Source organism: Chrysemys picta, chromosome 8 (genome assembly GCF_011386835.1).
Source record: "Chrysemys picta bellii isolate R12L10 chromosome 8, ASM1138683v2, whole genome shotgun sequence".
Taxonomy (NCBI): Eukaryota; Metazoa; Chordata; order Testudines; family Emydidae; genus Chrysemys; species Chrysemys picta.
Genome location: NC_088798.1, coordinates 103,919,204 through 104,050,324, shown reverse-complemented (window position 1 = coordinate 104,050,324; position 131,121 = coordinate 103,919,204). Strand labels below are relative to the sequence as shown.

The window sequence follows — 131,121 nt, the reverse complement described above, 5'->3', positions numbered from 1 at the left end:
AGGCCCGGAGGTGTAGGGGCTCTGAACTGCCAGGCCCGGAGGTGCCGGGGCTCTGAACTGCCAGGCCCGGAGGTGCCGGGGCTCTGAACTGCCAAGCCCAGAGGTGCCAGGGCTCTGCTCTGGCAAGCCCTGGCACAAATGAAGCCCTGGATCTAGCACTTTCTCTACACCAGCCTGGTTAAAGCCGTACAGCTAATGCGTGCGCGTAGGCAATCACTAGAGAAATGACTCCGGGACAGCAGCTGAGTCCGGGCCATCACGACAGTGGTTCTGTCAGGGCTGGGGACGCTGTGGCAGTCCTTGGAGGGCACATGCAGTCCCTTTAATACAGGCCTTCTTTAATACAACCATGAGTCAGCGGCTGGCGTGGGCAGTGGATTTTCTAAACATCCCCTCATATCCTGAGAAAGGGGGGGAAATGGAAAGGGGGGGGGAGAGGTTTGAAAAAACGACCGGGAGAAAGGCCAGAATTGAAAGCAGACAGAGAGAGAGAGAGAGCTGAGTCCATTCTTGTTTCCTCAAGTCCAAGGAGGAAAGGCAGGGCAGGGTGCTTGTCTCTGCTTTTGTTTTGCTTTGCGCTGGGAGCTGTGCAGAGCTCAGGTCCAAGCCCTCCCCCCCCCAGCTCTGAGTGAAACTCCCCCTTGGAGCTCGGTTCCTTTTTGTTTGTTTTGAATCGAAAGTTTTGGAAAAGGCTCCAGCTGGCAGGGGGCGGGGGAAGGACGGGAAGAAGTTTTCAAGACGGCTCCAGCCTTTTGCCTATTGGACCAAAGCCTCTCCCCGCAAGTTCTGTGCTTTTTCCAGTTGTATTTTTCCCCCACCGGCTGCCGGGTTGTTTCTCCGCAGCGCGGCACGGAAGGGCCCCCAGGCGCACGGCCCGCGGCGATGCTCTAGGGTCCGCTGAGATGCGCTAGAGGCAGGGCCAGGGCCCGTCCAGGGGAGCGGCCGGGAGCTGGGAGGAACGGAGCCGCTGGGGCAGGCGGCGGGCAGGGCAGGGCGATCGGGAGAAGAGGAGGAGGGAGAGGAATCGCTCGCGGCTGGAGGCTGGGGAGCGAGCCCCGCGCACGGTAAGCTGCGCGCCCGGGAGAGCTGCGCTGCGCTGCGCTCTGGTGGCTGGAAATCCCGTCGGGCGAGCCCCGCTGGGGAGGGGCGGGCAGGGGGGCAGGGGTCACGCTCAGCCCCGCGGCCAGGAGCCGCTTTCGGCTGGCGGGGAAAGGGGAAGAAGGGACCCCGCTGCCCAGCCTGGAAGCCGCCAGTCCAGGCAGCTGGATTCGCACCTGGCCCTCGCCCCGGGTCCTAGGATGTGCTGCCAAGCGCCCAGCTGCCGGGGAAGGGCCGGCAGGCGAGAGGGCTGCAGGGCGGCGCGGCATCCCGCCCGGACGGCCGGGGAAGTGAGCTGGGGCCCCGGCAGAGCCCGCTGGTGGTGCCCCGGGCGGGAGCAGCAATCAGGGCTGCGGGGATGCGCAGTTAGACCCGAGACAGCTGGGGAAGCCAGGGGGCTCCTGCCTTGCTGCTCGGTCCTTGCAACCCCCCGTCAGCCCTGTACAGTCTTGTGTGCTTCGCATCTGGCTCCTGCCCTGTAAGAGCCCTTTGCTATTGTAGGGCAGGGCTGGGACTGGGCCCTGGGAGACCAGGGCTCTGGCTGCTGGAGAAATGTCTAGGTAGATTGGATTAGCGGGACAGACCGATTCAGATCCTGGGGGCCTTGGGTCATGCTGGGCACCGCTGGTGACATAGCAAGGTCAGCCTTCCCCAGGGCGCATCCATCTACTGGCACGGCTACGAATCTGGCTGGCTTGTCCCAAGGGCAGCGCGCCCCTCTGGGGCTCATGGCTTGGTCCCTTGTGTGCAGCCCACACTGATCCAGGATGGCAGCAATTGCAAAGGTTAGCAGCATCTCTCCAGGACTTGGTCCTCGAAAGGGAAACACAAGGCTGATTAATGCCTCTGCAGCAGGACAGGAGGGCTCAGGAGATGGGCAGTGACTTTTCACCTCCTGGGCATTTGTTTCAGTGGTTTGAACATTGGCCTGCTAAACGCAGGGTTGTGAGTTCAATCCTTGAGGGGGCCACTTAGGGATCTGGGGCAAAATCAGTACTTGGTCCTGCTAGTGAAGGCAGGGGGCTGGACTTGATGACCTTTTGGGGTCCCTTCCAGTTCTAGGAGATAGGGTATCTCCATATATTATTATTTATTATTATTATTAGCAGGCTGGCTGTTTAGTGCTCTCTGGGGCGTGAGTTGGGGTCTTTCTCCAGTTCTTACTGGAGATATGCGCTCAGGTCACAAAAAGCACCACCCCAGCGACCTGGTAGTCTGAGCTGAGAGGCCGGAGTCTGAATGGGCCCCAGAGATTGAATTACCATCAAAGAAAGTCACATTGGTGGGGCACTGTGGGAGGAAGCAGGTACCCACATGGCCGGTACTCTGGTGCTCGAAAGCAGGGGTGTCACTCTGGTTCTACAGAGACGGCTGAGTTATGCTTTTAAGGGTGGTCTTTGGTCAACGGCCACAACATTCAGTCTAGTCTAGCCTGGCTCTGCAGCGGAGTGCCGCTCGTCTGAGTGGGAGCTTTGCAAAAGATCAAGGATTGAAGGGGGGTAATGGCAAATGTTAGGCCCTGCTTCAGGAAAGCTGTGAAACACCAGCTCCATTCCCCCCCCTCCCCTCCTCCCATTTCAATGGGAGTCAGGCGAGAGAGGGCCAGGGCCAGGGCCAGGAAAGGCGGCTATGATGTTCTGACAGTGAGACTGTGAAGGAGGCAGGGCTTCCCGAATGAATAACAAGCCCTTGGGTGGGGCTGATGGGAAGGTGGCCACATTTACTCTCTAGCCTCACATCAGAGGGTTATTAATGCAGGCTGGGACTTTCCAAGGGCTACGGGGGCCCGGGATGCAGTGTCAGTCTCAACCTGCAATTAGCCAAGGGAATTAGTGCTGGGCAGGACAGCCATGCCTATGACCGCGCTGAGATGAGGACCTGCTGGTTATCAGCCCAGCAGCAGGAATGGGGAGCATTTTCTTTGAGCCCAATCCTACAGCCCTTATTCAGGTGTGTGGGCCTCACTCACACAAGTAAGTCTGTGGGGGGGGCTTGTGAGGTGGTGACTGTCTCAGGCCCATGAAGCAGGGTGAAGTTTGGCTCTTACCTACTGTACCTGAGCATTGCAGGCTCCACTCTGCCCTGAGCTAACCCTCCACGGGGGTGGGTGGGAGTCTGCTGTTGTGAGCTGGGGACTGGACCAAATCCTGGCCCCATTTGTTGACTTCGATGGAGCCCAGCTCTGGCCCCGAGGCCGCCTGAAGGCTGGGATTGTTCTGGCTTTGTCAACGTCCTGTCAATGAAGGCCTCTGGGAGTTTGTTTGTTTTGTTTAAACAAAGGGGCTGAAATCCCAAAGAGGATCTTTGAGGGGATTGTATAAACCGGGTATTGTTTCCCCAAGCGCTGGAACCACTCCAGAAAGCTCCTTCTGCTCTGCTGGGCAAACAGGACATAATGAGGCTGGTTTGGGTTGTTATTCCCCCACCCCCTAAATGCCTAATTAGGCTCCCTGAACCAAACACCCCTCTGGCCCCCTCAGCTTCCAACCCTCCCCAGCGGGGCCTGCCTGGGTCTGGAGCTGCAGTGTCTTTCTGGACCCGAGCAATATATTGAAACTGAGCATTATTATGTTCATTGCGGTAGCACTTTGAGGCCCCCAGTGAGATCCAGGCCCCATTGTACTAATGGGGCACATACACCCAGCAAGAGACAGGAGAGCTCCCTGCCTAAGCAGACCAAGAAGGTTTTAGTATCCCCATTTTACAGATGGGGAACTGAGGCCCAGAGAGTCAGTGAGCTGCCTAAGGCCGCAGAGGAAGCCTGTGGCAGAGGTGGACATTGACCCCAGATCTCTCCTGGGCCTCGATCCAATGCTTCAGCCACAGGAGCAAATTGCACCTTGCAGTGCTGTGCTGCATGGCGTGTGTTGAGAGCCCGCACTGCCCTGTGAAGGGGGCAGGAACTGGAAGAGGAAGGGGCAGAAGGGACAGCGTGGAGGGAGAGGAAGTGCTAAGGTCAGGAGTGGAGCTTGCCCTGTGAAAGATGCACAGATGCTACCAGTCCATTGCCTCTCCCTGCAGCACAGGCATGTCCCACTCACAGGGTGCTGGAGACACCACTGCTGCTCCTCCCCCACCGTGCAGCGTGCTCCCTGCTGGCTGGGCGCTGCCCTCTTTCCCAGAGGGCTAGATCCATGTCCGAGATCAGTAAGAATGAGGATGGTTACATAAGGAGTCAGCAGATTGTCACTGAAAGGGCCGGTGCAGAAAACAAACCCAGGCAAGTCCCCATAAGAAATGATGCCCCCAGGCAACTAAAATTCAGTGAGAGGCGATGTAAATGACGTATATCCCTCTGTGGCGTTTGCTCTCCTATGCCTGCAGTGTACCCAATTGCCATGGCATACGCCCGCCTCCGAGCATCACACCTGCCTACACCCCTCACGCCAGCTCTCCTACATCCCTGGCTGCGCCCACCTCTCCCCAGCACTAGAGTACCCAATAGTGTGCCCCGGGAGAAAATCTGAAATTGGGGGTGGGGGTGGGAACAGGAACGAAGCCCTGTTCGGAGGGTGTGCAGATGAGTAAGTGCACTGGCCCATTGGACCTGTATATTGGGAGCAGAGACAGGCCTGGATCAAAAACCCAGTTCCCAAGGCACCTTGTGCCCACATCTGAAGAGGAGAATCCTTAGTTCCTGTCCCTCTTACCGAAGAACTCCGGGCAAGATGCGAGCAAGCTGGAACGTTTTGTCTCTGGTGGGCACTGGGCAGGAAGGGAATAAGCTCCCCATGGTTCCAACACCTCATGGAGCAGATGGACTTTTTGCCCTGCCCAGAAGGGGGTTTATCCCTTACTAGTGGCACTCCGTAGCCAGAGACCTGGCAGGCGACCTAAGCCAGCTGATGGATTCTGCAGGCCTGTCTCCTGCAGCCCTGCCCTGCGCGCTGGGTTCTCTGCCTTCATATTCTTGGCCTGCCCAGCACTGTAAGGGGCTGTGACTGAAATCTTAATGTTACCGAGACACAGTAATTGGCACCAATTAAATTGCTACATTCATGTTTGAATTGCTTTAACTGGCGAGACACACTGTCTTATTTATACAAAAAATATGTTTGCTTGTGGGTTTCTCTGAACTGGGGCCAGGAGAAAATCCACCATCGCAAGCCGCTTTTTCTGAAGGCGCATTCTCCCCTTGCGAATTGGAAGTCACTTCAGTTTCAATTTATTTGCCTGGAAACTGGTTGCAGAATAGAAGCCCCCCTTGTTTAAGGGATTGGGAGCTTCGACCACCTTTCAGAGCTCCCCCACCCCCCTTTGCACACAGCTGCCAAGCTTTTCTCCTCCAGCCTGGGAGCTTTTCAAGAGAACATGGATGTGGCTTTATTTAGGAAGGAGAATTCCTCCAGGACTAGGAACGCATATTGATCGTTCTCAAAGCTGTGTCTGGAGGGCCAAGAAGGGAAGGTAGCTTTGGGGGGCTGGCTGCAGCCAGAGACTGTCCTAGGAAAGCATGGAAATCCAGCTCAGATTAGTGTCCTCCCAAAGCGATTACCCGCTGTTCAGGGCAGGGCCAGCCCTTGAGTGAGGCCCCAGGGCATTAGAGTGATGGGATGAGAAGAATGGAATGCCAGGGTCCCAGCTCCCTTGCCCCTGTATGGAGGCACCAAAAGAAGAGGAAACCTTTCCAGGTTATAAAGGACAGGCTCCCCAGTCTCCGGCATCCACGGAGAGTGGCAGCGCCAGTGATGAGGTCTCCATCGCCTCTGCTGGAGCCATGACACTACATTTCTAGAGGATGGAAGCTCTAGTGGTTGGGCTCCCCGCCCCGCTCTACCCTGCTGCTGGAGAGAAGGTCAAGAGCTTGGCTTTGAGCACTCCCTCCTCCTACAGCCTAGAGCGGAGATCAGTGTGTGTTGGGACATCACCAGCTGCCTCTAGTGCCCCCAGCGCACTGGGATCCTAGTGGAAGTCCCTATCACTTCTCACGGGTGGACATCCCTTGCTCTCTGCCACGCCAGCTGCCCTTCAGGCTGGGCTTGGTGTTGGCAGGACTGGGGACACATTGCTGAGAGAATCTCTTCGACTCCTTCGAGGCCTTTCTGAGGGTGTCCCCAGCAAGCGGGGTGGACCGTGTCCGTCAGGTGGACCTGTGAGAGCAGCGGGTCTCCATCCCTGCCTGTGCTGCATAACCCTCCTGGCAAATGCACCCGGGCTCGTTCTCTGCCGCTCTTTGTCCGTCCCCACTCGCTCTCCTGTTTGCCCGTGAGAAGCCCCTTCAAAATGTTGTGATTGTAAGGGGGGGGGGGGCCTCCGCAGCTGTATCGCAGGGGTCTGACCTCAGCTTCCTGCTGAGCCGGCAGGAGGTTTGCTGCTTGGCATTTTGCAAGAGCGCAGGAATCTTTGCATGCGGCTGTGGCTGTCAGACCGCCAGGCCTGGAATGAGGAGGCCTTGGCTCTCCTTCCCCTTTTCCTATCTGTGGCTTTCCGGTCCCAGAAAGACAGCAAGGCTTATGGAGCACGCAGCTCCCCAGGAGCGGTGCTGGTGTCAGGGATTGATGGGGATGGAGCTGCTGACAAGCTAATTGGTTCAGGGGCTTGGGGAGCTCTGGCTCCGAGCCGGGTGGTCAGCGGAGTTACGCAGGGGATGAAACTGCCCCCCGTCTCTCTCGTGTGAAGCTGTGGGAAGTTTTTGACCCACCAGCTACTCAGTGAGCAAAACCCTCCTCTTCCATTGTGTGACTGCAATGCTCCAGTCTGACCCATGGGCGTCCCAGAAGGTCGAGTCAGCAGTTCCTCATGGGATCCTCCTCTCCCCTCCAGCTGCCCCCCCAAACATCCACCTTCCTCTTAGGGGCTGCTCGTCCCCTGCCACCCTTACATCCATTTTGCTTTTCCATCTTCTCCAAGGCAGTGACTAGAGCTGAACGGAACAATTCCCCCCACCAGTCCAATCGGCAGGAAATCTCAGCCCCACTGGTTTTGGAGCAGATGGTCCAAGGCACAGATGCCTCCGACGGTATCACTTAGCGTGTCTGTGGCACTTCCCATTACGGGATCTCAGAGTGCTCCAAATACTAATGGATGAGGCCTCACAGCATCCCCACCTATTTTTCCACATAGTGGCACCAGAGCACAGAGAGATCGAGGGGCCACATTCTCACACTTGTGCACGGGCCTGACTTGTGTGTGCACCCCTCTCCCCCCAGTATAGCTGCACCAGTGAGGGGTGTTTGCACCCGCTCTCCCGTCACACCTGTGCATGCGCATGAATCAGACTTCTGCATGCACGTTGATGTTGCATTATGCTTTTGAGAGGGTGGGCAGAAGCCACTTGCTCGTGGTCGCACAGGGGGTAAGTGGCAGAGCAAGGCCAGTGCCCAGATCTCCTGAGTCCTGCTCTGAATGCTTTAACCACAGACCATCTGCTCCCACCCCTTGCCTGTAGCATTTAGCCTGGCGCTTCCTACCCTGTGTTATTCTTTCCTCTGGGCACCACCAATCAGTGTGTCAGCTACACTGCTTAGCTCAGCCAGGGCCCCCTCAGGACCATACCTGGTATTTGTCTTCTGCTCCGTTCCGCTTCCTCCTTTCTTGTCTCTCTCTAATCTGCTGCTCACCGCTGTGCCTCTGAGCATAGGGTCTACATTGCACCCCAGTGATGTCCCATGAATATTTCCACCTGCCTCTTTGCACTGAGACATATTATTATCATTAATTATTTGTATTACAATAGCACCTACCAGCCCCAGTATGTCAAGCGCTGCATGTACACAGAGTGAGGGACAGTCCTGGTCCCCAGAGAGCTTACAAAAGAGGCAGAACACTTCGGGTCAGCAGCTGTCCTAATGGTCTGTGTTTGTACAGCGCCTAGCACCGTGGGCTCCCGGCCTGTTACTGAGGCTTCTAGGTTCCAGTGCGATGCAAATTCTAAAGAGTGGGAGGGAAAATAGAGGCACAGAGAGTGGAAGTGACCCTGCCCTAGATCACTGGCAGAGCCAGGAACAGCAGCCTAGTCTCCTGGTTCTGGTGCCCTATCCACTTAGCCATGCTACAGGAGAAGGAGAGCGGGAAGGGGTCACGTTCCACTGATTGCACCTCCTCCTAGGTCCCCTTCCTGGCTGCACCCTCTGCAATCACAAGAAGCTGCCCTGAACACACTTCCACAAACAGGCAAAGTGCCCCCGAAGCCCTTTCCAAGCGATTCCTCCCTGACCTCAAATCTGGAGAGCAGCTTAATCCTGGGCACAAGGACAAGAAGCTCCATAACTAAGCGATTAAGCCCGGGTCCTTCGCAGATGGTGGAGAATAGAAGATCAAATGCCTTCATCGGAGCGGTTTCATCTCCGTGCCTGGCAGTGACTGGCTAGTACTGCGTTTTCAAATTAGAGGCAGATTTATCTTCCTTGGTTCCCTCTGCTGTGCTGGGAAAATGCCCTGGTAGCTGCTCACTGCATTATGTGGGTTTCACTTTTTGGACTGAGAGATGTCTGTGTCCTTGGGCTTTGAGGAGCTCCCTGGTTCCATTCAACACCCTCTCTCTCTCTCTCTCTCTCACCCACACACCCACACACACACACACACAGCAGGCATGCCAACACAGCTTGCACACTCATGCAAGGACAGATGGGGCAGTCACACACGTACACAATACCTCCGAGCTAGCCCCGTTTTTTGTTACTCTAAATAGCTTACAACAGAAATGCTGAGTCACACAACCAGGGTTACACATGGTCCAGAGAGGAACCCCGCGTCATTGCAAGCCTCCTCCCCCTCTATTTTTGTGTTGTGTCCCTCCTCTTGGGCCTTTGTCAGAGGCTGTCAGGCCGATGAGCCGGCTGTGGGCACTGGGCGCGGGAGAGCTGTGTTTTGGCAGGAGGAGTGGGGGGCCAGGCCTGAGTTACTGTGAGATATGCACTGACACCTTGAGCGAGAGCACGGGAGGCAGCTGGTTCCTGAAGGAAAGGACCATCTGGGTTGATCTGGTGTATTCTGGTGCTCATGAAAGTGAGGCCCTGATAGTAACAAGGCTAGAGCCACGCTGAATATGGGCCTGATCCAAAGGTGATGGAAGTCAATGGGAGGCTCTCCACAGACTGCGATGGGCCTGGAATCGGGCCCTCTATGGGCTGGCTTCCCATCACGTTGCCAATGTTAAATCCTTCCAGTCTCACGCTGCTCGTTACCAGTAATGTCTCTTCTGGACTTTCTTCTTTTTCCTTTGTATAGAGAAAGGGCTGAGATTTTAAGCACCAGATAGTTTTATTCCTGGGCTAATTGCCAGGGTTTTTCCTTTGCATTTGCATTGATTGTCTGTAGGATTCACCGGCCTGTTTAGACGGGAAATCTCTGTACAATAAACCAGTAAAAACCAATCAAATCAATTATTAAAAAGAAATGAATTGGGCATTCAGGAAACTAAAGGACTGATGTCACTGACATGTGGAGCTGGAAATGACCATGCCAGCGCCCATCCCACTGCTCTACCTCCCTCCTGATTACCCACCCTCATGCTGCTCCAATGCTGGCCCTCTTCTAGATGTCCAAGGCCACTGAAGTCATTTCCCAGGGGGACTCAAGCCATGACTAAGATGAGGCCTCCAGCTGTGAAAGGCTTGTTTATGCATCCAATGTGCCACTTAACTCCTCCGCCCTCCTAGTCTTTATAATGCCTGTGACATTCTGGGGCTAGATCTTCAGCTGGTGTCAATTGGCCTAACTCCGTGGTAAATCAATACAGAGCCATTATCTCCAATGGAGCTACATAAGTTTACATTGACTGAGGATCCGCCGCTGGGTGTTTAACTCAAGGGTAAAATTTACTAGGACCAGAGTGGAGATCCTTCCAGTCCAATATTAGCGCATGGAGCTGTACATTGGATGGATCATGTTCGTCTGTAGCGTAACTTCACTGACCGCCATGAAGTCACTCGAAGGATGGATTTGGCCCTAAATAGGTAACTAGGATTCTTACTGAAAATGTTCATTTTTGGTATCTAAAGTCAGGCACCCACATCCATCTCTGGGCTCTGAAATTAAAGGCACCTGGTTTTCAGCCCACAGCTCCCACGGACTTCAGTGGGCTCTGAAAAGCAGGCTGCTTTCATTTAGGTGCCTAAATATGGATCTAACAACCATTAGGCACTGAAGTGTGACGATTTCGGCCCTCAAGTGTGACCCCTTTTATGCTAGCTTTGCTGTCTGATCAGGGCACGCTGTGAAAGTCACGCGTATGTATGGGGCAATAACGGAAGGGAATTTGGAAGGGGAGCCTGTATATAATATGAATCTGTCTCTGAGCCTAATCAGCTGTTCATTGTGGGCAGATCAAGGAGCGCTGGAAAACCCACCGAGAGAAGTCCCTTTTTGTAGAGGAGGCAGGGTAGCCTAGCAGATAGCACGGTGCTGTGGGCGTCAAGGGACCCACCACCGCTACTGACCTGCTGGGTGACTTGGCTGCATCTGTGAAATGGGGATAATGCTACTGACTTCCTTTGTAAAGCGCTTTGAGATCTGCTGACGAATATAGCTACATAAGAGCTGGATGTTACTATCGTAGCTGTGGGGTTTTCAGTTAGGAGGGTTGTTAGAGGAAAGGCTTGCAACATCCTGCTGACTTCAACAGGGGAAGAGCTAGACTGGCATGTACTAGATAATCACGCAGGGCCTGATTCTCATTCATACCTGTGCAAAGTGGGCCCAAAACTACCCGAGCAGAATGGCGGTAAGTTATACCCACTTTGCACTGGTGCAAATGGCTACACAGGCTGTGAGCAATGGTGAATCAGTCCCAGTCTAAACGGCCTAGACTGGAGCCAGGAAACTACATTTCAGCGAGCATGTATGTACCACGCATCTCTTGGGACTTTCCCCCAGCCCCCTGGCTTGGTTTCAGATTTCATACCTCTGTGTTTTATCATCAGTTGTTTATGGGCTTGGAAAGACAGTCTCTCCACATGTGTGCGCCTCCTAATTCCAGCCATGTGCTGGGAAAAGGCTCTCTGATGACAATCTGGCCTGTGAGTAAATGCAGTGTCATGGGAGCCTCTGGACCCCAGAGAGGGGATGTTGCAATTGAGGACAGTTCCAGCCAAAAAACACTCTGGTTTATTTAGATTAAAGGGTGGGAAAGAACTGGAGTCACGGAGGCGAGGTGGGGGTGGAGGAGACAAGGCAGAAGAGGAGACTCATTGCAAAGCCGTGGTTATTGAAGTTTTTAGAACTCACCTTGCCCTGTTCGAGGAAGAACAGTGGGTCCCCAAAAATGAGACCCCCTAGAGCTCCCAGTGGGCAAAGCCTGGCAGGAGAAAGTCCCCGGTGTGGATGAATGGAGCCAATACACGCTGATCATGGGATCCATACGATGCTTTTCATTGCACATGGGCACCTATGATCTCACTTACTGACTCAGATATAGCGAAACAAAGCAAAAATAAAGTCTGTTTTACTTCCAGCTAATTTACAACAGCTGCACTTTGCCTGCTTGGCAGAATTTTGGGTCCAGCAAAGCATTGTGGGAGATCCTGGAATCGCAGACAGGCTGGGACCTCATAAAAAAGAGCTAGAAATAGAAAATGAGAGGAAGAGAAGTGGCTTCGCTTTAGTGCCTGAGGCCTGGCTTCTCCCCACTTCTCTGTTCATTTCTTTGCCTTAGTTCTGCAGACAGTAAATATCAGATATCAAAAACCCCGATGGTTTGGGCTTGGTTCTGGGGTCCTTATTCCAACAAAACACAACTGATTAATGCCCCCTTTATCTGCCACTGTCTCCAATGGCAGGTTAGCCTGAGGAAGCAGGGGATGGTTTGGGCCCAGCAGGGGGAATTGGGATTGAAAGAGGAAGATAATAAAAGAGAAGGTGGGGCGACCCTTTCCAGAGGGCCTGGATTGCCTTCACGGAAGTGTGATGGCATGGATTCTAGCTATGGCTGGATTCTAGCTATATTTGCTGAGAGGTTGCCATGCATCCTGATTTTGGTGGGACAGGAACAGTTGGGTTGGGTCAGAGTGGTTGGGTCAGAGTTCACCATCCTGGCGGGTGGCATGCAGGGTCCTTATTGTCTTTCTCGGCCCAGCATAGCAGGGCCTGTCATCCTACGCTTCTATGTTACCTTCCTTCTCTTCAGCCCATTGGCTGCTCTCACTATCAACCTGCCTGATTTGCATGGTGGGTTCCCAGTATATTTGTATTTTTGGGAGCCCTATGAGATCATCTCATCCACCCCAGCCCCATTACACCCCAAAAGCCCGCCCTATGGGTTTCATATATGCCACTCCAAACCTCAGTTGCAGGGGGCAGTCGCTCACCAGAATACCAGGTGTTCACTCCCCTACCCCTATCCCCCCGAGTTCAAGGGTGTGCTTCCAGAACACCTCCTTCCCAGTAGAGTGAACTTGGGACTCCAGCTAGATTCCCATGTGGCTGTAGCCCTCATTGGTGTGGGGAAAAGGTGGACACATGACTGAGTGCACCCTAAAGCAGGACTGGTGCTATTGGGCACACAAACGGGACCTTTGCCCCCCACCCAAAACTATCTTCACGAGGCCCCAAATTCTTGTCAGAAAGGCCAAAATAGGTCCAGAGTTTTCCAGTGTGACGCAGTGGCGCAGCAGCAGATTGGACAGTCTTCCTCCTTTACTCTAAGTCATGGCAAAATACCGACACAGTGGCCAAATTTTACCTTTTTAAGTCTTGCAATCCAAGATTTTCCAGGGGTCTCACTAGCCTGGAGGGTTGGTTAGTTGTTTTGCAAATAGAGACATCCAGGGGCCCCAAAATACCCATTCCCCCAACAAGGGGATCCTAGAACCGGCCCTGCCCTAAAGGCTCAGAAACCAGAAGCTAGAACCCAAGAGAACCCTACATTTATTTTCAGTCTCATGCATTTTAAGCCAATCTCTTGATTTTGAGAGGGGGAGGGGCAGACTCGGGCGGTACTGTGTGTGATGCTTACTTCATTCATGTTTGCAAGAGCTGTGAGATCATGGGTGCTGGAGACAGGGGGAGCCAAAGGGCCATTGGCACCCCACCTTTTAAACAGGGGGGGCCATATCCCCCTCTTTAGAGAACCCAAACTCAGCAGGGCACAATGAGACTCAGGGGACCCAGGCCTTCCCCATTGCATTGGCCCATGACAAGAGCAGGTGGTGTAACGGTGGAGCCCCTTCCCCGTGGGCAAGACAGAGGGGCAGCCGGGCCAAATGTGAGTGAGTAGCATTGTGACCTGGCTCCCAGGATCATAACGCCACTCAGCTCTGAATCAGAGAAAAGATGGTCTACACAGGCGCGTCTGAGTCCCTGCACTAGTGCCTGAGCCAGCCTGGCATGATGGGCTCTCCTAGGGCATCATGGCACTGCTCTCCTGTTAGCTTCCTCCGGGCCTCTGCTCTTCACGCAGCCCTGGCGAGCTCCGAGGAGCAGCTGCGAGCAGGCTGCACTGGGCCTGAACTGAGGCCTGGTTCTGATGGCAGCCCGTGTGCCCTTCAATAGACGGCCGTGCTCTGAGCAGTGCAAGCTCCGGGCCTCTAGGCAGTGTTTGCCTTCGCGAGCCAAGCGGGACACACGGCGTCTGTGACGCTGCCTGGTTTGGAAGAGGCTGCTGGAGCGTGTGTGGGAGTGCCCATGCAGGGCTGCTGCTCCTTGTGGGGGTACCCAGAGTGCAGGGGGCGGGGGGGCTTCATTCCTCATCAGGAAACAAGTTGAGAAACCTGAGACTAGACGCCCAGGGGACTGTCTGCCTGGTGCCACACTGCTGCTACCTGGCCTCATGCTGCCCCCCCCCCCCCAACTTTTTCAGTCTTCCCTGTGCCCAGGTGTGAGACGCCTCGCCGGAAGCTGTTGCCCTGTACAAGCACTAAGGACTAGCGTTCAGAGCAGACGCGCTAGTGAAGTCAGCGCAATTTCTCGTCCTGTTACTTGTCCCATAAAAAGAACATCCGTGACAGTCGTGCCTGAGCCCTCCCAACATACCTCCAGTATTAGTAAAGGCGTCTTTGGCTTAATAACATCCTTGTGCAAGATCGCTGCCCAGAAGGGGTGGAAATGTCATGAATCAGTGTGATCCAGTGCTAGCCTGATAACGCTCCTCCGTGTGATGTTGCAACGTGGTCAGAGACAGATAACGTGGGCACACGCATCTCCAAGGAAAGGCAGGATGCTTTCCCCAGACAGAGGATGTACCAGTTACTAACATTAAACTGAGCGAGGAATTGAACCTGACCTTGTTCCCACTGCAGGACTTCCAAAGCGAGTTCATTGCCTTAGAAGACGTGACTTTGGCTGACCATCATTTGCCAGAGGGCGGCTGAGAAGTCACAGCTGCAACCAGCCCCTGCAGACAGGAAGCGAGGGGAGAATCAGTCCCCTGAGCGCTGAGAAACAGCACGCTCCAGCACAGAGGACCCAAGCCTGGGGTTCCAGAGAGGTGGGGGTCTATTCACAGCTCAGTCAGTGACCTGGGGCATGGCACGTCACCTGTTTGCCCTTCCATCCTTCGTCTGCCTTGCCTAGTTAGGTAGTCAGGTCTTCAAAGCCTGGACCCTGTCCACGCAGAGCTTAGCACAAAGGGCTCCCAGGCTTGGTTGGGGACTGTAATATTAACAATCAATCCAAAGAGGAGTGGTCAAAGGAGTTATTTTTATTCCATCACCGCATGCCGTGCCCTGAAAAGCAGCGACCAAGGGCCAGGGCTGTGATAACATTTAACAACTGCACCATGCACCTTTCCAAGGGCTTGTAAACTGGAAAGCACCAGCGCCGCCCCGTCCTCTATCTCGTGAATCCAGCTGGTTTGCTGTGCAGAATATCTCCACTGATCAATAGGAGCGACCCCTGCCTTGTGCTTGCTGACTGCAGACGCCTCGGGGAGGGCCTGACGGGATTAGAGATGAGATGTGATCTGACAATCAGGGCATGGTACAGATGCATAGAAGAAGGTTGCTTTGTATCCTGGTCCCATTTTGTCTGCATCCCCAATGCTTAGATTTAGTTCCGGGGTCCTGGTTCGGGCCCATCTGAGGGTAGCTGGGGGGGGGATTAGAACCCCAGATTCAGGCCTGTTCCAGGCCTGTCGTTTTGGAACTAAGCACCGAGGCAAGAAGCGAATCTGGAGGCTTTGGGACACTTTTCAGCACTGGCCTACGGGGGTGCAATCCCACTGACTGGACCGGAGCGACAGCAGCTTAGCGCAGAGGAAAGCTCCTGGTGTCACTGCCTGTAGGAGCCAGCGCAGGGCTGAGCCCCGTGCAGCAGCAGCAGCTGACAATGTGCCTTTCAGTGAGCGAAGGGCCTGTGTTTCCAACCCAGCCTGGGCTGCGTCCCAGAGCCAAATGACCTCCCGTCTCCTCTCCCAGCCAAATTCCTCTTTTAGAATAATAAACAGTTCAGCTCAGAAAACCTCCCCTGACAGGCTGCTAACGATCCCTTCGCACAGCCCTCTGGGGCAGAGATGGGGCGGAGAGGCCGGGCAGCACTGGCATGGCCAGAACCACGTCTATCTCCCGTGTGGGGTGGGGGAGGCCTCTGCCAGCGTTCAGAGAACTCCAGTCTGGCTAGTTTGAACCCCACCCTGTCGCCGTTGGGTGCTGGGATGAGGGAGGGGAGGAAGGCTACTCGCTGGAAAACCACGGGGAAACACACAAGGAGTCCGGAGTCCCGCTTAGCAGGGAGAGTCAAGTTGGGGGGGGGGGGGGGGGGAAGAAGCAAAAGCTGTATCTTAGCCCTGAACCAAGGCAGCCAATCCCCCCACTCTCTCTTTCCTCCTGCTCCTGGTTGGTGTGGAGAGCCATGCCCTGGGGTGGGCGGCCGCAGCGGTTCATTCCAGGGGCCCTGGTGGCAGTGGAATTCCCAGAGACGCCCCCTGGAGCAGAGTCACTCGGTGGAGCGTTGTCTGTCTGGCGCTGGGAGAGGAGGACAACAGCCTTTCAGCTGCTCCAGGCCAAGGCAAGAGGGTTCTGATCCAAACTGCCCCCACAGCTGGAGGGCAGAGGGGATAGGAAACTTCATGCACCAGGCAATTGCCCTCTATTAGGAGCCAGAATGAGGGATTCATGGGGAGCAATTACCGCACATCTGCCTACTGACTGGGGAGGGCCGTCCCTTACTTTGGAACATCTGGTGCTGGCCTGGGCTAGGACCTCAGGTCTGAGCTAGTCTGGCAATTCCTTTATATCTGCCTTCTGGTTTCTGAGCACTTGCATCACACTTGGGTCACATTTGCAGCCTTTTCATACAGTCCTAGAGTTCAAGGCCAGAAGGGGCCGCCAGACCCACAGGCCACTAAACTTCTCCACCCCCACCCACAGCCACCCCTGTATAGAGCCCAGTAACCTAGATTAGACTGAAGTGCTACAGCCCTCCAGACACTGAACTAGCGTGCCCCAGATCAGAGAACAGGCTTTTCTCTGCAACCAGGCGGGCTAGAAACTTCTTGTTGTTTCGATGAAAGCCGAGGGTCTCACCCTTATTCCAGGAGATGAGCTAGGAGGAAAAGAGCAGATATCACAAGAGTCGCAATATGACTGCCAGAGCTGGCAGTCCTGCAAGCCACCGCAACGCCCACTTCCTGAGACACTTTCCCATCTCCAGATGCAAAAGTCTGGGGCTAATTATTTGGGTTAGGTTTGAGGAGGTCAAACCTGACAACAGTTGATGGGATCCATGTGTCATGGAGCCTTTGGCTGGGTAGGAAAGCCTGTGTGTGTGTGAGAGAGAGAGAGAGAAAGAGAGAGTGCCACCTTTGTGACAGCAAGATGAATCTCGATAATAAATACATTCCATCCTCCAGAAAGGCGCCGTGTAAATAAAAACCAAACACACTCCCTCAACGACAGTGTCTCCTCCTCTCTTCTTTCCATCCTCGAGGCCAAGGAGAACATGCCAGCTGTGTAGCGAAGCAACTGGAGACGATATTAAGCATTTCCTGTAAGATGGGAAGAGTCTGTGTACGCCTCTCACCCTGCCAGAGCGGATATACAAAGGCGAGGTCGCTGCAGTCAGGGAGATGTCGCCATCTGTACGCCGTACAGGAAGTGTCTCCGATGGAAATGCCTTCTCGCAAACAGCAGGGTTATTAAAACCAGCTAGGAAGGCAGCCAGAGGCACGAGAAGGAGTATGCTGACAGCGCTGTCCTGACTGCTCTCTGGGCAAATGGTACTGGTGTTGCTTCAGTGTTACTAGCCAGCAAGTCTAAAAAAAAAGCAACCAAAACCCCCCAAAAGAAACAACAACAACAGAAGAGAAGAACATGCAAAACACCTTATTTGGTTTCTATTCTGTTTAGGTCCAGTAAAGAATAGAGAGAACTGTACATTATTTTTATTATTGAGTCTGAAAAAATCTCTACATAAATAAATTACAATGATTTGGACATGGATACATGCATATTTATTTGTTTTTCCTAAAGTTAATTAAGTGTTTTAGGAAAAATTGTCAGAGCGTCCACCAGCCAGAGTTGGTGGCCACGCTCTGAGGCCACCAAAAAATTTCTTGTGAGAACCCAAATGTGTGATGACACCACGCTGGGAGAGGCTGCAAGCACTTTGGAGGACAGGAGGTGGCTTGCTTGATGCATGGGAGAATTGTTCTGAAATCAACAATGTTCATTCAGTAAAGACAAGTGCAAAGTACTACACTTGGGATGGCAGAATCAAATGCACAATTACAACCTGGCGAATAGCTGGCTAGGGGATAGAACTGCAGAAAAGGAAGTGGGGGTGATAGTGGATCACCAACTGAATATGAGCCCGCAATGTGATAGAGTTGCAAAAAAGGCTGATTATCATTCTGGGACATATAAACAGGAGTGTGGTATGCAAGACATGGGAGGTAATTGTCCCATTCATGTCCCTGAAGGTAGAATAAGAAGTAATGAGCTTAATTTGCAGCAAGGGAGATTTAGGTGAGATATTAGGAAAAACGTCCTAACTCTAAGGATAGTTAAGAACTGAAATAAGTTACCCTGGGAGGTTGTGGACTCCCCGTGATTGGAAGTTTTTCAGAATGGGTTCGACAAACACGTGTCAGGGACGCTCTAGGTTTACTTGCTCCTGCCTGAGCATTGGGGGCTGGACTAGATGACCTCTCAAGGTCCCTTCCTACCCTACAGTTCTATGATTCTGGGTCAAGTTGCAAGTAGTACCTCACGCCGTGAGTGACCCCCATTGCAATCAAAGGGAATACTCATGGAGTAAAGTACTACTCAGCATGAGGGATGGGGATCAAAGTCGGGCCCCAGGTGAGGTTAATAGTGATAGTCTTTAGATCCTCTTTAAATCAAGACTGGATGTTTTTCTAAAAGAGCTGCCTTAGCTCAAACAGAAGTTATGGGCTCAGTGCATAGATTGGGCCCTGTCTAACACAGGAGGCCAGACTAGGTGATCATAATGGTCCCTTCTGGCCTTAAAATCTGAGTAACACACCTTGTCGAAGGTGGATTGTGGAACAAAACCAATTGTTGTTTGTCTTTGCCTTTACTGCGCAGTTAAGAAATATAAAGACGGCTAGCTACCGATCTCTCTATCCCTTCTCTGCTGCAGGATTAGGGCAAGATTCTTGGAGGACTTGACTAGTGATCTTACAGAAGTTGGCAGCCTAAGCAACATCTCACTCTTCTCCACAGAGGTGTGTCTACTAGCAAAGAAAAACCCAGACGACTGGGGCTCTGGGGGCTCGGGCTCGCGTAGCTCCAGCGGTGGGGCTGTTTCATTGCTGTATAGATTTCAGGCTGGAGAGCTCTGGGCACTCCCAACCTACAGGCTCCTAGAGCCTGGGCCTCAGCTTGAACCCAGAAGTCTACACAGCAATGAAACAGCCCAGCAGCCCGAGCTCCGTGAGCCTGAGTTGGCTGCCTGGGCCGGACGTGGGTTTTTCTTTGCTGTGTGGACATACCCTAAGTGCACTGACTCGCTCTCTGGGAAATATATCTCTGAAAAAGCAGGAAAGAAAGAAAACTAAAGCTTTAGGGAAAGTTGCTGAATAAGTCAGCAACCTGGCAGGATTTGCTGGTAAATCAGTTCTTTTCAAGCCAAAGCGAGAGAATAACAAAACCAGTGGATGACTGCACGTCATTTCAAAACCATTTCCCTCTCACGCCAAGCAGACACAGGCACAACCGCAGGGACAAGATGCAACGTCTCGGTGCAGTACCTAGAGCCAGAGTCGGCAACATTTTGTGCGCCACTGCTACAGCATTATTTCTTTAGATACTGGCATGACAAAGAGACTCCTGATCGGGGTCACATTGTTAATGAGATCACAAGCAGAGAGCTGCCTTTGCATTTGTCTCTTCATTAGCTGAGTCCAGATCCAACATTCCCCAGTGCTTTGCGAGGTCGGGGGTAATACCGGTGAAAGATGGTTCAGCCCATTACAGTGATCAGGCGCAACTGTGAAATTCAGGACTGGATCGGAGCTTTCTCTAAGTTCAGAGGTGCTGGATCCAAGGCTCACCTCTTGTTAATCCATCAGGTAGCTGTGCCTAGGAGGTGGCTTGCCATGAGGAATGGGGTTCCATGCTCTGTGTCCACACTGTGTTACTGCCCCTTTTGGATTCAGTGGCCGTGCGGGGTGAGATGGTCTATGTAGGCTCCTCCCTGTCACAGGGAGTTGTGGACAGTTTTCCCGCCAGGGTTTTTAGTGGGGAACCTTGTACTGTATCTGAGAGCAGGAGGAAGCGTTTGGTCAGACTCCTGGGTATTTTGGACCATGGCCTAGTGCAGCGGTTCTCAAACTTTAGCAACCCAAGGACCCCCATTTTGATTGAAACATTTTTGGGGACCCTCTACGCCACCCCTTCACTGAGGCCCCACCTCTGCCCTGCCCCTTCTCCGAGTTCTAGAACGCCCTAGGGATAGGATCCAACAGAGGGAAGTCAACAGCCAAAGGAATGTCAGAATAACAAGCTGGGGCCTTTTGCCTGGTGTATCCACCTGCAGCCTGATAGTACTCAAGAGGGGGCTGGGGGCAGATGGTGGGGTTAGGGCCCTCAGCGAGGGGGACTGCAGGAGGCTTGAGAAGGGGAGTAAACTCCACCAGCCTGGAACGTTGTCATCCTCAAACAAGCACAAATGCCTTGGAAACATGAAATAAAAAAATCCTGCTGCCTGCAGACACCCGGGGGCTGCACTGAGCTGGTCTGGGGGCGAGAGGGGGTGGGTAACAGAATAGTTAGGGACATGGGGGCTGACCCAGGAGTCCTTTCTGGTCTTGGTATCATTGCACTAATTCTGGGTTGCTTTGGACAGGATGCGGCCTGCAGTGCAGCTGAACCCCGCCATGCTGCTTCCATCTCTGAAGATGCTCCTCTTCTTCCTCGCAGGTGAGCGTGAGGATGACCCTTTGCTGACGTGTGAATTCCCCAAGGACGCTTCCTGCTATGGGGGCAGAATGAATGGGGCGACTGGGGGCAGTGGGGCTGGGATGGACACACACACCGGTGCACCCACCGTCCTATGCATAGACATCCACACACACACCCCAACAGGCAGACAAACACCCACACTATCATCTGTATTTAAAGGGCTAGTGTCACACATTTCTGGTCCAAATCGGGGCCCAATTTCCTTCTCCTACGGGGCTTTGATGCATGTGAGCTGTGTCGCGAGGAGGATTCCAGGGGCTACACGCGTGTCTCATCTTTGGGGTGCTCTGCCAGCCTAGGGATGAGCAATTCTTAGAAGCTGAGTCAGGACTCAGCTGCCATCGCACGCAGGGGATGAGGCAGATATCCCCACAGTCATTTGCTCCAGGCTCCCCGAATCTCCCCTCCCAGGTACATGCACAATAGGGCAAAAACTTGGCTTCAAAAATTGTTCTCGCTCTTCACTGCTCTGGGCCGGTGAGGTGCTTGTAGCTCAGCCTAGGACCTCACCTCAGCTGCACCCAGCCCTGGGTGGGAGGGCGCTGGGTGGAATCCTGTGTGTGCCCTCCAATTCCAGGGTGCTCCTTCCGCCAGGGACACGTGTGTAGGGGCAAGTCTGAGCAAAGAGCGCAGCTAGGAAGAGCTGACAGGGAGTGGCACAGGAAGCAATTCAGGAAGAAGTTGCCTTCTGTATCGCTTCCAAGGGATTTCCTGGAAAGTTTATTTTTGCTCCTCTTTTTTATTTTTGAAACCACATGGTCCAACCTCCTCCATGTCTCTTCCCACACGGCCCCGTGGGAACAAAGCCGATGGGGAGGGAGCTCCCGAGCGGTCCAGCTGTCACAGCTAACGTGGGTCCCTTCTGGGTCTTCAGAATATGCATCTGAGACCCTCAGTGAGGAGGGAGTGGGGCAAAATTGCAGCAGAACTAGGGTCATTTCTGTGGCACGTGCACTGTTGGCTACAAATGCAGCTCTTGGACTCAGCATTTCTGGGGCAAATAAACCAGAGCAAGGGGATTCATAGGAAGCCTGGCTCTCAGCAGGCTGTGAGGGGCCCTCCGGCTGCCACCTGGGCAGATACTCACAACACTGACCACCCCAAAAGACTCCCCCCCCCCAACCCAAGACCCCGAGGGCAAGTGTAAAGGCATCACGCCGTAAGATGATGAAGTTGGCTCAGTGCACAAACTTTTAACATCCAAGTTTTCAAAGGCTGGTGCCTGACTCAAACCCGGACAGTTTGCACACTCATCGGCTGTACCTTCTCATCCGGAATTTGCACGTGAAAACGGAGCTCTACAGCCCCTTGGGGTGCACCGTTACCTCATACACATGGGAGGTGGTCATTTAGGTACAGCGCAACACTGGGAGTCGGGAGGACCTGGGTTCTATTCATGCTGGGCCTCAGTTTTCCCATCTGTAAATGGGGATAATAAAACATATCTGCCTCTTAGTGTTGCTGGGAGGCTAAATGCATTAAAGAGGGTAATGAGGTTTGAGATCCCCAGAGGGAAGTATTCATTCGGATGGTATGGTTATTGCTGATGGCAGGTATGTGCTTGCAGATGTGGGAGCTCCATTCAAAACGTGAATGGCTGGAGGGGGGGCGGGGGGGTTCTGAAGCCAGCTAGAGGATTTTGACACACGCTCTCAATCAAATGAACAGGAGCTGTGTGTCTAAATCCCCTGGTCAGTTCTGAAAACCCCAGGCCGGGTGGCAGCAGCCAGCGTGTATGTGTATTAACAGCTGCGGTGATGCCAGCAGAGGGAGCTCCCATGTTGCTGTATGGATCTCAGCAAAGGGTGGCAACGGTTCGTAGTGATGGAGCCGTGGGTTCATTCCTGAATGCCACAACAGGTTACTTAACCTTACAAACCCAATACTCCTGCTCTAGGTCCTGATCCAGCCCCCACTGAGCTCAGGGGCTCCATTGCCCCCCTCTGGTTTAGTCCCTATGCCCTCTCCTAGGTTTGCCAGTCGTGGTGTCTCGAAGCAGCAAGCTGCACATTTCACGCAGCGACCCCGAAGTCGTCCTCAGTCTCTGGAGCAACTTCTCACTGACGTGCTCGGGGGAGGCCGAGGTGGTCTGGGAACGAGACATGCAGCCCATAGCCGCGCCGCTGGAGTGGAGAGACGGCACCTTCTCCAGCACGCTCACGCTCTGGAACGTGACAGGCAATGACACGGGGGAGTACGTCTGCACCTACAACCAATCCCAGAACCAGGAAAAACAGGCTGTCTATGTCTTTGTGCCAGGTAGGGGACAGAGCACCCCCATCCCCTCTCTGTTTGCATCTCGGGATGGAGGCCAGTGGAAGGATGGGGCTGAATTTGAAGATGGTAGAGGGGGGTTCCTCTGCTCTGCAGTAGGGCTGGGGGGGGAGCGACATGCGTGGGAGGCTGGAGTGGCCTATCTGCATCGAAGTGCCCCTACAGCCCCCCATCCCAGTGCAGGAGCCTGGTGCAGACCGCTAGAAGTATAGTGCCCCCAGGTTACGGGCCCCAGGTGGGAGAGGATCATTGGAAAGAAAAAGTGAGTGAAACTCACATCTTGGGGAACAAGGCACGCAGCCCTGATGGGACGTGTCCCTAGTAATAACCCCAGCAGCTTCGGGAGAGAAATGTCTGGGGGTTCAGCGCATCCGTCTCCAAGCAGAGGTGCTGTCCCATCCCGTGGCTAGTGGGCAGTTGCAATCAGGGCTGCAAAGCAAGTTCTTCTCCTGTCTCTTGTAACCGGATTGCCTTTCCCCTTTCCCTTCTGCAGACCCGTCCATCGTCTTCCTCCCCACAGGCCCCGAGGAACCATTCGTCTTCATCACTGGCTACAGCGAGGCCACCATCCCGTGCCGTGTGACTGACCCCCAGACCACGGTGACTCTCTATGAGAAGAAGGTGGAGAACCCAATTCCCGTGGTCTATGACAGGCAACAAGGCTTCACGGGGTTCTTCGAAGACAAGACCTACATCTGCAGGGCAACGCTGGGCGAGCGGGAGGTGGACTCTGACGCATATTACGTCTACAGAATCCAGGGTGAGAGATCTGCACCGGGGGATGGATCAGAGGGGTCTGGGCTGGTCTGTCTAAGGCAGGGGTGGGCAAACTTTTTGGCCTGAGGGCCATATTGGGTTTCGGAAATTGTATGAAGGGCCTCTTAGGGGAGGGGGGAGTGGCCGCCCCCCCATCCGCCCCTGCCCCCGGACTCCCAACCCCCTGTTCCCTGACGGCCCCCCTGGAACCCCTGCCCCATCCACCCCCCCTACTCCCTGTCCCCTGACCGCCCCCGGAACCCCCACCCTTGACTGCCCCCGCCACCCCATCCAACCCCTCCTCTCATTCCTGATGGCCCCCCCAGGACCCCTGCCCCATCCAACCACCCCTTCTCCCTGTTCTCTGACTGCCCCGGAACCCCTGCCCCTGACTGCCCCCTGCCGCCCCATCCAACTCCCCCTCCTTCCTGACTGCCCCACCCCCGGGATCCCTGCCCCCATTCAACCCCCGTTTCCCGCCCTCTGACCACCCCACCCCCTATCCACACCCCCGCCCTCTGACCACCCCCCGAACTCCCCTGCCCTCTATCCAACCCCCCTGCTCCCTGCCCCCTTACCGCGCTGCCTGGAGCACCGGTGGCTGGCAGCGCTACAGCCGTGCCGCCCGGCTGGAGCTGGGCCACGCCGCCACCACGCAGCACAGCGACCGGGTCAGGCCGGGCTCTGCAGCTGCGCTGCCCCAGGAGCTCACAGCCCCGCCACCCAGAGCATTGCGCTGGCGGTGGAGCGAGCTGAGGCTGCGGGGGAGGGGACAGGGTAGCCTCCCGGGGCAGGAGCTCGGGGGCCGGGCAGGACGATCCCGCGGGCCGGATGTGTGCCCACCTCTGGTCTAAGGGCAGCTTCAGCCTCTCTCCAGGCTAAATATCTTCTTTGGCTAAGCCTCGAGGCGAGGATGATGTCTGCCAAGTGGGGTCATTGGTGAGTTTTTAAGCGGCTGAGGAGGCCAATTCTTGCCCTGCAGATTTCCCCACAGAAGTGGCAGGTGTGATCTTGGAGGAGACGTAGTTGTTGGCTGGAGCGTTGTGCCCTTTCTTTCCTCCTTTGTCACTTCTCTGTCTCATGAGCCCGTCTGTTCTCCTCCAAGTGAGCTGTGGCTTGGTGTGTGGTGTGGCGCCACCAGGTGCTGTTCCACGCCGAGTCCTCCCAGTTTGTTGAGTTGATGCCTCCCTTTTTAAGGCTAAATATAGACTCCCTGCCTCATCCTAGCACCATGGTCCTAGGGCCCTGAACGCATCTGGCTCATCCCTGTGTGAGGCTGATGCTGCACCTTGGGGAGTTCCCAGCACAACAGTCTGCTAGAAGGCAGTCCTGCTGGAGAGATTCGGGCACTGCTTTCTATGGGCTACATTTTGCCCTCGTTCACCCCAACGGCTCTCCATTGGCTTTGCCATAATGAGCATATACCATGGTAAATAAAAGCAGAATCCAGGCCTCTGGGCTCGCTCAGTTCTGAGTTTCCGCCACAGCGCTCCAGCAGCACCCCCAAAAAGAGGAACAGGCTCTCCTCTCGGGACTGCAGACCCCCGTCCTTCCTGCCCGAGCCGTTCCTAATGACAAGCTCCGACGGCAGGCGTAGAGCTCAGCGTGGGCCCATGCACGCCTTCCCTGCTTTGCCCGCAGCTCCGCTCCTGGGGAAGGGGACGTTCTCACAGGGCAGTAAAGTGGGCACAAGGTGGAAGATGTCAGAGCCAGGGCCGGCTCCAGGCACCAGCCCACCAAGCATGTGCTTGGGGCGGCGCCTGGAGGGGGGCGGCGCGGCGGGGCGCTCCGGCCTGAGAGTGGGGCCGCGACTGGGCTCGCCACCCTCCCCCCGGCACTCTGGCCGGTCGGGGAGAGCGGGCCCCGGCCAGGCTCGCCGCCCTCCCCACAGCGCTCTGGCCGGTCGGGGAGAGCGGGGCCCCGGCCGGGCGTGCCAGCCAGTCAGGGAGAGCAGAGAGCTCCGGCGGCCTCACTGCCCTCCCCGCAGCGCTCTGGCCGCCGGGAAGAGTGGAGAGCCCCGGCTGGGCTCTCCACCCTGCTCCCGGCACTCTGGCCGCCGGGAGAGCGGGGCCCCGGCCGGGCACGCCAGCCAGTCGGGGAGAGCGGAGAGCCGCCGCGGGCTCACCGCCCTCCCCCCAGCGCTCTGGCCACCGGGGAGAGCGGAGAGCCCCGGCTGGGCTCTCCGCCCTGCTCCCGGCGCTGTGGCTGCCGGGGAGAGCAGAGAGCCCCAGCCGGGCTCCCAGCACTCTGCTCCCGGCTGGGCTCTCCGCCCTGCTCCCGGCGCTCTGGCTGCCAGGGAGAGCAGAGAGCTCTGGCCGCCAGGGAGAGCGGAGAGCCCCAGCCGGGCTCTCCGCCCTCCCCTGCCACGTTGGGGGAAGGGGGGGGGGCGGCGCATGGCTTTTCTGCCTAGGGCGGCAAAAAAGCCAGAGCCAGCCCTGGTCAGAGCCACGCTGGATTCCATCGAGAAAATGGCTTCCTCTTTGCCCCACCCACAGAATTCCCCTGGCTCCCCAGAGGTCCCTGGGCTCCCCAGGATCTCTTTAAGATCATGTCCCTGCCCGACTCCAGAGTGCTGGTCAGAGCCTGGGACATTTTGCCATTGAACTCAGCTGAGATTGTAATCCCTGTTCATTTGTATTTGCAGTAAAGCCTAGTGGCCTGTAACGCTAGGCACTGCACGGCCATCTTTGCCCCAGAGAGCTTACAGGCTGAGTAAAAGACAAGAGACACCAGGTGGATGCAGACAGATGGGGAGAACAAGGAAGCCATGAGACAATGATGGGAGGCAGTGGTCCCAGCATGCCACCTGCCTAGGGTTTGGCTCTCCCAAACATTGATTCACCCCTTGCTGTTTCACTCCCTCCTCTTTAGTCTCGTCCCTCAATGTTTCCATCCGCGCGGTGCAGACCATGGTGAAGCAAGGCGAGAACATCACCGTGATGTGCACTGTGAGCGGCAACGAAGTGGTGGATTTCAGCTGGTTTTACCCTCGCAAGGAGGTGAGTGCTGCAGCCCGCGCTCTGTAACCAGCCTGGCAGCTGCTCCCCTTGCCTGGCCTGGCGGTCTCGTCATTGCTGATCTCGTGGGGTGGGGGTCTCCTCTCTCCCCTGCGCAGGCAGGTAAGGCCGTGGAGCCTGTGACGGACTTTTTGCCTGGATCCAGCCATGACATCCGCTCCACCGTGACCATCCAGAATGCAGAGCTGGAGGACGCCGGCACCTACATCTGCCACGTCTCTGAGGTCTACCACCAGAATACGGACAAGAAGGACATTGAGGTCAACGTGATCGGTGCGTTGCCACACCCTCGAGGCCAGCTAGCTCTGGGCACCAGCTAGCCCTCCAACCTCTTTCATAGACTCATAGACTTTAAGGTCAGAAGGGACCATTATGATCATCTAGTCTGACCTCCTGCACAATGCAAGCCACAGAATCTCACCCACCCACTCCTGTAACAAACCCCTGACCTATGCCTGAGTTATTGAAGTCCTCAAATCGTGGTTTAAAGACCTCAAGGTGCAGAGAATCCTCCAGCAAGTGACCCGTGCCCCACGCTGCAGAGGAAGGCGAAAAAACCCCAGGGCCTCTGCCAATCTGCCCTGGAGGAAAATTCCTTCCCAACCCCAAATATGGCGATCAGTTAAACCCTGAGCATGTGGGCAAGATTCACCAGCCAGCACCCAGGAAAGAATTCTCTGTAGTAACTCAGATCCCCCCCATCTAACATCCCATCACAGGACATTGGGCATATTTACCTGCTAATAATCAAAGATCAATTAATTGCCAAAATTAGGCTATCCCATCATACCATCCCCTCCATAAACTTATCAAGCTTAGTCTTGAAGCCAGATATGTCTTTTGCCCCCTACTCCCCTTGGAAGGCTGTTCCAGAACTTCACTCCTCTAATGGTTAGAAACCTTCGTCTAATTTCAAGTCTAAACTTCCTAATGTCCAGTTTATATCTCTCCCCAAGCCACACACGCCTGGATTCATCCCTCTTCCACATGGCCCTGGCAACCCCTGCTCCCAGAAAGTCACTCACCCCCCCCCAAAGAGGCCTAGAATCATCCCCACTTACTCCCACATCTAGGAGAACCCCAGCTCTTGCTTATAGCCATGGGCAAGAGACAATGAGCTACTCATCCATGCTGGGCCGAGGAGCCCTGAGGCCCCTTGAGATGAGCCTCTGCTGCAGCCTCCCCCGGATACAGGAGCTGGTTTGGCCAAACACACTCGCCTAGTGTCCCTGTGCGTGTAATTCCTCTCGTTTTTAACTGGATTTTATTGGGTGAAACCTTCCCCTTCAGAATAACAAACTCCTCCCCTGCTGCGAGCTTTGCTAGCTTCCTAGAAGCCCTCGGTCTCCAGAGCACCCCTCACAGACCCTGGAAGGACCATCCTCCAACTAAAGATGGGTCTGAGACTCAAAGATTGGATCCAGATCAAATTGCCCCGAGATTTCAGGGGCATTGGGCCATTTCTACCCTTAACAGAGACAGATGTGTATCCATGTGGCGAGTAGCCAGATCCCCCTCCTAGGGTGACCAGGTGTCCGGTTTTGGACCGGAACTCATGGTCGAAAAGGGATCCTGGCAGCTCCAGGCAGCACCGCTGACGGGGCTGATGACTGTCCGGTTGGTGCCACTGTACAGTGGGTCTGGCAGGCTCCCTGCTAGCCTCCATGCTGTGCGGTTCCCGGGAAGCAGCATCATGTCCCCCTTCCAGCTCCTACACATGGGGCAGCCAGGGTGCTCTGCACGCTGCCCCCGCCCCAAGCACCGCCCCCGCAGCTCCCATTGGCCAGGAACCACGGCCAATGGGAGCTGCAGGGTGGTGCCTGCGGACATGGCAGCGTCCAGAGCCGCTTGGCCGTGCCTCTGCATAGGAGCCGGAGGGAGGACATGCTGCAGCTTCCAGGAGCTGCTCGAGGTAAACACCGTCCTGAGCTTGCACCCCTGAGCCTCCTCTGCACCCCAAGCCCCTGTCCCAGCCCTGATCCCCCCTCCTGCCCTCCGAACCCCTCGGTCCCAGTCTGCAGCACCATCCTGCACCCCAAACCCCTCATCCCCAGCCCCACCCCAGAGTCTGCACCCCCAGACGGAGCCCTCACCTCCTCACCCGACCCCCCTGCCTCAGCCCGGAGCCCCCTCCCATACTCCGTACCCCTCAGCTCCACCCTTCATCCGGAGCCCCCTCCTGTACCCCAAACCCCTCATCCCTGGCCCCACCCCAGAGCCCGCACCCCCAGCCAGAGCCCTCACCCCCCCCTGAGCCAGCACAGTGAAAATGAGCGCGTGAGGGTGGGGAGAGCGAGCGACAGAAGGAGGGGGTGGCCTCAGAGAAGGGGTGGGGCATGGGCAGGGCCTCAGAGGATGGGCGGGGTGGGGGCGGGGCAAGAGTGTTTGGTTTTGTGCGAGTAGAAAGTTGGCAGCCCTACCCCCTCCCACCCTTCTCTCTGTCTCCCCCAAGCCTCCCTGCTCCTTCTCCTTTCCTGGGAGCAGGCCCTGGGATGGGGGTGCTGACCCTGCCTCTCTCTGAACCCTCTGCAGAGCGTGGCTTTGTGAGGTTCCACACTGGTCTGAACGACGTCGAGTTTGCCGAGGTGCACAAGAGTCGCATCATCCAGGTGCAGATCGAGGCCTATCCGCAGCCAACCATCCTGTGGCTGAAGGACAATGAGACCCTGAGGGTGGGGAACAGCAGCGCATTCATCATCACCAGCAAGAACCTGTTGGAAAACAGGTGAGGTGGCCCCTGTAGGTGGGACACAGCCCTCCCCCCAGAAATGGGTGTGGCTAGAGCCCAGCAATACAACCACTCCCATCCTGAGTGGAGCAGGGGGACGGGAATTCTCAGTGCCCAGCCAGAACTAGCCATCTACGTGGTGGGGGATCCTCCACATTGATCCTGACTCGACTGTTTGCTGTGCGGTTTCTGTGCAAGCCTCAGGGTTCGGCTGGATGGGAGCGACTCACCCCAGTACGCTTGTTGGGCAGCAGGGAGCGTCTTCCCATCTTCACTGCTCTGGGATCCTTTTCCCTCCAGGTACCAAACGACTCTGACCCTGGTGCGAGTGAAGCAGAATGAAGGGGGATTCTACACCATCCGGGCATCCCATGAGGATGACACGCAGGAGATGTCCTTCTACCTGCAAATTAACGGTGAGGAGGCAGCACCACCGGCCTTTGAGACGCACCGGGTTAGAGAGGGTCTTAGAGCTCCCTCCACAATTCACAGCGGGACACAAAGTCCCGGCTGCTTTGACAGGACAACAGGCGGAAGCAGACAACACCCTCACTCGAAATGTCTCAGATCGATTCACCGCAGGAAGCAGAACTAGGATCCGCATTAGGCAGGGAACGGGATTGGCACCGTTGTTGCCTATTGAAACTAAGCAATACTATCGCCATGTGCGTACAACAAACAATCGAAGGCAGGTGAATGTTTCACAGTTGGTTCATCAGGTGGCAGTATATACTGCCTGTGTGTGTTCCTGCCTAAAAACGGCCAGAAAATGCCAGTTGTTTTTTGCAGGAAATTTTGTGGGAGGAAAGTTGTGGAGGTTTTTTTGGTTTGGGGTTTCTTTGTTTGTTTTAATTTCCCAGGATTTTTTTTAGTTTTTCTATAAAAAAGCAGAACCCCAAAAGATCTGTAGTTTTAAAAAAAACATTTCCAGTCAAATTTTCCAGTTTTCAAAACTCCCGAAGTGTTTTACCAAAACATATTTTCATTTTGCTCAAAAAGCCTTTTTTCAAAAAAAGATGTTGCTGGAAACCGGTCGACCCGCCCTGGGCATTCACAGTGCGGCGTGACTCGGGGGCCCGTCGTGAAATGGGGGTGGATCTAGCAGACACCGCAGAGTGGATCTGACCCCACTTACACTGGATCTAAATTTGCCCCTTAAATCTCAGCCCATCTGAGGTGTCGAAGTGTTCCCTGCCAGTCCCCCACCAGCTAAGAGGGCAGTCTGGGAGGGCAACCTACTGCCCGCACCACCCCAGCTCACCCTCTGCCTCCAGCAGTGGAATTCAAGGGAGGGGACACCCTCATCCTCCATTCCAGCAGCTGGGGGCCCTAAAATTGTACAACTATTGCTGAAGGGACCATGGCTGCGTACATGGCCACCAGCCCAGGCCCCTCCGTGGCCCTCTGCAGGGTGGCTACTTACTTCACTCATGTTCTCTAGCATAGATGGGTTCCTGCCTCCTGGCAGTCTCTCTCCAAACACACAGTGGGACCTTGCATGGCTCCATTAGGGATGCTTTCCTCCCGCCAGTGAGATCAGCTGTCACCCACGTTTCATGACCATCGCTCCCCTCCCGCCGGCAAAGCAAATGGTCCAGAGAAGAGCAACAAGAATGATTAAAGGTCTAGAGAACATGACCTATGAAGGAAGGCTGAAAGAACTGGGTTTGTTTAGTTTGGAAAAGAGAAGACTGAGAGGGGACATGATAGCAGTTTTCAGGTATCTAAAAGGGTGTCATAAGGAGAGGGAGAAAACTTGTTCATCTTAGCCCCCAAGGATAGAACAAGAAGCAATGGGCTTAAACTGCAGCAAGGGAGGTTTAGGTTGGACATTAGGAAAAAGTTCCTAACTGTCAGGGTGGTTAAACACTGGAATAAATTGCCTAGGGAGGTTGTGGAATCTCCATCTCTGGAGATATTTAAGAGTAGGTTAGATAAATGTCTATCAGGGATGGTCTAGACAATATTTGGACCTGCCATGAGGGCAGGGGACTGGACTCGATGACCTCTCGAGGTCCCTTCCAGTCCTAGAATCTATGAATCTATGACTCTCTCTTTTCCCTTCCCAGTGCCCGCCAACGTGTTATGGCTGAAGGAGAACAGCAATGCCAGCAGTGGGGAGCAGACCGTCACGTGTTTCACTGAAGGGATGCCCCAGCCAGAGCTCATGTGGTTCACCTGCAGTGACATCAAAGGGTGAGGGGGCCTGGCGACCCAGTGCAGGCATGGAAAAGTGTGTAAGGCGCCTCTTGCTGGGTGAGGATGGGACTGACAGTTGTGGGTGTCCTCTCACCCAAAGCTCCTGGACCATGCCCTGTAGCTGTGAGAAACTGGGAACTGGGCATCTCTGGGCCCATGCTCAGACCTCCTACACCTCGTTTACTGTGTCTCCTGTTGGGAAAAATTGGGACTGAATTTTACTGAGTAATTGATGCACTTGTGTGTCTAGTTAGTGCTCCATAATGTCAGCCCTGAAGGGGTTTAGATCTCTGCCAGTGGGGTAAAGGAGACAGAGCTCTGGTTTTTCACCTCAGTTATTATTTGTATTGCCATAGTGCCTAGCAGTGCCAGCCACAGATGGGAACCCCAGTGCACTAGGGGTACAGACACAGAACAAAAATACTGCCCTTGCCCAAGAGAGCTTCCAGTCTAAGTGAAAGACAAGAGACAACAGGTGAATATGGACAGACAGACGGGAGGCTGTTGGCCAACATGATAGGCAGCAGTCGCAGCACATATGAATCAGGTCCTTTAGGGGCTGACCTTTGGCCTATTGCTGCAGACTGGCGCAGCTTGTCCTCACCAATCCTGACTCTCCCATTTTTGTTTTCTAACATCCTCTGTGAGGCCCGGATATTATTTCTCACGGGACACACAAAAATCAGTGGGTGCTCCCCCTGCTGGCTCTGCCACAGCAGTGCACTGCTCTAAATCTCCATTCCCGGAGCTGCGCAGATACCAGCAGAGCTGAGTGTTGTGCTGCGGGAAGTGGAGCCCAGCGGTTGTTCCCTCCAGCCTTCGCCATTAGTTTGTGTCACTTACTGTTTACTAGGAAAAGGGCTGGAACAAGTGCCTTAAAACAGAAGCTGAGATGTGGCTCACTTGAGTCCCCTTTGAGTCCCCTGGCTCATTCAGTGATGGTGCAAGAGAACGAACAAAGGGATCTGTGCTGGCAGTTCAAGTAGAGACACAGCGACAGGGAAGTCAGCGGGGCAGGGAAGCTCACTGGAGGAAGAGCTGTTATCCTCAAGCATTTGCGGGGCACAGGGAGGGTCACGAAGAGCTGAGATAGAACAGCTATCATACAGCATCCTGCAGTGTCATGCAGCCGGGATTGTCTCCCATGTGTGGCTTTTTCAACTGGAAGGTGCGGCACCAAGGAGCAGCCCACCAGGGTCCTGGGGAACAACTCAGAGGAGATCAACCTGCAGACCAGCTCCATGTACCACGAGACGCTGAAGGTTTACAGAGTGAACAGCACGCTGCGGCTCCGCAGGGTGGACCAAGACCTGCTCATCAGATGCTCTGTGCAGAATCTCCTGGGCAATGATTTTGAGGACATCACCCTGGTCCCACACGGTGAGTTGGCTGGCACCCGCTCTGTCCCACATGTGCAGGTCTGTGTGCTGTGGGGTGGAAGCTTAGCCCAGGCTGGAGGACTATGCTGCCCCTAGTGTCTGCAGCCTGCTCCTTTAGTTCAAGCAGAAGAGGCCTCTTTATGGAGCAGCATAGCTGGACCCCTTGGTGGCCAACAGTTTGTGCCACCTGCATGAGGCAATTTCAGTGCCTGGTATGTGCATGCTTTGCCTATCTGGATAAAATATCCCTGTTCCTCCCCTCCCTCTCCCGGCACAGGGCTCCTGCCTCCTGCGTTGGAGTCTGTGTCTGAAGGGTAAAATGTACACATCCCTTTCTTTGCATGATCCGGTTGTAATGTCCTCTGTCCTGACACCGAGCAGTAGCATCAGTGTAGAAACCAGGAGGGGGTGGATGTGCCAGAGCCAGACCACATGGAGTCAGTGCGAAGGGAGAGCAGGTGTTTGCACAAACAGCTAGCAAGCGGGCATCACCCTTAGTGTATTTCACCAGCATTCATGTTAGCAACTTGTTATCCAGGCTGCAGGCACTAGGGGGAGCCACATACACATTTATAGGCTGTGAGAGGGCTAAGGCTAGCCCACTGAAAAAGAACCTACGTTCTGGGCTAACGGGTCAGCCGGGCCAGCTCCCACCAAGAGCGAGACCGCTGCCTCCTACTACCCATGGCTCCGTACACACCCATGAGGTCAAATCTCTTCCAAGAGCCTCTGGGCCCTGGGGAGTTCTCCTGCAGCAAAGGGGCTGGAGCGTCCCCACTAATTCCTTCCCACTGCACCCTGCTGGAGAGGCCTCCCCTTCCCCGTGTGTTTGTGCCTCTTTCCAGGGCCCCTCAGGGGGCTAGTTCTAACGGCAGGGAATAATCGTCCAGGGTTACCCTGAGTCCAGCAGAGAAGGGAGAGGGTCTTCTCTGGGCATCCCAGGTGAGCCCTCGACAGGGTCATCCCTGGCTGGTGTGGATCAGTGAACACTTCTCATAGGAGTCAGGGCTGGGTAAAGCCAGCCAGGGGACACCACAGAGGCCTGGCTAAGGGTCATTTCCTGTCAGTTTCCAAGGGATGGCACGAAAGGACCAAGATGTGCCCCAGACCCAGCACTGGCTGCCGGGGGTTGAAGTCGTCCAGGGAGGTTTGGAGAGGAAGGGGGGAGCAGGACTTATGGGACAAGACAGGGCGGGGTCTCAGAGTGGGGCATTTCAGATGAGGCGCTCTTGGCTAGTTTCTCCGAGTGGCTGCCCTGAGCTCCCCAGGCCATGTGGGGCTGGAGGCGTCTGATTGTTTTCCATGTGGTTCTTGTTGTAGGCTGGCCCTTGAAGGTGATCATCATCTCAATCATCCTGGCCTTGGTGGGAGTGCTTGCCGTCATCTGCCTGGTGATCCTCATCGTCCTGAGGCTGAAGGTCAGGGCGAGCACCGTCTCCCACTTTGGGAGGTGGGGAGGTCTCCTCCCTTTGACTGCATGCACTGAGAGGGCCCGGCCGGGCTGTGATGGGCAGCTGCGGAACAGCCCCCTCTTCTAGCTCCTTGGTGCAGGGCTGGAGCCCACCAGGCATAGGCGCCAACTCCGTGGGTGCTCCAAGGCTGGCACCCATGGAAAAAAATTAGTGGATGCTTAGCACCCACAGGCAGCCAGCTCCCCCCTCACCCCAGTGCGGCGGCCCTGCCGATCAACTCCTCCCCCTCCTTCCCAGTGCCTCCCGCCCGCAGCGATCAGCTGTTTTGTGGCGTGCAGGAGGCGTTGGGGGGGAGGAGGGAGGAGCGGGGATGGTTGGGGGAGGGGACAGAACTAGGTGGGAAGAGGTGGCGCAGGGATGGGCACTTGGGGGTGGGGTGGGGGTGGGGGTGGGGTCTGGGGCATAACTGGGTGGGAAGATGTGAGGCAGGGGCGGGAAGAGGGGGGGAGGCTTGGGGGAAGGGGTCAGGTGAGGGCAGGGCCTGGGGCAGAGAGCGGGGGTTCAGCACCCCCAGGGCCTGGAGGAAGCCGGCGTCTGTGCCACCGGGCTCAGGCAGCCACCCTGAGCTCACTGGTGTGATGTGCAGCAGCGGACCTTCCCTCTGGCCATAATGTGTGAGGAGTGCCCGTGCGACAGCAGCTGTGACTGCACAGCTGGGATGTCTCCCTGAGGCAGAGGGTGCAGGGTCACTGTCTGCAGGGGACATCTCCCACACAGCCCCTCTCTCAGCTCTCTCTTCTCCCCTCTCTTCCCCCTCTCCAGAAGCCTCGCTATGAAATCCGCTGGAAGGTGATTGAGTCGGTCAGCTCCGATGGACATGAGTACATCTACGTGGATCCCATGCAGCTCCCCTACGACTGCAGCTGGGAGCTCTCCAGGGACAAGCTAGTGCTAGGTACCGTGTGCTCTGCAGGAATCACCAGGGGATACTCAGTGAAAGGGATGTAAAAAAACGGGGCACAAATCCATGACCCCACAGAGGGAGAGCATGCCTCCAATACCAGAGGGTGAGCCTGTGACCAGGGCCAGCTGTGCAGGAGGCGTGCGACAGATGCGCTTTCATGGGATGTGTGTGTCACCGACCCACCGATGCTCTTAGCGCCGAGAGATGGGGCATGGGAAGTACATCCAGATCGCTCCCAGAGCCTGCGTTCCTTAGAGCGTTTAGGGGAATTCAGTGGGCTACTGCCTGCTTTGGGGTGGGCTAGTGAGGCACATTCAGCAGAGCTGTCAGATCCGGTGGCCCTGCCTCTAGGCCATGCTTCTCTCTCCGCTCCGCCTGGACCAGGGGCTTTGCTGTGCAGATCAGAGACAGGAATTCAGCTCAGAGGCATCACTGCAGGCCTAGCCTCTCGGGCAGCATCAGGGTGATGTTAGCCATGCTCCCAGCACCAGAGGCAGCACCAGAGAAGGGGGGCACACTAGCACGTATGGGACCCTCCAAGAACCCACATTCAGTATTGAAGAACCGCCTCCATTGTGGGAATAACAATGTGAGCATTCCCCATTGTCCTACAGCCCTTTACCTGAGGATCTCGAAGCCCTTCACAACCGCCTGTGGGGCTGGGAGAGCAGGACCAGGACAGAGAGCAGGGGGCATATGGGTGGGGTAGAAACATCCAGGACTTTCCTTGGGTTCAGGAACTTTTGGTAGGCCTGGTCCTGACATGCATGGGGGAACAGAGAGCAGGGGATAGGACCCATTAGAAATCTCAGGGTCGATACATCCAGGCCCTGGTCAAAATGATCGCTGAACTGTCAGAAGGAAACCAGGCAGAATAAAGCATCTCTGAAAATGAACCTCTGCGGGAATGGAATTGTCAAACAGTGCTACCCCTGGTGACCACATCTGGAATAGCTACAGTTCTGTTTGGGAAAGACCCTCGGGCTTTTCCTCCTTATTAATGCGCTTCCCAGCCAGGCAGAAATCAGCCCTGGCACAGACATCATAACTCCCAGCTACCGCCATTCCCTGCTGCGATTGCCGTGGGTGTGCGATGCTGCTGTCTTTCCTTTTCTGAGCAGCTGCCTTGTGGGCCCTTCCTGTCTGGCCCTGTTGCGGCTGAAATCTGCATCTCCCTGGTGTTTTGCTGCAGGGCGCACTCTCGGATCCGGAGCCTTTGGCCGAGTGGTGGAGGCAACGACCCATGGCCTGAGCCATTCGCAATCCACGATGCGAGTGGCCGTGAAAATGCTCAAATGTGAGTTTCCTACCATCTCTCCCCTTCGTTCACTGCCACTCTACCCCTCTTCCGTCGTTCTCCCCCACTGCATCCTTCCTGCCCGTCAGGAGACATTCCCTCCCTCTGCATAGACACCAGCTGGGTCAGTCATTTGTCTCATCCCTCCCAGCCCTGCCCATGGTGGGATCAGGACGGTGCTAGCTACAGGTCTGTTCGCTTACAGGTAATTCTAGCAGGGTTCTGTGGCCCCTGCCTGGCACGGACAGGGGTTTATTTCTAAGCACCACTGTCTTTCTTGCCTTCTCTCCAAAAGGCAAAGGTCTAGGTAAGCAGGAATCAGAGGGAATTGCTTATGTCAGTATCAGAGCCAGGCTAAGCACTCAGGAGCTCCCGGCTTACCTTGTTCTCAGAGCACCTCTCCCTCCACTGACCCAGTGCTGTGTATGTTACACCAGTTCCTTGGGGGCTGTGCATGTGTCAGGGTCGTGCTCTCGTCTCTCACACCTCAGCATTCTTATTTCATCTTACTGATGTGTCCGTTCAACAGCTACCGCCAGGAGTAGCGAGAAGCAGGCCCTGATGTCTGAGTTGAAGATCATGAGCCACCTGGGGCCTCACCTAAACATTGTCAACTTGCTTGGAGCCTGCACCAAAGGAGGTACCTGCCCCCTCCCCTGGACATGATCCCCCTTCATCACAGCTGGGACCTGTCCCCTCCCCCTACTGCCCCAAACATTAGCATCCTGCTTAGAGGTCACCACCCTTAGCATGGTCGCCAGGCTAAGCTTAGGCGGCCCATCTGTGCACATGGGCCTGCTGCCTGAATGGGAGAAAACTCTGCACGAGTTGCCAGACTCCACTCCTCCCTGCTGCGTGTCCATCCCCCTCCAGCAGCAGGCATAAGAAAATGGTCTCCATCCAATCTCCTTCCAGCAGCATGACCCGTGAGAGGGGCCGATGCTTTGTGGAGAGCCCAGGTAGCCGACGGTGCTCCAAACTCGAAGGCCAGGGGTCCTGCCTGTTCTCCACTCATCTGAGTGTCCCAAATGCCCAGCAAAGCAAAGGGCCCCCTCCCTGGGGCTCCCTGAGTCCCCTTACAAGCGGTTGGGAGAACGTGCAGTGACCTCTTTGCGAAGGGGTTGGCAGTAGAGCCGGTCAGGAATTTCACTGGAAAATGCCGATTTGTCAAATTGAACCTGTTCTCAGGAAGAAGTCGGTTCGGACAAATTTTTCAACTAAAAAAAAAAAAAATGCTGAAAAGAAAAGTGTAGAAATTGTCGATGTTTTCACAATGAAAGATGCCCATTTTCTGTCTCAAAGCCGCGTGTTGTTTTGAAATTTAAGCTAAGCGTAGTCAATACAATTGTCAATAAAAAATGGTCAAAACTGAAATGAAATGTTTCAGCAGACCCAGAACCAAACATTTTGAGGCGGTTTTCAGTTCATGACAGTTTTCAACATTTCAACTTTACGTCCTAATTCGGGACAGGAAAATTTTTCGTTCTCTTGAAAATGTTCACAAGACAGGAAGCGCATTTCCCACCCAGCTATAGATCGTAGAATCTATGAATCACCCAGCTATGGTTAGTAATAAAAGACCAGTCCTGGCCTTGAGCAAAGCTGCCCCAAGCCCACACCTGACTCAAGCGTTCTCCTTTCCTGCAGGCCCCATCTATATCATAACAGAGTATTGCCGCTATGGAGACCTGGTGGACTATCTGCTCCGGAACAAGCACACCTTCCTCCAGTACTACACCGAGAAAGCAAGGCGAGAGATGGAGGTGTATGGGAATGCCTCCGAAGAGGACAAGGTGTACAGGTGCCTTTAAAGTAATAGCCTTCTCAGGAGCAGCAGAAGGTCTATAAAAGTAGGGGGGCCAACGGCGCTCAAGACTATGGCCCCACCCTCCATGTCTCCCCTTCTCCCTGAGGCCCCACCCCCATGCCACTCCTTCCCCCAAGGCCCCGCCCCTTCTCCCTGAGCCCCCACCCTTGCACTTTGACTTCCCCCAAGGCCCCGCCTTTGCACCGCCCCTTCCCCCCAAGACCCACCCCCTGCTCACTTCTCTCTAGTCCCTCCTCCCATGTTGCTCAGCCTTACTGGTAAAATGTGGGAGGGCTATCCCCTCCCGCTTTTAAAAGTGAGGGGGCCGCGGCCCACCCTGTTCTGGCGCTCCTGCCTTCTATTTCCTTTATGCATGCAGCCATCCCAGCCAGCCACAGCGGGGTCCTGTCCTTTCTGGGGCACTAAACCCTAAAGATTATGTTCTCTTGTTCACACTGGGGAAGACTAGTGACTTACGGGTGGGCTAACCTATGAACCAGATCTGCAGTACATTGATTTCAATGGAAGTTAGGAACCTAAATACCTTTGCGGATCTGGATTCCCACCCTGGAATTTTCTGCTTCTAATTCTTCATTTGCAGAACAGGCCCTGTTGTGCTCAGTGCCGAAGTGGGCAGATTTAGCGCAGCTTTGTGACAGCTTTTCTTCCCCGGCTGAAAAAGAGGAAAATGGTCCTGTTACTGTCCGGCTGCCGTAAGAGGCGTGGGAATCTCTCTGTGGTTGACTGAGATGCATCGCAGATGGACGTTACAAAGCTGGGTTTTGTCCCAGCGCACAGAAGCAATAGTGAAATGAGACAGGCGCTCAGTACATGGATGGAAGCTCTTGCAGTTTCCATTTCAAGTCAGAGGAGACCATAATAAATGTTGAACAAAAGAACGTTCATCTGGGCTCAGTCTTCAAATTAAGGTCTTGAAAATGCTAGCTGCAATTTTGTGCATGCAGCAGCTTCTCACAGGGGAGTTTTGGCAGGTGCAAACCCTTGGATTTCTGCATGCCAGTTGCATTTGTGCTCTCTAAATGGATTAGGGCTGCCAGACGTCCGGTTTTCGACTGGAACCCCCGGTCGAAAAGGGACCCTGGCGGCTCTGGTCGGCACCGCTTACCAAGCCGTTAAAAGTCCGGTCAGCAGCGCAGTGGGGGCCCAGGGCTAAGGCAGGCTCCCTGCCTGCCCTAGGTCTGCGTGGCTCCCGGAAGCTCCCAGAAGCAGCCGCCAGGTCCCTGCAGCCCCTAGGTACTGGGGTGGCCATGGCCTGGGAGGCTCCGCACTCTGCCCCCGCCCAGAGTGCCTGCTCCACAGCTCCCATTGGCTGAGAACTGCAACCAATAGGAGCTGTGGGGACGGTGCCTGCAGAGCCTCCCTGGCCATTCATGTGTCTAGGGGCCACAGGGACCTGGGGGCCGCTTCCTGGGAGCCACGGTAAGTGCCACCGAGACCCCGCACCCCCTCCTGCACCCCAAACCCCTCATCCCCAACCCCATCCCAGCGCCCACCCCTCAAGGCGGAGCCCAAACCCCCAGAACACCCCAGCCCCGTCCTGCACCCCAAACCCCTTATCCCTGGCCCCACCCCACAGCCTGCACCCCCAGCTGGAGTCCTCACCCCCACACACACACCCCAACACTCCAGCCTGGAATCCGCTCCCGTACCCTGAACCCCTCATTTCTGGCCCCACCCAGAGCCCATAGCCCCCCACCCCAAAACCCTCAGGCCCGGCCCCACCCCAGAGCCCGCACCCCCAGCCGGAGCCATCACCCCCCTCCCACACCCCAACTCCCTGCCCCAGCCCAGTGAAAGTGAGTGAGGGTAGGGGAGAGTGAATGATGGAGGGAGGGGGGATGGAGAAAGCAGGGGCAGGGCCTCGGAGAAGGGGGGGGGCCTCGGGAAAGGGACGGGGCTGGGGTGTTCGGTTTTGTGTGATTAGAAAGTTAGCAACCCTAAAATGGATAGTTACTATTTAGGCAGTTAGGCCCAAAAGGAGACCTCAGGTTTTGTGTACAGGGTTACCATAGTAGCACATGCAAATGGATAATTAGATATGCACCATCACCTCATTTGCACACTGTAATGGGGTCTGTCAGGCCTTCTCTGCTGCCTGCTAGAGGCTTTGGGTCCTGACAGCCTGGCCCAGATCTTCAAAATCTCTGGACTCTTTTGCTTAAGGAAAACCTGCTCAGGGCCAGACTACCAATGAGACTTAGTCCTCCAGGGGCCTAGAAGGGCCGTAAGGAGACACTGACCAATAGGGAGCCAGCAGGCCAGTTAAGAAGGCTTGCCTGTGTCTGTACTGGGCAGTGCTGAGTGAGAGAGGAACAGAAGAGGAGGTCTTGGTACTAGCCCAGAATATTAGGGGTCGGGGGAGGCAGGGCTGCTCAGGGGCTTGGCTTCTACTTAAACACTGTAACTGAGCAGTCATCGCTTGTGTTTACTAGTTTAAAGGCACAGAGCCAACCTTGAGTTTGGTTTAACATTAACCATTTAAAGACTGCGCTCACAGCAAGGGCTGTTCTGCTCCAGCCCAGCCGCCCGCCTACACACAGGCACGCAAGAGTAAGCAGGCAAATTTGCACATGCTTTTGCATACAGAGCGCAGGCCTCCCTCTAAGGACCCCGTTCGCCTGTACCAATGTGAGTTGATTCCTGTGCAAAAACTCACATGGGAAATGCAGGCACCAAATTGCAGGTGTGCTTAGAGAGGCTGGGCTCAGGCCTTGTAGGAGATGTGGCCCAGTGGTTAACTAAAGAATGAGGATTTTAAAAACTCAATTTAGTGTGGCTCCTGCCACCTCTCCTGAGAGAAGAGGGCAGTTCAATCTGCAGAGTCATTCATTCCCCTCTCCAGTGCTTTCAAAGGTACCAACGCCCCTCCTACCCCCACCTGGGGTGGCCCCCCCCTCCTGTGGAGGGAGAAGGAAATTCAGAGTCAGATTTTTGCCCTTAGGCATGTGCGGATATGTGCATACAGTTGTGCACACCTCAGATACGCAACAAATTTCCAAGGTGCACGTGGAAAGGGGGCATTTGCTCACGTGTGGCCATGCACGTGCCAATCCCTGCTTCGTGCATCGGAATTTGCACCCACCACTCAGGCCTGAGCAACGATACGTGTGCCATTGTCCATGCCTATGTTTGGAATTCTGGCCCTCCGTAACCACAGTCCCTGAAATTAAGCCTCCCTTCTCTGAATCTGACATCCACTCCACCCTTTCTCTTACACTATCTGTTCTGAATGGTTTCTTTGCTTCCCCATTCCAGCCTCACCTCCTTCTCTATCGAAAGTGACGGGGGCTACATGGATATGAGCAAGGATGACTCCCTGGACTACGTTCCCATGTCTGATATGAAGGGAGAGATCAAGTATGCTGACATTGAGTCCTCCAACTACGGCACTCCCTACGAGCTGGACAGCTATTCCCCCTCAGGTAACGGGAGTCCCTGGAAGGGAGGGAGATGGTGTTCGTGCCACTGTGACTGGTTTCCTTTGCTTTAGGAGCTGGTTGGGATGTGAGCTGATTCCCGCAGGGTCTGCTGAGCCAGAACAGTGCTGGCACAGTTTCTCCCACACTGAGACTCTGTGGAGGTCTGAAAAACCCCAGACCAACTTCTGTTCCCACCGACGCGAGCCCCATCTTTAATCCGTGTGGGAGCCTGGTAACAGCCGTTGTGCCTTTTTCCTCCCTCCAGCTCCCGAAAGGACGGACCGCGTGACCCTGATAAACGAGTCCCCACTCCTCAGCTACACAGACCTGATTGGGTTTAGTTTCCAGGTGGCCAACGGGATGGAGTTCCTCGCGTCCAAAAATGTATGTGTGCCGAGTCGCCAGGCGGGTTTGGCGGGAGTGGGCTCTGAAAGGGAAGAAATCAAAGCTCTTTCTTGGTGTGTGACATGAAAGTCCTCCTGACCAGCCAGACCTTCAGTCAGGCTTCACCAGGAGCCGACTCTGCCTCTCTGACAGGCCTTTGCGTCAAATAGCCACTGACCGCCTCGACTTGCTGGCACTGTCCTGGTGCCTGTGTGGCCATACTACGTGTTAAAGTAGGTCTGGCTCCACTGCCTTCCAAACCCCCAGCCTGCAGCCCCTTAGAGCCACTCTCCGGTTGGTCCTGGTGCTGTCTGGTTTCCTTTCCTCAGAGCCAGAAGCATCCTCACCAGAGGCCAGTGCTGTGCCAATGAACAAACAGCCATCAGTAGCACACTCACAGCCTAAAGGCTTCTGGAAACAGATACTTCAGTGGGTATTCAAGCTGAACTGCCAATGAGGACAGAGCTCCCGGGGTCTCCAAGGCTAATTCGACTGGCTGAGCTTAGGCCAATTGTCAGTGAAACCAAAGCTCTGTTGTTTGTTAGGAAAAGTATATAGCTGGGGTGTGACAGCAATGGGGACGGCCCTAGAGAGAAGTCCAAAGTGACATTTCTGGTGCCCCACGAGACAGGCGGGTCTCCCAGTCTCCTTCACATGCCTGGCCAGGCAGCTTGCATTAAATGAGATGCCAGCAGTATCAAGAGTGCTGCTACTGGAGGAGCCTTTCTTCTTTGCTGGTGCCATTGCAATGCTTGAGCAAACCCAGTGAGCATGCTATGTCCGGGATACGTGAAGACATAAGCCAGGCTGGCCTAACCCTGCTGCTCCTAGACTCCGACTGTCCATCTGCAATCTGCCTCATTGCTCGTTTCGCTGCTTTCTGGGGGGGTTTGCTCTGGTACCACGACAACCTCCGTGGCACCTTCTGTTACTTGTGTTCTGTGGCCTGGGCCCCCCCCTCTAATGGCACCCTGTCTCCTCCCCTACAGTGTGTGCACCGAGACCTGGCAGCAAGGAACGTCCTCATCTGCGAGGGGAAGCTGGTGAAGATCTGTGACTTTGGCCTGGCCAGAGATATCATGAGGGATTCCAACTACATCTCCAAAGGCAGCGTGAGTCGGGGACCCAGGTCCCCTCCCTTCCTGCCCCATTCCAGCAGGCGCACACACACCTTATTCTACCAGGCGGGAATCTCTCTTCCCAAGGACGGGGGCAGAACTCTCACCTGACTCCCTTGATCCTCCCCCCCTCCCCAAATAGTCCGAACAGTCTATTATCCTGACAATAAATCATAGAATCATAGAACTGGAAGGGACCTCGAGAGGTCACCTAGTCCAGTTCCCTGCGCTCAAGGCAGGACTAAGTATTATCTAGACCATCTCTGACCAGGTGTTTGTCCAACCTGCTCTTAAAAATCCCCAATGATGGAGATTCTACAACCTCCCTAGGCAATTTATTCCAGGGCTTAACCACCCTGACAGGAAGTCTTTCCTCGTGTCCAATCTAAACCGCCCTGGCTGCAATTTAAGCCCATTGCTTCTTGTCCTATCCTCAGAGGTTAAGAAGAACAGTTTTTCTCCCTCCTGCTTGTAACAACCTTTTATGTACTTGAAAACTGTTATCATGTCCCCTCTCAGTCTTCTCTTCTCCTACTAAACAAACCCAATTTTTTCAGTCTTCCCTCATAGGTCATGTTTTCTAGACCTTTAGTCACTTTTGTTGCTCTTCTCTGCACTTTCTCCAATTTGTCCACATCTTTCCTGAAATGTGGTGCCCAGAACTGGACACAATACTCCAGCTGAGGCCTAATCAGCACAGAGTAGAGCGGAAGAATTACTTCTCATGTCTTGCTTACAATTCTTCTGCTAATAGATCCCAGAATGAGGTTTGCTTTTTTTCAACAGCGTTACACTGTTGACTCATATTTAGCTTGTGATCCGCTGTGACCCCCAGATCCATTTCCGCAGTACTCCTACCTAGGCAGTCATTTCCCATTTTGTATGTGTGCAACTGATTGTTCCTTCCTAAGTGGAGTACTTGGTATTTGTCCTTATTGAATTTCATCCTATTTACTTCAGACCATTTCTCCAGTTTGTCCAGAGCATTTTGAACTTCAATCCTATCCTCCAAAGCACTTGCAAGCCCGCCCAGCTTGGTATCGTCCACAAACTTTATAAGTGAACTCTCTATGCCGTTATCTAAATCACCAATTTAAGATATTGAACATAACAGGACCCAGAACCGATCCCTGCAGGACCCCACTTGTTATGCCCTTCCAGCATGACTGTGACCCACTGATGATTACTCTCTGGGAACGATTTTCCAACCAATTATACACCCACTTTATAGTAGCTCCATCTGGGTTGCATTTCCCTAGTTTGTTTATGAGACAGTCATGCGAGACAGTATCAAAAGCCTTATAAAGTCAAGATATACCACATCTGCCATGTCCCCCCATCCACAAGGCTTGTTACCCTGTCAAAGAAAGCTATCAGGTTGGTTTGACACAATTTGTTCTTGACAAATCTATGCTGACTGTTATCACCTTATTATCTTCTAGGTGTTTGCAAATTGATTGCTTAATTATTTGCTCCATTACCTTTCCGGGTACAGAAGCTGACTGGTCTGTAATTCCCCGGGTTGTCCTTATTTCCCTTTTTATATATGGGCACTATATTTGCCCTTTTCCAGTCTTCTGGAATGTCTCCTGTCTTCCATGACTTTTGAAAGATAATTGCTAATGGCTCAGATATCTCCTCAGTCAGCTCCTTGAATATTCCCCTGCCTCTGAAATGACAACAAGTGCTAAGGGTATTTAGTGCCGTTTGCATCCCAGTTCCCAGCGTGCTTTGCCTCGTGGCGTTACACGGTGGTTAGACTAGATAGGTGGGGAACTTTCCCCACCAGCCACGGAGGAGGGGGAGCTGTGGGTGCACTGGTCCCTCAAGTCAGGGAGAGGAGGGGGAGATTTCTCTCTGCCTCCCTTTCCCCCTCTTACTTTAACCCCGGCTTTACCTCTAATGGAACCACATGAACGTGCTTTCTAGGGTCCTATGCAGGAACTTAGAAAACAGCACTAGTAACTGCCCATGAATACAGCCCCTTTTGTTCAAGGACCCCAGAGCACGGGACCACCCCTCACCCTATCCCTGTGCGGCTAGTGGCTCTGAACCATCCTTCGGATTGAGAGGCTGAGCTGCGTCACCATGAGTCACTTGCAGAGCTGGGAATGGGATCCGGATCTTCCGCCTCCCAGCCTCTGCTCTAACCACTAGACTGCACAGAAAGAGGAAGCGCTTTTCTGCAGGCTCCCCTGCGAGTGCTTTCAAGGAAGGAGATTCGGGCCTTTCAGGTCAGAAAGGGCCCCTGGTTCCAACGAGCATCCTCCAGGATGTTCTCTTTGTTTTAAATTCCAATAGGCAAGGCAGGGCTGGGGGAAGATGAATAATCCCTACCCCGTCACATCAGCAGTTCTGAAAGAGCTTTATGAAGGAGGTCAGTGTTATTACCTCACTTTACAGCTGGGGAAACTGAGGCACAGAGAGGCGAAGGGACTTGCCCAGGGTCACTCAGCAGGTGAGTGGCAGAGCTGGGGCTAGAACCTAGGTCCTGAGTGCTAGTGCAGGGGTTGAGCCACCAGACCACACTGGAATCGTGTTCCACTCTCCTCCTCTTGCTGAATCACTGCCAGCCAGGCAAAGCTGGGAGTGGAGAGCTCGGCAGGGGTAGGTGAGCTGCCCTCGTTGCTTGGAAGCCAGAAGCAGCCACTGTAACGCAGGAGCCTTGGCCACCCACTCAGTTCATGGGCAAGGGGCAAGGCCCCGCCCTTTCCCCCTCCGCAGCAGGGCTGGGGCTTTCCAATCCAGCTTTGCTGCCGCTGCTGTTCCTCATAAAATAGGAAATGAAACCAGGCCCCTTCGCAATCCTTCCTGGGGATTATTTTTGATACCAGTTGCGCAAGGAAATCCACATCCAGCACAGGGCGCCACGCAGCTGAAGCTGCACGCAAGGCAAGTTTCAGTGCAGCACAAGCAGGGCTGGATTGGGCCAAAGACAGGAAACATGGAGAGAAGAGGACTGGGATATCTATCTTGGTCCTCTCTTCCTGGCTTCTTAGAAATCTCCAGGCAGGTCCTGTTCTGTCAGATCTATTCATAGTAGGGTGACCAGCCAGCAAGTGTGAAAAATCGGGACAGGAGATGGGAGGTAATAGGAGCCTATATAAGTAAAAGACCCAAAAATCGGGACTGTCCCTATAAAATCGGGATATCTGGTCACCCTAATTCATAGTGATGCACATTTGCCAGGTTTCAGACATCCAGCTTAGACTGGGATGGGTGGAAAGTCACCATGTGACCGCATTTCAGTGGCCTGGTGGCAGCTGAATCAGTAGACTCAGTCGAAGGCCGGGTGTCCATGTCACAAAAGCCTCCATTGCAGCAATCAGGCTTGTTGGCTGAGATGAGAATGGATGTAGAAACTGAGCTGATGTCTGACCTGAGAAGGCAGCTTCTCCTGGTCAGAGCTGAGGTGCACTGGAGAGCGGACATGAGGGAAGCTCGTGTTGCAGCTGCCCCAGGGGATGCCGGGGGGACACTGGGGCCTTCTTTCCCCGGACTGTCATTTTGGCACCTTTCAGCAGCTGCAGGTCTGTCTCCGAAAGCCAATAATCCATTTGGCCAGGCTGGTGTAGTGGCCCAGCAGGAGAACTCAGCCCTGGAAGGGAGGTGGCTTTGCAGGGCCAGAACCTCTCCGTGATGGTGTGAGTGGGGGAGAGACCTCAGCAGGGGGACAGCCAGTGTCGGTACTGAGTGGAACTGTGAGGGGGACTGCAGTTCTCCTGTCCCATCTGACAAGGGTCCGTGTAACACCCTGCTCTGGAAAATGGGAGTCAAGGCCCTAAGGGAAACAGTTGATGCAAAGTGCTTGAGAGTTGCTCCAAGGGGCTCTCCTCAGCCTTTGTAAACTGGGCTCCCTGAAGAGTCAAGGGGAAGGTGTCCAACGTCCCTGCTTTTTGGTGCAGAAGTGAGCTGTCCCCAGGGGCTTGGCTGACTCGTGGGCCTAACCCATTCCTGCTCTCTCTCATCCTCACAGACCTTCCTGCCTTTGAAATGGATGGCGCCTGAGAGCATCTTCAACAACCTCTACACAACCCTGAGTGATGTGTGGTCTTTTGGGATCCTTCTCTGGGAGATATTTACCCTGGGTAAGTGCCCTGAGAATCACTCTCCTTCATTAGAACACAACCCACCTCCCAGGACCGCACAGGCTTGTCCCTCAATCTCCCTCCAGTCCCACCATGGGAGAAAGATACCAATCCCTGAGTCCCATCCCACCCATGCCTCTGTGATAGGGCCTTGTCCTATCACACACTGACTCGCACAGGACTGGCAATGAAGGTGGGGTAGGAATGGTGAACAGATGGGAAGGAGGGTGGTGCTGGTGTTATAACAACACCGACAGTGTGAGTGTGGTGGAGCCTCCCCGTTAGCCTGGTTTCCAGCTCTTCTTTCTCCTCCTAGGTGGGACTCCATACCCTGAACTACCCATGAATGAGCAGTTCTACAATGCCATCAAATGTGGCTACCGAATGTCTAAACCCACCCATGCTTCCAACGAGATGTAAGTGTTCACTGTGTACGTTTGCACTGGCCACATCTCCTCAAACTGGCTCCATCACCCCTTCCGCCATCTAACTCTCTGTGGTGTCCTTCCCCCCACCCCCATCTCCCCAGCTATGACATCATGCAGAAATGTTGGGAAGAGAAGTTTGAGATAAGACCTTCCTTCTCTCAGCTGGTGGTACTTATGGGGAACCTCCTGGCAGATGGATACAAGAAGGTATGTCCCAGGAATGCTATGTTGGGAGTGTGGGGAGGAGACTCTACTATAGAGGAAGGAGGGTCCAGTGGTTAGGGTACTAGCCTAGGGCTTGGGAGACGGGTTCAAGTCCCTGCTCTGCCAGGCTTCTTGTGTAACCTTGGGCAATGAGTTTCTCTGTGCCTCAGTTCCCCATCTATAAAATGGGAAGAATAGCACCGCCCTATTTCACAGGGGTGTTGTGAGGATAAATACATTAAAGATTATGAGGAGTTCTGATGCTGTAGTAATGTGGGACATGTCAGCACCTTAGTTAGATACACCATAGGCATTTCTTCCTTTGTCTAAATTAAATATAACCTATCCTTGAAATATACAGCGTCTGTATGAGAAATGAGCCCCATTTTACAGCCAAACATCTTCTATACTTGGTGATGCATCTTTCAGCTGAGCTGGAGAACTGAGGCTCTGACAAATTCTGGTCTATAAGATCCCCAGGTATTTTGGGGAGGGAAAGGGGTGTTAATCCCATTCTCCAGCATAGGCGCCAACTCCGTGGGTGCTCTGGGGCTGGAGCACCCACGGGGAAAAATTAGTGGGTGCTCTGCACCCACTGGCAGCCAAGCTCCCCTCCTCCCCTGAGCGTGCCACGTCCCCGCTCCTCCCCCTGCCTCCCAGCGCTTCCCGCCCGGCCGCCACTAAACAGCTGTTTGGTAGCATTAGCACACGCCAAGCGAGGAGCGGGAACATGGCTTGCTCAGTGGAGGAGGCGGGGAAGAGGCAGGGCAGGGATTTGGGGAAGGAGTTGGAATAGGGGCAGGGCGGGGACTTTGGGGAAGGGGTTGGAATGGGGGTGGGGCCTCATGGAAGGGGTGGAGCAGGGGCGGGGCAGGGGGCGGGTGTCAAGCACCCAGGAGAAAGAGGGGAAGTTGGGCCTGTGTTCTCCAGGGCATATTCCAACTCAAGCAAGTACATTCTGGCGATCTAAATCCTTCTTGCAGTTCAAACTGGACACAGCATTCTTCTTCACTTCCTGCCCTAAATGCTGTGTAGCGTTGCTGTGTGCAGTTAAACATTTGCCATTTCTCAGAGGTGGCTGGACTTTGGTGGCAAAGTGCTCCCTGTGTATAGTTTGTCTGAGAATTTGTAAAGCACTTCGGGCTCTTTCAGGGTCAGTGGTGATAATGAAATGTTAACAGTTTAATTCATAAGGTTTGAAATATATTTGCTGGTCAATTCAGAGAAAAAAACGAAAAGCGACACTGTTTCCAGCAATTTGCTATAAAGATCAATTTGCTGTAGGAAAAAAATCAGCAGCCTTTTGTAAAGTGACATTTCCCAGCGTGGCTGGGCATATTGGTAATACCCTGGTTACGTAAAAAGAGAGGGACAAATGTCAGGTGTGAGCATTGTCTAGTTGTTGATGCCCAGGATTGGGGCTCAGGAGATCTGAGTTCTGTTCCTGGCTCTTCCCCAGTGTTCTCGGGTCACTCCATTCCACGTGCTTCCCCAATTGTCCAGCCATCCGCGGGCGTGCCTCGGATTTTGGACACAGAAGGCCTGATTCTCCTCTCACTCACACAGACATAGAGCACCATGGAGAACAGCAGTATCACCCCGATATCTCAGGTGGCTCACCCAAAAATGGAGCCGCTCAGGGGATGCTTTGAAATCGGCCTCCTCTCTCCCAGGGCTGCCTTGAGGGCTTCATTAACTCATGTCTGGGAAGCACCGTGCGATCCTGAAATGGAGCGCACTGTAGCAGTGCACAGTGTGCGGCTTCCAGTGGGAACAGGGCCCAGACTCTGTAGTTTCTCTTTATATGCCTGAGGATGCCGGCTTGACCCCGATTAGCACAACCGCCTCTCACCCTCCTCGTTTCTTTTGTAACCTGCCCTGCGGGAGCAGAGGTACCAACAGGTCGAGGAAGAGTTCCTGAAGAGTGACCACCCTGCTGTTCTGCGCACAAGGCCCAGAATCCCCGGGGTCAGCAGCGCCGGGCTCACCCCCAGCTCCGGCACCGGAAGTGTCCTCTATACAGCCGTGCAGCAGGACGAGGGGGACAATGAGTACATCATCCCCCTTCCTGACCCCAAGCCCGACGGAATCGACGACGCCCCTCAGGAGGCTTCGGTCAGCCGGGCCAGGTAGCAAACACAGGCCTCTTCATGCTTCCCCCGAATCTGATCTCTGACCATCCTGAAATCTAAACAACAAATGCTTCATACAACAAAAGCAGGAGAGTGTGGTCAGGTAGAAAGGGGTGGGAGGAGGCGGAACAGGTAAAGCAGCTCCAGGATCAGCTCCCTTCACTCTCAGGATCCTTAAATCTACCCACAGCCTGGCCTTTCCCTTCACAGCTGCCCAGTCTATCTGCACTGCCAGCTGCCATTCAAGGTCCTCGCGCCAGGCTGGGCTGGGGGCCCGGGGAGAGGCTGGACAGCAAGTTGTTATGTTTACGCAGCAGCTAGCGCGCCAGGTGTGCACACCCCGTGGGGCTTTGATGGCTGCACTGTGTGCGAGTGAGGGGGATGAATTTAAGTTCCATTTTGTCAATCGTTCTGTGGGAGTTGGAGCCTGTCTAAGATGGAGGATGGCACTGGGCCACTGTGGGGGCGTAGGTAGTCACTCCTCGTGCCACAAGAGAGCCAGCCATGTCTTCCCTAGCAAGTGGGTCCTCGCTTGGGACATCAGCGATTACAGACAGCACATTTATTTCTCTCCTTTCTCTCCCCCCCTTTAGTTCTACTCTGAACGAAGTGAACACAGCATCCACAATATCCTGTGACAGCCCCCTGGACCTACAGCAGGAAGGGGAACAGGAGGAACCTGAACCGAAGTCGGGCTGCCAGGAGCCAAGCCAAGGGCACCACGACATGGAAGAGAGTTTTCTGTAGAAAGGGCAGGGCTGATGCTACCCCACACCCTACCAGTGAGACCAGCTGGGGGGCAACCAAACTTGGTGGAGAACCTGGACGGGTGCTTCTTTATCCCGCCCTCCGTCCCACCTCCCAGCCCAACGTGGACTATAGAGGCACCGTTCCCCTCCCCCAGCCTCACTGCCACACTCCACCCTATTGATCAAACTACTGAGATGAGGCGGGGTCTCCTCACAGACAAACCTCTTCTCCTCACAGTGAAGCCTGCAGTGCTCCCAGACCAAGGGGCAGGGCTCCAGCGGGTCTCCAGAGGAGATGCTGCCGTTCACTCCATTTATTTGATATCCCAGCCTCTTTCCCGCACCCCGGTGCAACAGGTGGCTCTGAATTCCAGTGTCCATCTGGGCCGAAGCTGCCTCTTTGATGTTCTGCGTATCCGCCACGCTGTGGTACAACTGCCATACGTGGCTGGGCTGGACAGACCGATTCCTTGCAGCTCCCTGGTGGGGCGTCGGGAAGCCGATAGGCCAGGCCCCAGTCACTAGAGAACAGGATCATACTGATTGGATTCTCTCTCAAGCACAGCAGAGCTATTATAGCCGCTGAGGAGAAACGAGCCATGGAGAATCCAGTCACCAGGAGAAACCAGTCACGTTCTTCCCCTCTTGTCCTCTCCAGCCTTTCTGAGAGGAATGCGGCACCACAAGCACTGTGGTACAGGTACCTGTGGCACTGGGCCACAATGCTGCATTAGCACCCTTTTCCTCCACCCCCAAGGAGATGTCATAGGCTGACCCTCTTTCTGCCCACAACAGCACCCTGGGTTCCTATGGGCCTGCCAGGAATCAGGGATGCTCTGATAATGACTCTGTTGTGGCAGCAACAGCACATTCCAGCGTTATCTTCCTCTGTGTGGACTCTAAGCCTAGATAGTCTCCATATCGCTCATTTAAAGGGAACAAATAAGATCTCTTAATTCACTAGCCAGGGCCAGTATAGGAACACAAATGGCTATTCATTAATCTTCTAGTGCCACGGAACCTATTTCACCTGCTGGGAAAGTCTCTCAGCCCAACTGGCTCCAGAATCTTTGTTTTATCTTTGGGAAGCAGTGGTATGACGTTGATGTTACTTTGTTCATACGAGTTCCCCTTTCTATGCCGTCTGGGTCCCTCACGTGAATTGCAGCCTCTTGCCCTAGGTGAGTAACCAGGCTGCATAAACACAAGCCCAGGCGATCCAGGGACAGCGAGAGAGAGAGAGAGAGAGAGAGGTTGTGAAGTCATCTGAGAGCTGTATAGGGTTTATGGTCCTGCCACTTACAGTCTCTTTGACTGTACAAATACATGGGGGGAAGCCAACTTTTAAACAACAAGCAGCATTTGTGTTTGCCAGGAGCAGCCGTTCTCATGCTGACAGGATCCATGGAGCCTTGCAGGATGGTACATTTTGGGACCCAAGCAGAGGAGGAAGGATCAGGTTGTCGGATGGGAAGTGGGCCTAAGACAGGGACTTTCTCTTAGAAAGTGGAATGCAGAATGGAAATGTTGGAGAACCTCTCGTCTTGCTTCAAACCCCTCCTCTACCCCATTGGCAGGGCTGTGACCTGTAGCGCTCTGAGCTTCCACTCGTTAGCCGAAGAGTTAAACCAGGTGGAAAACAAGGAAACCATGAAAATCCCCCAAAACAGGAAGGTTATGACAATGTCTTCAGCTTGGAAACCAGCATTTTCTCCCTTTTGAATAGCATCAAATTGCTTAGCACCCTTTTCCTCCACACCCACAGCTCCTTCTAGCTCATCCACTTCCCTGTCCCTCTCACACACATGGTGGCTGTGCTCTTATTAACAGAGATGGCTGGAAATGTTCACATTTTCAATGACGTTCTTTGTGGAGGTTTGTCGGCCAGTTTATAGAGCCGTCTAAAACTGTCCACCGAAAAACATTGACAATTTTGGTGTGTTTTCCAATCAGCTCTAGTTAATGGTGACAGATTTGTAAAGTTAAATCAAGAGGAACAGGTACCTGTGGCGGGGAGGGTTATGTTTTTAATAAAATGTGAAAGCTAAATGTAGCACTGTTAGTGGTAGCCAGCCAAGTGCTACTGCAATACTGCAAACCATGGCCAGAGGTGTTTCTCTATTTCCTGCAAGTATGGTCAGATTTCTCATATCCCATCATCCTCAGGAATCATTCTGTGAATGGCAACGCTTTTCCTACACACGCATCCTCTTGATCGTAGTGCAAGATCCACGTTCAGTGGACATGACTCAAGAAATGCCCCAAACCACAAGGAAGCAACATAGATCGTTGGGGTTAGCCCACGTTTCCTCGGTTTCTTAGGTGCTCTGTAGGGCACAAGCCACCACAGCTTCAGCCAGGTGAAGGGATACTGCTCTTATCAAGTAGTTTGTGTTGTGTTTTTGTCCCAGCTTTCTAAGACCTCTCAATCTGGGTGGATTTAATAGATCCCCTCTATGGTCAGAGCCTTTATCTGCCAGGGCAGATTTCTCTTTTTATGATGCCCCGTGCTACTACTTGAAATAGAACCTGTGATTTAAAGAACCCATTAGCTCCTGCCCACACAGCAGCCCTAAGCAAAATTTAGCTGTACAAATCTGACCTTGTGAATCTGGGGCTAGCAGGAAGTCTGGCAAAGGTGTGCTGGTGCTGAACACTGTCTGGCTACTTCCAGCCCCATCTGGGCTTGACATGAAGAGTTTGATTTGCCTTCTGCTCCGCTGGGCTGGAAAGCTTTTTGGTTTCACATCCTGCCGCGAGTGTGCAGTGACTCGCTGCCTTGTGTCAGAGTGAGACGCCCCCTCGGATAAGGGCAGACAGTGCTGACCAGGTGAGCCTCCCCCCAGGTAAGAGTCCAGCTGGGTAGCCTCAGGAACACCAAGAAGGGAAAACCCTTTTCAAAGAAAGGAGTCTGCTTTTTTTTAATTCCCAACCAGCCAATGGGTACAATGGTGGCGGCTCCATGGGCAAAGTACACCTATCCCTTACAGTTGCCAGAAGGAATTCCATGGCCAAAATCTGCCAGGCATTAAGGTTCACACCCTCTCTCTCTCTCTCTCTCTCTGCTTCTGAAATTCCCACCTGGATCCGTCAGACTTCTGGGAACGACAAATGTTTTAACCCATCTGTTGCCATCAACTTTGTAGCCATAATTTGTCCTGAAGGGAACCGATTCCTCTAGGGTTTTTATTTTATATTGTTACTATTTTTGTTTGTTTTTAATGTTGGGGGATGGGTCCAAACTGAACCCCTTTTCCAAGGACCCCAAATGATGGAGTCTCCAGAACCCCCAAAGGGAACCCAGTGCTGCAGTTTGGGCCCATCGCCGGTATATTTTTTTAACTCCTATTTTAATCTGCAATCATTACAAAGTTATCTGCTCCAATATATGCACTTTCCTCCTGCCAGTCACGATTTCTGTGCATCCAGGAGTCTATTGCTACACTACAGTGTCTCTCTCCATATTTAAGATGCTGCTCAGACTGACATGTTTGACTTTTTAATGTTTGTCATTTTCAGTTGGGTGGGTTTTATGTAAGGAGAGTCGTGTTTAGTGTTTTGCGTCACATTATAAAGTCTAGAGCACAGTGGACTTTACTTGGAACTGAGTTGTCTCTATTCACCTCTGCGGGGACCAGCAGGTCCTTGGTGGAGTCGGAGCAGTGAGATGGGAGCTAGACTTGCAGTGGCAAGGAGCAATCGGTAGAAAGTTGGCCAAAACTGGTGTTAAAGACCCACCTAATTTAGGATCACCAACTCTCTGGGAGGTACAGCACCAACCGGCAGGAAGTATCTTGATAAGTGTTGGATGGAGATCCTGGGGAACGCCGTGTTATGTCAGTCCACAATACTGGACTAAGCAGGGGAGGGATATCTCATAGCTGTATCCTTTTGGGAGAGATTTGCCACAGCCCAAGCACCGGGGAGGGAGGGGATCCCTTCCTTGTTCCACTGCACAGAGGTTAGAGAAAGAACTAGACTAGCATGTCATTAGTCCATCGCCTCCTCCCAGCCATGCAGGGTTGTTCCCTACAGGATTCCTGCTCCAGCTGAGTTTTAACTGAGTTTGACCCTAGCCCTTGCCTCATAGCAAGACAGGTGGCAGTCCCAGAACAGGTGGAGAGCGAAGAGTGACTGGCCACCTGCTCCCGCTCTTCCCCCATAAAGGGAGGGGGAATTTAAAGAGACAGAGCCTTCATTTTCACCCTTCCATCTTCCCCCACATCAATTGAGGCCAATCCCAGCTTTGCCGGTTTTTGCAAAGGGGTTAAAATATTGGCACAGGCTCACACAACCGCCACACACACACGCAGGGTACCAGGGAAATGCTCTCCTTTCCCCACTTTAGGTTTAAGACAATGCTAGGAGTGTGGCTGGCTCCTGACCCTGCCCTACAGCGCTGGCGACCCTAAATACGACCCAGTGGTTTATCTGCAGTGTTTCTCTTCAGACAGTAGAAGGGCAACTGATCTGCAGCTTTCACATCACATTGCTGCAGGTGGCAACTCTGCTCCATGGCCCATGGGACCAAGCTGCTGCAGCCCCTGGATTTCCAGGCCTGTACGGACACTTAGGTCAAGCCTATCAGAAACCTGAGCTGCATCAGACAGGTGACTGACACAAGCTACACAGCATGTCCCAGTGACGGCAGCAGCTGGGAATGTAACACATTGGGAGGGGGGAGAACCATTAATGAAATTCTGCCCAGTGAGATCAAACTGCAGTGGAATGAGCCACCCATCCCCACGGCATGTCTCCTGGGCTCCTCCTCCCCACACTTTCAAACCTTGTTATAGGCTCAGCCGCTTCCTTCCTGCTTGCAGTGATTTCAGACGTAGCGCATCTCTAGTTCCTCTAACCTTGTTTCAACCTTCTGCGTTTCTGAAGGTATTCAATGGGTAGGAGCCAAAGTGCAAAGCGCCAGGGCAGAACCGGCACGGGACATCTGACCGGCTGTCTCTTCGGTCATGCCCTGGGCTTCAAGTGGCAGTGCCGGAATGGAGGGGAACACCCTGCAGGGAAGGGACAGTGGATTAGGAAGCAGGTCATCTTGAGCCGTGATGACCTGATGCAGAGTTAAATGAAAGAGAATCACATCTTTTGCTTGGAGCCACTCAGCAATGCCATTTTTAAAGGTGACGTTACATTGATGCTGGTACTCTGTGCTCATGCAATCTTGCAGTCATGGTCACCTCCACGCCTTATAGACGGGGAACGTTGGGGAGGGGCCTGCCCGCCAAGCAGACTATCAGCCTCAATCCATTTGTTTCGATCTATGGTACTTACCTGGCCCCCATTATGGGGGTATCTCTGCACCTCACAGTCTTTAGTGTGTTTGTCCTCACAGTACCCCTGTGGGCCAGGGCAGTGCTCGTATAGCCACTGTACAGAAGGGAACTGATGCCCAGAGAGGCTAAGTGACTTGTCTAAGGTCACACAAGGAGTCTGTGATAGAGCAGGGAAATGCACCCAAGACTCCCAAGTCAGCACCCTCCCCACTGGCCCAGTTCAATGGAATTCCCCGTTTCCCTTGGAGGAGCAAACCCTGCACTCAGACACGCCAGTATAAATCTGGAGTGCCCGAGCATAGGCATGGAGTTGTTCTAGGTTTGCTCCTGGGTTACTGTGAGAAGAGCTTGGCCAGACGTGTGATTCGTTCCCTCTAGGCTTGGGGGATGAATGAAACTGAGGAGCCAAGCAGTGGAAGGGCCCATGACACAGGGGACTGGTCTGTCTCACTCCCCCGCCCCTGTTTGCTGTTTCCCCCTTTACAGACTGCACTACCAAGTCCAACGCATTAGTGAGTTTGCCCATTGATTTCTCTCTCTCTCAGCCCCTCCCTCGCCCCCGCACGGTACAATATGGATAATCTGTTGGGATTGCACCTTTTTATAGCACGTTATTAGGCCTGTGTGGAATCTCTGAACAGAAACCGCCTGTATTTGCATTTTTCCTATTAACCTCTCCTAAGCCATCATGGGGGCAAGACACGGAACTGCGTTCAAACTAAGGTACCAAAGTGTTAACGTTATCCTAGGTTTACAAATGTATTTGTAGAGCTCTTATTAAGCCACATTTATACCGGTGAGATATTATTTTTTATGCTGTAAACTTTATATACATGTTTTTAAGGAAAGATTTTAAAATTAAAGGTGTTTCTTCTTTTTCAACCGGTTTCTTGCTGGTTCCTGATTCGTTTGCCTTTTGGGGAGGTTTTGGCTGTTTTTCTTTCCATAATCTCCTGTCTGGTTGCGTTTGTGTTTTGGTGGGAATGAAGATTAACTGAGGGGAGGCTAAGGGAGAGGAATGTTAATATGCTCTGTAGCACTACCCAGGCTTAGGCAAAGCTAAACCACGGTAGCGGGGCGAGATGGCCTATATAGCCAGCTATTGTGGAGGTGGATCGCCCTGCTCAAGCCCTTCGATGATTGAGCACACGGGGGTCAGTGCCCTGAGTGGAGGCAGGTGAGTGGATGGACGCCATTCGGTAGCGTTTCGGGGAGAGGTGCAAATAGCTGGGCTCTAACAATTCCCAGGGAGGGCCCATGATCCCCTCTTGCAGACTCCACCCCCTCCTCCCCTCCTGCAAAAGGCCTGTATCACAGATTGCTTCCCACTGGTGGAGGCAGCCCGGATGCCACTTCCCCAGCACAGTACAGCGATGCCGGAGAGGTGGCGTGGGCCTCTCTCCCCACCCCATCCACGGCTGGGCACGTTGTCTCTACAGCACGCCCAATCCTGGTCGGCCTGTGAGCAAGGCACCCAGCACGGGGCTAGGGATGAGCCAACAGCTGGTGTATGAATGCACCCAAACCTGCTGCGTCGCTGGCTGCGGAGCCAAACCCAAACTCTGGGCGTTCGGGCCCAGCCATCATCAAACTGGGCCTGGAGCCGTGCTGGTCTCTCAGGTCCTGTAGGACAGTCACAGCTTATCTCTCCGAGTCACAATAGGAACACAGGAATTGGCAAGGTCCATCTAGGCCAGGTGCTTCGCGGGTAAGAACCCAACAGTAGCCGATGTGGGGTAACCTGTCCTTGCCCTTAATGGCTCATCCTAATCCCAAGCACCTGGAGCTTGGTTTAAACCCTGACGCATGAGGGGTAAAGCTGAGAGCGGCCAGGCACAGCGCACGCTCCGGGAGTGCAGGATTGAGAGTGGGGAGGGCGATAGCTGGGGCAGAGTGCCTAGCCTGGGTGCCTGAGTGAGAAGTCACACATGGTTTGGTTGGGTAGATATCTCTCCCACCCCCTGGTTCTCCTCCCACCGGGGTTCACCCACACTCCTCTCCTTCCCCACCGTAATGTGCAGAAATTAGGTAGTGTCCCTTTAAGTAGTTTGGGAGCCCTCCAGAAGAAGCAGGGTGGAGAAGGTCTCCCAAACTATTTAAAGGGACATTACTCATTTCCTATATACTAAACCCCCTTACCCCAGGCTCCCTGCCTCCTTCCTTCCTACCCCGGCTTTCCCTCTCTGCCTCTGGAGGGCTTCTACGGTCCCCTAGAACCACAGAGAACAGTAGAACCCAGGCAGGCTACTTCCCAGGATAATGAACCTTGCTTGTTTAGCCTGGGCCTCAGGCATAGACTACAGCAGAAGACAATGAAGTCGCCTGCCCTTGGCTGCTGGGATGGCCAATCCTGTGCTCCTGTCTCTGACGGGCAGTGTCAGTGCAGTGTTGGTTGCAGAACATGAAGCTGATGGGTTTCTGAGAAGCTCGGGATGGTTCTCCCAAGGAAAAGACAGACGGGTTTGTTCTGATTCATGTGGCAAGGCTGAGCTGTCACAGACAGGCTGGCACCTTTTGTCCCTAAACTGAGTCAGCAGGAGTTGACTCAGCAAGGGGGGAAAAAAATCCCCTTCTCAATGAAGACTGCAGCAAGGTCCTGAATGCCCTGGGGAGAGGACAGCTGGAAAATAGGGTGGGGGAATGTAGCTAGCTGTTACTGTGGGAGCCAGTTCCCATTCCCCTCCCGTTCCATTCACTCCCTGCCCCCTCTTTGGATTTCAGACCTTTCGCATGAACACAAGCACTAAAGAGAAGCCTAATGCCCAGGGAAGACGCGCCAGTCATCAGGGGAGCCAGGTTAGGTGCTTGTTAGCATAATGCTTCACCTGACCATGAAGTGAAAAGGAATTCCCTTCTTCTGTTTCCCCCTCCATGCTGTGGCAGCAGCAATGAAGCATGGTGGGGTAGTACTGGAATTTGGCTCATGCCCCAGTCCAAATGTGAACCATGGAGTGTTGTCTTCCTTAGTCTGCAGAGGAACTGAAATAATCACTCTAATGGGCTGTTGGCTCTGAAGCCTAATGATATGATTCTCAGTATTGTTCATTACTCATTTCTGATTATTTTAGCAGAAGCTTATTCTGGTACCATGGGCACAGTAAGGAACTCCTTCCCTCCCCCCCGCCCCTTCTCCCATCATTCCCTGTCTACATTCTGTGCAAAATGCCTGTGAACTATTTACTCAGGATAAGGCAGATGCAAACTGTTTGCAAGTTCCTACGGATTATTTGGTCATTAATTAGACACCTGAGGTTACTAGTTTGCAAATTAATTGTCCCGCAGACCAGCAGTTTTTAATAGGTCTGCACTGTAAGCGTGAGACTTCTTGTCAGTGATATAAAAATGGTGCTAATGTAGTCCAGCTGTGTGATAACACTGTCATGCTCTTCACGTAGGATGTGCTTGGGCCTGGTGCCATCCCATCAGCCAGCAGATCGAGGGACGTGATCATTCCTCTCTATTCGGCATTGGTGAGGCCTCATCTGGAGTGTTGTGGAAGCAGAGAAAGAACTGTCATGCATTGCAATCCCCTTCCTGTCAGTTCTTTCTCTGCTTCCACAATACTGTGTCCAGTTTTGGGCCCCACACTACATGAAGGATGTGGAAAAATTGGAAAGAGTCCAGCGGAGGGCAACAAAAATGATTAGGGGGCTGTAGCACATGACTTATGAGGAGGGGCTGAGGGAACTGGGATTATTTAGTCTGCAAAAGAGAAGAGTGAGGGGGGATTTGATAGCTGCTTTCAACTACCTGAAAGGGAGTTCCAAAGAGGATGGATCTAGACTGTTCTCAGTGGTACCAGATTACAGAACAAGGAGTAATGGTCTCAAGTTGCAGTGGGGGAGGTTTAGGTTGGATATTAGGAAAAACTTTTTCACTAGGAGAGTGCTGAAGCACTGGAATGTAAAAAGAACAGGAGTACTTGTGGCACCTTAGAGACTAACAAATTTGTTACCTAGGGAGGTGGTGGAATCTCCTTCCTTAGAGATTTTTAAGGTCAGGCTTGACAAAGCCCTGGCTGGGATGATTTAGTTGGGGATTTGTCCTGCTTTGAGCAGGGGGTTGGACTCGATGACCTCCTGAGGTCCCTTCCAACCCTGATAGTCTATGATTCATGGCCATAGCCAAAGCAGGAAGGGAAACAGTGACCCACTGACAGAAGGATTGCCCATGGGCTAGCAGAGGCATTGTGGGAGTGTTATTGTGATTATCTAGAGATACCTTCTGCAGTGGTACCAGAGGACTCTGAAGGGAGCTTCCTGTACAGCCCACCCTGTGCTGGAAGAAAGGACTCCATCAGGTGGCTTCTTTGTGAGAGAGACAGTGCTTAATTTGTGCCAAGGCTGAGCCCTGGCACCTCTAGGCCTGGCGGATCAGAGCCCCGGCACCTCCGGGCCTGGCGGTTCAGAGCCCCAGCGCCTCCGGGCCTGGCGGTTCAGAGCCCCGGCACCTCCGGGCCTGGCGGTTCAGAGCCCCGGCACCTCCGGGCCTGGCGGTTCAGAGCTCGGCACCCCTGGGCCTGGCAGTTCAGAGCCCCGGCACCTCTAGGCCTGGCAGTTCAGAGCCCCGGCGCCTCCGGGCCTGGCAGTTCAGAGCCCCGGCACCTCTAGGCTTGCCATGTCAGTTATGAATGTAAAAAATTTGCTTGAGCTGTGGCACCTGGTTCATTACAAATTAGGCACTGCAGAGGGAGGAGACAATAGAAGTAGAGGCCAGTGTAAAATCCGAGATGTTTTCTAGTTCTCTCAATGGCCTGGCTGTGAGAAAGCCTCATCTGTAATGTCTCTGCCTTAACTATCACATTTACAAGGAAGGGCAAGTAGCAGTAACAGAGGTAACAGGCCCAGACTGATTCGCCTCTTAATCTGAGCATGAATCGGACAGAGATGGGACAACAGGAACAGCTGAACGTCGTTCACGCACAGACGGTGAAAGGATCTGACTTGGCTGTGTGTCTTCTTGGATGCAAACCGTAAAACCCCTAAATGCAAAGATATCGTTTGAGCCGCTAAACTCCCATCGGCTACTGACACGCATGACCCCTGCATGATTCCAGACGCGAGGGTCCATCCTCATGGAGACATCAACACTAAATGCTGCTCACTTGGTAGAAGACCCTCCCTGATGTCCTCTTAGAGACTTGTCCTGTCACCTCCAACGAGGAAGGGTCACAGGCTTTGAGAGTTTGCTGGATGTGTGTCTAAGTGCAGCTCACCCAGTTAGCACAGTTACAAAACTTTCCTTGGAATGAGGTCACATTTACTTATCAGGCTGAGGATTAACATGAATTCTGCTACCCCTATGAATTAAGTTGTGGCTCGTTAGTCCTAGTTACTCATTTCTTAAGTAGATTTAGTAATGTTAGCCCAGGTCTGCTGGGTAATACAGTGCATCTAGTGTACACGGTGCAAATCCTCTTTCACTGCTCATCTCTGCTTCATCTCCTCCGAAGTGCCCGGAATGCCAGCTTTTCAAAGAACGGCATTGACACTGTTGCAGCAAAGAGTTTATCCTAAGTCTCGTGTGAGGGGCCTGACTTGATCTCCCTGCTCTCTCCATTGTAAAACTATGTAGCAAGATTTCATGATTTCTTCTGACTCACGTAATTTAGCCTTAAAGTTAGCAGGCATGCAGTTTCCTCGACGCAGTGCCACTAGCAACACTGCACATACTTGTCCTCCTTTGGGAGTACACTGAACGAGGAGCATCCGTCATAGAGGATAGCCTTTCTTTCTTTCTTTCTTAAACCTGTAGCCAACTTCTCAGTGGAGAGCAGTTCTCCCAGCCACATGTCAGCTCTTGCGCATGTGGTTTCCAGTGAGAGAAAGCATATGTTCTCCACACACTGATGCTACACCAGTGCCATCTGCATTTCCTGGAGTGTGGCCTACCTGTGCTCTTTGGTGAGAAGGAGCTGGAGGATGACAATGGCCTGTCCTCCCAATCGTGGCTTATGGAAATACCCCTCCAGCAATCTGTGTCTGAATGGAGCAGGAGGACAGAGTTCATTCTGCCTCTGGGATGTGGATCAGGCAGTTTTGCCAGTACATACAACGTACCCTTTCAAATGTTCTGCTGCCCCTGGGGTCTATAGACAGCTCTGAAGCTCTGGTTTCCCCTTGTGGGAATGCAGCAGCGGTTCCTTTGGGTTCACATTTACTTTTGTGTTCTTTGTCCCTCTGGTACTTTCAGCCCCTGGATGAGTGACCCTTACGCTCGCCTTCCCAATTCATCAGTTCCGAAGAGAAGTGCAGTGACCCGCCGGTGGGGATGAGTTCAACAGCTGCCTTTCTGGTGGGGGGCTTGATTTGCAGAGGTGCTGAGCCCCCATAACTCCATTTCAAATCAGTGAGAGCTGCAGCTTTCTGGAAATCAGGCCTTGGGGCTCCCACATCCCTGGAGGGGGACCAATGTTCTCCCAGCACAGGGAGTGGACTTGGAACTTTTGTTCAGTGGGATGTTTGGGGAAAGTTGTCCTCAGGAATGCCCAGCTCTGTCAGTTCTGATGGCAGCAGATGTGGCAAATGTGCCTAGAAAGAAATCCAGCCAAGTCCCAGTTCTGTTTCCTCTTTTCTCTGTGGTCCAGTACATCTGCGCCGAGCTATTGGCAGAGGGCTGCTCTGCTTACGGACACTACTACACGGAAGGAACCTCTGCACAGATGGACACACATGGATTTTGAACACTGCTGAGGAACATGTAAGAATCTGGAAGGGGGCCCCTTTAAGAAAACCAGCTCTCACCAGCAGCTCCTTGTGGGGCCCACAACCCAGGCTAATGTTCCACAATTTACTGAGGAAAACCAAAGGGGTCTGCTTGCTTTTCCCAGATGGAATTACAGCCCCTTATGCATTGGCCAGGGGAGGCTTTAGAAGTTTAGAACAATGGTTCAGGAGCCAAATTAGCGATCAACGTTACCCAAAAGAGCCAGCGCCATGTGAATTCACTGTTTCCTTTACTATTTTTATATGTAGCTGTATTATTCTCACAGCAAAGTGACTGGCCAAGTGTTCTACAATTGGTTAACAACATAGTAAAAGCATCCTGATTGGTTAATAACTTAGATTGGCTAATAATTAAATGACCCGGCGTTTAATATCATGTGTGGCAAAGAGCCACCGGAGACCCATTAAAGAGCCATTTGCGGCTCCCAAGCCTCAGACTGAGTATCCCTGCGCTATATGTTGAATTGGTTCCCAGGAACGCTGAGCAAGGTTTGGTACCCTCAGTAAAATTGCTTTCTACGTGGAAGCCCTGGCATGTGCTGAGTTGTCACCTCACACCGTGGACTATCTATCCATAGTGTCCGAGCACATGTCCTGTGGTGACCTTGTCTCTCTTCTCTCCTTAACTGGGAAGTCTTCTATGACCATGTTATGCTTCTGAGTGCTAGCAGGGGGACTTTACTGGCGATGCTCAGGGAGCCCTCATTACATCTTTCTGCCACCCCAGGATCAGTTAGGTTGCCATGCTTTCGCCCTCTGGCTCTTTGATGCCAGTTACCTGGGTAGTAATGCCTGGCATCTGGTGAAATGGGCTCCGGCTGAACAGGCTCAACGCCAGCCTGAGATGAGGTGGGGCGATCACGCTGTGGTACTGAATACGGTGTGTTTAGGTGATGGGATGCCAGCATTGCTACTGGAGATGGATTAGGATCAACCATCAGCAATAGCCCAGCGGTTTGTTGCAGCCATCAGTTTCCCTTGAAGCCTTCCTAAAAGTGACTCTGTCACTTACGTACTGTAAGAACTTGGGCATCTCTTTCCCCAAAGTGCCCGTGACCCATGACCAAAGTCACCAGAAGGGAAGAACCTGCGGTCTTCAGTAGCGAAAGCACAGGCCCTACTATAGAAGCTGAGTCTACACTAGCCTTTCGTCCTCCCTCCCAAATTTCATCTGGTGCTAACACGATAGGAATTTTTTCAGCGTTAAGGGCTAGGCGAGGAATAAGGCGATTAGCTGTCTGCATTCAGCAGCCTGTTGTAGTTGCTGGGACCAGCCACTGGGGGTGATATGATCATACACTAATCTAGAATATCACAGCTCAGGCATCCCAGGTCCACTGGCATTCCAGTCCCATCAACGCTGCTTTGCTTTGTTACCTGTGGATTTCACTGGTTGGTTTGCTGGCATTTTGCACATTCTGCCGTGGGCCTGTCCAGAAGAAAGAAGTAATGGATGAGCTGTTTGAGAGCTTGTTCCTGTCTCTATAATGAGTTGGGCTCTTGTTCCTTCTGGTGAGTCAGTTCCCTCTGAGTTGGCCTTTGTTCCTGGAAAAAAAAGAAGAGGAGAGATAAACAGCCTTTAAAAATCCCCTCTGGCCTGGAAGACAGAGAGAGAGAATTAGCCCAAACGTTCCCTGCACTTTTGAGCAGCCAGTCTGCATCATGCACCTCACCTGCAAACACCCAGCTCTGGGACGTGACCTTCATCCCCCTCTCTGCCCTGCTCTGCAGATTTTAGTGGTGTTTCTGCTTTCCTTGGCTAAGCCAGGAAAAACTGCTGAAAGGAAATATTTTCCTTCCAAAAGCTGCCTTCATGGACTTTCCTCACAGCTTCAGGGGCTAGCCAGTGTTAATTAAATTCTGACCCAAATCCTGATCCACAGAGAGACATTACATCTGTGCTACTACGTGGCATTTCTGTGGCACAGCTTTTCAGGGGCCCGTGTTACAAATTCTGATTATTTAGTGCCAAACCACATTTATGCCATTTCGGTTTTCCCTTCCCTTCCCCGCCCCCCGCTGTTTTTTTCCTGCCAGACAGAAGAGTGAAGGGGGCAGATATATGGTCACCTTGGTTGTTGCGCTTGATTAAGTCAAGCCCTCACTTAGCGATGGACAAGGTCAAATCAGCCTCAGTTTGGTTTTATGCTTTGGCATTTGCATGCAGGGTATTTCCTGCTGTGTTCATTTTAACACACTTAGATGTTAGCTTTAATTTGGTTTCAGTTTTCTTTCCTGGCTTTGAACTTGATTTGGCTTGAACGGCTTCTGTTATGTAAGAAGGGGACTGCTTCCAGAAATAGGTCATTAGTTAAGAGCTCGGCCAGTAAATAATAACAGTAAGTAATCAATGATGCATAGATTGCACACCTATTTGAGAAAGGACTCTTTGACGTCTCCCACTTGCAGAAACAGGTCATTTGGTGGCAACAGATTCAAAGCCTGCACTGACAAGCCCAGCTAGGTAATGATAAAAGATATTGGACACTCTGTGATGACCGGTGTCAGGGCCGGCTCCACGCACCAGTGCGGCAAGCAGGTGCTTGGGGCAGCCAACGGAAAGGGCCTCACGTCCGGGTCTTCGGCGGTAACACTGCCACCGAAGTGCCGCCGATCACGGCTTTTTTTTTTTTTTCTGCCGCTTGGGGCGGCAAAAACACTGGAGCCGGCCCTGAATGGCGTGCTCAGTCGCGTGCCCAGTGGACAAGTTCCCACATCATAAACCAGCATTTATTGACTCCTTTCTTGGCAGCCTCAGCAGAGAGCATGAGCCACATCACCTGTCATTCACAGGGCTGCTTCCTTCAGTTCAGGGCTGAGGCACATCAGGATCAGAAGACTCTTTCCCTATGGGCAGCTTATTTCATAGGTACCTGCCAAAGAGTTTCTTGCACCTTCCTCTGAACGCTGGTCCTGGCCACTAGCAAGAGCCCAGATGTGATGGGCCAAGGATCTGATCCAGTATGGCGTCTCCACATGGGCAGTGCAGGATGGGCGAAGCGTGCACTGCCACTGTCTGTGCTTCCTCTTCTCTATCAATCAACAGAGGCCTGCAGCTTTCAGGCATGTCTCCCCACGAGCACGGAAGCCCCTTAAAGAAATGTAAAGCCCTGCGCTCGAGCACCAAACTAAGAAGCGCATTCTACCTCACCAGCACATGTGCAATCCCCATTGCTGCTCATGGATGGAGGAAACAATGAATCACTAATGGCTGAGCTCATGTCTAGTGCTTCTCCACCCCACCCCATCCTCTGGCCTGACCAGAAAAGCCGAGCGGCAATCATGAAGTTGGAGATGGTGCCTGGCTGAGACATCTAACTACACCTATTTGCCAGATTCCGGCAGCTGACGGAGTTATTTGGAAGGCTCCCATGGTACAGGTCACAAAGCATATTCCTGACCTCACTTTCCATAAACCCACTCTGAGACATGCCTTTGAAAAGGGTGTCTCATTATGGCAAGAAGGCAGACATATAATTTTGCAATGTGAGTGTCACCTCAGAGCATACGACTATATGGAAAAACCAAAATCCTTTCTTAAGCGCCTTCCATACAGGAAAAATACGGTCAGAGCAGAAGTGGGGCTGGAGCACCGCAAAGTTTATGGTAAATTGTCTCCCCTGCTAGGTGGATCAAGATATCAAATAACTGACAGGAGTTTTGCAAGCCTGTCTTTCCCATCTCCTGGGTGGAGGGAAAAAAGCAGCGATGTTCCTTGCATGCATTTGAGGTCAGGGGGGCTGGAACAATTTTTATAGTGGGGGGCGCTGTGAACCATTGAACCAAACTGTAAATCCTGTATATAATGGAAACCACTCCAAGCCAGGGGGAGCAGCAGCACCCCCCGCATCCCTAGTTCCAGCACCTGTGTTTGAGGTCTCCTGACATTTTGCAGAAGCACCGGCACAGGGATTTCTTTGATCATTTACCAGTTGCAAAGTGCTAAAGAAAAAGGCAGCTGGTGCTATCTGCAGAATGCACCATGTGCTACGTATCGGGCCACATCCTCAGAGGGTGGAAATTGCCATGGCCCCATTGACTTCACTGGAGCGACATTGATTTACACCCACTGAGTCCCTGGCCCCATAAAGCTGTTTTGCGCCAAGGTTCAGCGCAGAACTGCTGCTTTAGCACATATAGCCCTCGGCTCTTGTTTACAATGGTCTTGGCAGAGTGGGAAGTGGCCACAACTTTGCTAATGCTTGCGGATAATGCTCTTGCATGTGGTGCATTGGTGCCAGTGGAGAGGGTGCTTTTCCTTGCATTTAAAATGCACCTATATTAGGGTTACCATATTTTGTGCCTCCAAATGGAGGACACTCCACGGCCCCCGCCCCCGCCCCCAGCCCCGCCCACATCCCCGCCCAACCCCGCCCCCTCCCCAAAGTCTCCGCCCCCTCCCCTGCTTCCCGCGAATATTTGATTCGCGGGAAGCCTGAAGCAGGTAAGGGGGGTGTGGGGGGAGAAGGCGCGGCCCAGGCTGGCCCCCCGGCGTTTCCAGCCTGGGTCAGCTCGGGCCCTGGGGTGCCGGCCCCGGCCGACCACCCCCGGCCCGCCCAGCACTGCCGGCCCCCGGCAGCCCGGCGCACCCCCCGGCTCCCGGCCCCGGCTCCCCGCGGGCCCGGCTGACCCGGCTCCCCGCGGGCCCGGCCGGCCCGGCTCCCCGCGGGCCCGGCTCCCCGCGGGCCCGGCTGACCCGGCTCCCCGCGGGCCCGGCTGACCCGGCTCCCCGCCGACCCGGCTCCCCGCGGGCCCGGCTGACCCGGCTCCCCGCCGGCCCGGCTCCCCGCGGGCCCGGCTGACCCGGCTCCCCGCGGGCCCGGCTGACCCGGCTCCCCGCCGGCCCGGCTCCCCGCCGGCCCGGCTGACCCGGCTCCCCGCCGGCCCGGCTCCCCGCCGGCCTGGCTGACCCGGCTCCCCGCGGGCCCGGCGGACCCGGCTCCCCGCGGGCCCGGCTGACCCGGCTCCCCGCCGACCCAGCTCCCCGCCGGCCCGGCTCCCCGCGGGCCCGGCTGACCCGGCTCCCCGCCGGCCCGGCTGACCCGGCTCCCCGCCGGCCCGGCTGACCTCCCGATTTTCCCGGACATGCCCGGCTTTTGGGGATTTCCCCCCGGACGGGGATTTGAGCCCCCAAAAGCCGGACATGTCCGGGAAAATCCGGACGTATGGTAACCCTAACCTATATAAACCAAACAACAGCCTGACTCATGAAAGACACACACACCCCCAGCCTCTGCTTAAACCAAAACCCATCAGAGGAAAAAACTTGCAGAGAGCAGTGAAGGGTGTTGGGAGACACACCTAGACCCCTCCGGACAAGGGTGACAAGATGAAGTCATCTCCATTAGCATACAGAATGGAGAGCAGAGACAACTCCCCTAGCCTCATCTACATGAAAGATGGGACAGGAAGACATCTCAGTTTACATACAGAATGGAGAACAGAGAACCACACTGAATTCTGGGACCAGAAAAAGCAGGGAAGCACTGCATCATGGGAATCTCTGCTCCAGATGCTAATGAACCTATGTCTGCACACACCCAGCTCAGCAATTATCAGACCAATTCTAGTAATGAATCCTTAATTGATATCCAAGTACTGAAGCAGCCTAGTTGCATTGTGAGCTCCCTGGAAGAAAACCCCACCCATAGCCAAGAGTGATCAGCTCCTATTGTCTAGTCTAAAAAAACCCTTGAGTCATCAGCTTACCTATAAACAAATCTAGTGTTCTCCCTTGAACCATTGTATTTGCTCTACAAAAATCCCTACTCACCCTCCAGTCAGTGTTCTGATGCTTAGATCCAAACTATGCATCAGTTCCACTGGAACTCCATCTTCTCCTGACTGATCGTGCTGGGGGCTCTGCCTGTCTCCAGCACTCAGGACCCTCCGCTACCACCATCACCTGGGAAGCCCGACCAGTTCAAACCTCATGGAGTGGGTGAGATTCCCCCCCTCTTTCTCTCTCTGTTTGCCTTTCTACCTTAGATATTAACCTTTAATCATGTATGTTATGTTGGTTTAGCCCTCCTTGTGTAGTTATCACTATTATTCAATAAATAACTTCTATGGTTAAGTTGGTTGCTTCTCTCTCTCTTGCTGAACTTTACTCTTTTGTGTTTTTAGCTCCCCCCATTCACTCTACAGCAACGCTTCTTTTACCTAAGCTAAAGATCCCTGCAGCGCCCAAAATACTGTGGGGTTTGCTCATCAGGTAGGTTACGGCCAGTACAATTGTGTTGGGGGAGTGGGGATAGGGATGTGCTGAATCTGGGACGCATAAGGGTAACAGCTTGAAAGTGCTGCTTGACCCAGTCCATGGAGCCCAGGGGCATATAAGGGGGGGCAGCTTCAAAGTGCTGCTTCCTCCAGCCCAGTGAGTCCAGAGACATATAAGGGGTCAGCTTGACAGTGCTGATTGACCCGGTCCGCTCAGACTTGTTCTGTTAATGTATGTGTGGGTGTGGGTGTGTTCATCCGGTTCTGGGGCTGCAGGAACCCAGCCCTAGGGAACCTAGGTCCTGCAGGATAGCTCCATTGGGAGGGGACTTGCAGCAGGAAGAAGTAGAGCTCCATATGAAAACACAAGTGACACAAGCAGTACATTGACAGAATTACAGAATCCCCTTCCCCGAAAGAGTAACCCGAATAAATGAGCATACCCCAAAGTAATGGGCAAATCTGGTAACAAATACGCTCCTCCCATGCATTGGATGCCTGATGCCCCTATGGAATAATGGCCTCAGGTACAACCTGGCTTCTATGAACTGAATCCGAAGATTTTGCCTTTGTTCAGTCCTTATGTGGACATCACTCTCTCCGATTTCACTGGGAAGCCGCAGACGAAGGCCCTCAGGGTTTGACTCTATGCGCCAGCGCCTCCACGGCTGTACCCCAGTGTGCTCCCTGGCTTCACACAACCTGCACTTGGTGCCAAATTTGCCCTGACAAGCCCTTTGAAATGATGTGGGATTCATTTCTGCCGTGGTGAGAATGTAGTAGAATTCTCGACAGCCAGGCCCCCAGCCCAGCAGCTGTCTGTCGGGCTATGGCAGTGCGTCGGCCTGTCCCCGCCACTTACGCTAGTACGTGTTTTGCCTCGAGAATGTTTTCTGTAAAGCGCCCCTTCATGCTCCAGCTTTTTTGACCGTCACAAAACCAGGAGGAGACAGGGGTGGGAGGAGGAGGATAACCCAGGCCTACCATGAAGGATGAGTTTGGGGAAGGGCAGAGCGGTGTGCAGTGTTGTCCTCTGCCATTGGTGACACTGTATAACTCTCTTAAAAAAAAAAAATAGGGATTTCCTAACTTGTGGTCAAAAGGAGAAGTTTATCCCAGAGAGAGACGGCAGCAGAGTACAGCTGAAGACTGCTCGGCAGCGCTTCCCAGTCCAGCCTTCTCCAGTCTACTCGGGAGGATCCATTGAGCTGAAGCACTTGTTCCTTCATCTGCATCACAGCATACCTGACCTGTGCTGAAGAGGCACCTGCAGCCCAGGGGAGATGGACCCTGCCATCCTGGTGCTTCTGGTGGCAGCTGGCATCTGGCATGGTAGGTCTGACAGCAGCAACTCCACTGAGCCAATGTGAGCCCGTGGTAGCTGGAAAGCAGTGGCATGTAGGATGTAGCTAGAGAAATACTTGCACGTTGGGGAGACTCTTTCTGCACAACCCATAGGTAATTGTGCAGAACAGGAGGGACCCCAAGCTCCCTGGTCAGCGTTTGCTCCATCCTTTCTCCAGCAAACTCCCATTAAAGTCACTGGGCCAGATTTTTAAAGGTGTTTAGGACCCTAAAGACGCAGATAGACGCCGAGTGGGGTTTGCAAAAGCACACGAGTGCCTAACGGCTTCAGGAACACCTTTAAAAACCTGGCCCTGAGAGCTCTGCCTGAGTCAGGATGGAACGGAAACTCAGCAAGGTGCTCTGGGTTTGACCCAAAGAGCACGCAGTCCTGAGCCCAAAAGGGAGCGCAGCGCTCACAGCCCCTGCAAAGCAAGGGGGGCCGGGCTGAAGCCTAAAGCCCCTCATTCAGCAGACTGTTGCAAGGGACAACTGCTGCAATGGTGGGAGAGTTAACAGGCGTCCCCTACAACACAGACGGAATAGGCAAGGGGTGATTTGCCTTGCAGACTCATTATGGCTCATTTATAGCACTGGGCACAAGAGAATGACTATGCGCTAAGAGCAACGTGCCAACATTATCAGGGATCTACAAGACAATTTGAGGCTCCTAGGGCCAAAGGTATTTAGGTGCCTAAAGATGCAGAGCGGCACCAAGTGGAGTTTACAAATCAGGTTACGCATCTAACTCCATTGACTTTTGTTCTGTCTGTACAGCGCCTTGCACGGGGGGTCCTGGTCCCTGATGAGGGGTTCGAGATGCTCTGAGAAGCCAGATAATAAATAACAACAGGAGTTAGGCACCTAACGTACTTAGGCAGTTTTGTTAATGCCTCTAGGTGCTCATCTGCCTGTGTCAATCTGGTCCCTTGTGTCCCAGCTGTTAGAGCAAAGGGCTAGGAACCGATAGAGCCCCAGGACAGATCTCAGCTAAGCTGCGGGCTCGTTCTAGTAGTAGCACCTGTGCTGTTGTTTTGAACATATAAGGCACTATAGAAACGCCAAGTGTTATTGGATGAGCATGGACAAGCCTTGGTGGGGGGGTTTTCTCTTGGAAAGGCTGTGTAAAAAGCAGGATCCTCTGTGAAAATCAGGTGCTACATCTGAGGGGCGCTTAGTCGCAACTCAGTCCCGCTCCGCTCAAGAACATGAGTGATTCATTGCTATGAGGCTGTGGGAGAACCAGCGGACTAGCCTGCCCTGGTTCCTGCAGATGCACTGTAACCTACGCCGGGGCTAGGGTATTGCTATGCTGTGTCAGATTGTGTGTGAGGGTTGCAGCCCTTTGGTGATGCTGCTGGTGCATATAGATTAGATGTTCTCGTGCCTTATGACCCAGTGTTTCCACCTCCAGCTGTCTAGTGCCACGTTTCTTGCTCCATTATCATCTATTCCCATGGCAGCAACGTCTTTTCTGACAGGTTTTTTTATGTCATCGCTTCTCCTTCTCTTTTCTGTCTCGCACCAAGTGGGATCCAGTCAAAGGCTTGTCTAGGAATACTGGGTTTTTTTATATCCCTACAACATGCCTAAGCCACTTCAGCCTGCTTTCTCCAATCGTCGGGAATACAGACGAATAAGGGCTAGGCCAAGGGTATTGTTAAGCCTTTCAATGGAATGGGATGGGAGAGGAATACAGCAAAGTCTGGTCTGTCTATTCTGATTTGGATGCTATACCCGTTCCCTGTCCTTGTCTCTTTTCAATCCTCCAAGAGAAGCATGTAGGATTCTCCGGCCCAGATTGGACATTTGCAAAATAAAATATGGAAAGGGGACTGAGTGTTTTCTGGTTTTGCATTTCAAGCAATGGTGACATTGTGGGAGAGGTTCCCTCCCCAGCCCCCCTCCCCTGCGACGCCCACTCCTTTAAGGAAACTGAGCATCTGGGACTGTCCCAGGAAGACAGGAATGGCTGGGAACCCTGGGCAGGATGGGATATTGGGATAATGTGGACTAGGCAGTTACTGGGGAGACACAAGGTTTCCTGGCGCCTAGAGAACTCTGTCAGGATCCCCACTGGAAACATGGACATGTTTACAATGTAGAGCCACATTCAGGGGGTCCATCTCATTAGGATTGCCAGGTGTTTCCCTACTGAGTTGCCCTATGAAGCCTTTGACAGCTGAGTTTTATCACAGTTATTCAGAAATCCCACAGCACCAAGAATCTTGAAGCATCCCAAGGGTTGCATGCACCAGCATTATCCCTGCATAAGTCTCCAGTGGGTCGTATTTTGTTTTCTGTCTGAATTTGATTAATCTGTTTCTTGACTCCTTAGTTGTTTCTTTTGGCATTGCTGTGTTTCCCCCTCCTGGGTCATGGTACAGTTTCTGGATCCCAGATATGCTGTTTCTTTAATAATTTTGGGCCCAGTTCCCAGACATGGCATCCCTGCCCTCAGATCAAATAGGCTGGCCAAATCCCACATCGGATGCCCAACTTGCATGCAGAGGCTGGTTGTTTGCATATCCAAGTGTGGGATCTGGACACCCTTTTAAGGCACCTGTGTTTGAAGACTGGGCTCTGAGGTCTGACTGCTCCAAAGGAGTTAGGCTTCTAACTTCTGTTCATTTCATTGGAGGTTAGGAAACTAAATAGAAGTTAGAAGCTTAACTCCTTTTGAACATTCAGCCCTGAGTGTTTGACTCCTTGCATGCTGGGACATGTTTGCCAAAGGTCTCTACCATTTTCCAGGGGGTCCTAACAAAGGCATGGAGTGCCACTTCACTGGACCATCCCTACCGGGCAGTGAGGGATGGAATGTGGGCTGTGCTCCGGTAGGGACACAGATGTAAGGTTGTTCCTGATTCTGGAGGCAACTGGAGCTTCCTGGCTATTAGAATAATAAGGACTGGACAGCTGGGATGTGTGTGAGAGAGAGAGATTGGGCACTGAAGGATGCCGCAGTTGACTCTGGTTAGTTAGTGCCTCGGGAATTGCTTCTAATGCAGGACACTGAGCCAGGAGGCCCCATGTCTTTTCAATTTCCAACACCTGCTGACCTCTGTGTGAGCCTGGGGGACGTCGCTGGGCCTCCATGCATTCTCCGGCTGGAACCTCCCTGGATACCAGCATCTGCCTCTAAGCTTAGAGTCCCTGGGAAAATAAGTTTCAAAAAGAACAACAAGCTCTGGCCAGATGAAGGGGTCTGGCTAATTGTCGTGGCTGGGATGGTAGAGGGGGATGGGCTTCATCCTGCAACTGGAGGTCATTGTTACACAACCATGGTGTGGTGAAGCCAATGGCCAGCAGTTACTGACAACAATGAGGAAGTTGGTGGGTGACACTCGCTAACGTCGTGTGAGATTGCATTCTGGTCAGTGGGAGAACAGAAGCCTGCGCCAGAGCTCCTGCCATGTTACAGAGGAGGGGGAGGGGGCCGATTTACTGTCCTAATGCGTCTCACCAGCAACTCTGCTCACACTCGGGGACTGGCCCTGATGCATGCTTTAGCTGCTTTAATCAAAGCTAGCTCAGGTATGTCTACATGGGCTGTGATCACACCTCCCCACTGCAGTGTAGACGTTGCCTTAATACTAATGGCCAATGCTAAGTTTACCAAGCAAACCAGTTAGGGGATACAGAGACAGCAAGGCACACTGATGGCTGGACAAGAAACCAACATACAAGCAGATCCGCTCCCATACCCTCATACAGAGCTCTAGCATAGAAGGGAGCAGGAAACTATAGATACATGGAAAATATGGTTTCAAAAGGATTGTAGGAGATATTTCCTTCTCTGCTTGGGGAATAAATGTTTTTTTTTCCTGTTTCTGTAAGAAGTCAAAAAACAGCAAGAAAAAGTTCAAGAGGAAGAAATGTCAAATATTCCATATGTCGTCCTTTCCCATTTCTCATACATGTCGCTCTGTCGGAGTCTGCTCGTTGAGTTCCTGTTGAGTTAGGCCACATCTACACTAAGAGCATGTTGCCAGCATAGGAAGGGTTTTTTTTAACTTGAGTGTATGTTCCTTTAAGATCTGGGGAAGGGGTTAGGGTCTGAGGAAAAGCAGAAGTGGGAGAATAGCCAGCTCTTGGAAGGGGCTTGCTGTGCATTGGGGGGGAAGCCAACCCCCCCAGAGCACAGATAGCCATTTGCAATGTGTTTCCTGTCCCCTGAAAGAAAACCTGTCATGAGGGTGTTGTTGCAGCTTTTTCCCCATAAGACACTGATTCATTTTTCACTTCCCCCATCTCCATAAATATAGGCAGTGACTAAAAGAACTCGCTGACAAGACAAAAAAAATGTGTTTCTCTCTGACAGTGATGGCTGAAGGAGGTTCCAGGTTCCCCTTTACTCAAACTGATGAAGGAGTTAGTTCCACAATGTCTCTTAAAGGCAAATATGGCAACTCTAATTCAGGCCTGAAGTCTGACCCATTGCAAAATGGCGATCATTAGGCTAGGAGATCATGTGGCCCAGTGCATAGGTACAGGACTGTGCGTTAGAAGGACTGGGTTCCACCCCTGGCCCTGCCAATCACTCACTGTTTGACCTTGTCTAAGTCACTTAACTGCTCGGTGCCTCAGTTTCCCCATCTGTAAAATGGGAATAATAATGCTTCCCTTATACAATTCTTTGAGTACTAAGGATGAAATTCTATCAGATCTGGGTAGTTATCTGGCCTCTATCACCATAGTATTTGAGTACTTATATAAGTACTATGTATTATTTTGTAATTTTCAAAATCCACTACTCCACCACCAAGAAATTAAAGTTTCACCAAAGCAGTTTTTGATACAAAATCAGTGCTTTGAGCTCTTTCAATTGGCTCTGCACAACATAGTTTGGCACATTTCTTTCCGGTTCTGTTCTGATGTTAGCACTTATGTAGCACACAGAAAGAAGTAAACAAAAGAAAATTGCATTGATTGCTGCTGGATTAAAAATACAGGAGTAGGATTTTGTCCCAACACAATTTGCATAATGTGCTTACAGCTCCACAGTGAAATTTACAGCCAAATAAATCCTGATCAATAGAAAAAGAACAACTTCTAAGAAAGTAAAACAAAGAAACTCCGGAGCCTGGATTAATCAGTGCTAAAGAGTGGATTTTGCCATCTAAGGCTCTGAATGTTCTGACATCAAATACCCCTCCTAGCCTAAAATTCATTCCATCTGAGAAGTAACTAAACTAAAAAGCCCAGCCAACCATATCAGCCTAGAATCTCTGCTATGTGTCTGAAATGTACCAAAAGTCCAACTCTGGCCAGCCAGCCCAGTCTTTATGACAACTCTTCCTTGTGCCCTTGCTAAGATATTCCCTGCAAGGTGAGATGAGATCCCACCAGTTTATCTGTAAGGCACGTTGGTTGTTCACCCATCCTCTCTTTCTTGTTTGCAGGCTCGGCATCTCCGACAATCGACCCTAATGTCACCGCCCTGATTGTAAACAAGGGAGACCCTGTAAACTTGCACTGCTCTGGGGATTTCAGCGTGGAATGGGTCAGCACAAGACAGAATATGATCGTGTACTCCAGTGGCACTAACAGCACTCTCAGTATTACCAGTGCCAGTTACAGGGACACCGGCACCTATCAGTGCGCTTATACCAACAGCAGTGACATGGAGCGAGCATCCATCCATCTCTTTGTGAGAGGTAGCTAATGCCATTCCTTCACGTACGGTCACACTCGTTTAAGGGTTGTCCACACAAGATAGTTTTACCTGTTACACTGATATAACTATAGCAATACCAATACCGTTACACCAGTATAACCCCCTCCCCCACATGTGGGCGCTCTTATTCACCCTTAGGGAGACAATGTGTCCTCATGCATAAAGCATTAGACTGGGCCTCAGAAGGCCTGAAGTCAATATTCCTGGCCTCCCACTGGTCCGCTAGATGAGCTGGGCAAGTCATGTCACTGCTCTGTGCCTCAGATTGCCCTTCTGTAAAATGGGAATCATGATACTGCCTTCCTTTGTAAAGTGCCTAGAGATCTGTGGATGAAAAATGCTATGTAAGAGCTGGATATTCCAGATAAGAGCTACTCCGGGATTAGAGTGGCTTTCTTTATTTTGTGTTGCTTAAACCCCTTCCAAAACAGCATAAGCTAAACCAGAAGGTCCTCTTATGCCGGAACATATACTAGAGAGACCTCATTGGGACCCAGACCAATATAGTATGCATTTAAATTCACCCCCTAGCTTATGTCATTATAGCTTTCTCGTGTAGGCAGGTTTTGCTTACTGCTTCGAGAACACTCCTCTAGTGCAGCGTTTCTCAACCGTTTTGGTATCAGGGGAAATCTCCGGGACCGGCACTGGTCTTTGGATCAGTTGGTTAGAAACGCTGTCTAGTGCACCCACTGGGGACTGTCACCTGGCTTCTGCTGAATATACACTGCCAGGCATAGGGTTTGCTATCTGGGGCCCTACGCAGGCAGGGGTGCTGTGATGATGTCATGGACAGAAATCCACGAAGCTATGCTCCCAGCATTCCGTGACGGCATGCAGCAGATCACCCCCTCGTGTAATATTGCACCTATGAAACGGTTGTCCTAATGGTTTCAATAACAAGGGCTTACCCATGCGATTAAGGGAAACCTCATAGACAGACTCCTCAATAGGCAATCAGCTAGCATCTTCAAGCTTAGCCTTTTTATTACTAAAACCAGCAGCCCCAGTTGAAAGGTAATTTTCATTGAGTGCCTGGTGCTCCTCTAACTGTCCCTCTCAGTCTCTGTCTCACACACCCCATCACACCTGTACTCATGCTACAAATGATGTCCCCTCTCCTTAGGTATCATAGGCTGCACCTGTCGTGCCAAATGAGATTTAAAGAACTAATAAGCCATAGGGTTATCAATAGGAGCAGGTCTTTAAGTGCTATAGCAGTTTAACACCAGGCAGCAATGCAAGGCAGACAGAAAGCTGAACCTATACTGAAATGTACCTGACCAAGTATATGCGCTTTGCTTGATTTCACTCTCTGGTTTGTCTTATTCCATCGATAGATCCCAAGAAGGTGTGGTATGTCCATAGCATCACTGTCAGAGTAAGCGAAGGCCGTGATGCACGGCTGCCATGTCTGATCACTGACCCAGAGTATGGGTCCAACGTTACCCTGCTGAAGGATGATGATTCTCCAGTCTTACCAGGGACTGAGTTTTCTTTCAGCCCTCAGGATGGAGTAACCATATACAGCGTGCAGCAAGATCATAAAGGATATTACAGGTGTGGGGCCCATATCAACGGAAAAGTGGAGAGGTCATCGAAAATCAGATTGATTGTTCTACAAGGTAAAGGGTTAGGTTTCTGATCACTCTTCCAGCAGTTCCATGGGGAGGCAGCTATTATTAACTCTGCCAGGAGCAGGTCTGGGGGAGCTCGTTTGGGGAAAGCTCAGACAAGCTGGAGATGGAAATGACCTACTGGGTCACGGAGGCTGGAATTTTCAAAGGAGCCTAAGGGAGTTAGGTGAACAGTTCCCATTGAATTTCAGTGGGCTTTGGGCACCGAATCCCCATAGACACCTTTATAAAGCAGAGCCCAAGTCCATCCCTCTCCCAGTGCTGGATTGTTTCTGACTGTCTATTCCCAGGACTTTGTCCAGTCTAGTTTTAAAAGTTCCCATTGACGGGGTTCCCTGGGAGACTGTTCCACAGCCTGACAGGACCCTTTTCTCTGTACTCTCTTTAGCACTGATGTGCTATTGGACAGTCCCATGTACACTGCTGTTACTACATGAATAATTCATTTTATCAATGGACTCCTATTAATGCTGATAATACCCCTGGCACCTTGCTCCTCCACCTCCTGGCTTTTTGCATCATGCAGATCCTTGCAGATGCATCCAGGAGCCTGAAGGAAAATCTGTTCTTCCTACTGGAACACTGAAAATTCTGAGGCCATGGTGCAGTTGTCTTGCAGATCAGCAGGCAGATGGGACAGGGATTCCTTACCCTTTAAGACTTTTGAGCCACCTCATGGTGATGGCCCTGCCCTGAAAGTGGTAGTGCTGGGAGGAGTGGGGATGATGGTGGTGGTGAAGGTGGTGGTAATGATGGGTGAAGGGATTAAAGTGGATGGTGGTAAGAGCTAAGCAGCCAAGTCCTTGGGGGATTCTTCAAGAATGCAGAGGCCTTTAAGTCCTCCTGTAACTAATCCTTGCCCATCTCTGCCTTTGTTTAGCAATAGTAAAGCCGCTCTCAGTCACGGTGGAGCAAAAAGACCACGTGCGAATACAGGGGGAACGTTTCCAGATCGTCTGCAATTTAATTTCCCCTTCCCACAAGTACAACGTCAAGTGGATCCATCCAGCTCAGAATGTAAGTCATTTTCCTCTGTCTGTAAGGGGAATGTGATCTCTCTGGAAAATGGGGAGGGAGAGGATGGCCAGAGTCATTCCTGACTCACAGAGCCTTCTGGGTAGCAGCTGGCGGGAGCACAGTACTGAAGTGCATGATTAGACTGCGTATTGTACACAAACACAGGAGACTGAAGCACAGCCATCCTTTCTCTCTCTCCTTTGTTGCGGTGACCGTTTACAAAGGGTTTAAGAGACACTTGCACACATTCTTGGTGGCTCACTGTCCTAGAGAATGAAATGGGGGTTGCTTTATCGGGGTTCGCTGAACATGACCCGCAGTGCCTGCAAAATGACATGTAAACCCCACTTCTCCCAGCCAGGCTTGCCCCAGTAACCCCATCAACATCCTATCTTATAAAACAACAAACACCCTCAATACGCACACGCTCCCCTAGAGAAGGGAGATGGGGAGAGCGAGGGAGATTTTCTTGTGTGGACTTTAATACATTCTGGGTTGATTTTAATACTTTTCATACATAGATTAAACTTTGATGGGTGCATTTTAAAAACCTAGGGTAGATTAGATAAAATAGTAGTTCCTGTTTTAGAGTTGTTAATGTCTCAGTGTAGGCGATGATACAGTATTAGCATACAAAAGATAGCAGTCTGTTCAGATAATGCATTGTAACTATAGCTCATAATCAAAGGGCTGACAATGACGGTAAAGAAATCTATATGCCTGTCTACGCTACAAGTATCTGCACTGAAGACTTCAATTAACAGTATCTGTTTGTCTCCACTTGTCTCCATTTTAGCCATATAAATTCTGGGACAAGGTCTAGTAAGGTAGAAAACAAGATGAAGGGCACAGTAATCACTAATCCTGATTTTTGTTCCAAAACAAATCAGTCTAACATTCCTTCCCTATGACTGCAGGTCACCACCACGATCAACAACAACTTTGAAAATGGGGACTATTACGTTTCCTTCACCCTATACATTCCAGCGGTGACAATAGGAGACAGTGGACGATACAGTTGTGTAGCAAACAATTCTGTGGGATCCAGTAATTCTTCAACTGTGCTCCAGGTTGTAGGTGAGCAATTCCTGAATGGGCAAGAAAAGTGAGATCATGAAATGTGTGCACATACGCACAACCTCGTCTCCCTCGTTCATTTGCATCTAACACCACAATCTTGTCCCTATGTTGGTTTGCCAGTGGAGGCCCCCTGATTAGACCCACGTGGTTCAATACCAGAACTCTACAGTGGATAGAAAAGGGAAGTCTAGGTGTCTTGAGGGGGAAAGGGCAGGTGCCACTATCCAGTTAGTGATCTGGTCGCTGGTGCAGTCAGATGCAAAGCCAAGGAAGATCTTCTCTTTTTCTACAAAATTAATAAACAGCCTCTAAAAAAATGCATTGGACAAAGTCACCCCAGAGGCCATTGAAACAAAAGCTGACTGTGTGTCCCACACTAGGAGACGGTGGGTCTGTCCCCCCTTCCAGTGGCAGATCCACAGAAGAGAATAAAACTCTAATGCAGATGCAAGTTGAAAGAGCTATTTCTGCAGTTCACAAAGAAGCCGCTCATCCTTTTAGCTCTGAAGCTCCTGGGTTCAAATTAGCTGATGACCAAAGGGAGGGGTTTGTAGTGTGCTGCTGGGGGAAGGAGGGCTCAGATCTAAATGTGCTTCCCGGACAAGTAGAGACCAGGGACGGACTGGACTCCTGGGGGATGCACAGGTGATACAGCTTGCTCGTTTAGCCACATCACTCTTTAGCATAGCTGACTCAGCCAATGCGTTCAGCTCCTCCCCCTTCCCAGCTATCCTGTCACCTAATCAGTTAACCTCAAGTCCTTGTCATGTCAGCTGTTCCCTCCACTAGCTGGGTATGGGTCACGCTTTACAGTAAGGTTCTATTTATAAAGTGTTAATGGATGGTTCATAGATGTTATACGCTTGTTGCAGACATGAGTAGTGTAGGTCACACATGGTTATAAGAACACCAGCAGACAGCGTTAAAGATACTCATAAGCCATGGTTCTAAGCAACCAATTAACCTGCTGGAGTCTAACAATCTCTAGCGATTGCTTAGCCATCTGTTAACCCTTTATAAAAGGAACCTTAATATGAAGTGTGACCTGTCCTGGGTACGCCCCAGCTTCTGAGAGTAGCTGAAAGCCCATCAGGAAAAGACAGCATTGCACTGAGAGAGTGTGATTTCATTGTCCCGCGTCAGGCTGCGCTGGGTCCCACCAGGAACTGGGATCAGCAAAGACTTCTCTACGCCCAAACCAATCTTGGTGTAAAGGCGGGCGACTATTGAGATCAGTGGAGATGGGCTGAATGCGGGCTATGCCAGGGCTAAATGTGGATGACCTTTGTCCTTCACGCACACCCCCACTGATTGGCTTTGCTCTTTTTGTCCCTCAGAGAGAGGTTATGTTCGTCTGCTGCCCAGGCAGAACTGCAGCCACGAAGTAAAGATAGGAGGAAATCTGGAACTGCAGGTCTTGATTGAGGCTTACCCCAGACTTAGCAACTGGAGTTGGACACATGAGAATCCTTCCCAACACTCTGTGAGCGCCCTACGCACTGGCCAAATGGTCCATGGTAACAACAGGTATAATATCTCCTCTCGCCTTTGTGCTCATCAACAGAGTATTTCCAACCCTGCTAGCATTGGGAACAGGGTCCCCCTACAGCAGACCCCTTCTAGGGGGGATTGTCTGGTAGAAAATTATTCAGTTTAAAGGGGCAAAGGGACTATCCTTCCTTATCCAGAGAGCAAGGCAGCCTTTCCTTGGGTGGCGCCACAGGGGAAGTCCCCATCACTCTCATGGGCATTTGCTACTGTCGTTCATGTTTGTTCATTTTTTGATTGGGGGGCAAAGAAAATGCAAATGTGGGTTGAGGACAGGGTGGCTTCTCTCAATCCAAACGGACACAGCGATAAAGACAGCCATGTCTTTGTAATTCCTATGGGATGTGACGGGGCGGAGGCAGCCATACGCCTGCATGTCTCCTAGCGCATCAGACCCTTCCATTACCAGGGGCTGCACACCACAGATCCACACTTAGTCCACCATCCAGAGAAACAGCCCCATCCTCCACTGTGCTCCCAGCTGACTCTGGGGCCAGTGGACTTCGGCTGAGACTGAATTCCCTAAGTGGCCTCTCCCATGTCCACTTGCACTTCAGCTCCACCTGCAGCCATGGAGCCTCTCACACAGGCTGGGGGATGATGGCCAATGCTGGAGGCAGGTCAGAGGCAGATGAGATGTGGCCAGAGGCCATAGGAAAAGAGCTGGCTGGGACCTCACATGTGTCACGACACGCAGTGCCCCACAAAACCTGGAGCCGACCCAGGCCACAACAGCACATTTAAAGAACAGACCCTTCTGTTAGTTGGGAAGAACTGGCTAATTCCCCTTTTGTTTCTCAAAAACAAACAATTACCCACCGGACAAGGAACTGGAGCATTGAACTATGGAGAGGGGCCTCCGTCACTCAGTGTCAGGGTTCTAAGGGCTGTACTGGGATTCGGGAACACTAATGGGATGGGATAGATGGTGGGGCAAGTTAAGTAATCAAGGAAACGTCCACCTTTTCAAAATCTGTGTGGCTGGCCATTTCCGGTCCTTTTCAGTTCCAAACTGGAGACTGACTCTCCTCAGTGTCGGAGTTCTCTCTCCCACTGGGGAGGGTGTACTGTAACCTCTCTGGAGTTGCTCTCTTCCAACACACTGTTTTACCACTTTGTTGAGTCAGCACTATAGATAGCAAGGGAAATAGGGGAACATCACATGGGAGGCAAGCTGCTCACTTCATCTCCCGCTCCAGCCAGGGGGATGGTAAGAAGATATCATTGTGGAGTGTGTCCCCGACTTCTCCCCACACACATAGGGATTATAATAATGACTCAATCAAGTCATGTTTGCAAGGCACTTTAAGATCCTCAGCTGAAGGTGCTACTATAAAAGTGTCTTGCAAACTTAATTTGATTGAGTCCAGAGAAGCAGTCATATTATAATCTCCATTTCACAGATAGAGAACCTCTTGCCGAGAGGCTAAGTGACTTGCTCATGGTCACAGAGAAAGTCAGTAGCACAGCTAGGAACAGAACCAGAGTCCGAACTTCCAATCTTTTGCTTTACCACTGGACTTTAACCTGTCTGGGTTGGCAATCCAGAAGTGCTAATGATATTATGTGGCAGCTGTTTCCCAGTTCCTGGTGCCTTTCATGTCACTGTTTACATCACAAGATGCATTCGAGGTCAGTGGAAGCTGCATGTGCTTAGCCCCTTTGAAAATCAGGCCTAAGATGTGCTGGAGAGGGGAAAGAGTTCATAGCACGCCAAGGCCGGCACAGCACAGGAGCAGGTGTTTTTAATCCAGGCTCCTGGGTCAAGGCAGGGACAGAAGCTCCTGTGGGTACGATGCTGAGATCCCTCTTGCCTGTCTCTAGAGCCCAGCCGGCTGAAGATCGAAGTCTCCATAGCACTCTCCAAACAGAACAGAGAGTAACGCTGCTGTCCTGGCCGAAATCCTCGCTCTCAGAAGAACAGGGGTCGTGTCCAAGGGGAAGATTTTCATTGCCTTTCACAGGGGGTAAGGCAGCTAGCTGCCATTGGTGCCACTGAAAGGCTAGGTGTGGATTATTGCTAGGAACGCACTGGCGGCTGCAAATGTGCATGCAGTGATTGCACCAGCACTGCGCAGCATTGAGAGACCCGATTGTTTTTGTAATATGCAGCTTCCTTCAGTTACCTTTATTCTCTCGGGACAGGTACACCACCACGCTCTCCCTGAACCGGCTGAAAGAAGATGAAAGGGGACTGTATACATTCTACGCTGCGAATGATGCGGCCAATGCATCCGTGACCTTCAGCATCTCCCTGAAATGTAAGTGCCCTGCTCTGTGCTGCTTCTGTCGTGCCGCCAAATCTGCGACACAGCAGATGGAAACCACACAGCAGCCAACAGGCTAGTGGATAGCAAGGGGATGAGCGGAGATGGTTCTTGCTTTTCCTGCCAGCAAACAAGGAGCTTACAGAATTAGTTCCAGGAAGGTAGCTGTCACAGGAACAATCAAAGCAGCCACCGAGAACACCAAAGCTGCTAAATGCTGCCTCACTTACGCCCGTGGGGTGGTGCACTCGGGAGGGTGATGGTAACAATTGCCAGAGTGGCCCTTTCACAGTAATCATGGTGCTTTTCAACCCCAGCTCTCCAAGCCCTTTCCAGTGGTGGGTCATTTGTCCCTGTGTTACAGCCAGACGTTCCAAGGTACAGTGACTGTAACATGGCAGAGTCGGCATATAGGGAAGATGTTAAGCTTCTTACTGTACTGTATTTGGTGGATTATCCGCAAGTAAATGATGACAAATATATCATTGTATATTCACATTAAATACCAGGACTCACGGTATAGATCTTCCTACATTCATTACTGTATTCAAACTACAGCATTGTTACAAATTCCAGCTTAGCAGAGGTGAATTGATCCAATGGCACTGCAGGGTGTCTGGATATGCAGCGTTGTTGTAGCTGTGCTGGTCCCAGGGTATTCGAGAGACAAAGGAGGTGAGGTAATATCTTTTATTGGGCCAACTTCTGCTGATGAGAGAGACAAGCTTTCAAGCTTCCACCTGAAGAAGAGCTCTGTGCGGCTGGAAAGCTTCTCTCTCTCACCAGGAGAAGTTGGTCCAGTAAAAGATATTAGCTCACTGATCTTGTTCTCTGGATAGACAGATTACCAAGATACAGCACGGGGAAGGGGCAGTGCGGAACCTGGATCCCGGAGACCAGCCCAAGAGACCAAAGGGAGCTATTACTGTACCCGCTTCCCCCAAACACATAGCACTGCCTCTGTCATTTTGACACTGCACATAAATAAGTGGGATTGAAATGTAGAGAGAGCTGTGTTCATATGACTTGCATACCTAACACTCCTTTACATTCCCTATTCAGTCCCGCCTGAGGTCCATCATGTCGGGATGGTATTCAATGACTCTACGAGCCTTCACTGCGTAGCCAGTGGTTACCCTGCTCCACGTATTGAGTGGTATCAGTGCCCCGGGCATGCAGACAGGTGAGAAACATCAGAGAGGGCTGGGGAGCCTTCCACTCTGCAATGCACCCAATCGCAATGCCAGGGCTCGCCGCTTCCTTCCCTGCCTCTGCAGTAGGAATCCGAGATTCCCCATAGATGTCGTCTGCATTTGCTAAACTGCTCAGCACAGACTTGCAAAAGATACATGACAATATATCGGAGTTCTGTCCAATATTACAACAACAGAGAATTCTTCTGCTATTTAAAATAGATGTTTATAGATTTCAGCGTCTGTTTTGGGGGTGGCTTTCCAACCCCAGAAGGTGACGGGTCCCGGTTCGTCATACCAGTGTCTAGAATACACACTAAAACATGCTTGCTGAGGGGGAGACCTGCTTGATGTGCTATTGCCCCCAAATTCAGCACAATCAAGCAGATGCAGCCCAGGCAGTGAGCAGGAGCTGGGGCCAGTTTTTCCATTCACGTGCAGGGGCCCTGCTTTGCTGACCATCTCTATCACCTGAATGCAGGGGGTAAGGGGGCAGTGCGGTGCCACCACTGAATTACTTCCTTAGGCAGGTCTATTCTCTCTGAAGTTGGAGGGGCAACATGGAGCATTATGACCCCAGACCTCTTGTCTAGCCATTTGGGTCCACCTAGCCCTCTGCGATGAGGTAGCAATAGATTCCATTTGTAGTCAGGCATGTTCCATGGAAATGTTTTCTCTCCCCTGCTTGGTGTTTCTGCAGATCTGACCAGGGAAGAACACTGATTCGGAATGACACCAGCCCAGGGGTCATAAGCAAATTGCCCTTTGGAAAGGTGAAAGTAGAGAGCATCCTTCAAATTAAGGAGTTTGAGTACAATGTTACCTTTTGCTGCTGGGCCATTAACAGCGAGGGGAATGACTCACAGATACATAGCCGTGTCCCTTTTACAGGTGAGATAAATCAGAGCATTTATTATTTATAGATCATTAATCAATTTAATCCAGGTCTCAATTAAAGATGGCTACCGGCCATTGGGGATCCAGTCCTTCCTGTACATGCACTCCAAATGCCCCACTAACTGCTCTCGTTGAGTTCCTCAAGAGGGCAGTCAGATCAATCCTAACTTGAAGGGATTAAGTATGTCTCTTCCCCCCCACCCCGTCCCTGATAACATACTGCTAAGGAGGACTTCAGTTTTCATTGCTTGCATCCGTGAGGACATCATTGGTGACCTGGAGAATTTGGGTTTGACTCCTCTGGAGGTTGGAGGAGATGATGGGTAAATTTTTAGTGCAGTGCCAGGGGTTTTAGCCACACAACTCCTTAGAACATCAATAGGAGATGCATGACTAATTCCTGAAATTACACCCAAAATAGCATACCTGTCAGCATAAATTCAAACCTAATGAAATCAAGAAGAAAATGTCATCGTCTTGGATCGCCTGGCCTTCTCTTGGTCCTAAGTGGGGAAAAGACACGTCTTCGAGTTTAATCTAATCCATTCATACTGGCATTTCCAAATACATCTGCTGCCTTGGGGGAAATTTCATTTCCGGCCCCATAGCATTGTAGGTATGTTGGTAAATCCTGGATTTCTAAGGGTAGGTCTTGCTGCACTGCATGTTGTTCTCCTGACCCTGTGAAATCTGGGAGAGAAGGTAATGCACTAGTATAATTATCCCCTAAATAAGGTACTATCATATGGAGACCCAGAGATTTCAATTCAAGACTTTTATTACTACAAACATCGGCTACTCACTTAGCTAAGCAAGCAACGCCAATGACAAAATAAACTGTTATATCGGCACACCAAATTCCAGGAGAGGGCATCAACACACACACAGCTCAGACCGAAAATGTGCCAAACCACTCATTTTCACGCTCAAAGCCGTACCATGGTTCTCAGATATTTCTATGGATTTGCTAACTTAATCCAGAGTGAACCTTCACTTTGCAGGCTGCTGAGCAGAGCTTTAACCTGTGGAGATGACAGTGAAACGTCCCATCTTAGACATCCCCCCAAATGGCCGTTGTTCAGCAGAAGAACCTGCTTTTAGTTGTTACATTTATAAGTAAAATACTGACAAAGATCAAATGCATAATAGCCGCCTGCTTCCGACCACAGTGAGAATTTTTTGTCCACCCCTTAGTGCATATGAACCATGTTAGCACTGGGGTAGAGTCACACAACAAGATGCTTGAGATGTAGATGATAAGGTGGAGGTTAGTTATATTTCCTGGGTTTATAAGGACAGTTGGTTCTACTAGGACTGTATGACAGTCCTGTTCCTCCGCTAGTGCTTACCGTAACACAAGGGACATGCATCTGCTGGTGCCGATATCCCACATGCAGGCTAGGACAGAGGTATATGTGAATGGAAGCACTAGACGACATTCTGTATGGAACAGGCCCTGGGCAGATGGACTAACAGGCTCCTTTTATTGTTAATCATTCTGGGTCAAATCCTGAGGTCTTTACTCCAAAGGATTTTACTCTGTCCTTATTCTGGCACATTCTCACTGAATATGGGTCTCGGGAGCTGTCCAGGTATTATGAAGGGCTGGCTGGTTTTTGTTATTCGTCCCTGTTTCTATTATATACTTTGTAGTACAATATCTCTTATCTTGAAAAATTAAGACCTCCCTCCCCTGACGCCTTTGGGGGCAACACATCAGCTCTGGGGCCACCCCCGTGTAATTATGTACAGGGGGTTTCTAGAGCAAATTGTTGGTTGGGTAAAATGCTAGCGTGGATGACGGTCTAGTGAAATAACCATCTGAACGGCTGGTTCTCACCATCTTTCCTTTGTTTCTCTAGAAAGAACCCAGATGCGCCAACATGAGCTCTTCAACCCCATTCTCTCCACCTCTGTGGGAATATTGGTCTTGCTTCTCCTGCTGCTCTTCTTCCTGCTCTACAAATATAATCAGGTCAGACTCTGATTCCTGTTCTCTGGAGAGAGAGGACTGTCAGGCATGTATAAATGTCCATATACACAGCACTGCCCCTACCCAGCGATGCAGCCGGTGGGTTCGCCACAATGGCCCAGATCCTCAAAAGCATTTAGGCGCCTCTAACGTCCACGCCAATCCATGGAAGGTAAGAGCCCGAGGATCTGGGCCAATGAGTTGACATCTCACTGAAGCTCCATTGGCTCTTAGCTGGGATACTGTAAGAGCTGGGAATGATCCCCAGTCCCTGAGCCCACTGCTCTTCCCCAAGGCTCTGGCGTGAGGGCGATGGAAAAGGGAATTGAGGGCTCGTCTTCTATTTGACGTCATTTGCATCTATTCATATGGAGGGGGGGAAATAAGCTGGGCTGCGCCTGCCCCTGCCTGGGGGATAAAGCGAAGGGGGAGAGTACAAGAAGTGTCCCCCACAATCATTTGCACCCACGCTGGGCGCACTCTCAGTAGGGAGCATTAGCCCTGGACCTGGCAACGCCAGTGGCCGTATCAGCCTGCTGGAAGGGGGCAAGGTGAGGATGGGGCTATAGAGGAGCACAGCAGGCAAAGTCAGGCTATGCCCACTTCAAGGGAGGCAGAGCTGCCCTTCTGAGGCACACTGATCTAGAACCCCAGGAGGACTTCTAACTCTGTGCCTGCCTCAAGGCCCCTCTCCCACCACAAGAACGTGGCCTAAACCTGACCGCGCATTAGTCACTCAATACCAGTGGAAGGCTGATGCCAACCCCCCAAAGCCCAGCCACTCATCCTACAGGCTCTTGCTCCCCAAGTGACTCATCCCAGTGTCACTGGCTCACAAAACTGTGCAAGATGTTACTCAGAGCACAGGGCAAAGGTGCTAGCTGCTGCGGCTCTGAACTGGCCCATGTGAACTGTAAGAGTATTTTGCATGGGTCAGCTGAAACGTGCAGTCAACTGAGGGCAAAACTTTGCTTTTTCAACCAGAGGTTTGCAATGTTTTTGCCTCAGTTTCCCCTACTCCCCACTAAACAGAAAGCTGTTTCCACAGTGAAAGTGGATGGTGGGAATGCTAACACCCAGTTGTCTCTAGTGAGACTTGTCTACTGTCTTCACACAGGAACTGCCCCCGTTTTGCCTAATAGAGCTGTCTCTTGCTTTGGGGAAATCAGTGATAGGATTTTGGCAATAAACCACAAATTGTCCGTCCTTGCAAAACTGCTGAAAACAGGATTTCTTTTCCCGTCAGAGTCGACGGGTTTTTGTTTGTTTGTTTTTCCCCACAGCTCTTGTTACATGCCCTGCTGCATGTGTTTCAGCAAGTGAGCATAAGGGAAGTTTATCCTCAGTTGTTGAACTCCTGTTTCTTGTCTGTTTAAGCTGATAATTAGCATGTAATAGCTTACAAAATGAGGAAAAGCTGTCTTCAGTTCTGAGAAATCTCCGTCCCAGGCAGAGTAACTGAGACCTCAGCTCTGGATTCTACCACCACTGGAAGGAACAAGCCCTCAGCCACCGATATGGAGAGAGAGGCCAGTGGGGACCTGAGTGCAAGCACAGCACCGTTGATGCTGGGAATTTAGGAGGGCCTTGGAACACACAGAGAAACAGGAGGTGCTTCTGAAAGGATGCATCATGGCTGGGTTTCTTAATCCACCCTGGATCCCTGCAGCCTGAGACAATTCATGGGGAAAAAAATCAGCAATGCTCCCCCTGCATGTGCGGTCTACAGTGACCCAAACCCAGGTGCGCACCTTTGATGCAATGTAGGACCTACCCTAATTGCAGCAGTTTCTGGGGACTTGGACCTGCTGCCTTCTTCTATCCTTGGACAGACCTTTGTGGATGCAGGTGTTTAATCCTTAGACCTTGGATCAGGAAGAAGGGAAAACTGCCCAGCCAGGAAACACAGAGATCTTGCACTAGGTGGTGTCCACCTACCTCAGTCTTTCTCCCTTTCATGCTGGTGGCCCACCCAGCTCTCTAACCATCCACACGGGTGACTCACCTTTGTCTGCAGCTACCCAGCAGCAGCAGGAGGAGGAAGAAGCGGTGGAGGAGGAAAAATTTCCACATCCAGGAGCTTGGCCGCAAAGTGAATCATCGCATTGAGCCAGCACGCTCCACTCCTTCTGCCAGTGGACAAAGACAAGACCTAGGCCCTGCTGTGCAGACAGAGGAGATGTCTCATGGGGGTGGGCAGCACAGATCACTCGAATGCCAAACTGTTTCACTTCCTCTTTTTCCTTACATCAGTCTGGTCTCTCCCATCCTTCTGACGTGATATTGACAGCAACCGTTTCAAGCTGATGGCTGCTTCTGTCCACCGCCGAGAGCAGCTTGCCCTCCCCTTCCCTGCCTGTTTACTTCTGCTGGAATCAGACACAGGCAGAAGAGGAGAAATGCTAAGTTCTATTTCTCGGTTTTAAAAGGAACAAAACACATGGCAGTGCTGTGCTCAGCGAAATGGAGTCAGAGCACAAGGCGGTGCTGGTTCAGGAATGCAATGGGGAGGAAGGGAGGCCCCTTGAGGAGATTTCCACGGAAACAAAAGCCCCTGCTATGCTGACATCTGCTGCCCACTCAAACCATCTAGAGAAGTGCTTCCTCCATTTGTGGGACACACCAGCTGTTCTAGCACCATGTTCCCAGATGCTCTAGCCTGCTTGCTCAGAGAATGAAAAGAGACCGACAGTTTAGGAGAACACTGCAGGCCTCCTTGCTGTTACTTGAGGAGGAAAATAGGAGTGCCAGCCTAAATGACGACCTCAGCTGGTGGAATCTGTAGTCCTTAACATTCAACCAAGAACAGGGGGCAATCAGGCTTCACGACCAGCCAGAAGGACCCATGATGTAGGTCGTAATGCTTAGAATCAGCTTGTCAGCTTTCTCTCCATGCACCCCACATTCAAAAGCAAGAAGCCCTAGCTGGTCTAAAAATAGGACTGTCCACAAAATCTATGGAGCTACGTGAGGAGAGCGTGATGCCCCAGGGAATGTGGTGGGGATTTAAAGTCATTGTGATAAGCTGCATTAGTTTTACAGAGCCTTGTAGAGCAGGAGAAGGAATCTTGATTAATCAGATTCTCTTCTTTACAGAAACCAAAATACCAGGTGCGGTGGAAGATCATTGAGGCCTGCGAAGGGAATAACTACATCTTTATTGACCCCACCCAATTGCCTTACAATGAGAAATGGGAATTCCCCAGGAACAACCTGCAGTTTGGTGAGAAACATTCAGAACTTCTCTACTGTTGGTCAGCGATTCAACTCGCAGATCCAGATTCTCTGATGTGCAAAGCTAAAAGGACGCTGACGATGTCCAAACCCTTGCGTTCTCTTGCATACAGGAATAGAACAATACAATACAATATTGCCCCCATCCAAATGCTCACGTCCTCTTGCATGCAGAACTACAAACAACATGATCCTGCCCTTTCTGCAGCCTTCCACGTGCTCTCACATACAGAGCTAGGGTGATATGATTCTGCCCCGACCTGTCACATGCAGGCTCACAGATTCAGAATGAGATCACCCTCTCCACACTTTTTCTGACATGTAGAGCTAGATTGATTCCATGTCTGGACATTCACTTCCTTACAACTCTGCCTTCACTCCCAGTGAATGCCCCACACATGTGGGCAGAGCTCCATGTCACTCGTGGATTCCATATTGCTCGCATGTTCTGCATCTTGCCAGGGTTCTGCTGCTGACATGTCACTAGGCCGTCCGGAGGGTCTGTTCAAAGCAGTTCTTTTGAAAATCACCATCACTGGGTTGTTGTTGTTTGGTTGTTTGGTTCTTCTAAGCACATTTATTTTTGTAGGAAAGACCCTGGGAGCAGGAGCCTTTGGAAAAGTGGTAGAAGCCACTGCTTTCGGGCTGGGGAAGGAAGACACTGTCCTCAAAGTGGCTGTGAAGATGCTCAAATGTAAGTCAAGAGCAGACTGCAGAGCAAGACACACTGAAAACACAAACACATGTCCATAGAATTTGGGATGTGCTTGTTGCACTGATTGCCAATAATGGATTAAAATGCATGTTTTTTAGGCACCAGTTGTGGCAAGGCAGCCATAGCTGTCCTGGGCAGATATATATCCAGGCAAAGGAAGCATGTTTGTCATCTTCTCATGCCTCAGCTCTTTCCTCCTCTCTCCCTCCCCATTTTTCCACTGTTTTCCTCTCTCTCATTTTTCCCTTTTTCATCCCCTTTCCTGCCTCCCCCAGTTCTCTCTCGCCCTTTCTTTTCTCCTTCCCCGCACCTCTTCTCTCTTTCTGTCCCTACTCCATGTCAGACTTGAGGTAATCTTTTCCAATTTCATTCCAGCAACAGCCCACACAGATGAACAGGAGGCCCTTATGTCTGAGCTGAAAATCATGAGTCACTTGGGCCACCATGAGAACATTGTTAACCTGCTGGGAGCCTGTACATATGGAGGTAGGCTGAGATGGCACCATTCCCTCTAAGAGCCTCAGTAGACATCCTTCTGAATTCTGTTTTCAGTGACACCTCCACCCCCAGGGGAACACTAGGGCCTTTACACACTTCTTAAGTTGCTGACTCCTCCCAAGGAGATGGTCTGCTTAGATGATCATAATGGTCCCTTCTGGCCTTAAATCTATGAACATTCCTGTGGAGGCTTTCCATGCTTATTTCTTCTTCAGGAAGCTCCCTAAGGGATGTATAAACCAGTCTGTCTGCCTGGGCTAGCAGAGCTGCATATCCCGTTGCCTAGCCAGGCTCCAAGAATTAGGGATCATTAGCATGGAGACCTATATCTGACCGAAGCTGCAGTCTCAAGATTATCTAACTTATTAGAATCTACCATTTTCACTAGAGATGGAGACTCACACCAAACCTACGTATGTACTCATGCGCCTATTCACCCCCACTCATCCAAGCATGCCATTCTAAAGAGGAAACCAGGCCTCCAGGAGAGAGAGAGAGAGAAAGGGTGCAATGAAGTCACCTCTTGGTGATCACCACTTCCTATTTTTTAGGCCCAATTCTGGTCATCACTGAATACTGTCGCTATGGAGACCTTCTGAATTTCCTGCGGAAGAACGCAGAGTCCATAATCATCCAGGACTCAAGCCTGGACTCCTCTCTGGATAGCACAGCCGATTACAAAAACATCTATCTGGAGAAGAAGTATGTCCGAAGGTAAGACTCAGGACTGGAGATTGTACATGCAAGCACTGGAATAAATTGCCTAGGGTGACTGTGGAATCTCCATCATTGGAGATTTTTAAGAGAAGGTTAGACAAACACCTGTCAGGGATGGTCTAGATAATACTTAGTTCTGCCTTGAGTGCAGGGGACTGGACTAGAAAACCTCTTGAGGTCCCTTCCAGTCCTATGATTTTATGCAGAATTCCAATGCCTGACAGCAGGAGGCAATGGGAAGGTTTTATTGGCATGAAGTTGGGAGGTCATGGTACTCACATGTAGAAATATTTCACTAATAATATATATATATATATATATATATATATATATATATATATAGGTAATTTTTTTAAATCCTCTGTAAAGCCAGAATGCACCTGGCCAGGCCTAGGCATGGAAAACTGTGACTGGCACATTTCAGAAACCTCTGAAAATTACCTACAACGTTTTCCACACAAATGTGATTTTATGCTTCTTATCCATTCTCCCCCCTCGCACTCCCCATCTCGGCTACTGAGTCAAAACTATTCCATTGTTTGCAACTGGCGTCATGTCTCAGAATGAGATCTGGCCAGTCACACTGATCCAGGATATACCTTTTACAGAAGGAAAGTGCATTTCTCGAAAGGGTAGTTACAATCTATTTCTTTGCTGAATGCTCCCACGCACAATCTAATTAGCATGGCGTATATAGATCATTATTCACTTTTGCTCTGCAGTTCAGTTTTTAAAATACGCCAAACCTCACAGGTAACTTGGAAGGGTTTTCTCTGCCCAGCACCCTGGGGTCAAAGAATGAGAAGACCGATATAGCCCTGATTGTTTTTAACAACTTGTCCCCTCTGTTGTTCTCTCTGGTTCAGTGATAGTGGGTTTGCAAGCCAGTGTTTGGAGACCTATGTTGAAATGAGACCTGTGCCGTCAGACTCCATGCCAGCAGGGGATAAGTTACAAGGTACGGTTTCCGTCTTCCATTGGGCTCTGCATTCTGATAGGCATACTGCTTGTATCAGTCCCCATTGTGGGCCAGGATCCAGTGAACTCAGCACTTACATCCCCTGCCAGAAGACAGTTCTTGGGTTAACCGTAAAGAGCTCTTCTCTGTTCCAGGCAAGAACCCAGAGGAAGAACAGGATACTCGGCCCCTGGAGCTGTATGACCTGTTGCAGTTCTCCAATCAGGTGGCCCAGGGAATGGCCTTCCTTGCCTCAAAGAACGTAAGTGGCAAAGCAGACGGTGGCCCAAGGGCTGCCCACCAGGCTAATTAAGAAACACACTGTTAGCCCATAGCATAAAGCGTCTGAGGGACAAAACATCGTCAGCCTTGTGAACTGGGGTGGAACCTCTGTCCTTGAGCCTTCTGAGTAAACTGCTGCTGTGGATACATGCCCCTTCCATCTTGGGCAAGGGGGCTAGCAAAGAGGCCTCTAGTATTCAACTTCCACTTTTTTGGGACGCAGGATAATGGGTCTTCCTTGCTGATGTGGCCTCACCCAGTAGTCGGTTCAGATTTCATTCCATAACCCTGCCTGTATTTCATGGAGAGTGACAACTGAATTTTGTGTGTGTGTTGTGTGCCATTTTCACATCTCTTCCACTCGGCTTTTACATTAGGTCAAGACTTAGGCTTTGCACTGTCCTGCACTTATAGCCTTTTTTTCCAGGAAAAAGGAACAGAAAGTGACAGTTGAGATTTCTGCCTGAACCTGGTTATATATATATTTTAAGAAAGAGCAAATGTACTGACTGTTCTCCATTGACACGGTCTGCAAAGACCCCGTCCATCTGAGACTCCATCAACACGGCACCCAAGGGCAGGGCCAAGTGATTCCAGGATATAGTATGAAGTGTTTCAGAAGTGAAGCGGAGTGAACTGGGTTCAAAAAAGAATTTAAATAAGGTCATGGAGGAGAGGTCCATCAATGGCTATTAGCCAAGATAGTCAGGGATGTAACCCCATGCTCCGGGTAACCCTAAACCGCTAACTTCCAGGAGCCAGCAAGAGAAGACGGGTGGATCTCTCCAAATTGCTCTGTTCTGTACACTCCCCCAGAAGCTCTGGTACTGGTCGGTGTCAGACACAGGATATTGGACTAGATGGACCATTGGTCTAATTCCATATGGCAGTTCTTATGTTAATAATAAATTGTAGGAAGGGGCACATCTAAAATGAGAGAGAGAGCACCTGAAATTGTAATTGCTGACATCTAGTGTTTTCAAAGGGCTTCATGAATTCACCTGCCCCGCAACTGTTGGGTGGGCAATTACCTTCTCAGAGGGAAGAAAGGCAGAGGGTTTGAGAGTGTTCCATCACTGGAGCGAGATAATTTATTTGGATGTTGTTTTGCCGTCTGTTCTGTCCAGTGCATCCACCGGGACTTGGCAGCAAGGAATGTGCTAGTGACCCACGGACGAGTAGCCAAAATCTGTGACTTTGGGCTGGCGAGGGACATCATGAATGATTCAAACTATGTTGTCAAAGGCAATGTAAGTAACTGGGAGCATTAGCAGAGGTGAGGTGTACAGCAGGGATTCTCAAACTTCATTGCACCGCGACCCTCTTCTGACCACAAAAGTTACTACATGACCCAAGGGCGGAGGGGCAAAGCCAGAGCCCACCCGAGTCCCACAGCCCAAAATGGGAGGGCCAAAGCCCCACTGCCCTGTGCAGGGTGTGGGGGGGTGAACTGAAACCCAAGGGCTTCAGGCCCAGGCAGGGGGCCTGCAACCTAAGCTCCGCCACCCAGGGCTGAAGCCTGAGGGCTTCAGCCGCAGGTGGTGGGGCTTGGGCTTCAGCCCTGGGCCCCAGCAAGTCTAAGCCAGACCTGGCAACCCCACTAAAACAGGGTCGTGACCCACTTTGGGTTCCCAACCCACAGTTTGAGAACCACTGGTGTAGGGTGTTTAAGGCAGGGAGGACGTGGTTAAGGACAGAGGGGAAGAGAACAGGACTAGAATTGTAGTGCAAGTGGGCAAGTTGCCCCCTGAGTGGAACGTTTTGCCCTTGCAGGCCCGTCTGCCGGTGAAGTGGATGGCCCCAGAGAGTATCTTTGACTGCATATACACTGTGCAAAGTGATGTGTGGTCCTACGGCATCCTCCTCTGGGAGATCTTCTCGCTGGGTAAGGAAGGGTCCTTCAGAGTTCTCTTTATATATCAACCTCCATCACTTAACCAGACAAATGTCTTTAGGCAATAAGTAGAAATTGGGGAAGGGCCGATTGAGAAACTGGGCTGTGGGAGGTAGGGTGCAAAGCAACTTCTTTAACACCAGCTGTACAAATTACTCATCCTTGTCAGTGTCTGTTACCATCAGCAACCTGCCACAGTAACTGTCCTATTCAGGCATGAGAAACTCAGTCCATGCAAACTCCTGCAGCACCACTCCAAAGCATGTTGCTTATTGAGCTTGACTGCAAGAGCTCTCGTTATCACGTCTGCTCTAAACCACAGCTTGTTTTCTGTTGTGGTTGCAGGTAAAAGCCCATACCCTGGCATGCTGGTGAATAGCAAGTTTTACAGCATGGTGAAGCAGGGGTATCAGATGGCCAGACCAGACTTTGCTCCTATGGAAATGTAAGTACAGCCACCCAGAAATGCACTCGCTGCCCCTGGAAATGCCTGGGTAGCAAAGGAAGCAGGCAGCACCGCTAGTGAAAAAGCTAGCAGTAGGTTATTCAGGGTACTGAGGGCCAATGAACTCTCCTGCTGGAAAGTTAATGCTTTACTTACTAGAGCGCTACAGCTAGACTCAAGCCACAGAGTTTCCATCCTGATTTCAAACAGGACGCAGTTTGGGAGTGGTTGGTCTAGGATTTTGTTGCAGACCCAACTCTGCTTAGAGCCTGTCGTTTTGCTGCTTAAGATGGCACGTAATGCCAGAGGCAGGAATACCATTGTCTAGGGATATTGCCGCTGGATACACTAGCAGCCAGTGATGGGGCTTTCTGGGAATGGACTATAGTTTCCTTCCAGAAACCACCCATGACGTGACACCAGCTTGTAAATATTAAGGAAATGTTTTTTTATCCCAGTGAATCCCCTTAACCCTTGAAGGTAGGAATGGAAACAAATTCTTGCAGCAAACAGAAAAGAAGCAAGCTATAAACTACAGTCCACACTGGTAAAGCAGGGACTCCCTGAATACGTGGCTTCTGGCTCTTTAGGTTTCTAGCAGTAGTCTGTACTTTGCTCTCCTAGAGTTCTCCCTTCCAGCTGAGGAACTCAAAAGCACTTTACCAATATTTATTAATTACTCCTTGCAAGAATGTAGGGAAAGTGCACAGAGAGGGTGAAGGATGGCTCAGGCCAAAAGGTCATACACCCCAGGCATGAAGTGTGTCCATCCTATTACAGCTCCCTGGGAGAGCCTGGGGCCATAGCCTGCCTATTGCTCAAAGCGAGGCTAACACTTGGTACTGCTGTTTGATGCTGCAGATATCGCATCATGCAAGCATGTTGGAATCTGCAACCCACGCGACGGCCCACCTTTGACCAGATATGCCATTTCATTCAAAAGCAACTGGATGCCAACAAGGAACAGGTGAAACACTTTGGAGACTCAGGTGCAGATAAGTGGGGGGGAGAGAAAGGATGTTCCTTTCCATCCGCCAGCAATCTAGGGCCCTGCCTTAGCTGTTGCTTCTCATCTTTTAATAAAAAAAAAAAAAAAAAATCTTTTTAGTGCTGCTGGAAAGCACAAAAAGGTACAGAACTGGAGTACAAAGTCCCCCAACTTGCCCTCACATTGGTACATTGGCAGCACTAGTTTTCCGACAGCATTCATTTATTTCAGCACTAGGGACCACTACTAAGTGCTAAGAAAATGGGTAAGCCACCACGCTGATTCAGTTGAGGCTGCCAGTAGCCATGATGTCCACACCGCAGAACATGTCTACATCTCCATTCATTTCACACGGGCAACTGGTGGTAGCAACCATACTTTGTCACTCCTAACCTGGAGTGGCATGGAAGCAGTGTGGCAAGAGGTGCCATACCTCATGAACAGTATCCTGAGCTATCCAAGTGGCCCTGGAAAAAGCACTGATTTGCTCTCCAGGAGGCACCTAAACAGGTCGTTGATTATCAACAGTAGCTTCCCTGCCCCTTAAACATGCCACACTCTTGCCTGGCCAGTAGCACCTTGTAAATCAATTAAGTACTAAGAAAGCTTAAAAAAAACCCCATCACTTAGTACTGTGCCTAGTTGGAGATGCACAAGAACTTGTGCTCTAGTTGGCAAAGCAGAGAGGCTATGACAAGTTACAGTCGTACCATAGAAGACGCAGTATCAACAGCACATACCCTATTAACCGATTATGTGGGGGGAGCTTGCAGTCTAGTTTGTACCTTACCCACCAGGATAGTGCCCAGCTCCTGTGCATTCAATCCCTACTGAAATCAAAGGCAATGCCGCATCTCCCCCCAAAAGATAAGAAAATCCACCAATGTAAATCTACGCAAAAATGATGCGTCTCCTGGGTGTGGAAGCAGCAGCAGCAGCATTTCCATTTTGGCAAGTGATATGGAGAACTAGGCCACAGCTGGGTTTAAGTAAACTCAAGGGACTGAAATCTATTTGCCTTTTCTTACTTTAAGGACTATACAAACCTCCCCAGTAGCTCAGAGGAAGACAGCGTGTGCGAGCCCTCTGGCTGCTGTGAAGAGTCCTGTGACCAAGCAGATAGCAGTCAGCCTCTTCTGAAGAGCAACAATTACCAGTTCTGTTAATGTGTACGGTCAAAGTTGGATGGATCTTCCCCCATCATTGCAAAGGACTTGGTCCCTCTCTTGGCTAGAAGGCAGGTTCCTGGTGTTCAGTGTCTCCTTATCTCCGTGCTTTCTGAAGTGTGAAAGAATTACAGAACTCCCCCCTGAAAGGGCATCATTAGAGGAGCTAAGAGCCAAGACTCATGCATGATCCCTACAGTGTTGAAGCCTAGCTCAAAGTCACCAGGAATGTTAAACATGATCCATGTATATGAGGAGAGGATCAGATCCCCTTAGAGTCTCTCACCAACACTGGTGACATACAGGCCCATTGATGCAGGCATCTTGACAAGCAGTTCCTAACTCTATGCTAGTCAGTTCGTACTTGGCTGGCTTTTGGCTTGTAAGACGTTTCCCAAGGTCAGTTTTGCAGGCTGGCATGCATCCACCATGTATTGTTCTACACGGATATGTATTGCTGTGCACCTATAATGGAATCCTTGTGTTTCTGTATGTGAGTGGGTGTGCCTGCAGGCACAAGAGCTTCAAAGTAAGCTACTTTAAACTCAGACAGCCCTGCCTGTTAACAGTGAAACAACCAGCCTTTTTCTTCACTAGTCTCCCTCCCTCTCCTCTGTCTATGCACATTACAGAGTATTAGTTATAGCTGAAGAGCTTCTCTAGCATTAAATATGTGGCATACCCCACATCCCAGCTAAGTGAAGATGAGGATTCTGCATCTCATGTCACCCAAACTGCTGCTGACACGACACTCAGCATTACAGATTTTGTTGAGAGGACAGTCCTTTGAACCATTACTGCTCCAGAGGGTGAATGTCCCCAAGTGAAATTTAAAGAGAGCAGGGCTGTACTTCATAAGGGGGATTTACATCCCATGCCTATCGAGGAAGGAATGGCAGCTTTTTATATTGATCTGGAAACAGCTCAACATTATACACACACTGTAATGTATGTTTGAATTATTGAACAATTAATGTAGCAACTCAGCAACTACTGCCTATACCACAAAACCATGATGGGAATGTTTTAATGTAGATAGTGAGAATGTTATACAAGATCATTTTTTCATAAGCTAGGGCCCTGTGCCCTCACAGGAAGCTTTTCTAAATCTTTCATTTTTACTAATTCTACACAGCAGCCGAGTCTATATTAGTGCAAGACTTCTGGTAAGGGAGTCTCTAACAAATCTATTAGTATGACAGGGTATATACACTGACCTGGTTTAGGCAACTCTTACTGTACAATAGCAGCTCTATAATTTGGCCTTTATCAGACTACTACTATTAGTTACTTTGGGGGCCATTTTGAATTCAACATAGGATTAAACCATGTAGTGGGGGTAAAGTTTAAGACAAATGATTCCTTTCCACTAAATACAAGCTAATGCATTTCCACTTAGCATTATAATGACGAAAATAAAATGAACATGATTAACACAGCAATGTCGTTAATTTTTTTTTTCTCCAGATGACCTCATAGGAGTCTCCCCCTCCCTTCCCTTCAGGTGTCAGAGAAAGGGCAAAGCCTCGCCAGTCAGACCCTACTGATTTGCTCTAATAATTATTTAGGTAGCTAACTAACCCCTTCTTTTTTCCAGTTGTTGGAATGTTGACTTGATTACAAGCTGACAAACTTGTTAATGGCAAGCTTCTTTTGCTCCGAGGCGCCTATCTGTTATTGGGAGAAGTTAAGTAATGGAAAGAGGAGGGGTGCAACTGCAGGATATTCATGGGTTAAAACACTTTTGGGAAGAAAAGAGAGAAGATTATGCCACACACTGGGTAGAATGGATACCTGGCTGAACAGGATAGGTTGGCATATGAAGGGAGAAAGTGCCTCTTTACCTCCGCTGCCTCCTTCAGGATCTGTTCCACACCAATGCACAATTGAAACAGCAAAAAGCTGAAGATGAAAGTGAAATGATTTAAAAAACCCACATCAACACCAAGGGAGAGGCTTACTGGTGAGATGTCACCTGCTCAATTTCCCTCCTACCAACTTTTTCATTATCAGCACACTACAAGTAATTGTAGGACTATAAACTTGTATCAGTGCTCCAATAGTAATTCAACCTTTGGGTAACTGAGTCAGTGGAGTTACACAAATGAACGAATTGGACCTGTTGTACAGTGAACCAAAACCTAGACTTCGTTTTACACTGCTTGCACCATGAAGATAAGCAGACATCAGTGAGAACCCAAAGGGTTATTTATTTATTTTTAAATATTGTGTTTACCCCCGAAGAGCAGCTGATGCATAAATCTCCCCCATGAACATCTGAAATGCTGGGGAAGGGGGAACATTTGACCCTGACAATTGTTTTACCATTAAACAGGATTAATTCTTTATCTCAGGGGCTGTCTTCTTTCCATTTATAGGAGCTACACCATAATTGTATTTAAAAACATAACTTTTTCTGAAAGCCTCACAGATTCAACACTGGGGTTAGGAGCCCAGGTAGCTTCTGTATTTGCCCCTTTCAGAACTTAGTACTGCAGAGAAGAAGACCAAAAATGTTTCCCCTAATTTTTCCTCACAGGAAGTTCATGTAACTGAGAAGCTGGCATGCCTCTGTGCCAGCACCATGGCTAATGCATCAGCTGTCAGACCACATGACTAATTGGCTGATTTACAAGCTTTTCTCACTGGCTCTCAGAGTCCTTAGGCTGTCAAATGTTAATAAACACTCACTTTGCCACATAGTTTCACCCAAAAAATTGGAGATAATTTATTAAAATTTATCACTGACTGAAAAAAGTCACTAATGTCTTTTAGAATAAATTAACATTTTTAAACAGAAAAACCCCAAACCATAATTACTGCATTTGTTCAGACTTAATACATTTATGTTTACAGTATGGTACTCAGTAGGTTCCCCTTCACAGAAGGGAATTTTCATCCACACCACAAGTCTCTTATCCACTCTTCTGACCACACAAGGAAAAGCCTTCCTGGAAGTTTTCCTGGTTTCCCACCATTCCAGTATCCCACCTTCTACCTTGTTTGAGCCGGACCTGACGTGTATATTTTGAGATTTATGGCCAGCAGCAGAGAAAGGGTGTCAGTGGACAATGCAAGCAGCTATACAAACAGGGTTTGAGCTGCTGTTTAAATATGCTGGAGGGAAGGGGGACTCAGCCTGGCTCAAAGGAAAATAGTGAGAGCAGTGTATAGATAGCACGGACCCATTTAAGTTTGACAGCGCTGTGGGGATAATGGCAGGATGGGTCACCACACTTTGCAAACGGCCCAGAAAGGAGAGTGGATGCAGCCCTCTCAACCACAGTCTCAGCTGGGAGAGTATTATAAAAATCTCTCTTCATGGGCCTCTCTGGTTACGTTGCATTCATTGCCTCTTGTTACTGCTGCACAGCTGTCTTTTGCCATTCAGCCCCAATTGTAGGACAAATATAAATTTTCCTCGAAGTCTATGAATGGGATGTAACAGCTAAAAGAATAAAGTGCCCAAAAAGAAGTGCGTGGAATTCAAGCGCCTTGCTGGTTTAAAAAGTTGTTGCCTTAGACAGCTCAAAGCAGTCCTTAAAGAAGTTTGTTAGCCCTTGGCTAGCCAAGTCCAGGGCAACCCATCAAGTTCAACTCTTCGGTAATGCAGACAACCATCAAGATTGAAATAATTATTACTGCTCCTCCTGTTAAGGGACTAACAGTCCTAGAAACTCAGACACACCTCTCCACAGGCTAAATACCTGCACTACTGCACTGTTACTGAACCCAGGACAACAGCAGGGAGCCCCCACCCCACATGACTGCTTAACTCAGTTCTGGGCACTAGCACCTCCTGTGAGGCTACCCAAACTTGACTATTTTAAAGCTGCAGGCCACCCAACATGATCCTTTTGAATGCATAGCCAGATGGAAGGGGTGATTCCAAAGCGGGAATGTCCGTGTATTATGCTAATCCATTCAGAGCAGAGTTTGGTGGGGACTTGGACATTTTCATCCACCTTTCTTCCATCCTGCTCCCCCCACCCAACCCTGTACTGATGATATTAACAAGGTCAGCAAACAAGATCCATGAAAACAAAAAACAAAACAAAAAAAACAAACCACCCTGTGCTTTTCCATCTCAGACATTCCCAGGGACTGGAAACTGATCCCTTCACCCCATCCAGCTGCTGTGTGAGAACAGCACATTGCACGACAAATCGACGGGTCCAAGAAGCACCTTGGAAGGGAATCCCATCCTGTAAGCAAGGATGTTAACGGAACTTATGCTCACAGCAGCAATCATGATCCTCTGGAAGCACATGGCTCTTTGGTCAGTGCAAGCAATCACAGCTTCTTTGTTTAAAAAAAGCAAAAACCAACTACCTCCTGCAGTTAAGCCTAGCCAGTCCGCCAAGACCTTGCAGCAGCCCGGCACGCCCATCTGCATGGTTAGAAAGGGACTAACCACCAGTTGAGAGCGGTTTATTCAGCAACCTCTCCATCATCTTCCTGGTTCTCTTCTTCCTCCTCCTCGGTTTCGGTCTTGATCTGTGCCACTCCCAATCGGTACAGCGTGTCCCGGATCACCACCTCGCCGGGCTGACAGCTCTGCACGATTTCATGGATCTGCCGGTTCACGATCTCCCTGCTGGTGAAGAAATCCATCAGGCGGTTGTAGAGGTAATAGTGGGTCGCATTGTCGAAGGTGATGGGCCTTTGGCGGACGTGGCTGGTTTTGCTGTCATTGATGGCAGTGAGGATGGCACTATAAGGCTCTAGCTCTTGGCACAGTGAGATGGAACGGTGCCGAGCAGTTGCATCACTCTGGCTGTTCTGCTCTGCCCCGGTGTGAACAATTCGGCGGGCTGTGGATTTGGTGACTGGGTGCTGGACAGAGTGCTCAGCTACGGTCATATCTACACTGTAGTGTTGGTCTAACAGCTCCGGGCAGGACACACACTGAGGGAGAGAGAGGAAAAAAAGATTGCATCCATACCAGCGGATTGCTTAGCAGTTTCCCTCAACCATGCCTGATCCCCAAAAAATAAGATAAAGCCCTAAAATTTCCCTGAATTAGAGAGACTAGAATAACGACCTGGAGCAGGATGGAAGCAAATATACTTGGCTTTCTCCAAAAGTCCGAGAAGGGTGGGTCCCGTACACCCCGTTGCCACCACACAGACAGTTTTAAAACAGATCTCACAAAACTAAGTGATTGGGCAACAAAATGGCAAATGAAATTTAATGTGGATAAATGTAAAGTAATGCACATTGGAAAAAATAACCCCAACTATATATATATATATATACATATACATATATACATATATACACACACAATATGATGGGGGCTAATTTAGCTACAACAAATCAGGAAAAAGATCTTGGAGTCATTGTGGATAGTTCTATGAAGATGTCCATGCAGTGTGCAGAGGCGGTCACAAAATTAGCAAACAGGATGTTAGGAATCATTAAAAAGGGGATATTGAATAAGACGGAGAATACATTATTGCCCTTATATAAATCGATGGTACGCCCACAGCTTAAATACTGCGTACAGATGTGGTCTCCTCATCTCAAAAAAAGATATACTGGCACTAGAAAAGGTTCAGAGAAGGGCAGCTAAAATGATTAGGAGTTTGGAATGGGTCCCATATGAGGAGAGATTAAAGAGGCTAGGACTTTTCAGCTTGGGAAAGAGACGACTAAGGGGGGATATGATAGATAAGGAAAAGTTATTTACTTATTCCCATAATACAAGAACTAGGGCTCACCAAATGAAATTAATAGGCGGCAGATTTAAAACAAATAAAAGGAAGTTCTTCTTCACACAGCGCAGTGTCAACTTGTGAAACTCCTTACCTGAGGAGGTTGTGAAGGCTAGGACTATAACAGCATTTAAAAGAGAACCTCCATGAATTTATCCAATTAAGTCCATTAATGGCTATTAGCCAGGATGGGTAAGGAATGGTGTCCCTAGACTCTGTTTGTCAGAGGGTGGAGAAGGTTGGCAGGAGCGAGAGAGATCACTTGATCATTACCTGTTAGGTTCACTCCCTCTGGGGCACCTGGCATTGGCCACTGTCGGTAGACAGGATATTGGGCTAGATGGACCTTTGGTCTGACCCAGTATGGCCATTCTTATGTTCTTATAAAACATCAGCAGCACATCAGTGATGTTCTAACTCCCCAGCCTCCCTATCAGGTAAGTAATAACTTTTTCTATTGGTCATGTTATACAGGTTATACCGCACTGTCCCCCGTAAAAATGCATCACATCTCCACGGTCCGTGAGTTGGATAACTACGGTATTCAAGAGACAGACTGCGCTGGTAAACCAGAGGAGTGCAAATGTCATGCAATACAGACAGTACAATTTGTCTGTAACTCTCCTCAGGAGCAACGTGTAAGTGAAGCCACAGCACTGGGCAGGTCGTGAAACATGCATTTCCAAAGGTTCAGTCATCTTAATAGGCAGAATGCGGTGCTCAAAACTCCAAGATCAGCCTAGTAACGAAAGGTTGCATAAATCACTCCTCACTATTTTTTTCAACTTTGCATTAATTGCAGATCCCACAATACAGATACCAACACTGAAAATTCCCATTATCCTCACAGACAGCATAGACTGAACAACGTAACTAACCGTTGGGGGCTCCATGGGATCAGAGAAGCATCCCTGGTTTTTCCCCCACATCTGGACAGTCAGGGCAGGGCAGCAGATATCTGCACACAATGCCACCGAAGAAGCCATATCCACCACATAGACTGGTGGCCAGTGGCGTGAGGAGACTAGCAGGTCCACGTGGTCCCGGGCACTTTCCCCTCTCACAATGTACTTTGAGCCACACACCACCTTGGAAGAAAGTGAAGAGGACAAGCATGAATTTTTGGTCTGGTGCATTGCACTACAGCTGAGAAAGGAGAATTTCTAAGGAACAACAAAGAATATAGAACAAATCCAATGTTACACTTCCTCTCCTCGGTGCGTCTGGAAACTACCTGGACTCAGCAACCTCATATTGTTTAAGATTTTCTCTCTCCTCCCCAGATAAGCTGACTGTATCCCAGGCAAGGAATGAGAATTTCCAATCCCACCTCTGTGGCAGAGTCAAGAACTCAACACCAAACATCCTCTTACTACTAGGCAACGTGGCATGAATGCTTCTGGAAGGCAAAGTCCACCCCCAAGAGAGAACCTGGCTCGTCTCTCCTCACCCCTGAACGTGGAGAACAAGAACCTAAAATTTACCACCTGCCTATTCTCAGCCTCCTGTTTATTCTTCCGAGAGAGAGAGAGAGAAAAAAAACAAAACACATTTTGTGGTAGGTCATGTGTCAGTCAAGCTATTGTCTAAGCATCTGTCAATTATACCTTATAGCCACAATGCAGTTTCTAGCCTGCCTTACCTGATGTGGACACACTTTGTAGATTTTGCCTCCTGTGTGGTGGACGGGGGGTTGTTTGGCATCTGCCCCATTCTGTACAAAGTCATAGAGAGCCAGGAGGGAGTAACAGAGCTGGTCCTAAGAACAGAGAGACCAAGAGAAAAGCCCACATTTAAATTAAGAATCAAAGCCTAGGGCTCTCCAAAGAAGGTCATGGCTGTAAGTGAAATATCACACAAGTTGTATTTAAACACATGGTAACCAACAGCCTTTTAATTCCTTGCTCAGTACCATGAGGATGACAAGCAACTCCAAGATGAGAAGCCCACGACAGAGTGATTATAGGTTTCCATTTTCCAACCCACCACGGTTGAATTTTTTCCCCCACGTGTCAATTACCCTGTAATCTGCAGGGTCTCGTCCTTTCTAATCACCTCTCTCCTTCCTAAATACAGTGGAGTGAAAAGTTACTTCTCATATTGTCGTTCTGAATAACCACCACCTCCTCTTGTCTTACAAGAAGGCATGAGAATGGTTCCCCTTCCAAAACTAGATGTGGTGGGGGCACGGCGGGGGGACAGGGAAGAGGCCTGTTACCTTCGTGTCTGCTGCCCCCCAGGGGATGCTGCACTGTGTCAAGAAATACTGCAGCTCTTCCTCACTATAAGAGTTGATCTGCTCCAGTTTGCAGGATTCTTCCTGAAGCAGCCTCACCAAAGCACTCCCACTACCTGCAGAAGCAGAAAGCATTCTCAACACCCACCCTCAGAAGGGAAAGGACACCATGTAGTTTCTCCAGAAGTGGGCGGATGGTAGCCAAGAAACACAAGGGAAGTCAGCGAGGCTACAGTGAAAAGGCGGAATATGTGGAAAGTCCCAGAACCAAAGGCAAAGCCCAGCCTGATACTGAACTATTGAGTCAGCAGATGTTTACTTTTCTAATGAGGTTTTCTGGGTTCTGATGGAATCATGACATTTAACATGCACCAATTCTAGGAGTCAGCAGGACCAAGTCACCAAAGGAGCACTCACAGTCTCTCCAAATGTTCTTTAGTAATTTGTTGGGATTAAAGTGTTAAGTGGGTATCAAGACAAGCTTGGAGACCAGTCTGCTGCATTCCCACGGCACTGCAAGTCCCTTTCTTTTAAGAACTGGCTCGGCAGCTCCAAGCCTACCCTTTGGCCTACCCCTTCATTTTTGTCTCCACAACTCTTTTTCCACACAGGCCTGCCTGCATGCTGTTCCTCCAGTGCGCAGTGCTGGCTCCCAGCTGCAGCCCCTCTCCTAAACCAGCCAGCCACTTCCAAGGGTTGATGCTCCTGTTTCTCCACCGGCTCTTCTGCTCAAGTTCCCTCCCCCAAAATTGGCCACTGTCCACCTTCTGCTTTAGGAGGGCCGCATGCTACTATCAACTCTGCCCTGCGCCTTTTCCCTGGAATTCAAACTCAGTTCAGGAATGAAGAGGTTAACTTTTTTTTTTTTTTAAATTCACTCCCCCTTAGACATTAATAAGCCCTGGGAGTCAGATCTCTCCAATGCAAGGTAAAGTTTCAGTGTCCTTACAACTCTGGTTAGGGGAGAAAGAGCTGGTAATGGTGAATCCAACTCCAATGCAAGTTATTCACTCATGGCTCACTAGTCTATATGATTAAAACAAGATGTCCTGACCCAGCATATTAAAGGCATTAACCAGAAATAAATGTAGGTTGTGGTATCGGAGCAGTATTCTGCCCATCATCTGGTCCTTTCTTCCTTTTATTCCCCATACAGACCTAAGCCACGCCCCTCTGGTGTCTCAGCAGCAGCACAAAACAGGTACTGTCTGCAGCTACAGAATACGAGTTTTCACAAAACAGAATAAAGAGTATTTTAACAGTTTCAGCAAGTGCTGAGTGTGACTAATCTCCATGTAACATTCTGAAAACACATTCTATTTATAGACTTTGATGTACTTTATTTGGAGCAATGGGATGTTCACTTAAATTTCCCTGTATCTTGTCTCCAGCAGATCACAGCTAAGCATTCAGACTCCCCTGGGTAGACCAAGTCCCCCCATTTGGAATTCATAATTAGAAATATCAAAACTTGATCTACACATCCCCCTACGGCTTTGGTGGATCTAAAGACTCCACCAGAAAGTGCCAAGCACTTCTCTTTAGAGCATCGTGTAACAAAACCCTCAGTTCTTAACTGCAGATGGGTCACCTACAGGTATCCACCAGCAGCACCCCCCGTAGCCAAAGCAGCCTTAGGAGCTCTATGGCCGCGAGTTACCTGGCACCGGATGTGCATCTAGGTTCTTGTCCTTCTCGGTGTTGACAACCACAGCTCCTCTCATCAGTGGTGGGAAAAAGGGGGCAACAATAGAGGCATCAAATTTGGTGATCGGGATGCTAGATGGGAACGCCACCTGCTCTATCACTTCTGTCTCCATCGTGGACCAGAAATCTTCCACATTTACCTCGCTGGATGACAAGAACTCTGGCCAGGTAAACTAACAGAGGTGAGAGAACAAACACATCATCTATTCAACAGCACACACGCTTCATTTCTAGACAGCTCTGTATCCACTTGTGACTTGAAACAGAAGCATAAGGCTAACACGCACACCGTCCAGAGTAGGAAGAGGAGCTGGGGGTCTCCTTACTATATATGGGGTTGGAGTCCACAGGACCTTTCTGCCTACAAGGATTCAGACCAATCTACTTTAACTAGAAACAGGGGTTACTACGTAGCACTAATCGCTTCTCTGTGCGTTAGGAAAACACCCCATGACACCTCAGAGAAACTGTTACTAACAAAATCAGAAGGATGCTTCAAAGTCAATACATAAGAGGATGGTGATCTGAGAGTTCCACTCAGCTCTCTTACACCAGAATCCTGTTGGCTCAGTGGTGTGAAAAATAGGCCAGACCCTATTTTTCCAAACTCCTTATCTAAAATATCTCTCCCCCCAGAGAGGATAACATATGGACAGCATTGGGTCAGGCTGCATGCTCCTATTAGACAAAGTCCTTGAGTGTAATGACTATGAATTACTAAGATTAGACTGAGCAAACATCTTCTTGAGACTTTCCCTGGGGGCCTGCCCCTTTATGGCCAAGAGACCTGGGGTTAGCTAGCCCTGTTTAATTAGCCCTGCCTTGCCACACCTGTGCTGGGTGTAGGACTTTAAAAGGGAGGAAGCCCAGCAGTTAAGGGCTGGCTGTGGAGGAGAACAGTTGAACTGAGTTGTGGCTGGAGAGTTAAGCCACAGGAGTGGAGCTAAATTCTGTGTTGGGTCCCCTGGAACAAAGGGCTGGGCTCCACGAGGCTGTCCTGGGGCCAGTATTCCACGAGGGGAACCAGGAGCTGATGATGAGAAGCTAAAGCCTAGAGAGGGGTGAAAGATATTTAGCGGTGTTTTATTCTGGAGCACTGGGATATGCTCCTCTGCGAAAGAAGAGTGCAATTCTCATTGATTTGGAAGGACTTTGCTGCTGGCCCAAAGGGACTATGAAGAGGCCAGCTGGGGAAAAACCAGCGTGGGGCCTGTGTTACAGCTGGACTTAGGTCATGTAAAAGTTCCCTCCCCCTTCTGGGGTATCTAAGGGCTAGCCCACGGAAGACACCAGTTGAGGCAACCAACAGGAGGCAACCAAAGGGAAGGCCCAGCAATTCTGCACCCAGCCACAAGGAGGCGCTAACTGGTGAGTCACTTCTGCACACGTGGGGCTCTCTCGGGGAAGCGACTGTAGAACAGGGACATGCTTTGTCACAAATGCTCCCTCCAAGCTTTTGTTTAATTTACCTCGACATTCTTTAGCGCCAGGACGTTTTCTGCATTCCTCTGGGCTATCTCAATCTTGGGGGCAATGCCACAGACTCCACAGATCATATCATTGTAGTCCCGGACAGTGAGGCACTCAAAGGCCCAGTAGCCACTGCACAGCAGCTCCTGGAGCTGACTCAGCTCCTCGTGGCTCAGGGTTTTCTCTGGGAAGAAAAGAGCAGGTTACTTTTGAGGTCATTTGCACGGTTTACTCAAACTGCATTCACACAGCTTTCACTTCCTAAAGCCAATGGAGAGAGAGCACACTGCTCACCAACAAAACACACTCCATAGATTTATCTCGACGAAACGTTTGGGGAGAGTTGATCACCAAGGTACTGTTTGAAGTGGCTCTTTCCTAGTCCAAAGTCGCCCCGCACCAGCTGAAAAGCTTTTCTAAGCAACAGGCCAAGTCTGGCTCTAACGTGAACACTTTCAAAGGCGAGCTCTCAGAACAGCTGGACAAGAGTGAATCTCTAATAGTTCTTGGAAGCAATTTTACTTCAGGGTGTCAGTGTCTTTCCCCTGGGGAATCTCAATTGCTGAGATCACGGATAAGGAAAAAGCCTCACAGAGGCAGCTGGACAGTTCCAGAAGAGATGTATATAATGTTTCTGGATTCCTCAGAGAGCAGAGTAGGACCACAAAACCCCCACTTAATAAGAACAAGCATCAATAGCTCAGGAAGACTGACAGTGACATGTTGCAAACAAGATGCAGACACATAGTCTAATCCCGGAAGGATTTTTAGACAAACAAGGTTTTAAGTTAACCCAAGTAACCCCTAACCAAAGCACTTCAAGAAGCAAAAAGCCACGTGTTCCGTTGCTTGGAAAGGAGGAAGTTAATGGCTATATGGGCCATTTTCTATCAAAGGCTGAATGAATAAAGGTTCAGAAAGAATATAACATTAACACTGAAACACCGGTGTCATCGGTAGGCCTATGGCTAAGGATGGCTCGGATCTCACTTCCTGAAGGCTATTCCCTGGTGCCATATCACTTTCCCAATCAGCTGGGCACTTCCAGCCACACCTCCATCTGCCCAGTGTGTGACATTCCATAGCTCCGAGCACCCACCCCCCAGGCATCAATGATCGATCTCCCTTCCAGCCTAACCTAGGACCCTAGCTGCCTTCTCAGCCTGAACTCACCACACTGGGAAGTCTCCAGGCCAGCTGCCTAGTTCACCTGATTGAACAAAGAACTCAGGCCTTATTTTCCCCCTTTTCCTTTTTTACCCCCTGCTGTTCTTGGCATTGCAAACAGATTATCTGCCCGAGTAAGCCCACCCATTTTGCCTGTAAACTGCCACTGAAAGGAGTAGTCCTTCCTTTCTGCAGAGGAGACGTTAAGGATGCCCGGGCCGGAGGGGGCTATACAATGTTATATGCTGGGAAGATGGGGATGGAGGCAGTAGAGTTCGGGTGAAAGATTGAGAGGGAGACACAGTTTTGCCCCTTTCACAGAAGATGGCAGCCACCAAACAATACATTTGACTGATTGCGAACTAGAGCCATTTCTATTGGTCTGGATACAGAGAATTCAGTATCTTTTCAAACACACACAGTAGAAACTCTCTCAAAACCAAAATCCTACCCAGCTCAACAGAAATACATTAATTCTCAGAAGGGCTGAGTTTTATAATCCAGTAGTCACGTACTACTTTGACCTAAAATTAAACCCAAACCCCTCTCCTCACAATTCTCAGAGAAGAGAGAGGTCAGCAAGTTCAGAATAGTCACTGTTTCGAGAAAGGGCCAGGGAGCACCTTACCGGTCTGTTCCTGCACAGATTCCAGGATGCTGCCAACTGCCACTTTGGGATCCTCTCCCAGTTTAATATGGTTTCGGACAGTGAACAGAAGGTCCAGGCTCACTAACAACTTGTTACCCACGTTGAACAGGCCTGCAGTTTAACAAACAAACAATACAGCAGTTACCGGGGAAAATTTAGAATTCCACAGACACCGAACATAAAACACACTCTTACCACTAAATGAGTCATGCTGAGTTTGGTTTAGAAAGTCACATACATTATGTCTAGAAAGGCCTTCTGGGGCATGTATTCCCTCTCCTTGCACTACTGTAGGATTAGCTCCCTTTCGAGTCTTGCCTTTAATTATAACAGCACCCAGCCCTGCACTGCTTTACAAAACCTACAGTGATCCCAGCTTCAATTCCCTCAGCCAACAAGGGCTGGGAAGTCCATGGAATTTCAGAATTTTTCAGCTGAGCCTGAGCGCTCATGGTCTGCAACACAGAAAGAATGATTTACTATGTGCATATACAAAGACAAGTGGGGTGTGCTCTCAGTCACTATAGGGACTAACATATACCTCAGTAAGGAAATGCAGCAGCTCACTTCTCAATCCAAAAATTCAAGTCTGGTAGGGTGGAGAGAAGAGATCTTTTCTGTACAAGGAGGACGCTTCTTTCATAGTCCAGAAGCCCCAGATTTCTGCATATTGGTCTCTATAGATTAGCCTATTGATAGCTTGTTTTTTCCTACCTGTGTATATATCCGTGAAGCTATGCAAGGCCAGGCACTGCAGATTCAAACACACTTTGACCTGGGCAGTAACCACCTGTAACCGGTTAGCAGTCAGCAACCAGCACTCCTGTGGACCAGCGAGAGAACTGTAACATACAAGCAGGGGGCAAAACAAAACAAAAAAAACAAAACACCATTATCCCACTAGCGAGCAACCACACCAGCCACTAGTTGAGGAGATGGGAAGGCAACTGATTGCCAAGATTCTTTCCAAAAACATCCGTCTGAGTTCTAAAGACAGACAGAATCAAACCTAGGCTAAACTTGGAGAGTCTATGCACAACCCATCACAACTAACAGGATCCACACAGCAAGCACTCTGACCGGCAACAAAATGAGAACAGAGAACATGTAGTATTACAGCACATCTATAATCCTGCGGCTTTACACTATTCTATCTTTCCCATCTGCCTCACTGTGCACTTCATAAAGCATCAAGAATGGAAAAATGGGATTAGCAACCAGAAGCCGATGTCAAATAAGATTTAAATCTAGATTTAACGCTCACTCAACCCGCTGAACTCGCCTGTTGTAGGAAAGCAAACCTCAAGGGTGTGAAACTTTAATCTGAACCTGGAGAAACCCAGAGACAGCTCATACCCAATCTCCTAAAATCTCAAAGTACAAAAAGGGCCATAGGGACAAGTAATTCAATGGAAGAAGAGAGTTTAAGGTTGTGGTTATGCATCATATGTTAAATTTCAAGCATTCATTTGAAAGCCAACAATCAAAGGAGTGCAAGAGCTGTGACAGGATGAGCATCATTGTTGCTGCACTTCAAAAGAATCTGGAGTTAATCTCAAAGATGGTAGCTGCACAAGGATTAATACTTGTCAGTTTTCATGCCTGGACACAGGCTGACACGATGGCGTGAGCATTCGGGACTGAAGTGTTCCGAGTAACAGAAATCCTGCAGGTCAGGCAGAGCTATGAGATGCTATAGAACTGGAATAAGCAGATGGTACTACAGGATCAGGACTGAGGTGCACGGATAGAAAATGTACACACTGCCTGCTTTTGGGTAGGATTTGCAAGTCCTTCACTTTCAGAAGAAGTGCATTCAAAACCATCACCCACCCCAGATGCAGAAAGGGCCTGAGTACATATTACTACTTCTACTCCCAAACTCACATAAGCATAGATGTGAGTAAGGCTGATCTTGGGAGCTAAGGGAAATGTGCACTTCTTACAGAGATGCATGGTTTTTGCAATGGCTTTCATATGGAGAGGATAAAGGAGTATTTTCCTCAAAGACATCTTTAATACAGAACATCAGAGTAAGGGTGAATGAGAGTCACAAATCTAAAACAGAATCTTACTTCTGTCCCCCTTTGAACAAAGGGCTGTTACAGAGGAGGCACTGCGTAGATGGAGACTCATAATAGTTTGACCAGGAGGTCTGCTCGATGGTGACCGTCTCCTCACTCACGTTGGACAGGATGAGCCGTGAGCTGTTGAGTTCGTGGATGAGTGTGAAGACCTCTGCCAGTTCCGACTCATTCTCTGGGATTTGCATTACCTTGCGCAGCAGCTGCAGTGTTGACTGGCGCTGGATCTCTTTCTGAGACTGTGTTAGGGGTTCACTGGTGTTCAACACATCAGGAAGACCTGAGCTGACCTCCTAGAAAGAGAGCCAAAATGTCACTTGGATTTTGTCAGACAAATATGGAGTAAAAAGCGGATTATGAATCCTCAACACTCCTGAGAGGTAAATAACTTTTCTATTCATTTTGCTGATAAGTAAACATATACAGAGCTATTAAGTAATCTGTCCTCGGTCAGAACAGCATAGTACAGAATCCAGAAATGCTGACTCCAGTCCCCTGCTCTGTTAGGCAATGCATTGTCTCTGCAGCTCATAGCTTTAAGGGCTGGGTTATTTATTATTTTTATTTCAGTAGAACTGATTTATAAAAATAGGCAGAATGCAGCAGTGAGGAAACCTCACCTACCATCATTTACCAGCTTCTGCATAAGCAACAATTCTTTGCAGGCCTTCAGAAAATTTGGTGATGGAGCATTACCATATAGACTGGATAATGGAGAGCGTGGGGTGAGCACAGCAAAGGTATATACACTAACATTTCTGCAAATTATTTACTTAACTGCAGGCAACTGCATAAATTCTCCTCCCCTATAACACATGGTCAGACACAATGCATGGTCCATAGAAGATAAAAATCCACAGAGGAGGTGATTAGCAACTGAATGTTAAGAGAAAACCAAGTGTCCAGCACTGAATGCTGTGATTAAAAAAAAAAAAAAAAAAAAAAAAAAAAAGTGATTATGGTGCAGTCTAGGGAAATACAAGTGACTAGCACTTCAAAGAACTAACGTACATAGAAAACGAAGAATCAAAACACTAGGGGGCTCAACAGAACAGAGAGAACATGACAGCCTCTAATCCACTTAATCAGTAAAACAAACCATCCTGCCAATGCTTCAGTTTGTGTTTCTGTCTAGCCTACTGGTAAGATAAATGGCCTGTCAAAGAAAAGGGTAGACAGCATTGATTCCAGAACAACAAAAACAAACATATTACAGGAATGTTAAGACTGTGACCCCCCCCCAAAAAAACAGGGAAAAAAAACTAGAAGTTCAAAAAACCCAAGAAGGAGAAAAACAAACCAGAGTCTCTCTCAAAAATGCCAACCCATCTTAGTGCATTAAGGAAGCAGTTAAAGGAAAGCATTATGTTCTTTAAGTATCTATGTGAGAGTTTCACATGGGGTTATTTGAGGTGTTTTTTTCTGGGGGGGAGGGGAGCTTTCACACAGTATGCAGAACAATTTTGTACTTCAGAGTAAAATACAGCTGAAGGAAACAAGTTTACTGCACAGACTGGCATGCAGCTGGCTTAGCTAGCAGGCTCAGTCAGCATGTAAGAACAGGGCAAACTCTTTGGTTTTATCCAAAACAATTTTGCATGTAAAACACAAATGAACTTCAAAACTAAATTTATAAAATCCAGAAGCAGATATTTGCTCACAGTGACAAAAACAAGCAGTTTAAGAAACCAGAGTTAATTATTAGCACTTTTAGATATAAAAGTAGCCAAAGCAACTTTATTCAAATTTAAAAAAAAAGACACAATCCTGGCTGAGAATTTGTCTGCCAACAATTCAGGTGTGGCATAAATTTGAGTTACAAGCTCTTGCAAACACGATATGGTAGTACACAATGGACAGACTGAACTGACATTTGCCACCACAGCTCAGTCTCAAAGGAGCAGCAGATTACAAACGTGGGACCTCATCTCCTTCAGACCGCACAAATCAGACAAGGCTGATGCTGCTCACTAGTTTTAGGAGGTTTTTCCCCATATTCATCTGCTCCATGAGGCATGTTTTTTAATTGCCGAGTGCCCCCAGTGGTAAGATTGAGTTCAATTAGTCTGTAGTACCTATTCTCAGAGAAAACTACCATTCACAGCTGTGGGCAGCGAATAGCCCCCAAAAGAGGTCACTACACAGTGGGTTGACAATTTTCCAGCAGATCGTTTTTCAGTCACCAGATGCTGTTTCATCAGAATCTAAACGTTCACCTAAGAACGTTAATTTTGATAAATTTTTCATTTTTACAAAAGCGGTTTAATAGGGTAGAAAAGTTCCAGACTTTCTTGGAATTAATGTTTTTACTTTGAAGTGAACAGTCCTTTACAAACAAAGAAATTTTTTGAAGTTAAAATCAGAACCAAACTTGCTATCAACCTGAAACTACATTTTTTTCCAACAATTTCATTTTTGTGGAAAATTTTTAACCCTTTTTGGTTTTGTTCTAATTCAGAGCAAACACAAATTTCAAACTGTCAATTTCCCACAGAATGGAAATTCTGAGCTTCAACCAGCTCTATATACAACCCAGAAAGCCACTAGCCAGTGGCTGGAAGCTGAAGCTAGACAAACTTGGACTAGAAATGAGGTAATTTTTTTTTTTTTTTTTTTTTTTTTAAAACAGTGAGGGTAATTAACTACTGGAACAATTTACCAAGGATTGTGGTGGATTCTCCATCACTGGCAACTTTTAAATCAAGCTTGGATGCTTTTTTAAATAAGTACGCTCAAGGAATTATTCAGGGGAATTCTATGGCCTGTATTACTCAGGAAGTCAGACCAGATAATCACAATGGCTTTGAAATCTATGAATCTAAAAGACCAAATACAATTAACTCAATAGTTCAGCAAGCGTGAAAGAACATAACTCACCAGGGATTTCACAGTTTTCTCAGCTCTGTCTTTGGCGAGGTTGTAGCCACAGCTGGGACATATCCGCGGCTTGTGCCTATTTGTGTATACATAGCTACAGGAGGGGTTCTTACACTTCCCTCTGCCACGTGATGTTGCCAATCCCAAATCCTGGAAAAAGAGAGGCAAAACTTTCTTCTATCTTACTTTCAGATGCCAACAGAAGTCTGCCAGAATAGCACATCCTGTCCCGCAATGTCTAACACTTAATTTCAGGGGACAAACCACAGGCATGGCCACTTACTTTGAGGACCAGTTCAATTAATCTGTATGCTTTAAGTCTAGTTCCAAATACCATAGATACTCGGCAGAGGAAACAAATTCAGCAATAAAGGATATTCGATCCTCCTGAATTAATGCAAGGGGGAATTACAATTGCATAAGGGCACCAAGAAAAATCCAGTTTTTAAGGGGTTAGTAGCAAATATGATTTCAAACACAACACTAAACTTTCTAATTCAATGTAGCTGATGAAAGTCAGCAATGAAACACCTAAAGCATGAGTTCTTTCAATCACACAAGGAGCCAGGATATTTCCATGCAAGCCTGAAAGTTGCAGGAGTAGAGCCATTCGCCAAGAGGAGGAGGAGCATAACTGAGAAGCCAATCACAAGGACTGTGCGACAAAAAAGTACTTTTAATACCACACAAAACCATTCAACTTTGTCACTGGCTCAAATCCAGCCCAGGTCAGTAGTGACCTGAAATCACTACCTGCTGAAGCCAGCACAGCAGTTCATGGAAAAAATGAGAGCTGGATCTGACCTCTCGGGCCAGGCCCTGTTAGAGAGGTGTCACTTCACAAAAACCACCACTGCAACAGGTGTTTCTTATGGCAGTCTCAAGAGAACATATCTCATCAGCATGGAAACTGTGGCCTACATTCTTCCCTCTAATGATGGCTCCTCCAGGACAGAGTTGAGATATTAGTACTGCCGTGTAGGGAAGTTTACCCTACCATTACCCATGCAGGAGACTGAGACGTTTAGTGCTGTTAATGCAGCACATTACATGGACAATACTTGCATTTAAAAATTAAAAGAGCCAAATCCTAAGCTGTGCCTTTGGGGCAGACTGCAGAGCCAGAAGTGATTGCTTGAGTACCCACAGCGCCTTGTCAAGTTTAGAATTATCAGGTCAAAAGCACTAACCATGAAGAGGAAAGCAAATTGCCTTTCAAGAATATTGCCACTTCTCAAAACAGGCTCAATGGTGCCCCACATCGGCAATCAAATTACCAAAAGACCCTTACCAAAGTTACGGTGCAGCTGTATTTATAGGAGGGAAATACGTCTGGTTTGACCTCCACTACTTTCACCTGAGATGCCCTGCTGGTTGGGCTGCTGTGGAGCTGTAGATTGAAAGCAGTTGAGGAGGGGGAGGGTGGGCGGAAAAGCATATAAATCAAACATTTGAAAGATCTGGCACTGATTATAGCTCACAAGCAGTAACTGTTAAAGGTGTTCACTGATCTTCTTTTAAAGCCATTAAGTAACAAAGGATTTTAGTACTTTGCAAATTATAGGGTTAAAACTCAAACTTATTCTAACAGCTTTGCTTTTTAACCAGTCAGTCTCACAGCACACATGCAAGAATAATACTTAGTACTTCTATCACACATCACATCTTCAAAGCACTAACAGATCCCCAAAATAACCCCTCCTTAGTTATCTCAAAGGGGTATCAAAGAAGCGAATGGAAGGACTAGTCCAAGACCACAGAGCAACAGACCCAGGATTAGACCTCAGCATTTCTTGCCTTCAAAGTCCTGTGCTCCAACCACTAGCCTATGCTGCCTCATATAAATCTCACAAACTAAGGGTACGTCTACACTACCCACCGGATCAGCGGGTAGTGATCGACCTATCGGGGATCGATTTATCGTGTCTCATCTAGACACGATAAATCGATCCCCAAACACGCTCCCCATCGACTCCGGAACTCCACCGCTGCGAGAGGCGGAAACGAAGTCAAAGGGGGAGCAGCAGCCGTCGATCCTGCGCCGCGAGGACGCAAAGTAAGTCAATCTAAGATACGCAACTTCAGCTACAAGAATAGCGTAGCTGAAGTCAACGTATCTTAGATAGATTTCCCCCCCACAGCGTAGACCAGGCCTAAGTAACATTAGACACAAATCCCATCATCAAGGGGTTACCAGATTTATACTCAGTTTCTACACATTCAGGTCAGAAGAGTGAAATCCTACCCTGAACCTAGCAGAGAAATCCAAGTGCAAGAGAACGTGCATTTGGAAAAGCAAGAATCACTCACCTTTCGCTCACTAATGCTAGATGTTTGTAGGACAGACTGACCCAACTGCTTCAGCGTACTGGGCTTCAGGCCCGAGGTTCTCACAGGGGAATGCTTATCTTGAAGAAGGAAAGAAAACTGCAGGTTAAATGTTTGAAATCTTTTTGTTTTACTTTGACAACTTTGGCAAATGCAGCCACGGGACACAGTGGAGCTTGCTGTTCTCTGAACCTGAACTGATCAAATCAGGCTTTGCAAATCCCATTCTGTCCAGCTGAGGGGTCAGCTGCCGAAAGCTAACTTTGTAAAGAGTCCACTGGTGACTACAACAGACCCACTGAACTCTAAACCGCCTGTAATCCAAACAAGTACTTCTAAAAGGTCTTTGTAGGGCATTAACATTGTAACATCAAGCCAGCAAGTCACTCCAAATGTAGCATTCCACTACATGCCATGTGCTAATTGCCTCCTTCTCCCCATGCTTAAGGCGATTCTGCTGTCTAAACCTATTGTGGATGGCTTCTTGCTTTTACCATTACTTGGAAAGCCCTGTTGGCTGCTGAGATGCTCTGTGCGGGCTTCCCTCCCCAAGCTAGCAGGGGCAGGTAGGATCGCTCTCATGGGTCTTGCAGCAGCCAGTAAGGAGGGCTTGGGTTTTGGTTTGCTCTTCAGTTCTTGTCCTTTCGGTGCAGCAGCAAGAGCATCAATTCTGAAAGACAAGAAGTGCCGTTGTAGCAAAAGTTCCACCTATGCCAGTGAAGTGCAGTCACATACCATAGCAGAGGGTAGAAAGGAAGAGAGCAAAACTAGTAGCTACGATGTTTTTGAAGGACTGGAGGACAAATCTCTGACCTCAGATTTATCCTGATTCACTTGTTACCTAAATGAGCCATCCAAGAAGCTCAGAGGCCAGTACCATGCACACCGCCACACACAAGTGATGGCTCAGTGTGACATCTTTATGAATCACTCAAAACTGACTCACCCCATTGGCTTTTTGACAGTGGCAGTTGGACTGGGAAGTGGACTTGTCATCTCAAGAGATGACTGTGGCCCTGTCCCTACGCTGTCTTTCTCGGGCTGCTCAAAGGAGTTGCCCTGCACATCACTATCTTTAGCCAGCGTCACTGCTGCTGCATTCCCTCTGTCCTGGGCTTGCACATTGTTGGCAAGGATGTGAGCTTCAGAGATGATCACTTCTTCCCATTCAGTCTCCTGTATCTGCTCCTGAACAGGCACTGCATTCAGTAGCTGGCTGACCGCTTCAGAGCTTTCCAGAGAAGACTTGGTGCCATCCTCCTGAGCAGCTGTCTGCCCTGTGGCTACTGGCTGCTGGCTTCGTTTAGCCCCTGGTGCTTTGAGGGGGATCCCTGAACTCTGCTCAGCTTTGCCTTTCGGTTGCTTTTCCTAGAAAGAGAACAAAAAGATCAGAACAGGGCAGATGTTTCAGAGCTCCAGACTTTCACATCCAAAACGTATTCCTATCTTGGCTGATCCGCTGATGGGTACTTAACATTGGCTAGAGGAGCAGCAAGGCAAGGGTCTGAGCAGTACACTTGTATATAAAGCCAGAACAAACTTTCTCTCTTCATACACTGAGATCCTTGCTAACAGTACATACAAAATGTTCTATCCCGTCATGCCTTTTTCACAAACACTTCTCATCACATAGCGTGAGGCCATGTCTATACTACAGGTGCAATAGCAGCAGCACCACTGTAGCGCCATATAGTGTAGACCAGGGGTAGGCAACCTATGGCACACGGGCCGAAGGCAGCACGCGAGCTGATTTTCAGTGGCACTCACACTACCCGGGTCCTGGCCACCGGTCCGGGGGGGCTCTGCATTTTCATTTAATTTTAAATGAAGCTTCTTACACATTTTAAGAACATTATTTACTTTACATACAACAATAGTTTAGTTATAGATTATAGACTTATAGAACGAGACCTTCTAAAAACATTAAAATGTATTACTGGCACGCGAAACCTTAAATCAGAGTGAATAAATGAAGACTTGGCACAGCGCTTCTGAAAGGTTGCCGACCCCTGGTGTAGACACATGCTATGGCAAAAGAAGGGGTTTTCCAGTCAATGTGGGTAATCCACCCTCCTGAGCAGCAGTGGGTAGGTCAACGAAAGAATGATTTCGTCAACCTAGCCACATCTTTCCTGGGGGTTAGGTTGGCTTAATAATGGCACTCGGGTGTGACTTTTTTCACAGCTAGATTGTTCCAAATTTTAAGCATAGACCAGGCTTTAGTCATTTTTTAAACCCATCAGCATTACTATCAAAATAGCCACCTGAGAACTCATTCATCCATTGCTTTCTCTAAATATGATACCCTCTCTTTTACAGCTCCAGCTCTTAAGAGCTGCCTTTTCCACCACACCCAATCTAGGAGCTAAGTATACTCAGCGAGCAGCCAGGTCTGTTACACACAGGACCTTGCTGACCCAGACTGTAGTGGGGAGGAGGGTGGTGGTTCTGGAATTCCTGTGGCTTGGCGCCCAAGTGATCCAACTGTCCTCTGTATTTTGAAGTTTGCTGTTTGTTTCCCTTTGAGATCATGGTAAAAATGCTGTAGTGGAATCTTACCCTGCTAAAATGGCTCCATACCAGACAAGACAATGCTTGTTTTGTTTACCCACCTGTCTATAAAAAGACCATGAGACAAGTGGTTGAACTGAGTCCCTAAGTTCATTTGATGCTGTAAGCAGGTTTGGGGGGCATCTTTCAAATACTGGCATCATGTTGCAGTCAGAAAGCAAGAAAGGAACAGTGTCCTGTCTAAGGGTCAGGGCTTCACAAGGTTGTCCCTTTTATTCATGCTTACTACATAAGTGGCATCCTCAGCACAGAGACAAGAAATCCAGAAAAGAGCTCTGTGATAGAAAACAAGTCTAACCATCTCACTGGTGACTTGCTCTTCTGCCAGTATCTCTGCTAAAGGACAGGGATTCGCTTCCTCAGGTCTCTGACTTGCCTGGCACACAGACTTTGGGGTTTCACAGGTATTTACACAAGTGTCACTTTCCAGCTAAGACTCAGTCATTAGAAATAAAAGAAAGTTATGTGGAAAGGTACCTTTGGGATCCATTTCCCTCCCAGGAAGTTCCCGCACTTTGGGCACTTTGGCGGTTTGTGTCTGGTGACATAAGTAAAAGAACAACCAGGATTGGTGCAGTTTCCATGGCCCCTGCGGGTGTAAGTGGTTGTCTGAAACAAAAGGGTTGCCAACAATTTCTTTGCAGAATTAGGTAAATAAAGCCACCTCACAATCATCATTCTCTACCGGTAAGCACTCAAACACTAACTCCATAATCACCACAATCCTCCATAAACCAAGTAATACTACACATTTTACAGATGACAAACTGATGCACACAAAGGTCAAGTATTTTGCCTGTAAAAGGTCAGTGAAAGTCAGGGTTATAGTCAGAACCTAGAGGTTCAGAGATCTAGGTCCCTTTACTGATCACTTAAATATTATCAAGGCCCATGTTTCCTGCGGCTGTGCAATTTGGCATGAGATATAACCCTTGCTGCAGGAGGTAAGCTTGCATTTTTAAAAATTATCTCAATCCTTTATAAATGTGAAGAAACATGAACCAAGCGTAAGCGGATTCATTGCCATACCAGTCTGCAAATAGCCAAGAGACGTGAACTACTCTATTCATCGCTGTGGGTGCTAACTGTAATATCTGAAGGGGACTCTTAAATTGTGAAATATCTCACCGATGATGATTTTAAAAAAAATCTTAACTGCCTTCCATTTCTCCTTAGGTACCAAAAGCCTCAATTGTGTCTCAGTAGAATTACCAGCCCCTCCATCTTCCTCAGTCAATCTATGCAGTATAATCATGCGCCATTACAAAAAAATGTGAAGACTAAAATAATCAAAGTAAGCAGGACAGAAGGTGGTTGTATTGACTGCATTATTTGTTTCCATATGCATTATAAAATTCAATTTTTTTTTTAAAGTTTATCTGAAGCTATTGCACTAGAGTATACAGGAACTTATAGGAGAGAGGAAGTGACAGCCATCTGGTCAAGGTAAAGGAGCAGAACATGATAAAACCTCTTAAATCTATGTCTAGGCTAGGAGTTGGAAGGTGTCAATATATGTACCAATATATGTTAACAGCCTAACATAGACAAGTTAGTGTGTCTTGTCTACCTTAGGGAACTAACACTTTCCATACACTACTGTAAGTAAGCCCTAAGAGAAACATACAAGTTCCTCTTTTACTCACCAGTTTGATTGATGTTGGGTTCTCCACAACAGAGTGAGCTGGGAGAGGTAGCATAATAAACTGTGTGGTAGGCATGGAGGAGCTGCTCTCATCTGTGTCCTAAAAATAAAAAGAGGAAGAGGAAAAGGTACGTAACAGACAGGGGGACACATCTAGCTAGCCGTGTTCTGCCCTTTTATTGAGGGTCTCTTCACCATGCGATTTAAGAGCATATCATACAATAGAGCAGTGAGGCACCAGCAGTACAACTAACAGGATTTCAGGAGTGAAGGCCTAGTGGGAGTGCTCTGCCAATTGGATTATCAGATTGTCACTCTCTTCACAATCTAAGCACTATGAAAGCAACATACTCTGTTCCTAAACAGAAACTGCTTTATGGCACTGAATCCTTAACACCACCAGGGTGTTCAAAAGGAGTCCTCATTCAGTCCTCTGCAGCTGGGAAGTTAGCCACGTGGGACAGAGAGATAAAACACAGATACCGTAGAACACTGCTTTAGTATATCTGTGGAATCAAACCCACAGCTCACAGCTTGATCCAGCACTTCATCTTTTAGGCCTGAGGTTAATAGTGGAAGGGAGGAGACGAGACACTGCACTGCATTTCTGACTGACTTATAATGAGCAAAGATTGCTGCTTCCATCACTATTGATCTAGTTGAGCTGTGGAGCAGGAGTGGTGTAATTTATTAATGTCACTTTCAGCCAGCATGAATCACTATAAAGATTTTAAGCAGCTATAGGAAAAAATCAGGCAATAAGTTAATAGAAATATAGAGTTACTAGCAATCACTAGCTTAGCTTACCCTCCCGGTCACCACTGCTACCACAGACAAACCATCAGAAACCTGGGGTTGTGCCACAGCAATGCTCCCATTGGAGATGTCTCTGCAGCTGCTAACCAGAGTCTCTTCAATAACCACGCTAGTTGTCTGATATGGATGTCCCTCTCCTATTTCCAAAGAAGCCTCATCCAGGAGGATATCTCCAGTCATTTTATCTGCTATGGGTCTGACATAATGAGAGAGAATCTCTGAAGCAACTACTTCTTCTATAGTGTCTGACTGACCAAATGAGGCAGTCTCTTCTGCCAGTCCTTCAATGGCAATGCACTGTTCAGAAATGCCAACATGGCTCGAGTCCACAGAAAGGATGTTTTGCATGGCATCGTGGGCAACACTGGTGATGTTGGTGGAAGCGGTTACTCCTTCAGATGCTGTTTGGCCCTGTGCCACGCAGAGTTCTAGATGCTGCCTGCTCCTGTCCTCTTGAAGAGTGGTTTTGGGGATAATTATGTAATCCGAACGAGGGAGGATTTTACGGAAACCTGGAATGTCTGGAACTACTGCCGTCAGAGTGGACAGCTTGGAGTTCTGTTGACAAAACAAAGTATGGAATAGAGGAGCAAGGGACACAGAAGGAAGTAGGTTTGGTTCATGATCATGGATAAGAGGTGTTTATTTTTTAAGTGCATCCATTACAGTTCAAATAACTTCCAAAGGCAGATTGCTGGCGAGTCCTTCACATCTCTAACAGAGCCTTCAGAATCCCCCCTCTTCTTATCCCCTACATTAATCCCACTCATCCTGGAGGCCTTACCAGAAAGTCACTTTTCCTCTGACCAGTAGGTACTGGACAGGGCCCTTTTGAAGTCTGCCAATGCTGCTCCTTCGCTAGCTGGCTGGAGCAACAGAAGAAGTTACCTTCTTTTCACCCCCAAGACTCTACAACAATCCTAACCTAAGCAGGACTACAGACCAAAATCTGTAATTAAGTGTCTCTCTCCCACATAATCATGATCTGCATTGCCACTAAGCCAGACATATTCTAGGCCTGGTCTAAAACATCTCTCTCATACATATAGTTAGTCTGCGTCTGTCCTTTTACACACTGTGCTTTTGTCAGGTTACATTACACTGTGCACTATAATGTGACTTAGTCCAGTGTAATCAGATATCATTAGACTCAAAATGCTTTGCAAATTTACAGAAAAGGGGCAGCTCTTCAATTCTAATGGAGAGGTCATCTCAACTACCTCTGAATACACTGGAAACGATGCTTATTTGACACCAAAATCAAATTTACATTAGGTAAAAAAACAGCTGGCAACTCAGGATTTTTCCTAATATTTTACTCATCATATTTTCAAGAGAAAGCAAAGAATATAGCAAATGATGATTCATATAAATAAATAAATAAATATGCCTAGGGATGGCAGGAAATGTGAAGCTATTTAAGAAAGTTGACTTACCGGGTCCAATCCTTCTTTCTCCAGTTTGGCCTTTTCCAAATAGTAGCTTTTTTCAGCCACACTGAGCAACCTCCAGCTCTCACTGATCTTCTTGTTAATTTCAGATTGGGGGAGGTGGGGGAGCTCCTGCTGTACTTTCAAGTATATATCATAATAGTACAGGAGGTAAGCGGATCTGAAACACAAGTGGATACTGAACTTGAACTCTATTCCTTAACAACACACCTGAAACAAAAACACCACCAGTCATATACTGGCCTCAAGGGCAATTATGAGAACTTTTATGGGCTTGTTTTCCATAGACAGCCAGAAAAGTCTTTATTAATAAAAATAAAGACACGTAAAGAGACTTAGGGGACTGGGCACACAGACCAATATCAATCATTCAACAAAATGTGAAACATACTTGAGTCACTAACAGTGCTTTAAACATTTAGTGGGCATAAAGTGGTAGATCACAAATTAAACATGCAATAATTGGGTACTGTCAATGGATGACTGGCCTCTTAAGAGGAGATGGGCCTCAGACCCACTTGTGACAAGATCAGATCAGCTCCACAGGTGGGAAAATGATTTTGGTCATGTGATAGGAAGGTCATGTGACTAACTCAGGCCAAGCCTGGGGATATAAGGAAGAAGCCAGTAATACTCTAGGCAGGACAGATACCTGGGAAACTGGCTGGTCTGAGTAAGTAGTTGCAGGTGAGTGCTACAGGGAATAAAGGAATTGTTTAGATTAGTTTAGCTCTAGAAAGGAGGGCTGTGAACTCTGGATTCCTGATTCTCAGAAAGAATAAGACCAGTAGGATTATAAATAGGACCCTACTAAATTCATGGCCATGAAAAAACATGTCATGGACCATGAAATCAGGTCTCCCCCCATGAAACCTGGTCTTGTGTGCTTTTACCCTATACTATACAGATTTCACAGGGGAAACCAGCATTTCTCAAATTGGGGGTCCTGACCCAAAAGGGAGTTGCAGGATGGTTGCGGTATTGCCACCCTTACTTCTATGGTGCCTTCAGAGCTGGCGGGCCAGAGAATGGTTTGCTGTTGGCCTGGTGCCTAGCTCTGAAGGAAGCACCCTGCCAGCAGCAGTGCAGGAGTGACAATACCATACCATGCCACGTTACTTCTGCACTGCTGTCTTAAGAGCTGGGCAGCTGGAGAGTGGTGGCTGCTGAACGAAGGCTCAGCTCTGCAGGCAGCAGTGCAGAAGTAAAGGTGGCAATACCATACCATGCTTGCTTCTGCTGGCGGCAGCTCTGCCTTCAGAAATGGGCTCCCAGCCAGCAGCTGCCACACTCCAGCTGCCCAGCTCTGAAGGCAGCACTGCCACCAGCAGCAGCACAGAAGTAAGGGTAGAAGTACTGCAACCCCCTCCCCAATAACCTTGTGACACCCCCCACACTCCTTTTTAGGTCAGGACCCCTACAATTATAACACCATGAAATTTCAGATTTAAATTGCTGAAATCTAGTTTTGTTTTTTTTAATCCTATGACTCTGAAATTGACCAAAATGGATTGTGAATTCGGTAGGTCCCTAATTATAAAGGAGCGGGGGTTGGCAGGGGCCTGTTCAAAGAGAGAACTGTTTGAATTGTGGAGCCCTTGGTTATACGATTTTACTGCCTTTAAAATATTAAATGAAAGCAAAGGAAAATAAGTTGCGGTAAGTGCTTTACCTGTTCATGACTCAGCTCTATTTTATAACCAAGGCTCCATGTACTCAGTGACTATGTTGGCCTAAATTCTGCCACACTCCAGAGCAGCAGACTAGAAATTCTATCAGACTCATGTTTTAAAAAGACTTATTTAAAATGGCAATACTAATGTTTAATTTGATAAAACATTCTACTATGACCCTTAATACTTTAAGTTGTCATTAGGTGTCAGTCAATACCCGACTGAGATGAATGAAGTTGCTCCCCATTAGAGCTACAGTTTCAGGCTGTTTGCAACTCATAACAGGCAACATAAGCGAGTTTTTTAGCTCCCCTTACAGTTGCAATTTTTTTTAATGACATTTTAGATTCTGGAGTGCAATTCTGCAGTAAAGAGGGTTCACCCCTTCTCCTCCCCCCCAGCCATGGAATTGCAGAGATTGCAGGACTCTGGTCAAGCAATAGCAGTTATCAGAAAGGTATGGTACATACATAGCATTATTTCAAAGTGGTAAGGCTATATTCCTGTATATAGGATATAAATGTGCTCTTCTGAGCTGAGTACCAATTCTTTAGGGCAATAAGTAAACCAGACCAAGTATACTGCAGAGGTAAGTCTTATACCAAAGGTAATGAATACTGCTCCTAAACTGTACAAAGCTCGAGATTAACTAAGCAAGGAAGACAGAGGAGCTCACCTGGGTTTTTTGGCCTTTTCCCCTTGATCTCCAGGACTTTTGTATTTTTTCTTCTTCTTAGATGGTACTGGAGATGCATAGGTGTAGGTGCCCTCTATTTCCTCCATCACAACAGTTACTTCAGTGCCATCATACTGAGCCTCCATTGCTAAAACAGACCATTTAAAAATGCATAACTTCAGAAACTTCAAACACTTCAGTTTTAGTAAATTGTCTTTAATTCATCTTCATAAACAGAAGACTGCACTGACCCTTCATTCCATTAACAGATCAGATATTGAGATTTATTTTCACTATTCTATTTCTTGAGTTTTGTACAGTACAAAACCACAGAGGGACACTAGTGGACATAAGTACAGCACAGACCTCCAACGTATTCAAGGTAATCACAATACGGTACTGTGATAAGGAAGATTAGGTGGCTCATGGGACCAGCCCTTTTCCTTTAAATTGCTAATTCAAATCCAGCCCAGGGTAGCTGCACCTAAAAGTTGTTATGCACCAGATTTGGGGGCAGCCACCATGAAATGAGTTTGATTTTTTTTTTTTAAGCCCAGGTCTCAGTGGACAGTTCCAAAAACCACTTTATCTGATTGTCCAGGTTCACAAAAGCAAGGCCAAACATTGAATGAGCAAGGAAGCTAAACAATCCTTTTATCCTGCGAGGTGTCCACTCCATGTATTCTGAAGCAGGCTTTATTAAGTAAGTACACGAGCGTCAGGATCCACATGACCACCACAGCAGAACAAAATCCAACAAAATACAGAAAAAGGCCCCAGCCCTGCCTTATGCCTCGGCAGGACACAACCAGCTACACAATGCAAACCTGCACTAGAAAGTCATGCTGAGGTCTGGCTTAGCTAGCACGTTCCCTAAACTCGACCACTCTGCCTAGGCAAGACCCAGGCTACAAGCAGCGCACGGTCTGCCCTAGCAGCTCCACGAGGGCGGGCGGCGCTGTCACCTGTCACGGGGAACAGCTGTCTCAGCCAGTAACGCGCCAGGCGCCGCTGAGCCCGGGGCTGCTGGGGGAGGGGGGGTGGACAACCGGGCACAGCCCCGGGATCTCCTACGAGGCAGCGGGAAGCGCCAGGCCGAGGTTGGGGGCAGGGCGCCGCGGCCCCGGCGGTGACTCACTTGGCAGCACCGGGCGAGCGCGGGCCGGTCACATCCCGGCCGGGGCACAGAGTCCGGCGCAGCAGCGTGGAAGGGGGGGCAGCGGCGGAGCGGCCAGCGAGCGACATAGGCGGCCGCGGGCCCGGGAGGCTGCGCTCGGCGAGGGGGGCGGCCGCCCCAGCATGCCGGGGAGACGGCCCGGCCCAGGACGCGCCACTGCCCCTGGGGAAGCGGTGACAGGAACCTCCCCGCCTCTGGCGACCGAACGCCGGGAAGAACCCGGCCGCCGCACCGGAAGTGCCTCCCCGTCCACAAGCACTTCCGGGGTCAGAGCACGCCCAACGGCCTCACGCCTTCCGGCGTCCGGGCGTTAGAGGGAAGCGTCGTGTCGCCAGGGGGGCGGGGCGGAGGCGTCAACTAAGAGCGGGAAAAGCGGACATGGGCAGGGCCGGGGTCCCTGGGAAGGAGTGAGGGGGAGGAGAGGCCCCATTGGGGTGGATGGGGAACACCCCCCCCGACAGGCGGGCGCTTTTGCCCGGGTTGGCCCCACGCCCCAGGTGCTGTGAGCTGTCCGTTGGCCCAGGACCCCATGTGCTCCTCCCACCTGCTCAGTGGGGCCGGCCATGCCACCAGCCTGCTGGGCGGAAGGCCTCCTGCCGCCATGGCTTGTCTGGAAAGGCCTGTGCCTCGTGCCATCCCCGTCAAGACGGACGCTGCCTCCCTCCCAGGCGTGAGAAGCGAAAGAGGCCTGGCTGACTGGCGCCCTACAACAACAGCACTGCATATGGATTCCAGCAGGCACAGCTGCTCCAGCCTTTGCCCCAGCTCTGGCCAGGGAAGCTGCTGGTGAGGTTTTTAAACCCAAGGGGCCACCTGTTGGGCAGTTTGTCCCCTGTCTGGGACTGAGACAAAACCAGATGTGGATTTGTGCCGTATCGGATGTTGGAGACACCATTTTGAGGAGTTTCAGAGTAGCAGCCGTGTTAGTCTGTATCCGTAAAAAGAACAGGAGTACTTGTGGCACCTTAGAGACTAACAAATTTATTAGAGCATAAGCTTTGCTCCACTGTGTGACCTCCCTCACCATGCAGGTGAGGTCACGGAAGCAGGGCAGTGTATTCCTCAAAATGGCACCCCCCCCATGTGGCATGGTGGGGGGGGGGGGGTAGGTCACGCTAGCAGGGGCCCAGGCCATTCCTGGAATTACCAAATGTCTTGTATTCTCGGAATGTATGAGTGGCCACCCTAGCAATCACCAAAGCTCCTAATTCACAAGATCCTCTCCCCACAGTTCACACAACCACTCCCAATTTCATCCCAACTTGCACAGTCACTCCTGCCTCATTGCAGCCATCACAGCCAGTTCCTGCTCTTACTCCAAATGACACATCCAGTCCAAAGTGTTTTTTCAACTGCCATAACGACTCCCAACTGACACGACTCTATCACAAGAGCTTATTATCATGTATTACTTGTATTACCATAGTGCCTAAGAACCCCAGTCATTGACCAGGTTGGTGCTGTACAAACAGAACAAAAGGATAATCGCTGCTCCCTGATCCTAATGTGCCCCCCCACACCTAACTGACATAGCCATTGCCAACTCACACCCCAACTGCCACAGCCACCCTGTATTCCATCTCTCTCTACCACAAAGAATGCCTGTCAGCTGTGAAACAGCAGAGTAAAACAAGAACCAGATTTATTCTAGTTATAAGCTTGACAGAGAGAACTATCTCACAGCTCCCCCAGAAGGGGAATAGGGGAACTGATAACCTCAGAGAGCTCTATATGTACAACTCTCTCTCTCTGATCATTAATTCAGACACTTTCCAAGAGCTGCCTGAAAGCAGGGTACCCTCTTGGTACTATTTAGTGGGTCTGCTTCTGGTTTTGGTTTTATTTGTTTATATCTATTTATATATTTTACAGGCATTCCACCTCTAATGATACAGAAATCCAACCCTCATCCATCCCAGAAGTATAAATGCATATCAAATCTGAGCATTAGAATAAGGGCTCCTTTCATTTAATAAAATCAGCTGCTAGTGAGATGACTGCAAGTATTAAATCTGAGGGCAGTTATCCTGCTGAAATTCTGCAGCTGTTGACCTGTTGTGTATGTGTAATTGGTGGCAAACTGTTCTGTATTGAGTATGATACAGCCTGCTTTAAGATCCTGTACAGTCCTATAAATTCCACAAATTGATCCCAGAACAATGTAGGGCCATTAGATATTGTATATCATTATTTTAGTGGAGGAAAGGCTGACTGAGTTCACTGGGCTGACCTGTAAATATTTTCATAAATATAGGAAACAAGTGAAAGTGTCTTCTTTGAAAGAAAGTACTACATTTTGCACATTGTGCTTAGCTAAGTTTCTCATTCTGTATATGCTGTC

General features: G+C 50.2%; 3 protein-coding genes across 9 annotated transcripts; 2 read left to right on the top strand and 1 right to left on the bottom strand.

Annotated features, from left to right (window-relative positions):
• The first annotated feature begins 492 nt into the window (after nt 1-492).
• Nucleotides 493-56,942, top strand: PDGFRB (platelet derived growth factor receptor beta). Of its 2 annotated transcripts, XM_065555096.1 has the most exons (24): nt 493-1,064; nt 14,274-14,461; nt 20,281-20,354; nt 22,368-22,655; nt 23,164-23,430; nt 26,298-26,425; nt 26,542-26,716; nt 28,976-29,168; nt 29,472-29,587; nt 31,241-31,367; nt 32,539-32,750; nt 34,070-34,167; nt 34,984-35,116; nt 36,318-36,422; nt 36,952-37,062; nt 38,070-38,223; nt 41,506-41,672; nt 41,935-42,053; nt 43,043-43,165; nt 47,148-47,259; nt 47,576-47,675; nt 47,789-47,894; nt 49,782-50,020; nt 50,617-56,942. In XM_065555096.1, the coding sequence occupies exons 3-24, from the start codon at nt 20,282-20,284 to the stop codon at nt 50,768-50,770; spliced, it is 3,300 nt and encodes a 1,099-aa protein (XP_065411168.1). In that variant the 5' UTR covers nt 493-1,064; nt 14,274-14,461; nt 20,281; the 3' UTR covers nt 50,771-56,942. The 2 variants fall into 2 exon arrangements, with proteins under 2 accessions (XP_065411168.1, XP_065411167.1); XM_065555095.1 differs by lacking the exon at nt 14,274-14,461 and having other exon boundaries at nt 494-1,064.
• Nucleotides 56,943-70,109: 13,167 nt separating this feature from the next.
• CSF1R (colony stimulating factor 1 receptor) lies at nt 70,110-99,974 on the top strand. The gene is made up of 21 exons (XM_005295814.5): nt 70,110-70,336; nt 75,754-76,008; nt 77,369-77,653; nt 78,546-78,682; nt 79,600-79,759; nt 81,100-81,289; nt 83,456-83,571; nt 84,640-84,760; nt 85,471-85,661; nt 87,530-87,642; nt 90,736-90,862; nt 91,463-91,567; nt 91,964-92,074; nt 92,638-92,800; nt 93,670-93,761; nt 93,917-94,023; nt 95,171-95,293; nt 95,817-95,928; nt 96,283-96,382; nt 97,244-97,349; nt 98,405-99,974. Exons 1-21 carry the CDS (start codon nt 70,288-70,290, stop codon nt 98,534-98,536), a joined length of 2,895 nt encoding a protein of 964 aa, XP_005295871.2. The 5' UTR covers nt 70,110-70,287; the 3' UTR covers nt 98,537-99,974.
• Nucleotides 99,975-101,239: 1,265 nt separating this feature from the next.
• HMGXB3 (HMG-box containing 3) lies at nt 101,240-128,882 on the bottom strand. Of its 6 annotated transcripts, none has more exons than XM_005295815.4 (20): nt 128,742-128,882; nt 127,604-127,751; nt 125,240-125,414; nt 123,795-124,361; nt 122,989-123,087; nt 121,820-121,951; nt 119,718-120,139; nt 119,266-119,441; nt 118,754-118,851; nt 117,735-117,833; nt 116,444-116,593; nt 113,558-113,859; nt 112,197-112,324; nt 111,462-111,593; nt 109,666-109,850; nt 108,150-108,369; nt 106,472-106,605; nt 105,896-106,012; nt 105,132-105,341; nt 101,240-103,444 (listed from the first exon to the last, which is right to left on the bottom strand). In XM_005295815.4, the coding sequence occupies exons 2-20, from the start codon at nt 127,747-127,749 to the stop codon at nt 102,968-102,970; spliced, it is 3,969 nt and encodes a 1,322-aa protein (XP_005295872.2). In that variant the 5' UTR covers nt 127,750-127,751; nt 128,742-128,882; the 3' UTR covers nt 101,240-102,967. The 6 variants fall into 6 exon arrangements, with proteins under 6 accessions (XP_005295872.2, XP_065412092.1, XP_005295874.2 ...); XM_065556020.1 differs by having other exon boundaries at nt 112,197-112,305; nt 113,758-113,859; XM_005295817.4 differs by having other exon boundaries at nt 119,272-119,441.
• Between the last annotated feature and the right edge of the window lie 2,239 nt (nt 128,883-131,121).

What these genes read in the sequence shown, in the direction of transcription:
- PDGFRB (XM_065555096.1), top strand. Translation starts at nt 20,282, where the DNA reads ATGCGGCCTGCAGTGCAGCTGAACCCCGCCATGCTGCTTCCATCTCTG. An exon ending in TTACGTCTACAGAATCCAGG is followed by an intron (nt 23,431 to 26,297) that starts GTGAGAGATCTG and finishes CCTCCTCTTTAG; the next exon opens with TCTCGTCCCTCAATGTTTCC. An exon ending in AGTTCCTCGCGTCCAAAAAT is followed by an intron (nt 42,054 to 43,042) that starts GTATGTGTGCCG and finishes CCTCCCCTACAG; the next exon opens with TGTGTGCACCGAGACCTGGC.
- CSF1R (XM_005295814.5), top strand. Translation starts at nt 70,288, where the DNA reads ATGGACCCTGCCATCCTGGTGCTTCTGGTGGCAGCTGGCATCTGGCAT. An exon ending in CTTCAGCATCTCCCTGAAAT is followed by an intron (nt 83,572 to 84,639) that starts GTAAGTGCCCTG and finishes TTCCCTATTCAG; the next exon opens with TCCCGCCTGAGGTCCATCAT. An exon ending in TGCCCCGGGCATGCAGACAG is followed by an intron (nt 84,761 to 85,470) that starts GTGAGAAACATC and finishes GTGTTTCTGCAG; the next exon opens with ATCTGACCAGGGAAGAACAC.
- HMGXB3 (XM_005295815.4), bottom strand. Translation starts at nt 127,749, where the DNA reads ATGGAGGCTCAGTATGATGGCACTGAAGTAACTGTTGTGATGGAGGAA. An exon ending in ACCCAACATCAATCAAACTG is followed by an intron (nt 121,952 to 122,988) that starts GTGAGTAAAAGA and finishes CTTTTGTTTCAG; the next exon opens with ACAACCACTTACACCCGCAG. An exon ending in ACAAAGTGTGTCCACATCAG is followed by an intron (nt 105,342 to 105,895) that starts GTAAGGCAGGCT and finishes CTTTCTTCCAAG; the next exon opens with GTGGTGTGTGGCTCAAAGTA.